The sequence below is a fragment of the Lepisosteus oculatus genome, chromosome 11 (assembly GCF_040954835.1).
Source record: "Lepisosteus oculatus isolate fLepOcu1 chromosome 11, fLepOcu1.hap2, whole genome shotgun sequence".
NCBI classification, from domain to species: Eukaryota; Metazoa; Chordata; class Actinopteri; order Semionotiformes; family Lepisosteidae; genus Lepisosteus; species Lepisosteus oculatus.
Genome location: NC_090706.1, coordinates 21,686,546 through 21,808,441, shown reverse-complemented (window position 1 = coordinate 21,808,441; position 121,896 = coordinate 21,686,546). Strand labels below are relative to the sequence as shown.

Sequence of the window (121,896 nt, the reverse complement as noted above, 5' to 3'; positions counted from 1 at the left end):
CAAATGTGAGATATAAAGTCGCAATTCTGAGTTACTAATTCGCAATTCCGAGTTACTAAATCGGAATTCTGAGATACCAAAGCGCGTTTATTTTTACTCCCTGGCGGAAACGGGCTTCCATAGGGTTGACACATGAAATAACTGTAAACGTATTTAACAAGACACAACAGTATATTATTCGTTCTGGATATGCCGTATGTCGTGTTTCGTCATATTAATTACGATATTCGCTCCTAGTTTGTGGTGCTGTGGATGGAATGCGTTCGGCAATGAGGTTTCAGAGCAGAGAGATTACTTTTATCTGCGGCTTCGGCGCACATGGGAAATCTACTGTTATACTTTATGCAGTAAGGACAGTACTAGTAAAACAGCAGAGACGAGTTAAGATCGTTCACAAGGACTTGAATTCACATGAATATAAAATTCTTGATTTTTGTTTCAGGGTTACAATGCGATGATCGATTTGCCTTTGTGACTGTTTAGTGCAGCGAGTGCTGGAAAAATCTGCGTCTGACTCAGACTACGGAGTGACATGAGATCTGCTCTGGGACTGAGTCCAGCATCTGCCTGCTGATGTTGGAAAATATAGACCCAGCAATAGGGGGTTTAAACAACCACGTAGAACGTAGACAACAACCACAATAATAATAAAAAACATAATAAATTATAAAAAGGAGATTTAGACCTGCTAACAGTCACTAAAAATATTGACATGCCAGCGACAGAAGGGGAGTAAGTACTTTTATTTTTCAAATCTGTGTGATGTTGTCTCATACGTGTTGGGCGCTAGCTACTGCAAGTTTACTGACCTATTTCGATACTTTTTTTAGCATGACCGCTTGCTCCAGAGTTGGGGTTGAGAATTATAAATTGTAAAGACCATACACGAAGTTAAAACTATATCGGCAGGAAATTTGATAATAGTTTTGTTTTGCAATTGTCTGTTTATACAGTTTATTTTCTTATTAAAATGTATTTGTAAAAACAACTCGGTTACATATTATGAAGACTCAATTCGGGTTTGACATTTTTGATATTTTCTATTATATTAAATAATACTCTGAAGATAATCTGAGAATTTCAGTTTTACTTACAAGAGTACTGCTAATAACAATGGTTTAGTACGCTGTTGACAAAGAAAAACTAAGTATTTAATACCACGTCATTTCAAAAGTTATTTAGCTCCTTTATGTAATTCTCGGGGCTGATCAATTTATTCCCAGATTATTCTCTCTTGGAGTCCATTTTCATCGAGCACGTAATGTACTGTATATGGACACATTGTTCCGATATTCAGACGTCATCACCTTACTACTGTAGGTATTCTTCATTGGTTTCAGTTTAACAACAATATAATCATTTAATCAATCAAGTTTCAACAGAAGAACTGCATAGCAACAAAACGCCAAAGTTGGATACACACGCAGCTGCTGATGAGTTGTTTCATGTGCACTGTTTCATTAACCCTTTTTTTGCCTCGTGTTAAATATAGTAGTCCTGGCACAGTACAACGCGGTGTGTATACAGTATACAGATGTTCCTTGCATTCCTACCCCATCTTTATTGCCGATCAGATACGCCTGATGGATTATAACAGTATAAGAGAGTTTAAGAATAGCTGCAAACGAGGGTGCGCCATTCGACTCATCTAGCGTGTTTGATACTGATCCAAAGATTTTGTTTGACTGTTTCTCAAAGAAATTGATGGTATCAGCTTCAACAAAACGGTTGGGTAGCTTTATGCCATAGCCCTACAAATCTTTGCATGAAGAATTGCCTCCCATTCTCAGTTTTAAATGCATATCCATGTACTGTATAGGATTTTCAAGCATACAAATGTATGATTTGATCGCACATTGATCCAAGGTAGTGAACGAGAGAATTTCTTTACAGAAGAGTCTGGTTAACATGAAATGTTCTGTTTCACAATAACTTATTGAATAAGTAACTGCAATTACAATGAAAAGAGGAAGGATTTCGTCAAGTTTTGACAGCACTGTTGCCTTTGTATTTTTTTTTATTTGATTTAGATTTTATTTGATTGGTTTTAATAGGAAGGATTCACTCTTTTCACAGTAGTTTTATTTATACAATAAGTAAAGGAACCCAAATGATAAAACATTCTATTTTTAAGGACTTGTTAAGAGGGCTTAATGTTTTTAAGGAAAAATGAACTGTTTTTGGACAATGTCAAAATAATTCCAAGTTGATGTTAATACACAGTAAGGTGCCCATAATAAATATTAGTATTGAAAGTGTTTTCAGAAAATGCTGTATTTTTAGCTTAGATTTGCTTTGTCCAAGACAGATTTATAACTATTAATGTATTTGTGCAGCCAAGTTAATATTTTTGTGTATGAAGTTCAAACTGTGAAATTAAAAACAAATGAAAATATTATATCTGTAAAAAATTAGAAATTTATATATGTAATGGATCTTAAAGCACAGCAATGACCTCTCAGATTTGTGATAACACTAAAACATGTGTGACAGAAATTGTGAAATGGCATCTTTTTTTTAAGGATTTCCAAAAATGCAAGCACACTGAGCTTAGACTGTAATCTTTTAGTAGTGTAAACAGGCCTCTTCTGTCAGCTATATTTGGCTCCTCAAGTCATGTGGAGTAACTGGAGCTGAGAGTCATGAATGGGCAGAGTCTCTTTAACCCTTTGAGATGGGAGAAAATATTTATATGTTGATCCTTTATACTTATTCAGTTAAGAAAGAAAAACAATTTTTTGTAATGTCTTCTATAAGAACAAGTGACAGGCATGTGAGGCTGGCTCAGTGACTGAGCTTATGTGTGTAGCAATACATTGCCTTCAGAAAGTATTCATCCCCCCTGAAAAATTCCAAATATTGTTGTTACAAACAGAATATTTAATGAATCACATTTTTCCTTTGATTCACACAGCATATGTAACAATTTAAAAAGGCAAAACATATTTTAATTGTATAAAAAACATATGAAAAATGAAAAACATAAATATCTTTTTTACTTAAGTACTCACCCCCCTGAGTCAATACTTTATAGCAGCATCTTTTGCAGCTTTTATTTTAGCTCTGAGTGTTCTTTTTTAATTAAAACTCTGAGTATTTTTGGGTATGCCAGTATCAGCTTTGCATATCTGGATTTGGGAATTATTTTTATTCTTCCTCAGATGGGTAATTCCTGAAGTATGCTGGCAATCGTGTTCTGGAGGCACTCCAGTCTCATTTTGGCTTTATGTTCAGGGCCATGGTTCTGTAAGAATTTGAATCTTCAACCCAGTCTGTCTTTTGCTGACTTAAGGATTTGTCTGATTTGTCTGTTTTCAGCTCCATTTGTGCCTTCTATCATGAAAAATGTCCCAGTCCCTGCCCATAAGATGATGCTGCCACAACTATGCTTCGTGGTAGAGGTGGTGTTACATGTGTCTGGAGCTGTGTTTGGTGTGCCCCAGAAATAGCACTTTGCATTCAGAACCGAAAGTTCAATTTTTTTTCATTAGACCAGAGAATCATTGGTCACATGTAACATGCACTGTTAATTGAGAGACCTTATTAAGACAGGTGCATTTCTTCTGAAATCATGTCAACAAGGAAGTGAGATGTACCTCAGCTTGACTTAAAATTTCATAGCAAAAAGCATGAATACTTATTATATCAAGACATTTCAGTATTTTATTTTAAATCACATATTAAACATTTCCAGAACTTTGTTTCACTTTGATAGTATCCAGCACTTTGTGTAGATTAGTGACAAAAATACCATATAAATGAATTTCTATTAATTCATTGAGTTCTAAAGTTCCAGCAAATTGTGATCAAAATGCAAGGGTGGTGAATACTTTCTGAAAGCACTATAAAACCCATTTTTGAAAGATAAAAAGCAAGCTGCCTTGACATTGCTCAGCAATTGTTTCTTGTTCTTAGAGCTGTCTAAGAGATGACTGCTCTTACAGAATTTGGATTTGCTGAATAACCATTTGTTTTCCATGGGATTGTAGGGGTGCAGAACAATCTACTTAGCCATGCAAGTTGAATCTGTTTAAATCTTTTTTTTCTCTATGCATTTAGAAAAGTGTTATAATCCCATTCTTCCTATATGACCATCAGTCTATTGAGAATTTAATTGTGGCTGTACCATTATTTTCACTGTGAATGCAATGTCTCCTCAGTTCCAAGGGGGAGGATTACTCCACTGCCATCCTGAAACAGAAGCATCGCCCCAACCGGCTAATCGTCGATGAAGCCCTAAATGAAGACAACAGCATTGTCTGCCTGTCACAGGTGCTGTGTGCAAGATATGTGTTTTACATGAAAGATGAGAACAGCTCAGAGGTCTGCTTTAGCTTGCAAAAATGAATCAGCCTTCAAAGGCAACTTGTCTGTAAGTCCACTTGTTAAGACTTCCCAGTTAACATACTGTTCATCTCTCACAAAAACATCTGGATATCATCTGGATATCATGTACTGTAACTGATTTCATGCAACACAAAATAAGTACTGTAAGATATGAAAACAAAGTATTCCATATTTATTTTCCATCACTGTAAAATGAAATAAAACATTGTGTAAGCTGTTTATTCTGATAAAGGTGTAGTTGCACCTTTTTATTAAAAAAATAATTTAAGGGGAAACCTAGAGGGTAATTTCACTAAAAGTGCAGAGGCCACAACTGTATGGCATTAGTGCCCCATTAGGCAGTGGCCTTACAGCCCTTTGTTCCTTTGTTCAAGCTGGGGCTGGTGTACCTTCTGTGAGGATTTTGAATTGCAGTTCTGAATTGCACCCTATATGCACGTGTGTATATGGAACAAGTAAAGCTTAATTAATTCATTATTATTGAATATTTTCTTGAATATATTGTTACAAATGCGGGGTTACGAAACTGGTGAAAATCAGGAATTGACCGAGCAGTTTAGTCAATCAGTGAAATAATTATTCATAACCTCCGACTTGTAATTCATTTCTAACAATATACCCGAGCAGTTGGTATAATTAGAGGCACAGGAATTTTTTATTCTCTGACAGTTTTGGTGAGAGAAGTAATAATCCAGATACACTTGGTTAAAACAAATATTTATTACAATGACAAAACATAAACTACACTGCACACAACATACCACGTACAAGTTACTTTATGTACAGTATTTACAAACAAGGCGTTTCAGAGGCCTAACATTCTGGTCACACAGAAAACTCCAGACTGCTAATAAGCATTAAACTCTTAATATGCCTACAGAGGCTACACAAGAGATGAGCTACCTTCAAACTAAAAACAATGCAAGCTGCTGTTAAATTTCTCTCTGCATGCCGGATTCCACAAAATAAATGGGAGCCTATATCCCTATCCTTAAAAATGCACCCTAAGCAGGAAGGACATTTCTAACTGAGGTATCTTTTACCCAGGAAACCCAAGTTCCCTAAAAACACAGAAAAGCACGCTCTCTAACAAGGTTCCATCCAGTCAGGTTTGATTTGGATGATCATAATAATAATAATAATAATAATAATAATAATAATAATAATAATAATAATAATAATAATAGCTTTCATTTATATAGCGCTTTTCTGGACACTCTACTCAAAGCGCTTTTACAGGTAATGGGAACTCCCCTCTACCACCACCAATGTGTAGCATCCACCTGGATGATGCGACGGCAGCCATAGTGCGCCAGAACTCTCACCACACATCAGCTATCAATGGGGAGGAGAGCAGAGTAATGAAACCAATTCATAGATGGGGATTATTAGGAGGTCATAATTTATAAGGGCCAATGGGAAATTTGGCCAGGACGCCGGGGTTACAGCCCTACTCTTTATGAGAGACGCCCTGGGATTTTTAATGACCACAGAGAGTCAGGACCTCGGTTTTACGTCTCATCCGAAGGACGGCGCCTGTTTAGAGTATAGTGTCCCCGTCACTATACTGGGGCATTAGGACCCACATGGACCACAGGGTGAGCGCCCCCTGCTGGCCCCACTAACACCTCTTCCAGCAGCAACCTTAGTTTTTCCCAGGAGGTCTCTTCCATCAAGGTACTGACCAGGCTCACACCTGCTTAGCTTCAGTGGGCTGCCAGTTGTGAATTGCAGGGTGATATGGCTGCTGATCATGAAGTAGGGGCGCTCGCTTCAAGTCCTAACTCCTCTGGACTCCTCTCTCTTCTCTTTGCTTTTCCTCTTCTTCTTTCTCTCTTCTCCTCCTGTCCTCCTCTCTGAGCTCTATATTGTGATCTTATATTGTGTGAGTCTGTACTGTTCCTGCCCTATCATTAAACCACAACTTCCCTAGGTATACTAAGGCAACCTTTACAATTGTTCAAGGGCGCTTTAGACCTCAGCAAACATCCTCTCTTCTTTAAAGTTAGAAGTGTTTACTCTTTCAAGTGTCACAAAATCTAAGAGACACTTTTCTGTCATCTAAATGGCATGCCCTCTGCAGCCAGAGGGCGCTCCTATTCTGTCCTGTCCCTAGTTTCCTGTTCTTTGCTGTCCTTCCATTGTCTCTCTCTCTGGGGCTATATATTTCCAGGTCACTCATTCCCCTTCTCTCAGCATTGACGTTCGGATGTCCTGAGAGCCGCCTAGCACCAGGTTGCCCCACGTCCGCTGCCTGAGGGCATAGGTTTCTATACGACTCCTGAACTGCTGAGCCCGGGTTAATCCCCCATTCCGTTGCTACACAAAGGGTCTTTTTTGCTCTCCTGCCATTCCATGGTTTGTCCTCTCCGACATTCGTGACAGAATGCTGAGCCTCCTACTGACCCCGCGAGCGGTGCTTTTTGTTTTTCCGCAGTTTTTTTTTCTGGGCTTTTTTTTCTCTCAGCTCTCCTATTCTAATCACGGGATGCCTTTTCCGACTCCTGTGCCTGTGAGCGGTCTGCGGCCTGGATTTCCTCGGGTTGTCATTCCGGCGTCCGTGATTGAATGTTGAGATGGCCCACCTATCCTCATCGCTGGATATCACTCCGGTCATCCGTGCCTGTGAGCGGGCTGTGTGCCTGGCTTTCCTCGGGTTGTCCACTCCGGTATCAGCGATAGGGTGGTGAGCCTTTTCCTCTCCCATTCTAATTGCTGGATATCACCTTCCTGACATCCGTGCCTGTGAGCGGGCTGTGGCCTGGCTTTCCTCAGGTTGTCTTCTGCCGATATCAGCGTTAGTTTGGTGAGCCTTTTTTGCCGTTCCTCCATTCTTATTGCTGGATATCAATCCGGACATCTGTGCCTGTGAGCAGGCTGCGGCCTGACTTTCTTCGGGTTGTCCACTCCGATATCAGTGATAGAATGTGAACATGCCTATTGCCCAGTCTGCTGTATTTTTTCCCGGGTTTTTGTGTTTTAATTCTTGTTTTTTTGCTTGGTGTTTTGATTTTTCACTTCCTGGTTTCCCCCTCTCTCTGGTCCCCCTGTCCTGTGTGTCTTGGAACTTTTGGCTCCTATCTTTTTTTTTGTGGTTTGTTTCCTTGGTCTCCCAAGTGCTGTGCAGCTCACTTATTTGTATGGCCATCAGGAGCCGCCCGTGAAGAGGGGGGGGTACTGTCACCCCCTCTGCAGCCAGAGGGTGCTCCTACTCTGTCCTGTCCCTAGTTTCCTGTGCTTTCTCTCTCTCTGGGGCTATATATTTCCAGGTCACTCATTCACCTTTGCTCAGCATTGACATTCGTATGTCCAGAGATCCGCCTAGCACCAGGTTGCCCCACGTCCGCTGCCTGAGGGCATTGGTTTCAATATGGCTCCTGAACTGCTGAGCTTGGGTTAATCTCCCATTCCGCAGCTACACAGCATATGGGTCTTTTTCGCTCTCCTGCCATTCCACGGTTTGTCCCTTCCAACATCCCTGGCACTAAAGCTGTAACAATATATTAACATGGTGTGCAGCAGACTGGTATCCAAGGTGCATCCTAACTTTCACCAATTGTCAGGTTAGCAGTGATGTACAGTAAGTGGTTTGCAGTCTTACGTGGAAGGATATGCTGTAGTTTATTGATATTCAGATACTAAAATTAAAGTATACTCAAACAACTGAGTAACATTTCTATACTTTTACTGCTTTAGCAGTGTTTACAGAGCTCCAGTACAAACCCAAATTACTTATATCACATCAAAATCAGACATACAGTACATGTAGGGAAGTAGGCTATGTCCACTGATGTGGTAAAGCAAATGTGGTTTAGTACCCATCTGGATAGTTAGTGTTACCACTGGACACAGTCATAACTTTAGGGGAGTGTCATCATTTACACACAGTCATTGAGCAAATCTGCAATTGTCTAGTGCTAGTACCCTAACACAATAGATGAAAGCACTTATGTTTCAATGTACATAAAAAACTGTAAGAATTGTAAAACTGTAAGAACAGTCGGAAATACCAGAAAAGGTAAGCTATGAGGGAGAGAAAAAATATTTAACATGGAAAAAAAATCTCTTAAGTCAAATGAAAGAGAAATGGAGTACACTTTGAATTTTTATGGGACCAGAAAAAGAAAATGGAGGAAATGATCCAAAATATTTAGAACATTTGTCTTGAACTTTCTGACTCACAATGTATGCAACATTTACTTACTATGTATGGCTTTGTTCTGCAAGCAGAATATGAGGAGAGCATACTATTTCCCATGTAGGCCTGAAATCCTCTGCTGCACCAGCCTTTTACGCTGCTGAGAGGTTCCATATCATGCAGGCATGAGCTACCCAAATGTATCGTGTGCAGCTCAAGACTTAATTGCAGGTTAGGTAAAGCAGGCTGTTGAATTTATTCATTTCCCATTCATTCTAATGAGCAAAAAGAAAAGATGGTTTTGAAAATCCTTGTGCTTCCTCTGGGTGTTTTGGAGGAAATGTTAAATCCCCTTTGGTTGCAGTCTTTCTCCCTCACTGTACCTTGAATAGCTATTTTACTTATTTCACTATTGTTGTGCATTTGCCCAATTATGAGGCCAGACTTCTAAGCCACATTTGATATGCATTCAGAGTGGTTCATAAATGGTCCTATTTTTACTACAAGGACAGCACCTGTCTATATTTACTAAATAGGGTCCTTCATCTCTTTTTCAGGTATCAATTATAATAAGTGGTTAATAAAATTTCAAATCCTCACTTTTATGTTAATACCTGTAATTTCTCTTGAGTGTGTTTTATATACATATAAATATTTCTGAATGCCTTTTTAGATTTGTAGCTTTTTATAAGACCAATTAAAAATCTGATTTTTTTTTACTGTTTAAAACCTTATCCATATTCAAGTCTCATTCTCCTTTTGGTTCCTAAAGGTGCAGTGCCAGGAAACAGAAACAAGCTGCACTCCTCTCCTCACATCTTTTTGTCAAATGCTTGTCACTGCAGAGTAAGATGGAGGAGCTCCAGCTGTTCCGTGGTGACACAGTCCTTCTGAAGGGAAAGAAACGCAGACATACAGTGTGTATCGTTCTGACAGATGACACCTGTGCTGAGGAAAGGGTGCGCATGAACCGCGTCACCAGGAACAATCTGCGGGTGCGGCTAGGTGACATAATCAGGTAAGCAGTATCAGCGAATGCCACATGACCACTTGGTATTGTAAAGTGATCAGTATCAGTGAATGTCATTGGTCCCACTACGATCACCTTCAGGTAAGCAGTATCAATGAGTGCCCCATGGTCACACTTCATTCATCATCTAGTGAGCAGTATCAGTGAGTGTCATGTGGTCACACTTCTTTTAGCTTCAGAGTTCCTTTTCCGAAATGGATTTCAGGCACAGACCTTATGTCATCTTATTTCAAGCACTGGAACTTCATGTTTAATTATACAGTTAGAACATTGGTTGCTCATACTACAAATCTATTCATGTAAATACTGTAGAAAAGCATGCAAATAATAACTGTGTCCATGCTATATTAAACCTTGTATATTTTAAATATATATAGTATACATTTATAGAAATATTTTTTAAATATTTTTTAAAGATGCCCCATTCAATTTTTAGTATACTTCGTCCTTCATAAAACAGGTTAGCAAGTAAGCAAAAAAACAATTTGTTATACTAGTTTTGAAGAGCTGGGGTAAATGGTACCTCATCTCTAACCAATGACTGATTCTTTGTCATACTGTAAATACCTTTCTTTAAGTTAAATCAGCTAAAGATTTTGTTTTAGGTTCTTATTGTTGCCTTAGAAATACCCATTTCAAATTCTAGTAACAAATGTGATTATAAATGCCATTGAAAATTTTCCATGTAGAAAAATTTTGCCAAGAAAAAACCTTTTATCTCCTTCATTAAGTACTTTTTGTGCTCAGAGAATTTTATTCCGACCTTTGGTTTTATTTTTGTTTTCGGCTTGTGAGCAAGCCAATTACTGTATAAAATTGAATTTCTTGCAAAAAATGTTTGTCTTGGCTGCCACCAGTGAGGAGCCTCAATTATATTGCCTTCAGGATCAAAACTGTTAAAATTCATGATTGGCCATAATATAATATATGATCTCTAATTGCATTTTGATATAACTGTCATATACATCACATTATTTAATATATTGTGTCATTCCAGCTTTTATTATAAATAAGTATTTTTATGGTACCTTCTATTGGTTTCATTCTGATTAGTGCCGTAAACCTGGAGTATCTGTCATTTTAAATAATATATTTTTTGTGTGATATTGGTATTGTTGTGGACACTAAATTGTCTTTATCTATGTGGTAATACATTAATGTTAGTGAACATGACTTAAAAAAAAAACTTGAATTATGTTCAGAATTTGTCCAGGGCTAAAGAAATTAGAGATCTTACGTTTTGTTAAGATGGCCAGGAAACTTGATGGAAAGCAAACAGAGTTACAAAAAAGAGAATAAAGATAAAAACATGCCTTTCTGTGCCTGTTTTTTGAAGCAATATATTTTGTTTTTTCTGTCTTTCTGCAGTATACAGGCCTGTCCTGATGTAAAATATGGAAAAAGGATTCATGTGTTGCCCATTGATGAGACCATAGAGGGACTTTCAGGGAATCTTTTTGAGGTGTTCCTGAAGCCTTATTTTCTAGAGGCATACCGGCCCGTTCACAAAGGTAGATTGTGAGTTCTGTATTTAATTTTGATCATAAATGCTCTGGTGCATCACTGCTGGTATTATTAAGTGAATTTATTTCTGCATCCTACCATGTTGCTCACAACAATGACTCCTTTGTTTGCTAGTGAGAATGAGGTAGGGCAGGCAAGCTCCTCCAGCCTGCACAATGACAAAACCCTTCAACACGATGAGAACATAGCAGTGCCTAAAAAGGACAGTTAGTGCCAACTGGAGAAGCCGCACATCTCTTGCTGATTTCATGGCAACCAGGAAGACCCTGGAGATGCCGTTCCAAGGAGAGTCCCCATTGTGCACCCCTTCTTGAACATGGTTTAAACTTGTGACTTCTATTAAATAGAACTTAACCTGCGTTTACGGCAACTGCCTTTCTTCTGAGTGGCCAGTAAAAAAGCCTGTTGGCCAGTTTTTAATACTTAGAATTACAAATTGCAAACATATGTATTCATTTCTGTGCGCTATGATGTCATTGATGGACCTACTCTGAGCATTTACATTGATTATATGCCAAACACACAGCACTATTTAATGACATTTTGGGATGTAGGACAGTAAACCAAAACTGCAGATTAGCGACACACCATTTTAACTTCTGACAAACTGTACTCAATTATACAATTTTATAATGTAACTCTACACTACCTTTCTGATGGTCTCAGGAACAATGTTAAATGCTGTTCCAAGTACATTTAGGACTTCATAATTTCATTTTCAAGGCAGGCATTGAATTCGTATATTTTATGTGGACATGGCATAATTTAAATCCTTTTGCTGCCTCTGTTATGCTTTGATTGATCCTGTTGTTCTAGGAGACATTTTTCTGGTCCGAGGGGGAATGCGTGCAGTGGAGTTCAAAGTTGTGGAGACTGATCCTACCCCTCACTGCATTGTGGCCCCAGACACCATCATTCACTGTGAGGGAGAGCCCATCAAGCGAGAGGTAAGGAAGGTATTGAAAACAATTACTGCAACAAAAGCCAGGAAGCTGCAATAACAGAAATAATAACTAGAAATAACATTTGCAAATTATTACAACAGTTAGACACCTGAAAATATGATTAAATTCAAGTGTATTCATGGCACTGGATTAGTGTGAAAGCTGTCTGCCACATGTTAGCAAAACTAAGTAGCCTCTCACAATTGTGTGAGTGACACACTCTGCTTTTTAATCTGTGGGTAAGTTGCTATAAAAGCCTGCCTCTTTTAGGAATACTAAACATAACACTAATAGTAGTATTTCAGGGTATGGGTCTAAAATGGTTATCCAAGAGGTCTAAACACATTTAAAGAACACAAGGACTATAAAAGTACAGACATTAATATTGTAGACCATCTCAACAAAAATACATTCAGACAGTAAAATCCAGTCACCAACTTACACTTTTCGGGCCTGTCCAGACATACCATTCATCATACCCATCTGACAATGTGAAATTATAATCCCTTCACTAATTATCTAGTTGATTAACTAAACATTACCCAGTGTGATTTTATTATCTGATAATAGGAAATACAAGCTATTAATAGCCTCTAGACTCAAGTCAGTAGTCAAGTCAATCCAAATAGATTTTGATTTTGAATTATAGAGTGAAACATACAAGTCTGTGATTGGGTTTCTTAACCTGACAGGACCTATGAAAAAGGGTAGGGTTTGAAACATTAGAATTGTTTATTGATGCAAGCTGATATCCAGCCTGTAAAATGAAATACTCCACATAGTTGTGTTTTGTAAAATGCTGTCTGATGGGGAGTACTTTTAAGTGTGCATTTTAGAAAGAGAAATGCATAAAGTGTAGTATCTGAGAACACTACAATCAATTATGGTAACACTATAGTAGTAGTAACTCTTCAATCAGTTATATATTGATAGTGTCTTTTATTACAGGGCACCTCACAGTGCTTAACAGGAAGAAAGAAGGGACGCTGGCTTAGACACAATGTACCTAAAACAGTGCAATTCAATAAATAGTCTTTCAAACAACTGTGCAAAAGAATGAAATAGAAAGTAATGAGTTAATGAGTGAACTACATGCCTTTTCTGCATGGCCACCAGGATGAGGAGGAGAGCCTGAATGATATTGGCTATGACGATATTGGTGGGTGCAGGAAGCAGCTTGCCCAGATTAAAGAGATGGTGGAGCTGCCTCTGCGACACCCAGCCCTCTTCAAAGCCATTGGTGTGAAGGTGAGTGATGCTTTGTGACTGTTACAAATGAAAGGCTACAAATGAGAGGATTTGCATCATTGGTCCTTGAAGCTTATTGGTTATAACTTCTCAGGCAATAACCAATGAATCAAATCAATTCATATTATGGGTGGAGCTGAATGAAAATCTTGGTGAAATTCTGTTTTGAGTGATACAGTATGTGTAGTGGCCATTTAAAAAACAATCAGGATTACATCTGGAGTTTTAAATGCTCATATTTTGTGGCACTGCCCTTTAAATTATACCTTTTATAGATAGATTGATGTTAGTATTTGGGGGACAGCAGTACAATTCTCCTGTATGAAGGAGTTCTGAGAAAATGAATGATCAAGGAGAGTCTGACAATCTCTGGCTAGATCATAGAAGAGTTGAGATGTGATGATTCTCTTCAGAGAGTGAAGATTCTTTACTCATCAAGATACATCAAGATTCTCCAAGTGATTCGCAATCTGCTTGTGCCAGTGGACATGTTCAAAGAGGGTTTATGGAAGATTATGTTGAAGCTCCAGCCACTCATATAATGCTTAGACAATTAGGACATCACAATTCAGCAGTAGCACTAAATGTGAGTCTCAGATTATGTGTTTTTTTCTGCTCTGTAGCCCCCCCGTGGGATATTGCTCTATGGTCCACCTGGGACAGGTAAAACTCTTGTGGCTCGGGCTGTAGCCAATGAAACAGGAGCATTCTTCTTTCTGATCAATGGTAAGTTTTTGAACGAACAGAACTGCTCATCAGCCTTATTATGAGCATTTATTTATAAGCACATTTTTACATTTAAACTTTCAGTAGTGATTTACATATTTGCAAAATGTGGTCTGTATAAATGCCTTTAAATCACAGCAATGGCTTATTTCAAGCAATTATATACATTACATTGACATATAACTGCATAAGAATAGTTAAAAATGAGAGAAGGCTATTCAACTCATCTAGCTTGTTGTTTGCTCAATAGTTATCTGATCAGGATTCTCAGGCATTTTTTAGTTAAAAAATATGGATGGGCAGCTTGTTTCGGACTCCCACAACGTGTTTTGAACGCACTATTGCATAATTTTCACTTGTGTCCAATATGTTTATTTCACTTTTCCTTCTGAAAAATTCCATTGTTTTTGACAAAGCTCAGTGCGTGTAAGAATTTTAAAGATTCCATTAAATGTCTCTCACAGCCTTCTCTGTTCAAGTTCAGGTGGGTAGCTGCGTCAGCATGCGTAGGCTGCAAAGGAACAAGTAATAGGTTTATTCTATGCTGAAAAAAAGAAGAAAGAGAACACAAGGTTTCGGCCGTGGAGCCTTCTTCAGGTGTGAGAGAGACAGGGCAGTAGGCAAAGGTAAAGTAGCGGGAGAACAAAGGTTGGGAGGGAGGAGGAGTGAGAGGCGGGAGCAGGGGACAGAAAGAGAGGCCAATCAAGAGGTGTGAAGTCAGAATGGGTGCAGAGAGGTGTGAAATGAAACTTCCAATGAATGGAGAAAATGTAAAAGAACAGTAATCTGTCGTTAAGGGAAGGGAGAATATGTGATCCTAGCTGCAGAATAATTTTAGTTTCGGTGGTCTTTCTGATGTATGAGTTCGGAAAACCGTCTTTGAGAACACAGACGGAGAGATTAGAGTGGTCGTGGCCGTCAGAGGTGAAATGAGAAACAATGGGCTTGGAGAGATCTTTAATCTTCACAGCCCTGACGTGTTCTCTGAAGCGGTCTCCGAGTCTCCTTCCTGTTTCTCCAATGTAGATGGCTGGGCATTTACTGCAAGAGATACAGTAAATAAGGTTGCTGGAGGTACAAGATGCTGTCTGGGTGATCCGGAATTGTCCTGAGGGGCCTTGAATGAGTGTGGTGGTGGCTGTGTATTTGCAGGTGATAAAGCGAGCTCTGTTGCAAGGGAAAGTGCCTGGTGTGGATGGTTGTTGAGGGCGGTCAAGGGAGCTGTGAACAAGGAGGTTACGCAGATTAGGTGGTTGGCGATATGAGATGATAGGGCGATCAGAAAAGAGGGATGGAAAAGTAGGATGCTGTAGGATGGAAAAGTTGTGGTTAATGGTCCTGGGGATAGGAAGTGTGTTAGGGTGGTAAGGAAGCACCAAAGGAATGCGGTTGTTACGGCGGGAGTTCCTGATCGGGTTGATGGTCCGGGGGGTGTTTTTGGCTCGGGCAAGGGCCCTGTCAATCACACTGCTGGGGTATCCTCTGTTGATGAAAAATGAGTACATTTCGAGGGCTTGGTTCTCGAAGTCGATGTCGTCGCTGCATAATCGTCGTAACCTAAGGAACTGTGAAAAAGGAAGAGTCTTTAGTGTGGTTGGGGTGAAATGAGCTGTACAGGAGGTAGCTGTATGAATCCGTGGGTTTGTAATAAACTGAAGTGGACAGTCGGGGGTAGTTGATAGACAAGTGGATGTCTAGAAATGGAAGAGTGGTGGAAGATATGTTAACCGTATATTTGAGGGACGGGTGGAAGTTGGTGAAATGGTGCAGGAAGAATTCAAGCTGATCGTTGGAGCATGTGGTGGCACCGACGCAGTCATCAATATATCGTTTGTAGAAGTCAGGGACATAGCCAGTGTAGGAGGCGAAGAAGCGTTCTTCTACCCAGCCGACAAAAATGTTGGCATAGCTGGGTCCCATTCTGGTGCCCATGGAAACTCCACTGACCTGTTGGTAAAAAAGATTATTGAAAGAGAATGCGTTCAGTGTGAGGACCAATTCTGCAAGGCGTACCAGGGTGTGGGTGGGTGGATCAAGCACTGTGCGTTTGTCCAGCGTGTGCTTGAGGGCTGTAAAGTGTGCTTGAGGGCTCTTTTCTGATCGCCCTATCATCTCATATCGCCGACCACCTAATCTGCGTAACCTCCTTGTTCACAGCTCCCTTGACCGCCCTCAACAACCATCCACACCAGGCACTTTCCCTTGCAACAGAGCTCGCTTTATCACCTGCAAGTACACAGCCACCACCACACTCATTCAAGGCCCCTCAGGACAATTCCGGATCACCCAGACAGCATCTTGTACCTCCAGCAACCTTATTTACTGTATCTCTTGCAGTAAATGCCCAGCCATCTACATTGGAGAAACAGGAAGGAGACTCGGAGACCGCTTCAGAGAACACGTCAGGGCTGTGAAGATTAAAGATCTCTCCAAGCCCATTGTTTCTCATTTCACCTCTGACGGCCACGACCACTCTAATCTCTCCGTCTGTGTTCTCAAAGACGGTTTTCCGAACTCATACATCAGAAAGACCACCGAAACTAAAATTATTCTGCAGCTAGGATCACATATTCTCCCTTCCCTTAACGACAGATTACTGTTCTTTTACATTTTCTCCATTCATTGGAAGTTTCATTTCACACCTCTCTGCACCCATTCTGACTTCACACCTCTTGATTGGCCTCTCTTTCTGTCCCCTGCTCCCGCCTCTCACTCCTCCTCCCTCCCAACCTTTGTTCTCCCGCTACTTTACCTTTGCCTACTGCCCTGTCTCTCTCACACCTGAAGAAGGCTCCACGGCCGAAACGTTGTGTTCTCTTTCTTCTTTATTTCAGCATGGAATAAACCTATTACTTGTTCCTTCTCTGTTCAAGCTCTGTTGAAGACTAAAAAGGTTCAAATCATCTAGCCTATCATTGTAAGACAATCTTCTGAGCCCAAGAATGTATTTGGTTGCTCTTCTGATTTAAAGAGCTGCAATATCTTTTTATATCTGGATCTATATCTTTGAATTTCCTTTACAGATTCCACAGTATTTTCGAATCCTCCTTTTTGTATTGTCTGTGAATTATTTTCTAGCTGTACCACAATCTTGATCATTGATATCAATTACGAAGAGCAGTAGTCCTAATGAATAGAGATCCCCACAATTATTTATCTGCTATCTACTACTGTATACCAGAGGTCGGCAGGCTTTCAGGAGGGGCATTTTACAAGTTACCTCATGCACTTATTGTTAAAAATATGCATGCCACAGATATATTTTAAAAACTCAATAATAGCCCTACTTACATTTTGTTTATCAATATGCAATATTAAAATGTACAGTAATAATATCTAAAATTAATACATTGATATGCATATCTTACCATCTAGTGTTATCCTTGCCCTTGCTTTCCTGTGCTGAGTTGTCCAATTTCAGGAACATAGCTTGACACTTTACACAGTTTACAAGCCTCTGAGTATTTATTTTTTGCTTGGCTATGATAGGGAAAAAAACATATTTATATTTGAAAATGTCTGTTCACAGAGGTGCTTTGATCCAAATGCTGAGAGTAGTGAAATACCACTTTCTTCAAAAACTAAATGTGATCGCTTTCAGTAGCCTGAATTATTTTTTGCAGATCCTGGAACTTTGAGGTCTACCAGTCTGAGCACTGCCATTCTATTAGCCGCATTTCAAAATCATCAATGCCCATTCACTGAAACACTGAAAAGAAAAAACTAAAATCTGACACAAAATTCTAATGCCAATACCAAGTTTTGCAAGAAATGCCTTCCATGACTGTCACAGTTTGATCTGCACTACGCAGACAGAGATTGAGTTTTTTCATTTGCGTGGTGATGTCGGCTAGAAACATTAGTTTTGCAAACAATTTTTCATTGTACAGTTTCGATGTACAATATAGAACACCAGCAGCTTGGTCTTTATGTTGAACAAATTCATATTTATCTCTCCAAAAAGGCTATAATGAGTGACCATCTAACTTTGCTTTATTAGAAACTGCCATTTTATCCAAAATGCTTGACTTTCCACTTAAATGTGTAAAATGTTATTAGCGGCACGGATTGTGAGTTTTCCATGTGAAAGAAATGGGTAGTCCTGCTAAAAATAACGCATTAAATAAACCAAATGAATTGTTTTTTTTTTCTATGCCAATGAGCTTTCATTGGGTAGCATATTGTAGAGAATCACAGAAAAATGTGTCAAATATTTTTTTATCATTTTTAACCTGATGGTCTTCATGGCTTATTAGAGTTTTATTTACACATGCCACTTTCATTGCAGGGGCCATGAAAAAATAAAATAAAAATAATGATAATAATAATAATAATTGCCATAGGTTGCTGACTCCTGTATTGTATTAATAGTATCTATAATGCTTACATCACCCTGAGCATCTATCGTATCTGCGGTGTCTAGTTCAGGTTTGTTGTTCTTTCATCTTGTAATACCGTTTCACTTTTTCAAGGATGACCTGGATTTTGTGGCAGGTTTTATAAATGTAGTTTGGCTATTGACAGTTTTCCAGAATGCTTCTCATATTGCATAGTTCGCAGAATACAGGCTTGATGACCATTTTATCAGAAATGTAGTTTGGTGAGATCTGATTAATTTGTTCTCTAAATCCTACATGTGATGACAAAACCACAATGTTAAAAGAAATATAATATTTTAGTAATACCTGTTTCTATAAAAATATAATTTTTTTATATTCCTAAGTGTGTTTATTCTGACATATTCACACAGGCCCAGAAATCATGAGCAAGCTGGCAGGAGAGTCAGAAAGCAACCTCAGAAAGGCATTTGAGGAAGCAGAGAAGAATGCCCCAGCTATCATTTTCATCGATGAGCTGGATGCAATTGCACCAAAGAGGGAGAAGGTAGGGCTGGATTGGACTGGAGTACTGGCCTTTATACACAAACGTTCAATCATAAAGCAGAAATTGGTGATGATGAAAATTAAGAAAATAAACAAGTGGCAACAAAATAATGTACAGCTGTCCAAGTGCCATAGATATTAGGTTACCCTTGGTCATCCTCAGAATACCAATACCTCAGGATACCTTGTACATTACTTGGTTCCAAAACAGGTGAAAAATTAAGTAGTATGTTTCTGAATGTAACCTCATGTGTGGCCATTGAGGAATTTTACAGTTCTGAGTGCTGTGGACTGTTCATATCTGGGGTTTGAATTTTTCAGACCCATGGGGAGGTGGAAAGGCGAATCGTTTCTCAGCTTCTCACTCTAATGGATGGACTCAAGCAGCGTTCACATGTTGTTGTCATGGCAGCCACAAACAGGCCCAACAGTGTGGACCCAGCACTGCGCAGATTTGGTAGGTGTGAGAAAAAAAATAAAAAAGAAATACTTAGAGACTTAAAAACTTGGCTTTACACTACCCTTTATGTCTTCTTGGCTTGATATGAGTCATTTTAAAATTACAGAGGCTCCATTGAAATTTAAAAATTGTTTTTTCGTTGCGATTATCAGCAAACAACCCTGTTTACAGATCACCATGATAGAAAGCAAGAGGAACCACAGAATCTTCAGAATCACATTCTTTCCACACATGATCCTGAGGCTGTTACAGTGTCTTGCAAAAGTATTCAGACCCTTTAAAAGCTTTCAAATACTGCTGGATTACAAATGGTACTTACACATCTTTTCATTCTCTAATCTTGTGAAAGTTTAGGCTACTATTGTTTTTGTTCCTTCTTCAGGACGATTTGACAGGGAAATCGACATCGGGATCCCGGATGCCACCGGGCGTCTAGAAATCCTGCAGATTCACACCAAGAATATGAAGCTGTCTGACGATGTAGATTTGGAGAGGGTGAGCAGATAGGCCACAGGGGAAGACTCAGGGTGTTGTATGCAAAACGCTGTAAAGGAATAACAGAAAAGGTCATACCCTTTAGGGCGATCAGCAAGCAGCCAATTATTAAACTAGCTTTATTACATAATTTAAGTTTTGCATATTTTCTGTCATGTTTGCTCCTCTTGGACTCTGGAGAACACATTAGAATCTCCACAGCACTTGTTAGAGCCTCAGTTAGACCGATAGTCATAGCTAGTTAATTAATACGCCTACCTTGTTTGAGCTTTTGTATTTTGAACATGCTTTGCTTTGACCTTGTTCATGGATTTCCTTTTTGTTTTGTTTCTATGTTTTCCTTTCTACAAATTTGGCTTTGCAAACTTTGACCTTGCTTGGGGTTCCCCTGGTTCTTTGTTCCCATGTTTCCTTGGTTATGAACTTTGCTTGGGCTTGGACTACATTTCTGGAATTACCCCTGCTCACTCACCCTAACTGTCTACCTGCTTTTTTGCCTGCTTGCTTCACCTACATGTGGGCTCTCCACACTTTCGTGGACAATGCTCTCTCCCAGGTATGAATAGTGTTATTACATTTTCACCCTTGTAATGACAGATTGCCACTGAGACTCATGGGCATGTGGGCGCCGACGTAGCTGCACTCTGCTCTGAGGCTGCTCTGCAGGCCATTCGTAAGAAAATGATTCTGATTGACCTGGAAGATGAGACAATCGATGCTGATGTCCTTAACTCACTAGCTGTCACGATGGATGACTTCAGGGTATGTTTATGTCAGAGGGTCAAAGCTTTGGTCGGGGAAAACCTGCTTTAGAATGTTTGGTTTGGCTCTAGCCACTGATACAGATTGCAGAAACCAGTGATGCTTCCAGGACAAATGTGCAGAGGAGAACAATAAAATGAAAGCACAGAAAATTTGAGCACTAAAAAAAGTTTAAAAATACTGATGGAACATTGTGTAAAAAATAAACTTAAAGTATAACTACTCCAAGTTAAGAACACAAAAAAAGGAAGAAGACCATTTGACCTACAGTATCTACTCCATTTGGTAGCTAGGTACTTATTAATCTAATGATCTCATGCAGTTGTTTCTTCATAGAAGTCATGGTACAAGCTTCAACAACATGGATGAGTATTTCAGTTCAAGAAAAGAACATGATGTCTTCTTAAAAATTAGATGCAGGCAGACAGTAATAAAAGGGTTAAAAAGAGTTGCATGTAAAAAATATAGCTATGTTAAGACTCTAAAGGCGCAGTTCCTGTTTAGTAATTTTATTTTGTTCTTCTGGCTTTCTGTCTGGCAGTGGGCACTTGGCCAAAGTAACCCTTCTGCTCTGCGGGAGACAGTGGTGGAGGTGCCCCAGGTGAACTGGGAGGATATCGGAGGATTGGATGAAGTAAAAAGAGAGCTTCAGGAGTTGGTGCAGGTAATCAATTATCCTTCCTCTTATTATGGAGCTGAAGTATTCATAATACTTATATGGCTAATGTCTCACAAATTATTATTTTGCCTGTTCCAAAACTGATAAAAAAACAATATATTGATACTGTATATTGTTGCGAATTCGGGTTCTTGGGATTTTTTGGCCTGTTTGTAAATACTGTACATAGAGTAATTTGTGTGTTGTATGTATAAATATTGTTTTAACCACATGTGTCCATTTCTAACAATTGGTGTCACACTGAAAAATCCCAGTCTTTGTTTTCTCTGGATGATTAAGTGTCAGGGCTAGAACAGTCCACAGTAGAATGTTCTACTGCACAAAAGACTGCAGACAGCGAATCACCACTCAAGACAGAGACTGCCAGACAGCAACCAGCTCCACAGCAGCAGCCCTCTACAACCGAAAGAACCACGCCAGAAACTGAATCTCAGCTTTCTGCACCTCCGCCTGGCTTCCACAACATGCTTGAGACTGAAGAGCCCCATCTGACAGAGGACAGAAGAAGCAGAGGCAGTCTGCCTAAAGCCAGCAGTGCTGACTGTGTCAGTGTCAGTAGCTCTGTGAGCTCTGGGGTCCCTATGCTGACAGGAGTGACCAATGAATTGGACACAAAGGAAGACTGCAAGTAGCCTGTGTCATTCCCAAACCAGAGCCCATTTGACACCCTGGCTACAGATGAGGACTGGGTGAGTTGCAAGATAATGCACAAGAAGGGTGCAACTGTGCTGAGACCATCTTAGAGTCTGTGTGCTACAGCAGGGATAGTTTTTCCTTGCCCTAGAGCAGCAATGATATGTCTCTCCAAGAACGCACTTCTGTCTGCAGCACCAACCACTTGGGTGTCACACCTCCTACATCTGTCTGCATCAGAGATAGAGACAGCATGCAGGGTCGCTCTCCGTCCTCAGACAAGCTCTACCAGATATCAGGGATCCCGGACTTCATCTCTGAACCACCCCCCTCACTGCAGTACGCCATATGACCCTGGAAATTTGTTGTGTGCACTGAAAAATTGGGACGGGTTTCCATATTTTCTGTTTTAATAAAATTAGTTTATGCGTCAAATACGCAGCGCGCTAATACTTTAGTGGAAACATGATCTACTATGTAATTCTATACCATTTTATAGGAATGCGTGCTACGAACGTAAGTGACCAATTGTATTTAAAAAAAGTTATCTCCAGTTAATAGGAAGGTAGGAGAACGTGCGGGAAGTTATCTTCAGCAAATAGGGAGTCAGGAGAATGTGCATGGTTTTGGAGCACTGGCAATCTTGTGAGCACAGGAAAGCATGATAGATAACAGGAAAATATTAAAGAACTGTTCTAGGTTAATTTGAGAAGTGTCTCTGTGTTTTTCTCTGATCGACCTGCCTCCCCCTTCGAAAGACACAATCACTCATAGAATTATTGATATGGCAGATGATGTCAAAAAGCAGTACGCTGACAGAGTGCGTTAAGATTAGCAAAATGATTAGCAAATGGTTTTCACTGCAATTAGATGAGTCTAGATGTCGCTGATTTGGCCAATTTGCCCATTTACGTTAGATATGAGTTTGAGGGTACCATGTCCCATGATGACTTTCTGTTCTGTAAGCCGCTACCAACAGGAACAACAGGAGAGCACATATTTCAGCTTTTGAATGAATTTATCGAAGAGAATAGCATCCACTGGATAAAATCCGTCGGAGCTGCATCGCTCCAGACGGCTAGCGATGACAAGCCGACACAGCGGTGTAGTTGCACGAATTAGAGAGGTTCCTCCAGATATGAAGAGGCTTTGGCCGTCAAGAAAATGCCTGAAGATTTTAAATCTGTTAGACTCTGTTGTGAATTGTATCAAAGCTTGACCAATGAATTTACATCTGCTTTGCTCAACTAAACAGGCTCACCCCTCTCACTGAAATTGTACTTTTTATTGTTTATTTTTAATTGTTGTTGTTCCTGTTGTCATTCTGTAAAGCACTTTGAGAAGCCACCTTTATAGGCGCTATATTATATAAAGTTTATTATTATAATGTTTATTATAAGTGTGTGTGAGTGTGTGCGTGCATGCGCGCTCATGTTGGTCATTGAGATTTTCTGGAGTTCCTATGAGAAGATGACTTGTAGGTGGTACTTGGAGGATTTGGTTTGATCAGGGGTGGTACTTGGTCCAAAATGTTTGAAAACCACGGGTCTAGGTAAAAGATAACTTTGATTGTTCTCCTTTGACGTTTTACCTGGGACCAAATCTCTGTCATTATCTTAGAGTCACTTCACACAAAGACACTTTGTGTGAAGTGACATTTTTGAATAGGAATGAAAAGTAACATTTTTCTCACTTCTATATTTTTTGTAATGTTAACAACAGTATCTGCACCTTTGTTGCAGCTTAAGGGTTTTCTTAAAGTTTTAAGTAAATTTCAGTGATTCATACTAAAGAGCTTATTTTGATTAGGGAAGTGTTTTTTTATAATGAGTAATGGACACCTCTGTTTATGTTTATTGAGTCAAAAGAGCTGGAGTCTATAGCAAATGGTTTTAGTCTCTCACTGAACAGGGTTTGCAAGGCACCAGAAATTGGTAAGCGACACTTGTGGGATTAATCAGCTCTCAGAAGCAGAGGCTGAAATCTGTGTGAATCGCGTAAATAAGGGTGACGTCCATTGTTCAGTTTTTTTAGGTCCACTTGGGGAACCTTTGTACAAAGTTTTGCATTTTTGTTTTTCAAAGGCCACTAAATGACATATCAGACACAGAGTGATGGTCCTAATGTTGCTAATTGGTCATCCTCTTGATAAGCCTATAATTAAGGGAAACCAAGTTGGAAAAATACTATGAGCTCTGTCAGTAAAGGACACTAGTTTTCTCTTACAATTGGGGGATTTAAAATTAGAAACCTACTGAATTATAATTAAGATAAAAGCAGAAATATGTTACCTTTCCTTTACCTTTTTAATGACATCTCTACCTTTGATATCATTAAATGTAATTAATTATACCAATTATTGAGGACAATGAATTTTTAAGAGGGTGGTATTGTTACAGCTTTAGGTGAACTAGAAGTGTCTCTTAGATTTTAGATAACGTTTGTGACACTGGGAAGAGTAAATATTTCAAGCTTCAAAGGAGAAAGGATGTTTGCTGAGGTCTGGGGGTCCTTTGAGCAGAAACATTTGTAAATTTTACCTTAGTATACCCAGGGAAGTTGTGGATGAATGATTGGCAAGGAGCAGGACAGAAACAGACTACATAAGATGACATTAAGAGCAAAGAAGAGGAAGAAGGAACAAACAAGAAGGAGGGAGAAGAGAGAGGAGTCCAGAGGAGTTAGGACTTGAAGCTTGTGCCAGGCAAGAGCCTCTACTTGATTATACAAACCAAACCTGACTGGAGCTAAGTATTTGAACCTTATTAGAGTGTACTTTTCTGTATTTTTAGGAAACTTGGGTTTCCTGGATAAAAGATAACTCAGTTAGAAACGTCTTTCCTGATTAGGGTACATATAATGGATAGGGATATAGATTCCCATTTATTTTGTGGCATCCAGGGTGCAGAGAGAGAGATTTAACTGCAGGTTGCTTTTTATTTAGTTAGAAGGCAGCTCATCTCTTGTGTGGCCCCTGTAAGCATGTAAGGGTTTAGTGCTTAGTAGCAGTCTGGGGTTTTCTGGGTGACCAGAATGTTAGGCCTCTGAAACACCTTGTCTGTAAATACTGTATATAATGTAACTTTGTGTGTTGTATGTTTTGTGTCCTGTGTAGTTTATTGTAATACATTTTTGTTTTGACCAAGTGTGCCTAGATTATTACTTCTCTCACCAAAACTGTGCCAGAGAATAAAGAATTCACATGCCATCAATTATACCAACTGCTCCAGTATATGGTTAGAAAAAGTTGGGGGTTATGAATAATTATTTCACTGATTGAGCCATGCAGTGAAATACCAATTTTCACCAGTTTCGTACACCCCATTTGTAACAATTTGTGTTTTGTCATTTGTTTTAAGATATCTGTCCACCCTACAGGTGGATTGTGATAAAAGCTTAAAAAAGGTCATGGAAAATTACTCCAGCATATGTTTTGTGTTTGTCCTTATTTTGAAATCAGGTAAGTAAGGATAACTAGTGTGCCTTTTCTACTTCGTTCTTATTTATTAGCAAATGGATATGAATCATGTTTGACTTTACTGACTGAGTAAGATACTGATTTCAACCAGCCGGGGTTACACCCCTACTCTTTTCGAGAAATGCCCTGGGATTTTTAATGACCACAGAGTGTCAGGACCTCAGTTTTACGTCTCATCCGAAGGACGGCGCCAGTTTACAGTATAGTGTCCCCGTCACTATACTGGGGCATTAGGACCCAGGACTGCAGGGTGAGTGCCCCCTGCTGGCCCCACTTACACATCTTCTCTAGGATATACAATATTATATGGACAGGATATCACACTTTTTATGATCCATCATCTCTATTGTAAATGCTCTTTAGAAAAAAAACAATCAACAAATCAAACCAAACAATCAAATAGATACAGTAAATGCAACTGAAATAAAACAGTTTTAAGGCAGATTTTGCAACTAATATCTAATTTGCAAGATCTGGTATGAGCTAAGAGACTCCAACATTTCTCCCAGCTCCAACTGTTCAGAGGCTCATTTTGGGAATTGGGAAGTTCACAGGTCTTCAGCATGCATGACAGTCTGTTACTTTGACTATTTTCAAAGTTGTTTCTTGTTTGCAGTACCCTGTGGAGTACCCGGACAAGTTCCTGAAGTTTGGGATGACTCCATCTCGTGGAGTTCTGTTCTATGGGCCCCCAGGCTGTGGCAAGACCCTTCTAGCAAAGGCCATTGCCAATGAGTGCCAGGCCAATTTTGTGTCCATTAAGGGCCCTGAGCTGCTCACTATGTGGTTTGGGGAGTCTGAGGCCAATGTCCGCGATGTGTTTGACAAGGTAGGTTTTATAAAAAATATTGTACCAACCTCAGCAAATTAAGGTAGTAGGAGTTATTGGGATATATTGTATTTCGGAGACACTTTGTTCATACTCTAGTGTGAAATGTTCCATCAGTGCATTAAGTGCTAGCTCTTTCTACAACACTGAAATACAAAGGAAATCAGTCTTGTGAGTGATTCTTGTTCCAGCCAAAGAAAATTAGAAAAATCATGAGTATTGCTCATCAGATTAATGAAGAATAATTTAACCTCACATGATATTTATAACACAGATGTATGCTTTCAGCTGAAGTATCCTTTATATTATATTACTTATAGAAGACACATAGATCATATTAATGTTATGGCAATCACTTTGTGTATAGAACTGTATGTTTTTTGTTTAAGGGTCAGACATAAGATTTGTTTTACATTGAACCACTGCTGTTCATGCCTAAAGATCCCCCTGAATTTGGTCTCACACAACAACCTCAACTGCCACTCCACCTCTGGTACCTATCCCAGGATGTCTAAATTTCCTTTTCAAGCTCCTCTCGTTGTCTGTTGCTTAGGTTAGGTTTATTCCTGGTTAGGTTTTCCAGAACCCCTTCAAATTTAATTCCAATTTTCTTTCTTGGTACCAAGGAAAAATGTAACCCTGTCTTAATACTTCCCCAAAGCACACAATTGCTACTAGTATATGCTGCCTACCAGGGTGCTGGTGTTAACATCAATCGTGGGGAGCAGAAACTGGGGAGCACCTTGCAGGGTGGCCTGCCCCCTGGGTATGTGGGACAGGCCTATTATAGCTCAAAGATATTGCATGAGCCATAGGAGCTACACCTCCCACAAACCCATTGGATGACTGACAGTTTCCACATCATGAGGACACATCATAAGCTGCCTGGCCATGGTGTTGTTCTGCAGGTTCTGCCCAGCACTGGTGGTTTCACCAATGATTGTCTGTTGTCCCAGGCACATGCTGAGAATGGAGCGAAACAAGATTCCTTATTTAAAAGGAAGCTGCAATGCTATTTTTAAATGTTTGGGTTAGAAAGAGTCAGCATGAATTATTTTAAACCACAATAAAAGTAAAATGTACACAGTAACCTGTAATATCTCCATCACAAAATTCCCAGTTCTATGTTCTATGATTCAGAACAAGGCAACAAAACTTCCGGTGATGTACTGTAATGCAGCCTTATTACATTTTAATATAAATGCATCTCTTTTAATCAAATAGAAATATTGCTCTTGACTTTGAGACGGTTTTGCCAACAAAATACTACTTACATGTTAACTCTGCATGCCAATCATGCTGGAATATTTCTGCGGTGAAATGTCTGCTGCACAACTTGTACTTATTCACATGTACATCGCATTACATTACATTTGTCATTACATTGACTATCAAGCAGGAAGGGGCTGCATCACGTCACAATTCGTGGGAACTCTCGCTCTCGACCATGGCAAGACCAGGGGTTTGTAACACCATGGCAACTTACAATTCTTTCACAAAGTTCACGATTTTGTGCTTAATTCTAAAAAAAAATCTACACCGTTATTTATTTTGTTACCGAGATGTAATAATCTGTTTGAGAAATTGGGGCATCAGTTATCCTTTAAATGCTTATTTTCTGTAAAATTGAAAAAAATACCATGCAACGATTTCCAGACATTTTTTCAAGATGGCATAGAACCTTCCTTAGTACTAAAAGTCATTTTTCAGTAGCAAAGTGAATATGACTAACCTCTTTGAACCAGGATGAAAAATAACAGGTATCCTCTAAGAAGTTATCTCATAATTATAAATCCTGAGTATTAAGACTTCCTTGTTTCTGGGGAAGAATTGCTTTGTATTAATTCTAAATTGTCTGGCTTGGTACTGCCTAGGGGATGATTTTCAGGTGGACTCTGTTCTGCAGAGAAAAAAGGAAAGACAGAAATAAAAGAAAAAAATATAAAAGAGGCAAAAGGAGCATGAAGCTGAATAAGCAGATCAGAAGAAAGAAGTTGAACTTAGTTTCTATCGTAGAATCCTATCGTAGAACGTAGAATCCTATGAGAGTATCAATCAAAAGACAGATTACCTTAAATGTTTTTGCACGTGAAATACTTTCTGATAAAGGATCCACAATTACATACATGCTCTCAAGCTAATGAGAACTAACAAATGCACTGCCCTTATTGGTGCCTTTAACAGCCTCTTCCCTCTTTCCCTTCCCCTCAAGGCACGGCAGGCAGCTCCTTGTATCTTGTTCTTCGATGAGCTGGACTCCATCGCCAAGGCCCGAGGAGGTGGTGTGGGGGATGGGGGAGGCGCAGCAGACCGTGTTATCAACCAGATCTTGACCGAGATGGATGGAATGACCAACAAGAAAAACGTTTTCATCATTGGGGCCACGAACAGGTCAGGAAAGCTTGGAAGCACATTTTTCTTTATTGGATAAAGATAAGATAATCAGACACTAATGTTGTGTCATTTAAACCATACTAAAAATAAAACCTTTATTTTATACAGTCTCTAAAGGCAATAATCTTGATGTGCTTTATGTAAAAATTATAGTTCACATTAAAATGAAATAATTAATAAATATTTTTTTAATTAAATAAGAAAAATGTAACGCAAATAAAGAAGATATGATGATCCATTCATCCATTTTACAACTGCTTCAGCCAATTCAGCGTTGCAAGGAAGACAGGGCCTTTCTCAGCAAGCAATGCGTGCAAGGCAGGATACACCCTGGACGGGACACCAATCCATGGCAAGGCACACATACACACTCACACCAATGGCCAAATTAAGTAATATTTAAAACAGAAACTATAATTCTGAGAGAAGTGCATGAATTTGATAAAAATTTGGTACCTTATGTTTATATTGCTTTTCAACAGGTTAGCACACACTATCTTTTATTTTAGGTTAACACATTCAAATGCCATGATACAAAAATTGTATTGTGCTCCAAGTATCGTTTTAAAATGGTTCTGTAAGGGTCATTCCAGTGATGCTATTGATTGTGTGTAACCTTGTAGGCCAGACATCATTGACCCAGCTATCCTGAGGCCTGGAAGGCTGGACCAGCTAATTTATATTCCCCTGCCTGATGAGGGGTCCCGAGTAGCCATCCTCAGAGCCAACCTGCGCAAGTCTCCTGTGGCCCGGGTAAAGATCATTTTGATATTTCCACTCATTTGACTTTCCATTCACTATGCTTTGCAGTTTTGGACTAAATTGAATCTGAATTGTTTACTGTGTTTCATGAAAATGTTTTCAGACAAATATTGTGTTCTGAATGGCCTCGTGTAATAAAGCATGCCAGATTTCCATTTCCATAGTGTGGTAAGGGGAACCCACACCAAATTGAGTAGATTCTCCTGTATTCATTATTCTAATGATATGTATAATTAGGGGCATAGTAAATGTGTACTATGAATGTAATCACCTCACAGGAAGCAGCTCAAGGTTTGTGGACAGCAAAGATAATTTAACATTTACATGCATAACTAGAAGCAGCAGTGCCGGTGCTTACCCACAGCTTTAGCACAGTTGATACTGCAACACAGATTCAGGTACTATTTACAGGATCACTGAATTCCCTGAAAAAAATTCCCTGGAAATCAAATGCTAACTAGAGCTTCTGTATTTTTCATATTAATTGCTGTTTACTAAGAAAACATTCCTGATTCAAAACAAACACCAGAAAGAGATAATCAGTTTACATTGATTTCATCCCTTATCCAGGGCATCTGTCTGTCCCCATTCCTAACTTGTAGATCAATGCGAATTGTCTGAAGGCATTAGACACACTTCATTTTTACTTGGTATCACAAATATTTTAAATAGGTAATCAATGCTTTGCTCAAGGCAAATGGTTGTATTAAGTATATGTGCAAGACAGCTCAATGTGCCCACATAGCAACAGCTGTTGAAACATTGGCTGCTCACTTAGAAATACAAGCTTGTTTATTTGATGATCCAAAATCTGATAGAAGTTTTCCATTTCAGATTTTCGGTTTGTTGCAGATTTCGATAGATATAGAAAGGCATGTGTACAAAACATTAGAGAATCCAGAATGTGCAGTTTATTAAACATTTTAAATATTCAGGATTCAAAGTACAATTGATGTGAATATAATGCTCTCAGCCAAGTACTTAAGATGAAATAGAATTACTGTGTTCATAGTGTATTTCTATACTCAAATTCATAAGTCAAGAATTTACTCTTCATCAATAAATAAAATGTGATGTAGCTAACTGTTGAGCAATCATCCATCCACATCATTTGTGAAGCACCATAGGCTGAAATTGACCATCCTATCAACAGTGATTGCCTTTATTGTACCACATTTTTATTAATTAAATGAAACATGGTCAATGTAGAAGGAATTAAATATTCTGCAATTCATTTTAACAGATGACTGAACAGGGTCTTGAAAAGATTGAATTTCCAAGATTTGATAGTATCAAAAATCACAGACATTGATTTTCAGCAATTTCACTTTTATCATATACTGTAGGTATATATAAAACTTGGATTTCTTATTGTAGCACAGGAAAGTCACAACTGGCTTTTTTAATCAAAATATCTTGGTGCACCATTTTTACTATTTTTCTCCATGTTACTAGCAAATAATTCCCACACAAAAATGGTATTCATGTATCATGTATCTATGTACCCATCCATTGAGAAACGATTTTGATCAACCCCATTTGGGACTAGGTCGACCCATGAAGACATCTGCTCCTCAGCAACCTATATGTGTAAATCTCAGGAATCTGAGTCACAGCACCATTATATCTTGAATTAAATCACCATCTCAGGCAAATGTCAGAAAGCCCAGACAAGCACTAAAGCAACTATGCCAGAAGGCTGGCCCCTTGCTGTGGGGAGTTCCCTTGAGAGCCCTAGGAGTGACAGTACAATCAAGCTCATGTTCCACTACAAGATGTTACATAACAAAAGCTGGAAGTTGCAGGATTGGTTTACGGTTAGGTGGGAAACATGAAACAAATGTAAACATGGATCTCAGATATAGGTACTGCATTTGCTCACAGGATGTTGATCTGAACTACTTGGCCAAGATCACAGAGGGCTTCTCTGGAGCTGACCTCACAGAGATCTGCCAGCGTGCCTGCAAACTGGCAATTAGAGAAGCCATAGAGGCAGAGATACGCACTGAGCGTGAAAGGCAGAACCACCCAGATGTGGCTATGGTGAGTTTAAGCCCACAGTGTCATTTTCTAGGGATGGTACATTGAAAACAGCATAAAAGCAGATGAAACCATTTGTTTTTGCAGTTTGTAATGGAGTAATAATTTCAAGTTGTATTTTAATTTTTTAAACTATCACTATTAACACTGTTATTTTGGAAAAAGTTTGCTAAAAATCAAGAATGTTTGAGGTTTCATATGTGCCCAAATAATTTAAATTCTTGAAGATAGTAATCATTTGGTTTATGTAATAAAAAGCTCTATTCAGTGAGAAACCACTGAAAAGTCCTGTGCCTTACTAGGATTTTAAATTAAATGTGAATTGAGCTGAAGGTTGTTAATTAACTAAGTTTAAACATTTAAAACACTGTATTTCTCAAACACTGCTTAGAATAAAGTGATCAACATCCACAACAGAACCTGTGGACAATCAATTAACATGTAGTATGAAGAAGGGCAGCTGCCTAGTTGCACGATAGCAACAGCTCTTAAGACTAAGGCTAAAAAGATAATGCATATGAACTGAAAGAAAAACACAGCAGTATAGAAAGTAAATTGATACTAAGACAGTTTTTTTCTTTACAAGCAGCTGCAAATTTTACTTAATTTCTTAAGGTATAAAGAACACTTCTGACTAATGTCTGAATATTTAAAACTTCAATATAATCAACACATCAACATTACAGCTTGAAAACCCACCTGAGACAAATAACAAATCTGCTGTTGTGTCCACTGCTTATGTCATGTCTCCAGTTCTGTTGCTGTGCAGAGATAAGAGCTTGTGGTAGAGGAAGGGTTCGCTTGAAGGGTGGCTTTCTGTCCTAGAGACTCACAGCCTTTGGACGGGAACATACAAGACTCCCTTAAACTCTAAAAAGGTCTAGGACAAATCAAGAGTGGGACAAAGCATCAGCTAATGCAGGATCCCCCTTAATTTACTGTACTGTTTTTAATAGATTCATTTTCTATATGTGTGACTGCATGCTACGATAGCACAGTCTCATCAAACTGCACAGCCAAAGAATTATGAGCTTTTATGAGATTTCATGTCCTTTTCCTTACTGTTCCTAAATTACAAAGAATTTTATATACCAAAGCAAAATGAAAAAGACAAAATGGAATCTGTATACTGCAGCTCAAGGGCAGTCAGAATTGAAACCCTAATCTTTATGGGAAGTAAAAAATTTAATTTAACCAAGATTTCCGTACACTAAACAAGTTAGTTTATTTATCATATGCTATCATGGGCCTTTGTTTCTGTACAGGATGAGGACTCTGACCCTGTTCCTGAGATCCGGCGTGATCACTTTGAGGAGGCGATGAAGTTTGCCCGCCGCTCCGTCAGCGACAATGATATCCGGAAGTATGAGATGTTCGCACAGACTCTCCAGCAGAGCCGCGGCTTTGGAAATTTCAGGTAGTGTGCGAAGCAGCCATTTCACCAAATGGCAACAGGCAGATAAGAAAGTTCCATGTTGTAAGAGAACTTGTACACACTGGAGAAAGAGGAATGGGGGGCCCAGTGGTGCAGTGGTTAGCATTGCTGCCTCACAACAGCGGAGCCCTGGCTTCAATTCCTGGGGTGCTATCTGGTTGGAGTTTGTATGTTCTCCTTGTGTTTACATGGGTTTCCCCCAAATGCTTTGCTTTTTTCTTCTCAGTCCAAAGATATAAGGGAAATTTGACCCTTGTGTGAATGTGTGCCCTGAGATAGATTGGCATCCCATCCTGGGTGTATCCTGCTTTGTGCTTATTGGTTACCTGGACAGGCTCCAACTTCCCTTGATGCTGAATTAGATAAAGAATTTTCTGTGGTTAGAAAATGGAGAAAGAAGACAACAAAAAGGCTGATTTTCATGCTTTGACCAAAATAGAACTTCAGTTATGTTCGGAGGTATATCTAAACACTTACAAATACAATACACATAATTACTTTTTACCACTTTGATACAGAAGTAGTTCGAAACTGGGATTTGGGTACCTCTGGAGATGTTCAGCCCCAAAATGAAATGGTTGTATTTAAATTATAAAAAGCTACAGCCTATGCTCCTGAAGAGATTAACCAGTCAGTCATTCTTGATCAGCAAGGGGGCAGAATGTTAATAATATCATAGGGCAGCTTAATTGTTACAAATAGGGTGAGTTAATTAGACAATGATACAAGGTACAGGGATCCTAAATCACTGATTTTCCAACACTGACAGAAGACCAACCATGTCCAACAATTTGTCCTTATTAAGTTCACTCTCTGTTCAGAACTGCTGCTTTATTCCTTGTGGTCACTCTATTTTGCATCTGTCAGATTTCCTTCTGGATCCAAGTCTGGTGGAGGACGAGGCTCGGGACAGGCAGACAATGACCCAGGAAACCTCTACAGAGATGAAGGGGAGGATGACCTCTATCAGTGACCTGCTGCCAGTCCATAGCTGCATCCAGACACCCTGAGCACCATTAAAGACTGCTGGTTTGAATAATGAGTGTGGATTGGATTTACAACATAAAATCAGGAGGTCTGCTTATTTCCACTTCTCCTGTAGTTCCCCCTTCCCCAGAAAATAAAGTAGCATTTAATGACTTTTGCAGTGATTGGAGTAGGGTGACCCCACACGCTGTAATAAATTCCCTGCAGTTCTAATGGCATCCTGATGCTTTTATGTAGACAGTGAGACACAGGAGCCTGTCTCATGTTTTAAAGGCAGGCTTCACAATGTAAATGAAAACAAAAGTCCAGAGTTCTAAGGCAAACAAACCAAAAAAAAGAGTACAGTCAGGCTGCTTAATAGCATAAATAAGTACAATGCAAACAAGATAGCCAATGCCAAAATCAAGGTCATTGCTGGAATAGGGTCACATTCCAGTTCAGATTATTCTCCAAACAAAGTCTCTGTACATAGCTGCCGATAAGTGCCTTTAAAATTCTTATTTCTGTTTTATTTCTCTCTAGCCCATCACAATAAACACCAACACCTTAGCCTATGTTTATTGAAGTTTCTGCACCCACTGGTTTTCTGTTGCCATATTAGACTGAAATATTCTAAAAAACAATGTTGTTTCTATCATAGTTGTGTTTGTTATTTAAACAAAGTGTTTATATCTTTTATGAAAATTTACCTTTTTTACCTTGTTTCTAGCATTTCTATATATTGTAGTTTTCTACAATTTAATCAAGTTTTCACTATTAAGCATTACCATAGAAATTCCATCTCATACTTAGGTAAAGTTTTATAAGGCAGCAGTGTGGGGTAGCAGTTAGGGCTCTGGACTAGAAGGCCATTGATTAAAAAACACTGGGTGAGGCACTGGTGTTGTTCCCTTATATAAAGTTTTTAGCAGATTACCAGGTTAAAAATCAGATTTTACTGTCAACTGACTTACCTGGAAAAACAAATGAATAAGGCATTTTCACTATAGTCAGCTATACTGATCCATGGTAGTGAAGCTCAGTAAAGGCATAACAAAATTGAATGTATAAGAGCATATATACTCTGGTAAGTCTATCAAGGGTGGGCAGTATGGTGGTGCAGAAGTTAGCATTGCGGCCTTGCAGAGCTGGGGCTTGTTTTGGGTTTATATAGTATGTTCTTCCCATGTTCATGTAGGTTTCCTCCAAGTGCTCCAGTTTCCTTTCACAGTCTGCTGGTAAGTTAATTGACTTCTGAGAAAAAAATGGCCCTGTAATACAGTATATGTACCCCTGTAGTATGTGTGTGTGGCCTGTAATGGACTATTGTCCCATTCAAGGTGTATTACACCTTACGCCTGTTGCCAGGTAGGGCTCGGGCTCCCCCATGACCCTGTATTGGATAAAGAGGTTAGAAAATGGTTAGATGGAGAAAAATATATCATGGTATACTTAAAGGAATCACTGAATCAATAACTTTTCAATTATGTGCAGGTCCCCTCCATATTTAATGAAAGATTATTCATATTTACAACAGTGTGTTTTTACATTTTTATTTTGTAAGACCTAATGAGGTTCTTTGACAGTGTGAGTTAAATAGTATGGGTTTTGTAGCTTTAATAATTCTTTGAAGTATGAAACATGTTGAATGTCAAGAAGGTCTTTGTGGGAAATGGCAGAATTCTGAGTATGGGTTAAGAATAAATTGTAATGCTGAAGGCTTACTGGATTGTGACAGCAATTATTATATATGATTTGACTGGTGATTTTATCTCTTTGCATTCCTCTTCTGTTGGTTTTGCTTGCACTTTCATTTGAAAGGCTTGTTTGCAGCAAATGGAATTTCTGAAAATGTCTTTGCAAACTAACAGGAGAGAGAAGGATCATGAAAGTTTATTTGTGTTCAAAATAAAAAAAATGCTTTCTAATCAATAAATATAGAAAATAGTATATTTTGTATTGATGCCCTTATATGCAAAACAAAATAACAAATCGCAAAACCACAGAAAATACATTTGAAATAATTACAAATAAATTCTCAAATACAAAAAGTGTGAAAGGATTTTAAAACAAATTACAAAAATGCAGAAAACATCCAAAAAGGATGTACATATTTTAAAACACAACAAAGTAAACTCCAAACTAGAAGAGGTAGATTCATATATAATATGTCAATTGCTGGTTTCATAATTTACATCAAAACAGCTGTACATGGAGACTAAACCTAACCTTGGTTTGATACAGCTAAGAACATGGTCCGTTTTAGTAAATTGTTTTAGGAATCCAATTCTCAATCTTATAATAATAATAATAATAATAATAATAATAATAATAATAATTGCTTACGTATATAGCGCTTTTCTGGACACTCCACTGAAAGCACTTTACAGGTAATGGGGATTCCCCTCCACCACCACCAATGTGCAGCATCCATCTCTTGATACCAGGAAGTATTTTGAAGCAATTGTTATGAGGGGAAAGTGAGGAGTTTAATTAGCATATGTGCTGCAAGGCTAAAACTAGAGATTAAAAAAAGGGAAGAGTGTGACCAGCAGAAATCTTGTTTTTATTTTTATTTTCTTTATACACTTAACCTATACTTTATCTTAAAATGTGTTGTTGTGTAGTTTCATTACACTTGAGTTTAAAAATGTATTTTACAAAAACATTACATGATATGGAACCATTTGGTTTTACTTTGAAGAACAGATGAATGGTTGAGTCCAAACATGTAGCTTCTGGAATACACAACAAACACAGGGATTGCTGAAACTGATAGAGCACTAAAGAAGGGTAAGAATCCAGTGCTCTGTGAGCCATCTTACTCTCTGTCTGACTTAGATTTGATTTTGATTTGTTTTCCCTGTGTTGATGTGGATTTCTCAGAGTGCTTCAGTTCCTCCACAGTCCAAAGATGTACTGGTAGGTTAACTGGCTTCTGGAAAAAAAGTGGCAGTGGTTGGCCTGCAGTATACTGGTGTCCCATCCAGGGTGTATAGTTCCTTGTGACAGTTGATTGCAGGTTTAAGGATAAGGCCTATTATTTCTCTTAGAATTAAGCATTATCAAAGTTTCTGTGCCTTGACCAAGCAGCTTGTGCCTCTCTCTTAATGCACAGGAATGTGGCTAGGGAGCTCCTCTAATAAGAGATATCAGTAGACTGTATCAAGCTGAACAATGTTGTGATGTATAGCACAGATAGGCTCCAGCAAGTCTCCAGGCTGGTTCATTCCTAAAAACCACAGGTCCAAGGTCACCATTCATCACCCAAAGGAAGATCCACAAATTGGGGATCTGCAGGTGGGTACCAGAACCAAACCTAATAGCATTGTGGCCAGTCAATAGCATATGTCACCCCATACAGTATGTTACAGTTGTCATCCCTCCTCTAGAGGGTGCTCCTACATTTTTCGTTGTGTTTCTTTGTGTTGTGTACATTTGTCCCAGCTCTGTCTTATCCCCTTTTCCCTATTTAAGTCCGGCGTCTCCATAGTTTTGGGCTCAGCTTTGGAAGACAGATGACAGGAGTGGCCCGAGGCCATAGGCTTCATCATGGTGTCCTGACCTACTGAGTCCGGGGCTCAAAACACCTTATCCCGTCAAGGTTTTAATTATCTGTATTCCTAGTTCCCCTGTGTTTCGTCTTGGATGGATCTCCCGGCACCTGGACCTTGGACTCCGCCCTGATTTTCCCTATTGGACTTCCTTTTGGACTCGTTCGCCCTGCACTCCCCCCATGCACCAGATCACGGCTGTCACCACCCCCTGTGTTATACCGGATTATACCGCCTCGCATAGGGTCTTTAACAAAGCATTTCACAGGAGTCAGAACCGACATCCGTGACAATATAAAATGGAACACAAATAATTTTTCTCCGGTCAACCACTGCATCTCTCAATCTCTCTCTAAACTCTTTTTTTCTCTCTCTCTTTAATGATCATGTGACTGTAAGCAGTCCAAATCAAGACTTAAACTTTTCTCCAAGAAGCCAGGATGAAAGTGTGAGTCAGTTAAGTATAGAACTCTGCTGAACTCTCTCAGAAACAGAAGCAATCTTGTGTTTGCGAACCCACAGTTATTTTCAAATGATAAACAAAATTGGACAGCTGGACTTTTTGTCGACAGAATATTCTCAATAAAACTCTATAGCACGGAATAAGCTCAGTTCACCTTTTGTCTATTTTGTGAACCTCAAGAGGAAAACTATGCACACTGTCTTACAGACCAAAGCAGGGCATGATTTTAGCAGGGTTTCATGGGGCCAACGCAAGCTGCTAAGCAGAGCAAAGCAAAAGCTCTCACTCTGGGACCCTCCCAGGACCAAGAAGCTGCTACGGAAGCCCAGCCACCTTTTACCAGCACAAAGTTTAAACTCATTCAATTAGAATTTGTGTTCACAGCAAATTGTTTCACATATCTATATTCTATTACATCATTGTTTGTTATGCATGTTTTGGTTATATCAAGAAATTGGATATTTAGAATCTGTGTGTGAGACTGTAAATTGGCTTTTTGGCTGCTTCCAAAAATTAAGTACTTTTGTAATTTACTGTTACCGTTTTCTAATTGTTACAGCAAACTAAAACCCCCAATGCAGCGATTTGTGCCTTGACTCTAGTCTGAGTGTGAGGAGAGAATGTGTGAGAGCTGTACTGCAGAGAGTTTTGGATTAAAGTGGCTTACATGCCTGTGAGACACCGTGAGTGTAGAATAGTTTAGTAAATACAGCATAGGTTTGCACTGAGGTGCTTCAGATGTTCTGTAATTTGTTTGCCAGGCTCAATGGAGTATTAGCATGCTGCAGAGAATCAGGGTGGGCCAGCTGAACAAAGGCAGACAGGAGGCATTAGTGCCTGAATGAGTTGGGTATTGCCAGGCAGTGTAGCAGTGTGCTCTTCAATTGTTGAAGAGAAATAGTAGTCTAGATTTTCACACTTGGTTTCGCCAGAAAACTGGACAATGTTTGTGTTCTTCTCTAGCCTATACCCAGGTTTTTTTCATGATCCTTTGAGCCAGGAAAGCGAGTTGCTTACACAGATAGCATGTTGATCCTTGAGTAATCCCTGGCTTTAATATCAGCAGACTGACGGGGAGCCTTGGGTTGTCATTATTGAGAACCACAAACTGGCGCTTGCTGTGTCAGTGGTGCAACTTTTGTTTGTAAGAATACAGTCCCTGGCCAAACAGGATCAGCCAGTGGGTAGTTATGGGTAAACTTAGTAGCTGCTATTCAAGATTTAGTACTTTGTGATGTGTGAGATAGAATAGTCATTATAGGGCTTATTAAAGTGAAGACTGGAAAATGAGTGTGAGGCCAATGCATTATATCTCTTTGTGTAAAATTGACATTTTAGTCAATATTTTAGTGAATATTGGCCAGCAGCCATGTCTTGCATCTCACAAATAGCAACCCACTGAAGCTAAGCAGATGTAAGCCTGGTCAAGACCTGGAAGGGAGATCTCCTGGGAAAAACTAAGGTTGCTGCTGGAAATGGTGTCACTGGGGCCAGTAGGGGCACTTACCCTGCAGTCTGTGTGGGTCCTAATGCCCCAGTATAGTACCAGAGACACTATACTGTAAAAGGGCACCGTCCTCTGGAAGAGAATTAAAACTGAAGTCCTGACTCTCTGCGGTCATTAAAAAACACAGGGCACTTCTTGGAAAGGGTAATATCCTGAAAAGGGTACTACCCTGGCATTCTGGCCAAATTTCCCATTGGCCTTAACCCATCATGGCCTCCTAATAATCCCCATCTATGAATTGGCTTCATCACTGTTATCCTCCCCAGTGATAGCTGATGTGTGGTGAGCATTCTGGCGCACTGTGGCTGCCATTGCATTATCCAGGTGGGTGCTGCACATTGGTGGAGGTGGGGAGTGTTGATTACTGAGGAATGGAAAAGGAACTATAGTGAAGTGCAACTGAATAGAAAATGACTTTTTGGTCTTCAGCAAGAGGTTTCAACAAGAGTCAACAAAAGGACAGACCAAAAGTGAAATACCATTGTCAGCCATTTGATACTCAGTGTGCTAGTATCCTCACATTACAATATTAAGGAACCAACTAAATCAAGTCAATTTGTTTGGGGGATGTAGGGATGTGAGAAGCACTGCACTGTGTAAGGTTGCTATATACACTGAACCCAGGAAGGAGTTAATGGTAATGGAGAAGATGCTGTAAATTTGACTAATGTATGTGTCCTTCAAACTGGCTACAATAAGCTAAAACAATTCGGTGGTGCTTTGATGCATGTGTGGATGCTTTCTCCAGAAATGTAATTAAATTTTATAATAATAACAAAGGGAATCCAATTAACAAAATTAATATAAATCTTTTTAAGGTTATAGTGATTAGAGTCATAATTACTTGCTCTTATCATTAATTTAATCTTCTGAGTCTCACCTTGTAATCACTTAGACACTTGAATCAGATGCACTCCCCAATGATAATGGTAGTGGAAATAATACCTTAATCATGAGTCTTTGGATCTTGTCTGGCCATTTTATAGTTCAATTAATCAGCTCAAGACTCAGATTTCAACATTTCCAAACATTGCACTATACTATTTTGCAATTTACAAAACCATCCAAGCAAATAATGAAAAGAGTGAGAATAATGAATAAGAGTACAATCAACTTTCCATTATCTGTAAAAGTACCTACAAGCATACAGTATAAAACACAAAAATACATTTAGATTTTTGCCGTTCATCATAACATTTAAGCAGAATCACACTTTCAGGGCTTTAACAATTGGTTTGTGGATGTGTTAAAGATATATTTGGATTTCTTCGTATCCACATACAGTACGACACAGTTGTTCTTCCACTATGAATCTAACTTACTAGAATTCTTCAAACAAGCAACAAAGATAATTGATTACAATAAAGCATAGGTCACCATAAAGTATGTTTTGATTTGCAGAAAGTTTTTGATAAAATCCCTGATTCATCTGTGGAAAACTGTAGTTTTTTAGTCCAAGGTAATATAATAGACATGAATGGAGACCAGTATAACAAAAAGGGAAACTGATTCTTAAGAGCCACAATCACTTATTGGGAACAATGTAAGCAGTGCAGGAATTACAATGCAGGAATCAGTTTGAGGCCTGTTGACCCTGATCTATCAATTTATTTGTTATAATATATATTTGTTTATTATATATAAGTATAGGTTTTTGTGATGTCAGCAGCCATATCACCCTGCAACTCACAACTGGCAACCCACTGAAGCTAAGCAGGTGTGAGCCTGGTCAGTACCTGGATGGGAGACCTCCTGGGAAAAACTAAGGTTGCTGCTGAAAGACGTGTTAGTGGGGCCAGCAGGGAGCGCTCACTCTGCAGTCCATGTGGGTCCTATAATGGGACACTATAATGTTAACACATAAAACCATAACACATAAGACATAAAACCGAGGTCCTGACTCTCTGTGGTCATTAAAAATCCCATGGTGTTTCTCAAAAAGAGTAGGGGTGTAACCCTGGCGTCCTGGCCAAATTTCCCATTGGCCCTTACCAATCATGGCCTCCTAAAAATCCCCCTCTATTAATTGGCTACATTACTCTGCTCTTCTCCCCACTGATAGCTGATGTGTGGTGAGCGTTCTGGTGCACTATGGCTGCCGTCGCACATTGCACATTGGTGGTGGTGGAGGGGAGTCCCCATTACCTGTAAAGCACTTTGAGTGGAGTGTCCAGAAAAGCGCTATATAAGTGTAATAAGTAGTAGTAGTAAGTAAAGCCAGAAATCAAGATAAATCGTGTCAGACATTTTTCCATCTTTATATCTTTAATATGACCTTGCAACCAACAAAATTCAAGAGAAAAACAAATAGATAATTATTAGGAAAAATAATTTAAATTAAAAAACCTACAACACCCTGGTTGCATAGGTGTGCACACACTTTTATAATGGCTGTAGCTGTGTTAACTAATCACAGTTAACCAATCACCTTTAAAATCATGTCCAAAGGTAAGTAGCATACACCTGGCATTAATGAAAGTTATTCTGATTAACCCCAAATAAAAATCAGCTGTTCCTGTAGGATTTCCTTGAAACTTTCATGGTTGCATCCTACTGGGATAGCCATGGTCCACAAGGAGCTGACAAAAAATTTATGGGATCTTATTGTTGAAAGGTATTGATCAGGAGAGGTGTATAAAAGAATACCAAAGGCATTAGATGTACAATGGAGCACTGTGAAGACTATCATCAATAAGTGGAATAATGACTAGCTCCAAATATCAAGATATTTCGGCACAAAACCTACTGGCCTCTGTCAGAAAGCTGAAGATGAAGAGGAATTTCACCTTCCAATATGATAATGACCCAAAGCACACATCCAAGTCAACCAAGGAATGGCTTCAGAAAAGTAAGATCAAAGTCTTGGAATAGCCCAGTCAGAGCCCAGACCTCAATCCCATAAAAAACCTGTGGAATGACCTAAAGAGGGCTGTGCACAGGAGATTCCCTGGCCATATGAAGGAGCTTGAACTTTTTTGCAAGGAAGAGTGGGATAAAATTGCAAAGTCCAGGTGTACAAAGAGTTGATACTTATTCAAAAAGACTTAATGCTGTAATAAATGCAAAACGTGCTTCCCCAAAGTATTAGTTATTAGTAATTATCTATTTGTTTTTCTCTTGAATTTTGTTGGTTGCAAGGTCACATTAAAGATGGAAAAATTCCTGACATGATTTATCTTGATTTCTGCCTTTACATCACAAAAACCTGCAATTTCACTAAGGGTGTGTAGACTTTTTATATCCACTGTAATCCTTTATATTGTCTCATTGTTTTTTCAAATATTTTTATGATTTGTAAATTTAACATATTACTGCCATGGAGAAAAAAATATTTATTGTGTTTAAAAGAGAAAATTATTGCAATTATAAAAGAAAGAATTGCAGTTTAACAAATAAAGTATTGTGTCCTACATATACGGTAGGAAGCTGCTAACAAAATATATCTGGGTGTTTATGTAGACTTTTCTGTGTCCTCATCAAGACACTGTGGGGAAATGTTAAAAAGTCAAACAGAATGCTTGTGTATATAGTACAAAATGTTTAATTTAAATCCATGCAGGTGTGCTCAGGTTTAACAGTATACTCATGGAAACAGAATATTGTGTTTAGTTTTGGTCAACATGCTACAAAAGGGATACTACAGCCTTAGAAATAGTTTAAAGCAACAGACATTATATAAATTTATCTACAGACAGGTTAGGTCAAGATAAGGTCAAATCAAGGGACTATAATATACTTAATATTGAAAGGGCACAGGGTCACCGATGGAAGCTAAGGAGAAAAAATGTATGCATTAAAAAACATCTTTCACAAAGACTTGTGGGTATTTAGAATAGACTTCCCACCTTGACGAGAACAGTTCAGCAATGACTGGACAGAACTGTAAACTCACTCTGATGCTAAACTACTAAATGATCAAGATTCCTCTGTTTAAAAAAAATTATATCCCTGTGTTCTTATGATAATGTGTACTTTCCCACAGAAAGCAAGAATATACTTCTATTACCAGAAAACCTCCTGGATGGCAGTTTCCAACAACACTTTCTCCATTTCCAGTAATTCAAAGATTCAATTACAATGCAGTACAGAGTACATTGTATTCATTGCATACAGGTACACACCGTACAGGTAATGTACTTGTTAATTATAACTCTCAGGCACTTCGCTCCAGCTCAGCGGTTTGTGAAATCAGCTTCCCACTCACTCCATCTCTCCGCTAATGTGGGGATCTTGCATCAAAGAGAACTCTGCTAGGTATGCCAAATTTACACTCTTTTATTTGCCAGTGCAAGAATACTATCCATCCATTTTCTATCCACCTTATCCAGTTCATGGCCGAAAGGAAGCTGGAGCCTATCCTGGCAAGCAACTGGCACAAGGTAGGATATATACTACAGTAAATATGACACCAGACTATCAGAGAGCACACACAGACACAAACACATCTCCATCTCTCTAAACATATAAACATGTACTGAGATCATCGCTGTAACTTATAAAATGATGTCTCATTTCACCATAACTATGGTTTTGCAATTCTGCTCCAACAGAGCTACCTGCAGCAGCAAATCTGTATTCCTTAGAGATCTCCTATTGCAGTACTTTATAATGGTCCAGTCCATAATAAAAAAAACCCCAAAAGACTTAATTTTCTGGTATCAGATGAGATCAGGCTGCAAGACGTTAATACCTATGGACTTTTGGTGGGTGTAAATTGCTTTTTTTTAACATACAAACACTGCTAGAAATTATGTGCAACTGACATGTAAAGCTAAAAAAGTAAAAACTATTTAGTCTTGAACAATGAATACTGGAAAGAGATTTTATACACGTATTCAATTTTCTGAATGTTATTAACAAAATCATTTCAGCAGATTACTTAAGGAACATCAACAAAAGAGACACATGCTGAATTGAAACAGGACTGCACGTGTGGTACATTTTGACAGAATGAATGTCCATAGGTGTTTATGTTTGTGCAAAATAAAACGATGTTTCCACATGATGGAACTATCTGTGGGTTTTCATTATTTGTCGTAATTTTCTTTTGATTTAACATTGTCTTATCAGGAACAGCAATGGCAAAAGAATGGCAAATCTAATGTTCACAACTGCAGTTATCTATTGTTATTCATGAAGGGCACACTTGCACAAAAATAATTGTATCCTCAATTTGAAATAAAATTATGAATTAATTCAGGATTGCATGGTGACACTGTTGTAATTGCAGCCTTGAAGTGATAGAACTCTGCGTTAAATTCCTGGGGTGCTATCTGCAATGAGTTTGTATGTTCTTCCCTGGGTTTTCTCCCACATTCCTGCCTTACACCCGTTGCTTGCTGGGATGACACCCTGTAATGGATAAAGTTGATAGAAAATGGATGGATGGATTAATTTGCTTTGTTAAATAATGTGTATTAAAATTATTTTTCAGTACCATATTTCAAAGTTCTCACAGAGTTCACTATGCAAATATGTTTAATGTCTTAACATTGTATGATATCAGTTTTATAGCATAAATTGTACCTGAAAAAACATAAGAAACATAAAAACTAACAAATTTAAATTAGTCAAATAAACTACTTTAAATAAACTACTAATAACCGAATAAGTCTCAACAGACGAAACCTTAATTCTCTATTATTTTAATTTCCAGTAGAAATGAACCTTCCCCCCCACTCCGACGGCAGGCGGAGCGACGCGCAGGTTGGAGTATTCTTGGTCGCATTTAATGGCAACGTCAGCTCAAAGATTTGGTTCAAACCACCAAATAGAGACGGGCGTGCCGACAAGCGGACCCTGCTGATGCGGCATTAACGCTAGGATGAGAGAGAGAGGGTAGAAATGAACCTTTACTTGGTTATTTACGTATTTTACTCCAAATAACGTAGAGGAACCATATTACCTGATGGCAGGGCAGATGCAGGGGAACAATTTTTTGAAAGCACTTCCGAATTGGTTCCTGCCTGAACCGGAAGCGGAAGTAGCTCTTTTTTTGGGGGAGATACAGTGGAGGAGGAGGTGACCTGTCAGTATACTTTCACACAAACCGGGTTGTAAAACGTTTTGCATTTGATTTCAATTGTATACCAAAGGAGTAAGAAGCTCTATGCCGCTATGGGAGCGCACCTTGTCCGTCGTTATGTGACCAGTCCAGACACCGAACCGGACCCCCTGAAACCTGCAGGGTTTGCCCCTGACTTTGGATTTCCCAATAGGAAAGAGCGAGGTAATATTAATTTAAGGTGTTCGTATATAGCTTTGTGTGCTTCCACTCTTACGAATCGGATGCTATTTTTCTTTTTATAGTTAGAAGGTTATTTGGTCATACCGAGGCTGAAGCTTCTTATTCGCGTTTTTCGTTCCACCTTAAATGCTGCTGCTGTGATATTATATCGCCTTTCGCCTGTAGATGGCTCTCTTCGGTCAGTACTAATCCGAACTGAATATTGTAGACACGAATTTACACTGGCAAATTGTGACTGCACTTTCTGCTGAATTGCTGTGGCCCTCCCTCCTGATGATAAAATTCTCACAATTCTGACACCAAGATGTGAGAGACAATGTGATGGTACAGTAAAATGTATTGTACTTCAGGATTTTGACAGTCTATTTTTAAAATATGACCCTCTGAACATGGCATGAGAGAATGCATTGGGAAAAACTGATTGCAGTTTCTGCTTAATTGCTATGACCTTTGTCTCAGAATTCTGACACTGAGGTGTGAGAGACATTGTGACACTGTCAAAATCCTGAAATAAAAGAAAATTTACTGTACCATTTTTTAAATATAACCCTGTGAACATTGCATGTGAGGATTTATAGTTAACAAAATAGCACATCTTCTGCTGATTTGCTTTGTCTTTCCTTCCTCATGACCAAAACATCTTAATATTGTGACACTAAGGTAAGAGAGACAAAATCACTCATCATGTACATTTATAATTACAACACTTCACTGTTGCATTTCTGCGTTGTGATTTGTCATTGTCTTGCTTTCTGAATGGAAAAACGTCTTTTTTCAGTGATTATGATACTTCGGTATGACATAAAATATGCTTCAATGCCAGAATAAATAATCAAGGGAAAAAATGCCCACAGTGGTCATTCAAAGATTATAGGAATGCTATATAGCAGGTGGGTAGCTGTGTCAGCATGTGTAGGCTTCAAAGGAACAAGTAAAGGTTTTTTCTATGCTGAAAAGATATGAAAGAAGCAACTTTTTGGCTGTAGAGCCTTCTTCAGGTGTAAGAAAGATAGGGAAGTCAGCAAAGATTATCTTTTGGTAAAAGCAGATGAGGTTGACTTGGTTTTGCGGGATGTCCAGCTTGTTGGGGACTAGTACAAAACTAAGGCCTTTGCTGAGAAGAGATCACTCATCCTGTGAAAGGAAAAGGGCAGGGGGTATAGTAACAACAAGGTTAGGATTGGTGGGAGGGGTGTTGAGAAGTTGAGAAACTGGTAGAGCTGGGAGTTGAGGGATCTCATGAGGTTAGTTATAAAAGGAATATGATGTGGAGCTGTTACCCATAAAAATTCCTTAACTTTTTTGTTGTCATCAAAGATAAACTGCAGTCAGCAAAGATAAAAAGATAATTATCCTTCAGAGGGTCATATTTAAAAAATGGTACAATAAAATCTCCTGAAGTTTGATAGTCTGTTACACTGTCTCTCATATCTCAGTGTCAGAATTTTGAGACGTTTTTATAACTGGGGGTAGGTTCATAGCAATTAGCAGAAAGTACCATCACCCTATATTCTCATATGCCATGTTCTTAATGTCCCATTTAATACTGCTATATTAAAATGTCTTGTAAAATGCAATAATTTGAGACTTTCTTAAATGTTTCATACAAAAATGCAATTCGGACAGTCACTACTTAAATATTCCCCTTTACTGAGGATATGTACAGTAATCCATTAGTACATTTAAAAAAGATTGTAGAGAGCCATCTATAGGCGAAAGGCGACGTAACATCACAGGAGCAGCATTTAAGGTAGAACAAAAAACGCGAATAAGAAGCCAACTCCAGCCTCGTTTGGTCATACTGAAATAATTTCCAAAAAACATTATTTCAATAAATTAAAAAAGACCTCAAAAGTAGGTGCTTTCATCAGTTAAAAATCACAATGAAATAAACCTTTTAATCCGTTTTAAATGTTCTCCTCGGTGTTAGATGCAGAGACAGACTAAAAAAGTTTTATAATCCGATGGCTTTTGGAATCGGAGGATCCGGGTCCTGCAGGATCACAACCCCAGCAAGTTTTCTTTCGAGCCCAACTCAATTACATAATTCAATCCTTAATTGAAATAAGTTTCTTGACTGCAATAGTTGCAATTTTTTCAGAAAGTTTGGGATTTGATTTTATAGTCTAAATCAAATCGCTTAAAAGGTGACCTCCAACATGTTTATGAGATGAAAACAATCAATATGAATCTTTTATCTATATAATTGAGTCAATTAAAGATTCAATTGTGTAACTGATTGCTTGGCTGAAACACAAATCAGCAGTTACTTGCTTGCAGGACAAGGATTGTTAACTCCAGAGTTAGATGCTATAGCGCATAACATGTCAGTCTACTCAGTGATTGATCTGAGACCATTTTTTCATTTGTTCACTAACCCTGAGAAACATTGGGATCATTGCAACACACACAGCATGTGCTTCAAAATGGTTGTGATTCGTGATTTGATGACAACTCATTTAGAAAGTGAATAAGATAAAAAATGATTAGTTATAAATGGTGCATGTGGAGGGGGGGGGGGGGGTAGTGCTTTTGTGAAATAAGTATTTGTGCCATTATAGCTTCTGCTATCTTCCAAAGGGATTCCATTATTAACATGTAGCTCAGGCTACAAAAGACCTTGGTCAGGGTCTAATAGGCCTAACTTCAGTGTCTTAGTTTTCATTTCAACTAAGCTGTCTGGTACATGGTACATTGCAAACATGAGATCACAAGATATTAAACACAACTCGTCATCAAAAGGTGCTCTAAAGCAAAGATGTCCTTTGATAGTAGGTACATCCTAATGCACAGTGACATCACATGAATCCAATAATGAACTGAAAAATCTTTGGTCTGTTCAGCAGGTACAGAGTCTAGTGTTTCCTGTCTGTTTGTGAAACAATATACATAAAAGTAACATAATGGAATTACAGTGCTCCAATTGTGTGCTTGGCAACAATATTATTATTATTATTATTATTATTATTATTATTATTATTATTATTATTATATCCCTAAACTGTGTGAGATGTGTCCTAGAATTTCTATACTCTTATCATGGGGTGAAGCAGGACCATACCATTCTGGTCCCAAGCACATTATTTAGTTGTTCTAATTTAAAATATTCAATGTTGCATTTTAGAAATTAAAACTTGTGTTTCTCTCATTACAGCAGTTATAAGATCAGCCATCTGCAAGTCCATCAAAGTACATTATAGCACCAGGCACCCAAGTCTTATTTGGGATTATGGAATAAAATATGTGTTCATGTAATGTGTTTAATTACCATGTGGGACATATATGAAAAAATAATAAAATAATAATGACAACAATAATGTAACACTTTTCTGGACATTCTACTCAAAGGGTCTTACAGGTATTAGAGACTCTCCTCCACCACTACCAATGTGCAGCACCCACGTGGATGATGTGACGGCAGCCAAAAAAAATGAACCATCCAAATTAGACCTGATCTGACTATTACTGCACAGTGTGGGTATCCTGAGTGTAGAGTTAAAGTTTCCTTTCAGTCCTTTTGTTAAATAGATTTCTTAACTTCTAGTGTTTTACTTGAAAACACTACATGTTGACTACATATTATTTGTACCAGTTCAATTTTAAAGCTAAATGGCTATAAGATGCCTATTGATAAGCTGCTGTCTTTCCTCTACATCATGGTTTAGGCACAGATTTGAAATCTTGAGAAAGTGATCTCTACTTATTAATGAGGTAGTGCACAGTATGTTACAGACATTGTACCAATTTCGGCTATGCCTTTAATGTTAGAAAATGTTCATCGGAGCTGAATGCATGTTCCTGTTCTACTTTTTATATTAATGTCTTAAAGTAGTGTCTTAAATTTCCTCTGCTTCCATTAATGACTGCTGTAATCAGTCTGTTCATCTTTCAAAGTGTTTAACTTTTGTTTGAATAAAACCGGATTGAGAGTAAACATATTTGACTATCATTTGATAGGTTAAAAAAAGTTTAACTAGGTTCAAATTATGGGCTGACGATAATAGTCAAGGTTAATATCTGGACTGAATTAATATCATTAGGTTTATTTTGTACCACATTAGTGTATCTTTGCATTACTGTTTCTAGAGTTGCTTGGTTATATTAAGTTTAAGGTATAATAAGGTAAATAAGCATTTATAAGCATTTCATTGCACTTGTGCATATGAAAAATAAACTGAACTGAAACTGATAAGGAAAATATCATATTTGAATTCTGTTTAAAAACATATCTTTGACTAGATCTAGATTAAGAAAAGACCTGGAAACAGTATTTGATAATATCTTGAGTTCTGTATACCCCTACTGCATAGGTTCACATGTTTATGACATCAGCAACAGACCCTGAATTCATCCTATGTAGAGCTGGGAGGTAGCCTATTTCCTTTTTTGTGCCCAACAGTGATGGTAGCCACACAGCAGCAGATGGATGATGCCCAGCTGCCTCTATCACAGCGTGATTACTGTGCTCACTACCTCATCAAGCTGATGAAGTGCAATCGAGACTACTGGCCCAACTTCCTGGCCTGCAAGCAAGAGCGCCATGACTGGGATTACTGTGAACACCAAGAGTGAGTCCTCGCTTCCCATTTTCTTGCATGGAATTGTTCTTCAATCTTGCTTTGCCTTCCAGAGAGTGATGAGTAGCAGTTAGGTCTTGGAATTAACCAGTCCACGGTCTGCACTATCCCGGGAAGCATTGGGCATAAGGCGGGATACACCCTTGACAGGACGCCAGTCCATTACAAGGCACACGCAGACCCAAACACACACATACTCACACCAAGGCCAATTTTTATAAAAGTCAATCAACCTGCCAGTATTTGGACTGTGGAGGAAAACGTATGCAAACACAGGCAGAGCATACACACTTCATACAGAGAGAACCTCAGTAATTTAATCCAGAGCCCCAGCACTGCTAATCTTGCCACCCAGTTTTATTAAATATGGCGACCTTTAAACAAAGCATTGACTTCAATGTGGCCACCTTCATTCTACAGTACTCTCAAATTCACAGGGTACGTAGAAGTAAAAAAAAAGGGGAAATTTATCTTATTGTGTTTTGTGTTGCAGTTGACTATATGTTGCACTACTTATTGTAATCGATTGTTAAGGGATTTTTTCGTTTTTCTCTTTTATCTTGCTTTTGTAGAAAAGTCAGAATTAGTTTCTGACATCGAAGGACCCTTATCTGCTAACATCATAAAAACAAAGCTTAGATTTCTGAAACATTTTTGTCATGTCTGTTTTTGGTACAGAACTGAATTAGGCTGTCTGGTTAGAAACTAGTACTGCCTGCAGTAGTGTATTCAGCCTACAAATTCCAGATGCCCTATAGCTGCTTTATATAGCTTTGTACCAAAAGCCTAAGAAAATAATTTGATTTAACTTTGTCTTCTTTTAAAAAATAAAATTTTAGAATGAGAATTTTCTTCCACCTATGTTAATATGGACATCTTGTCATTGTTTTTTTCCTTTATAGATGGTAACTAATGGATCTATCTTCCAATTTTATTCAGCATCATTTTGAAAAGGTCACAGTGTAAAGGAGGGATTAGTCTTAAATCCTAATCATACATTTATTCCTTTTGCTTTTACTGAAGTCTTATGTTATCTGATTCGCTTAATACAGCTCATTTCATTGCTCATGACAATGTCATGGTCCTGGCAACTTGTTCTTTCTTGAACAGTTTTCCAAGTGATGTTCTGTTTATTCTAAAACAAAATTGATTTGTTTTTTCTCTTTACTTTCGAAAAGTAAAGAGAATTCTATATCATTTACTAGTATTTGCCAATAACTTTTTCATCATAAAAAATGATAGAAGAAGAATTATTTCATTTTTGATGTTGCTCCTATTTATATGACACAAGCACTATATGACAATGTGTAAGTGGACTGAGTTAACAGGCTGAAGTAGAGTACTTATGGCAATCATTTGTATTTGAAACAGAAGAATTTCTAGTTTGAACTCTAGTCTATACCCTAGACAGGACATTTAATCCTGAAATCACTGGACTATAACCTTGTGATGGGAGAACACTGTGCTATCTGGTTTACAAATAAATACCAAGTTTAAAGATGCAAATGCTGGATAAAGGATTATTTTCATTATACCCTGTTCTGGTGTTCATATAAGGGATGCAAATTCTACAATGGAGATGAATGCACTAAAAGCTGTCTATGCATTAAACTTAAACACTTGTTTCCATCTTGCCTCCTCATCTCCAGCTATGTGATGAGGTTGAAAGAGTATGAGCGAGAGCGGCGTTTGCTGATGAGGAAGAAGAGGCTGGAAGAGACCAAGGCTGCATGATCCCAGCTTCAGCAGAGCTGCCTCACTTTGCGAGAGAATGGAACACTTTTCTGTACATCGAAAATAAAATCATAATTAATCTAGTTGGTTCTCTACCTTCTTCCCTTTTGTTTTTCAAAGTTAAAGTCAAATGGTTATCAGGACATTTATTGTTTCTGTAAAGGATTTTCAAAGCCTGCACATAACCAGCCTGCTCTGGTTTGTGTTTGTAAAGGAGAAAAATAGTAAAAAAAATCAGGTTGCTCCTGGAAGTAGGGTTGGTCCCTAACTGTAGGAATGGGGGCTCTGTGAAAGATGCCTTTTTTTCACATATGATGTTAGGAATAAATTTGTGACTGCTCATGTTTATTAAATGTTACGACGCTGTCAAATAAGGGTGCTGAAACCTGGTTACAAAGCTTAAATTCCAATTCTGGTATGTTTCATCTCTCCACATGGGTTTCCATATTGTATATTGAGTCACTGACTCAAGTCATTCCTCAATGTCTCCAGCACCTGTGTTATGTAGTCAAGCTGCACGCAGAAAGCTGTTCCCTTATATTTTGGAATGCTTTGGCATTAAAAGTGCTGCATTAATTAGTTCTGTTACTCCTAGAATCGTTTTTTGCTAGTACAATATAAAAAATACCATGCAGTCAAATGAATAGTGAATTGGTAATGTCATGTCCTGGGCATGCATGACCACCTCTGAAACTGGCTTACTCATTCTTATTCATTCCTCTTTATAATGTAACTAATGATGGCAGCCACAGAATGAATTTACGGAAACTTTGTTTTGGTAGAAGAAAGGACTTCTGGGTTCTTAAGCAGAGCTTTACCAAGGAACATGACAAAAAAATACAGCAAATGCAACCAAGAATTTCTTCAGGAAAAAAATGAAGGAAATCCTAGATGCCTATTCTTGGGGTGTTTTAGAAGATTGAGGTGTAAAATGCTTATCATTTTAAACATTGGGGTGGAGCGGTGGCTCTGTGGCTAAGGACCTGCGCCTGTGGCTAGAAGGTTGCGGGTTCAAATCCCACGGCTGGCAGAGGAATCCTTCTCTGTTGGGCTCCTGAGCAAGGCCCTTAACCCCAGCTGCTCCAGGGGCACTGTACAATGGCTGATCCTGCACTCTAACCCCAAGCTTCTCTCTCCCTGTCTGTGTTTCTCATAAAGAGAGCAAGCTGGGGTAGGCAAAAAGACAGATTCATTCTAGAGACTGACAAGGCCAGAATGGCTGCAGCAAAGGCTTGGGAGAGCAGCTTAAATTGCTCCATAAAGCTAGGTTTTGGTCACTTGAAATTACTGGGTTGAACACTGTGTTCTAATATGATCAAATGTATTTATTATCCAAAATTATAATGTGTATTGTACTTATCATTCATATTAATCTCATTAGCACAAATACCAATTGCTTTCACAGTAAAATACTTTTGTTTGTGCTTTCCCAATACTTTTGAAGGGCACTGTAAAGAAGTTCTATAAAGCACAGTAAAAAACAAAATATTTTATAGTCCAGAAGCCCACTCGGGTAACTTTGAAATTAAACAGGAATGCAAAAATAAGTTGCTGTTAAATTATTACTGGTCTTTTCAGATTCACAGTCATTTCTCCTCAAGCACTTGTGGGGGTTTCAAGAAATTAAAAAATGACCTAGGAACAAAGGTGACTCAAACATGGACTTGTTTTTAAGAACAAGCAAGGACTGGTATCTTTTATTTGTCCATTACAGCTTACAAGACACACCATTCGGAAGGTAAGAAAAATGACCACATTAAGAAGAAGCAAAAAAGACAACCAAGGCCAGCAGATGTCTGCATTCTATGTATTTAGACTGTTCTGTAAACAATCATTCACATACAAGAAAATGAGTGACAGATCAAATGAAAAAGACAATCGCAAATTAACATTTTATAAATTTGTCTCATTAGTACATAAGCATATTACAGAGCAATTCACGTGATTTTTTCAACCTCATTTCTAACTCTGTTGTATTAACAAGACTGAGTTAAATTAGAAGACAGTGAATGAGTTCTTTCAAAATTAAGACCATGAGTTAGACGGCATTACAGACAAGTAGGTTGCCACAAGACTGGAGTACTTCGCTGCACTTCGACAGCAGTAATATGAAAACGCAGGCAGAAGACAAGAAAATACATCACTCTTAACTATAGGTTGTAGATTTCTGTTCATTTTGATGGACTATCCAAATGTAATAATCAAAAAACATCTATAATGCAACTCAAAAGCCTCAGAAGATCCTTTACAATGCTAATGGTGGCTACTGTAGAGCTTTAGAAATTAAAATGCATTATTTAACATTGGCTGTACTACTAGCACTGAGCTTCGACAGATTTAATCCAGACTTCTAGTTTTGAATGGATTGATCTACAGTACACAGAACATGTCTTGCAAATTAAAAACTGGAATCCAGTCTGTACAAAGAAGAAGCTCTAAGAAGAAGAACAAAATATGTATGGTACTGACACTATTTTGTTAATATTTATATTCAGTCACTGGACAAAGTATTAAGAACCCCCAGTCAAATTAGTATACTTTCTCAGTGGCAGGCAATGCATACCTGCCTTGAGGAACAGGAGACAGACTTCTGTAACCATATTTAAAAAAAATAGCATTTAGGACTGAACATCATGTTTCTGCATATTTACCATTACCTCAATAGATTCCTGTGCTACTAGGAGAACAGGACTGATCCGCACATATTTACAAAACTTGTTCAAACTGTTACTTCTGCTCAATACCTTATTCAATGGATTTCTAATACACGTTGCTGAAATATGTAAGCCAAGGCATTTCCATTTGAAACTGTAGAAAACGTTGTTGTACAAATAATTCAACCCATGCTCCTAAATCAAGACTCCAGTTCAGATGCCAAGAAGAATTTATGGTTATAATCCACACAACTCCATTTCTTAGTTACTTTGCATAGTTAATATGTGCCACACAAAAAGATGGGTGGCCACAGAGATGTTACTGAAGTCTTTTAAAAAAGATTTTAAAAGTCTTTCAGTTCTGTGTATCCTTCTTACCTATAACTTTCTCTTTCTGCTACAGACATCCTGTAAACCTCACATTGCTACAATTGCAACATAGCACTTTTTCAAATTCAGCAGCTCTCAATCATTTTTTAAAAGCAAGTCAAAAAGAACAATTCAGTTAATTTTTTATTACAAACAAATCCACTTTTAGCCTTTCTGTAGTATCATACTCTTATCTTCCTTCTACGTCACTCCTCAGGAGGTTACAGGGATATAGCAGTCATCTTAATTCTCCAGATTCTAAACGCCCCATATTTCTAAAACATTTATGAAAACAGGGGTTCTGACTCTAAAAAGCATATCCCTAGAGAGTAATACTGCTCCATACCACTCTCATCAGTGTCATAAAACTTGATATACTGTAAGTACCTTTCTGTTCACACTTTCTATTACAATCCATAAATAGACTAAAATGTTTTTGTTGTAGAACAATGATTACTGGAAGAATCAATAAAATCTGGTTGGAAGGTTTTAAGTGAATGAAAAAAATGGTTTGGGTTTAGGTACAAGTATTTGAAAATGACTTTTTTCTGCAGCTGGTCTTGAAATCCTGACACACATTAACCAATAATGAATTATCATTACGTGGGACATGTGAAAATGTGTAGATCTCACCACAAAACCTGTGTGTCTTCAGGAATAAGAGCAGCATTTTTAAACATTTGCCTTTTTTAATCAAGTGCTTTTTCATACTTAACATGTCAGCTGGAAGGAGAAACTGCATCAGGATCCTCACTGCAAAAACTAAAGGAAACTGTTAAAAATATTAAGAATTTTTTCTAGCATTCATTATAGGTATACATTACTGAGAATGTTATCACAAAAAAATTACAGGAAGACTAAACAGAAACAAAGCTGTAATTTGAATGGCAGCAACAATTTCCACACACCACTAGCTACATCAAAAGTCTTTTGAGTTGCATTATGACGAATATTACTGTAAAGATTTTTTTCTCTCTGTTTAGACCTCCCTCTTTCTGATTCCAAGCTCCTTTCCTGGCCAGTTCCCAATGGTAATGTGAGGTGATCTACAGTAGCTCACAGTAGGAAAGGCATAATAGGGGAGCGCAGAGGAGGGTAGTCCCGAAACTCCTTCAGGTAGCTGCGGTGCTTCCCCTTCGCCCACACGGTCATCTGGATGAAACCCACAAGAGTGAAGAAGGCCACTGGCAGACATTGGGTCATCACCGTGAAGCCCACCCAGGAACCCAGCTGTCAAGAGAATCTGACATAAGCACACATCCCCTTCAAACTTTACATGAAAAATGCTTTAAAGAACATTTAGATCTGCCCTCATACTAGACATGTGCTAAAGTTTTTCCATCGATCATCTCCATGGCAAGTGCCATTCCATACCAAAAACACCCTGAATGGATGGAGTTGCCTGCCTCTCACCTTCAGATTATTAAAGAAAACAACTACCTAAAGTGCATTTAAATTCCATCTAAGGCCAACTAAAATTCTCAATCAATTAATGACTACTAAATGGGCAAGATGAGCATAAGGGCCACCTATTATTTGTTATCTTTATGTCCTTATATCTTGACTCCAAAGCAAAGTTTTCATCTTTCTCAATAAACTATACTTCTGGATAAATTGTAAAAAGAGAATAACTGTATAAAGGAAAGGTTATTCACAGAATTAAAGTTACTGACCTTTGAAAGAAAGGTCATTTGAAAGGAAGGAGAATAAAAAGGGTCAATAAATATGCTGTCAGTTGTCAATTTATAAACTTGTATTAATACTAAAAGTTCAGTGTTTTCTGTAAGGATTCCTTTGTGTCAGTTCCACCACATGCTATGACCATCTGAAAACAATAATATTATAGAGCTAAATTATTAATAATGATAAATTATTTGACATGAACAGCTAGCAGCCATGTCACCCTGCAACTCACAACTGGCAACCCACTGAAGCTAAGCAGATGTGATCCTGGTCAGTACCTGGACGGTACTGGAAGAGGTGATAGTGATACTTGAGATTTTGATTTTTCAGCTGAAACAAACGCATTTTTGAAACCATGGGCATCCCACTGTAAGCTGTGGCCAGAAGTGCATACACCAGCAGAGGGCGCTCACCCCACAGTCTGTGGGTCCTCATTCCCCAGTATAGTGATCGGGGACGCTATACTGTAAAAAACCGAGGTCCTGACCATCTGTGGTCATTAAAAATCCCAGGGCATTTCTCGAAAAGTGTAATCCTGGCATCCTGGCCAAATTTCCTATTGACCCTTTCCAATCATGGCCTCCTAATAATCCCCATTTATGAATTGGCTTCATTACTCTGCTCTCCTCCCCACTGATAGCTGATGTGTGGTGAGCGTTCTGGCGCACTATGGCTGCCGTCGCATCATCCAGGTGGATGCTGTACATTGGTGGTGGTGGAGGGGAGTCCCCATTACCTATAAAGTGCTTTGAGTGGTGCATCCAGAAAAGCGCTATATAAGTGCAAGCAATTATTAATTAAGTGTACTTGAATTATTACTCTTTTCATCAAAGCTGTTCCAGAGAACAAATAATTCATGAGACTCTAACTATACCAACTGCTCGGGAATATTCTTGCGCTGTGAGTGGAGTGTCCAGAAAAGCACTATACAAGTGAAAGCAATTATTATTATTATAAGATCTTGAAAAGCAACTTCTCAAGCTGCTTTACGGGAAAAAATAACAAATATAAGAGATAACAAAATTAGCACAAAGATACATAAGGGATTAGAAATGTAGTAGAAGATGCAAGGAGAAGACAGATGCCAATTACATAATAGTCTTTCTTAAGAAGAAAGTTTTGTATCAGGATTTGAATGCACTTAGGTGCAGGTAGGTGACTCTCTGATATCATTTGAGATAGAATTCCAGAGCTTTGGGGCATAACTAGAGAAGGCCCTGTCACCCATAGAGTGTAAGTGAGCTTCTGTGACAAACAGGAGACAAGATAGACAAACAAAAATTGTGAGGTGGAGTGTAGAAAGATAATAAACCAGATATGGACTTAGGTGCCAAGCCATGAAGAGCCTTAAAGATAAGCATGAGGATTTTACAATACAGGAGGAATAAAATCACTTGCACGAGACCTGGTCAAGATTCTGGCTGCAAAACTCTGGATATACTTAAGTTTGTTTAGTGTGAATTTAGATACCTCAGCGAGAAGGGTACTGCAGTAATCAATTCTGGAAAAGACTGATTTGCTGACCAGCTCTTCTGCTACAGTCAGAAACAACAGCAATTTTTCTGTAATGGAAGAATTATGTTTTTATAATATTTTGCACTTTTGATCCAGACACACATATCACCCCCAATCTCTTCAGTTTAGATTGTACTTGAATGTACAGTGCCCTCCACAGATTGGGTTTCTGCACTGGCTTTAGATAATTGATGGGAGGTACCAAGAAGCATGACTTAATTCTCGTTGCAGCTTAAATGAAGGAACTTTTGAGTCATCCAGGGTTTTATGTCAGAGATCCAATTAAAGAGGTGTTACTTTCAGGGTGTTACATATTTTATTCTTTGTTTCTGTAGCATTCACATTAAAGTATGAAAGATCCAAAAAAGACCAACTCAAGAAAAGCAATTTCTAAAGTTAAAACTAACAAATGTTCCAGCGACCACTGCTCTTTGTGGTCCAGAAACAGGGAGACTCACCTCGTAGGTATAATTGGGACAAGAGACCAGCAAGAAGAGCCATGTGAAGGGATTCTTTGTGGGGTAGGGAATCTTCCGGGTCTTGGAGCCTAGGGGACAGAGAAAGAGGCCAGTCTAAAATCATATCAACTTTTGGTTAATGTTAAATGACCACCAGTGTTTATCAGGGTGGAGTCTCTGCATGTTCGCAGTGGTCGCCTGTGAATCTTTCAAATCCACGGCAAGCTCCATATTCACCCTAACATTACTTAAGCATATTTGCTTGACTTGATAATTTATTCTAAAGCATTGCTTTATCTTTTGCTTTTCTTTTTCCTAATTAGCTGGATAACTCTCAAGCGGTCTGGCAAACTCCAAATGGGCTTTAAGAGTTCTTTTTGAGTTAGGGCTTCTTTCCTGCCACTCTCCTATGCAGGCCAGTGTTAGAGCTCTGGATATAGTTGACTGATGCACCTTCACTCCACTCTCAGCCACTCTTTCAGGTTCATTGTTGGCCTTTCAGTGGCTTTCCTCACAGGTCTCCTTCTTGTGAGGATGCTGACTTTTCAGGAATGGCCTTTCCTAGGCAGTGTCTGGGTAGCGTGATGCAGTTTCCACTTTTTGACTGAACTAACAGCGCTAACTGGGATATCCAAAAACTTTTGTTTTGGACTTTTTACTTATGTATGCATTTTTGTTACAATGTTCTTTAGTCTTTTTTCTACCTTTCCTTAAAATTCACTGCCTCACCAATGATCCCTAAATAGACTGGAGATTTTATCCAGTTAATGCAATAATCACTTCAATGGCAAACAGTCAGAGGCCAATGGTACGGCAATTATATCCATGTTAGGGCAATTTATTTAACCTCAGTAAACTACCAGAGCACAGGATTCTGAATAAAGAAAGCAGGATATCTCAGCTTTTTTACTTTCTTTAAGATATCTGCTGACAAATAACTAATTTTGTCTTTAAACATTTTCTGTTTAAGCTTGTGAGTTTGCAATAAAACCGCTGATTGGAAAAAGATGTGCAAGTATCATCTGTGCTCAGTCCAGCTTTGCACTCTGTGCTACTAAGATTAGAGGCTTTGTGGTGATGAATGAATAAATTCTAAGGATATATTTACTATTTTTAATTTTAAGCCTTACTAATAAAAGTGAATTGAACTGAGTAAGAGGCAAAACAAAGGAGGCTCTGACAGTGACAAAGTATGACAAAGAACATAAAAGAGACAAGCACGATGCAAAAGCCAGTAGTTTGAATTACAAAGTGTACTTTAAGTACTTATGCCAAGGTAGACCCACAACAGCAATTATCACAGATGATGTCAACAGATGAGAGATCTTCTGGCATTTATGGAAAAGCAGAGGCGATTAAAAATTAAACCAATGTTAAATTCTCACTCCCCATCAAACCTTCACACATGTTCCGAGTCCGACCTTCAACACTGCCCTTAAAAATGCTGTTGGACAACAACACTGTGCATTATACAAAACTGATCTTTCAAAGAAACTATTGTTTAGAAAAATGCACGTAAGCAATGCATGCTATCACACATACAAAATTTATGCAATGTGACTGTATAGTACACTACTCGCAGAGCATCAAGGCTGCTTTTTCTATTAAGCATACATTTAATACTGCTTCAACACGTTTACAATGGCATTGGAGTGGTGACAATGTTATATTAGTTTAGTACAAAATGCTTCTAGCTGCTGAATGTGCAAAACAACAAAAAGGTAATAGGTTATGTGCAAAAATATGCATCAACAGAATAAAATAAAGGGATAGAAATTATGGGGAGTGAGCTTTTGACATGTATGATAGAGGTAGATTTTCAATGTGTGTTTGGGTTTTTGGTAAGAAAGAAAGAAGGCACTGTGAGGTTCAGATCATAGGTGAGAAGTGAAGTGAGAGTGAGAGTGGCTGGGAATTTAAGTTTGATAGTGCGGGGCTAAAAACTGTCTCTGAGTCTGGTAGTCCGGGCCCGAATGCTCCTGTACCATTTTCCAGATGGTAGCAGATCATAAAGTCTGTAGCTGGAGTGTGTGGGGTCTTTGATTATGCTTAGAGCTTTCCTCAAGCACCGTCTGTCATAAATGTCCTGGATAGATGGGAGGGTAACCCCAGTGATGGACTGGGCTGTTTTCACCACCCGCTGTAGGGCTTTGCGGTCAGCAGCACTGCAGTTGCCATACCACACTGTGATGCAGCCTGTCAGTGTGCTTTCTGTAGTGCATCTGTAAAAGGTAGTGAGGATCTGGGGACATATCTTGGCTTTCTTCAATCGTCTTAGGAAGTACAGGCGCTGTTGCACTTTCTTGATCAGACAGGTGGTGTTGAGAGACCATGTGAGGTCCTCGGTGATATGGACACCAAGGAATTTAAAGTTACTGACCCTTTCCACTTCAGTCCTGTTGATGTGGATAGGGGCATGTCCGGTTTGCAGTTTCCTGAAATCAACGATCAGCTCCTTGGTTTTGCTGACGTTGAGGGTGAGATTGTTGTCATCACACCATGTTGTAAGGAGATTGACCTCCTCCCTGTAGGCCCTCTCATCATTGTCTGTGATCAGACCTACAACTGTGGTGTCATCGGCAAACTTGATGATAGAGTTGGTGTTGTGTTTGGCCTTACAGTCGTGGGTATAGAGGGAGTAGAGCAATGGACTAAGCACACACCCCTCGGGGACCCCAGTGTTCAGAGTTACTGTGCCGGAGGTGTGGTTTCCAAGCCTGACAGCCTGAGGTCTGCCTGTCAGAAAGTCCCAAATCCAGTTGCAGAGGGTGGTGTTGAGACCCAGTGCACTGAGTTTCTTGACTAGTTTCTCTGGGATGATAGTGTTAAAAGCTGAGCTGAAGTCGATGAATAGTAGTCTTGTGTATGTGTTCTTTTTGTCCAGATGGGATAGGGCCGTGTGTGTGGCAATGGAGATTGCGTAATCTGTGGATCTGTTGGACCGGTAGGCAAACTGGTACGGGTCCACTGTGTTTGGGATGGTGTCCTTAATGTTCTTCATGACCAGCCTCTCGAAGCACTTCATGATGACAGGTGTTAGTGACACTGGTCGGTAGTCATTAAGACATGTCACTGTGGTTTTCTTTGGTATTGGGATGATGGTGGTTGTCTTGAAGCAGTTCTTATCATATTTAGTATAACTAAAATACCCTGAGCCTAGCACACTTCATCTTCTGCTTAGTTCTCTGTATCCATTTCTTAACTCATTCCCATCTTTCTCTCCTTGAAAATGTTCTCAAACATCAATCATTTCCACTGCAAGCTCTTCCCTAGCCACTGCTAGTGTAACAGAACTTTATATAAGCTGAGTGAACTTCTGTACTGTGAACCTTTACACTGAGGTTGAAATGCTATTGGTTTAATATTCAGGATGACTCTTAAGAGAATTTCCCTTTCTCTGGTGCTGGGAAGTACAATAATCCTTATGTTGCTCTCACCTTTGCTGCCCGAAAAGCCAATTGCCCCATCTCTTCATAAATATATCAATGGCGTAAAATGTTTGCTTGGAAAAAGTATTGGTGCTTTCTGAAGGCACAATAAATTAGCCTTTTCTTTTACTTCAAAAACAGAAAATAAAGCAAATTATTTAGTCTTCATTTGATAATTAACAGTTCTTAATTCTTGAAGTTAGCATTAGGAAACTGAGAATTCATCAGTTGAATTCCCCAACAGACCTTAGAACGATGCCCTTTTACTCAAGATTTTGACAAATTAAACAAAGCTATTTGGCCTGCACCCATCAGTGTTGTAAAAATAACCAAATACAGTTCTGACTGGATGCCTGAAAAGTGCAGTCATCCAGTCACATGCCTGCTAGAAGGCAACCATGGGCTTGCACTTCACGCTGTGTTGATGGGGGCTGAATACGGCAGAGATTAGTTATAATTGTCTTCACTGACGAGAAGCTCAATGAAATCAGCTCACTAAAGATATACATTTTAAACAGATAGGAGTGTCTCACACCAGTGGACATCCAATGGGAAAACAACTGTAAAACAAGTAGTGCACCTGCACAAAGACAGGCCAAAATATTAGGAACCCCTGTCACAATTTAAAATTGGAAAAGCTAGCTAAAGTTAGCTGAAATCTGTTAAGAAAACAAGAAGCCACCAGCAACTTACAATTTTGTAACATTTAACAAATGGCATTTAAAGAAAATGTGTCTGTAATTTTAGTACAAGTCAATCCCCTTAATCACTCAAGAAAGCTAGCTTGAAAGGCCATCTCTCTTTGCTCTGGAGACTTCACGTTTATGTTTAAAATAAAAAAATCACAGGAATCAATTTTCTACACAATTGTAAAGGAAGCACAGAATTTGAAACAGAGTGCAAACATTTGTTCAGCACCAAGAGACTCCGGATTGTACATTGTTACGTCCCAGTGTGTGGTCCATGTGTGTTTTGTTGCTATGTTTCACACTTCCTGACCTTGATTGTTCTCCCTCCTCCATTGGTCCATCATTACACAATTGTTTCCCTGTGATGTCATCATCAATCAGCTTCTCAGCCAATCAGAGTGCAGCTTATTTAGTATATAAGTTGGAGGTTTTCTGAATTCGTTTGTCTTCGGTTCCACTCGGCTTAGCTTTGGTTTCGTTTCGCTTTTGGTTTTGCTTCGGCTTCGTTTCACTTCGTGTGTGTGTGTGTTATCATATAGCTTCAGCTTTGTTGTTTTGTTGGTTTGTGTTAGTCTCTTTGTACTTTCGTTTGTTTTTGTGTTATCCTTGATTAGCCATTACCTTGCCCAGATGTACTGTATCAACCTCTGTGTTCTTTTGTACCCTGTTACTTGTTTCTACTCTTGGTTTCCCTTATTGGTATTCGTAGTTCATTTGTGTATTTGTGCAAATTTTTGTGTATAGGGTTATTGTAGGTTGTTGGGTACAATTTGCACACGTAGCTGATTTTTGTATTAGTCGCACTAGTTTAGTACGGTGAGTGCCTTTTTTGTCTTGTATCGTTTTGGGTAGTCAGTGAAGGTTAGCTAGGGTGTTTGAAGACGCTGAAGACCGCGTGTTTCGGGTTTTCTTTTGTGGTTAGGTCAGCTTCCCTCACTTTCTTAGCCAGTTCCATTCTTTTTGTTGTTTTCTTTTCTTTGGCACCACTAGTTCCTTTTCACTGTGTTATTGTGTCCTATTACGTACCGTCACTTATTCACGTTAAAATAATCACTTTTGCATCAACCTTTGTGACATGCTTCCTAGTCCCTCACCAGAACCCACCTGTATCCAAAAAATATCCTAAATGTTACACCCCTTTACCCTAGACACTTGGGTCGTAACATACACATCCAGGCTGTACCATCTCCAGCTCTCTTAAACAATGTCAGTTTAATAAGTCTCTTCAACGTTTACCTGGTGGCCGAAGGTTTCTTAGCGCAATATGAATAGAGAAGTTTCCGATCTGACAGAACTGTAGAGGAAAAAAATACAAAGTTACATTTCACAATGAAGTATTGATGTTAACACAGGAAAGGTACTTGAAAGGGACACCTGAAAGTGCTTTTATGAATATTACATGAAAATGTAATATTCACTGATGTTATACAGCAAACTCTTCTGTTCTCATTTAAAGATTACCTACAAAGATAAATGATGAAAACACCACTGTGAAACTTGAGTTGATTTATAACCTTCTTATTCTCGTCTGCACACATTACTTTAAACCACTCTGTGCATTAATAATATGATTCACCTAAGAGCAAGAAGGTACAAAACAATGATGTGACACCTGACAATCAGAGATAAAACTATGATTTGATCCATAAATTCTGTTCAATTCAATTCAGTTCAAGGAAATCTTTTACTTTATGCTCTTTGCATTCTTTTACCCGGAGACAGTGGATATAAAACGTCTACACACCCTTAGTGAAATTGCAGGTTTTTGTGATGTAAAGCCAGAAATCAAGATAAATCATGTCAGACATTTTTCCATCTTTAATGTGATCTTGCAACCAACAGAATTCAAGAGAAAAACAAATAGATAATTATTAGGGAAAAAAACTACAACACCCTGGATGCATAAGTGTGGAACCCCCCCAACTAATACTTTGGGGAAGCACCTTTTGCATTTATTGCAACAGTAAGTTTCTATCAACTTTGCACACTTGGACTTTGCAATTTTATCCCACTCTTCTTTGCAAAAAAGTTAAAGCTTCTTCAAAGTGCCAGGGAATCAATAAGGGTGTATAGGCTTTTTATATCCATGTCTTGACATGCACTATTAACTGAGAAAAATAAAGAGTAAAATGTTTTATATTTGGCTTCCAAAAGGGGATGACCATTAAATGTATGGGAGCTCACTTCAGGTAGTCAGGTCTCTTCGATATGACTATAAAGTACTAAAATAAGGACTTTGGAATCCTCTGTCTGTAGTAATCCTCTGCAGTACATCTAAACTAGATTATTCACAAGCCAGGTCTTAAAAAAACATACCAGGAAAATAATTAGAGCAATCTTCACTTGCTGTTCTCCATACACTGTAAACAAAAATAAAAATCAATTTAGTAATTTGTCACAGAAATTGCCAACTAATCACCAACCCAGCCACTTAGCACAGGCAAGGAGAAATACAGAATATTTAATTTTATCATTAATTTTACTATCTCAGTTTGAAATTCTAAACTGTTAAATCATCTCACAATACAATCATTGGACCAACAGAGAGGGAAGAAAGTTTGTGTACACTTTGCACTTGGAAGCACAAGTTTTCACACTGGCCGAGAGCTGCAGATTGAGATGGAATAACCCAATCATATGAGTACCACTGACACAGCCAAGACTTGAACAAACAATTGTCTATAGGGCTCAATACCAGAACCAAATGAGTAGCTGGACCACTCAGCAACCATTTCCATACATGTCCTGTTTTGCTGAATTAAAAGTCACATATATGGTTTAAGTGAATATTTCTAGTCAAAACTCAAATCCTCAAGCTAAACAGTTTAATGTGTAAAATGACCTTAAATGTCAGTATAAACTTCCAAGAAAAATCCCAAACTATGTTGTTTGCTTAAGTATTCTCACAATTAGTTGGGTGGTCTCTGTGTTCAATAATAATGGGTCACATGATTTCAGAATAAATATATCTCTCTTAGTAAGGTTCCTCAGTCAGGTAGTGAATTTCAAGCATGGAATCAACAATGAAAACCAAGAAGAAACCAAGAAAAAATACTCAGGGATTTCGTCTTAGAAAGGCACAGATCAGAAAAGGAGTATAAAAAAATCCCCGGACACTGCTTAGATCAGGCTGTACTTCAAAACTGAGTAGCCAGGCCTTCATATAAAGCCTTCTGCCACATCTGCAATATGAGATTTAATATCCTTGGTCACATTTATAATCTTTTGTATTCCTATGCAAGTTTAGAACAAATTCTATACCTAAGAAAACTTAACAGAGATGCATTTATTCTGAAGTCAAGTTAAATCACAAACAGGCTATTATTACACTACTTTTGTGAACTTTCAAACTATTATTTTCCACTTGAACGGACTTAAGATTCCAGTTACAAAGGGGTTAAATAATTAAGCAATTTAGAATCTTCCATTATATTGTAAATGTCATGTACAGTAATGTAGCTTTAACACTTTTTGGCATGATTTTTGGAATAGATTGTTTTCAAACAAAGTCTGATTTGAAAGTGTCATTGACACTCAGAAGCCTCAAAAATGGGGAACTTCACAGGAGAGTGAATGTATTTGCAAGGCACTGTATCAACTAGTACAGTCACAGGTTAAAATAATCAGTATAACATCATATTTGATATTTTTCTTCTCTCTGGTAGCCATCTAAAAGGCACAGCAATTGAACAGTAAGAACAGGCCTGTCTGTGCACAGAACAGATACAGTGCTTACTTGGAGGTGTGTAGAAAGGGTGATTGATGTAGTATGCCATCCACGCTGCAAAGCCCCAATAGTACGTACAGTTCTGTGACAAAAAGTGTTAGAATCAAGGTATTGTATTATTTTAATCATCCATTCAACCATTTTTAGCCAACACTTTATCCTTAGAGGATCAGAGTAAGCCAGAGAGGGTTCCAGAATCCAAGCAGTTTGGAATCCAACATTTTACTTATGTCTTCCTAAAACGATCTACTCTTCCATTGTGCTGTTCTACAGATGTACAGCAGTTTCACTGTTTTATTACAATACTGTAGCAGCATATGATTGTGTAATGGTAAATGCATACAAAGCTTGTGAAGCAGGCAAAGTTTTGAAAGTCCCATGGCTCCTTCCTACCTTGAAGATGTTCCTTAGTGGCATGGTGCCATGAGAGAACCGGTGAACAAACAGCGTCTCCATTAGCCTTTTCACATAGTGGAAAGAGTGACACATGCAGGCCAGGCTGAGGGATGGAGCAAAGATCAGTCTGTTAATTACATGCAGAATTGTACACACTTATTCTAAAACTCGATTAGAGTAAAACTAGAGAAACTAAAACAACCTGTACTATAAAAGTCAAAATTCAGAAGAAACAATATAAACAAAATAAATTTTACACTTTCACCTCCCTTGCCATCCAAAGAAAGAATCTGAACTGAGCCAAAGTTCAGAGTGAAGATCAATACTTGTGCTCAGTAACAAGAGCATGAGGAATTAATACCAAGGAACATTAACATCTTGTATTTGTGAACTTGCACTGTATTCTGGCCTCTCGATATAATTTACTAACATGGATCCTTTAACTGCTAGGCCCCGTTACATGGGGGTTCCATAGCACCCGTTTGTATTTCAGGGGTCCTAAATTTGATACCTAAATACTATTTTCTTTATTACTCTACTATAAACACTGCCCTAGAACTAGTAGCATCAGCATCTGAATCCAGAAGATTTGTGATGAATTCAACACTAGGGCACACCTCTGACATTTGCAGGTTTCAAAGGAGATACTGCACTGTTGCCTGTCTGAGAGCGTTCTATGAAATCGAACTGGTGATGCACTTAGAATGGCCAATCAAATTTATTCAACAATCCTCTAGTCAGCATTACAAAAGCAATGTCCCTCCTCTGGCGACCTCTCAAGGAGGGTGACTTCAGAGAGGTGAAATCTGACCCTTACAAAAAATAGCTCAAAGCTGCTGCTTACTGTACAACCCAATGCTTGCTGGTGGTGAAGTCATATTTGGGTGGGTAGATGAAGGGGACCCTGAAGTAGAACAGCAGGTAGATGAGAAGAGGTCCAGTGTACTCAGTCAGGAACACCTAGAAAAGGAAAGAGACACTGCCACCATTAAGCAATTTGTGCCAACCTCTCATTAAAGATCTTATGAAAACCTTACCATACACTGCCAGAAACATTTCTCTTTTTGGTTGAAAATTTTGAATTTCAAATAATTTGAAACACCAGCCTAGTATGGAATCACCAATATTTTATCAACTTGGCTTGAGGGCTGGGACCAATAGTGTTCTAGGCTCTGGTTTCCCAACTGGAAGATCTAAGGAGTGGGAGTTGTGGAAAACCATGGAAAGCTGGAAAAGACTGGATCTACTGCATAATGGGGAATTATATTAAATTCCATTACTAAAAATATCCCAGATTTTGAAAAACTAAATTAGCTTTAAATTATACTAAGGTTTTTGTGCAGAGAAACAACATCAGACTTTGATCTTAAAAAAGGTAAGCAAGTGACAACAGCCACCTCATTACCGTACATAAAAGAAATGCTGTCCAAGGTGCTTGAATGCACAACAGGGAGCCTGGCCAGGCTGTATTCAAAATGAAATGAGAAGAATATTGTACAAACAAAATATTTAATTATATTATAAAACCTTGACATTAGGTAAAAAGGTTAAATATAATCCCAAATCTTTAGTTTGGTACCATTCCTTGGGATCACATTGGCATCCAAAAAAGAAAGCTAAAAGCCAGGAAAGACAAGCCAGGATAAGTGCACTTCAAAGAATTCTGTGCTGTTTGGAAGAGAAGCCACTTTGATTGTTTTATGGTTTTGGGCTTTCCAACACACCCCATTTTGGTACTAATGCATTCTTAATACCTAATTTCTGCAGTGATTAAAAAAGAGCCTGGAAACTTGCAATCTGTATATAAATACAGTAAAATCCCAGTTTAATGGACCAATGGGTTGAAAGGGTGTCCATTAAATAATGAATTATGTTTTTTTCTGCTCAGAAACACAGTATTACATGAGAAAATATATATACATTATAGATATGCTATCTGGATATGGAATCACATAACCACTCTGTGTATTAATATAACCTTTAATCCCCCCAGGCCAAAGTGACCTATATTGAAGTCAAATTTAGATCTGGCATAGTTCATGTAAGACCCCTGTAATATTCAATACAACTGGGAGTCTTTCACAAACTGGAGGCCTCCAGATAAACATGATCCCATTTAAACAATAATGATTGACCTGAAACAAATATATATAACATCAAAAGGTCTCCCAAACTCTCAAATAACTCAGACATAGAAATCCAAGTCTCTATACATTTCAAGCAGATTTGTAGGTGGTTAAAATACTGTGAAAAATAAATTACTTTATAAAACGTACAGGTTGGCACTAGGCTTCATCACAAATTCTGAACACATACCACTGTTGTTATCATTGTTATCCAAATACAATGACAAACCCAACATTTCAGGATGGGTTTCAATGGGGCAGAGGTACTGTAAGTAGTCTTCTGGCAAAGAGAAGGCCTCCATTTGTCATGTGTGGTTGTCAGGTGGGATTAAAAGATTCATCTTAAATATTGCCCTTAAATCTCTTCCAACATCTGCAGATAGCACTTACAGTGACCCAGCTGATCTGGGCTCCCAGGTCCCTGAAGTAAAGAGTGGCAGTGGTCCCCACAGGAAGATTCTGCAAAATATCTTCATCTTTTAGAGACTTGCCTTCTGCAGAGAGATAAAGGAGGAAGAGAATAGCATGCTACCATATCACTCCTGGCTTATGTTGCTACACTTACTTCTAGTGAGTGCTACAGTTAATTTTGAAGTAAATGTGTTTTTATTTATTGTTTACATAGCGTTATACCTCCTTTTCTGAACTATTGGTTCCTTAATCCCTTCACTGTCCTGCAGGTTAATAACAGGAATGTAACACAGATTGCAAGGTGATCTTGCTTTTAAGATACTATTCAGTAGGTTTTAAAAATCATCTGAAACAATTAACTTTATAAGGTGTTTTGTTAAGAGAAAAAAAAATCTACCAATACCATAAAGAAACAAACACATCTTTAAATGTACTTTTCATTATTAATTTTCTGATGTACTAATCTTTTGATCTTTTGAACAGCGGTTTTGTTTTAAAGATGGTCTACCGCACTTTGAAAAGTCTTGACAATCTGCATAAAATGATAACGGTGATGATGACCATGACCACAGCTATAATATCATAGTGTAATTTGACGGCTTTTATGTCCAAATAAAATGTGTTAATTTGTGCCATTTATAACCATTTCCAAAAAAGTCCAACTTTATTTCCTGAAACAATGATGAAAAGGAGGAGTTTCAATTTCCTTTCCCGTGTCTCATTTGACAGATCTTCAGTCTGAATGTTGAACAATTCACAATAGAGAATAAACTTGGCTTTGGACCAAATAATTCATTTCAAATTATTCAAATGGTCTTTTTTATTACCCATTAGTTACACCAACGGGAGAAATCTGCCTACAAGTTATTTAGCTATTCGTCAATTCCAGTCCTGGACTTTGGTCATGCAGGGGTGGTAAACAGAAAGCCGCTCACACCTGCTAAAATAACACCAACTGCAGGACTTTTCCTCATATTCAAGTTTAGAGATACAGTATGAGAAAGCAATAACAGCTATTATGGATGGCAGAGATGAACAGCTTTGTGCCTCCATAGCAAAAGCACAGGACCTTACAACAAATACAGCCGTTGGACCTTGCTAATTGATCTGTGGCATGTTTTGTACATCCTTGTTGACCATTTGTTGGGGAATGAGGCAGAAAAAGAATGGCATTGTCCTATACAGCGATTTCAGAACAGATGTCAGTCTATACCAAAAAGAATGAAGTTTTGATTTCCATCATGTTTCTTTTAGCCTCATTCATGCTTATTTTGGAACAATGTCACTTTGATCAACATGAGGATAATTTTAAAAAATGCAAGAAGAGTTTGGACAGGTTAAAATATTGTATGAAATGGGCAAATAAAATAAAAAAGCCATTTCACAGATGCTATGTGACATTCATTTCCGGGCAACAATTAAAGCAGAAGAAAAATACATACTGGGGTCGAGTCTGATGGACTGTCGAGCAGGATACCACTGAGGATCTGAAAGAGAGTGAAGCTGAATATTAGCCCCAGCAAAGAACACAACATTACGTAAGCTTGAAAATATAATATTACTGGTAAGGTAAATAATATAGCATTTGTTTTGTCACTGTTACAGCTAAATCTCATTTATGGTTAGAAATGAGTGTTATTAAATTTCCAAGTATCGAAAGGACTTATTGGCCATCTTTTCTGTGTCAAGACAGGACTTTGTAGATGCAGTGAAAAGTGTAGATATTAAAGCAAGGGAAACGTGGGCCAGAGTACACAACTGGAAAGTGTGGGAGTGTTTTTGGACTAAAAACATGAGGCAATTTTTAATGTCGAGTCATGGAGCTTTGGATCAAACTTTCTATCTGTGCTGATGAGACTGACAGTCAGGGACCTCTCAAGAGCAGCTGGACGATATTCTGGGATAGAGGAAAAGACCAGGATGGGAAGGAACTAAATTCTTCCCATCGCAAAGTGCTGATGCCCAGAAGTCCTAAATGTCAATCTATAGGTCTGGGTAAAAGGTTGTCCTTGCATCCCCCATCACCCAGTACTTACGGGATTTATGAAACATCCCCTTTATTTCTCCAATTGTGGCATTGGGCTCCACCTGCAAAGATAAGATGTTTGCATTAGACAGTGGCAACGTATGCACGTGCTTTGGCACCTGCAAGGCCACTGACACATGACTCTGAATGAAACAGTAAAAAAAAAAGTAGAACAGTATAGCTTAGAGCAGTGGTTCTTTTTGGACCAAGTACCACCCCTGATCAAACCAAAGCATCCAAGTACCACCTACAAGTCATCCCACAGGAACCACAGAAAATCTTAATGACCAACATGAGCACGCACGCGTACACACACACTCATATTATAAATATAATAATAAACTTTATTTGATATAATGCCTTTAAAGGTGGTTTCTCAAAGCGCTTTACAGAATTAAAACAGGAACAACAATAAAAAAGCACCGTTTCAGTGAGAGGGGTGAGCCTGTTTAGTTGAGCAAAGCAGATGTGAATTAATTGGTCGAGCTTTGATACAATTCACAACAGAGTGGCATTTTCTTGACTGCCAAGACCTTGCGGTGGATGCTGCAGTGCGCCCACTTCATATTTGGAGGAACTTCTGATTTGTGCAACTACACCGCTGTGTCGGCTTGTCATCACTCTAGCACCGTCGGTACAAACACCGACGCATTTTATCCAGTCGATTCCATTCTCTTCGATAAATTCATTCAGAAGCTGAAAGATGTGCTCTCCTGTAGTTCCTGTTGGTAGTGGTTTACAGAACTGAATGTCATCATGGGACATGCCCTCAAACTCGTATCTAACGTTAACAAGCAAGTTGGCCAAATCAACGACATCTACAGACTCATCTAAATGCAATGAAAAGCATCTGCTCATCTTAACGCGCTCCATCAGCGTACTTTTGACATTATCTGCCATATCAATAATTTTACGAGTGACTTAAAGGGGCAGCAGGTTGAGCTGTTTAACAGCTTTTTCTCCACACAGGTTCTTCACAAATAGTGTGGGGCGTAACTGCTTTAGAAATCTGCAAGCTTGCATTTTTCCCCGTTTATGTTTCAGGAGTCCATCTCAGAAGTTAAAAGAAGTTTTTATTTCATGCGCATGGGAGCAAAACACAGAGACGCTCTGTATTTTTCTCAAATTAACCTAGAACAGTCCTTAAATATTTTTCTGTTACCTATCACACTTTCCTGTGCTCACAAGATTGTCAGTGTTCCAAAACCATGCACATTCTCCTACCTCCCTATTTGCTGAAGATACCTTTTTTTTAATACAATTGCTCACTAACATTCATAGTACGCATTTCTATGCTTTCCTTTGCTTACAACATTGGCACTGTTCCAAAATCACGCACATTCTCCTGGCTCCCTATTTGCTGGAGATAATCTTTTTTAAAACAATTGGCCACTTACGTTCGTAGCATGCATTCCTTTTGGTATAGAACTACATGGTAACTCTTGTGTCCACCCAAGTATTAGCGCGCTGTATCATAGTACATAGGTTGCGTATTTGACACCTAAAGTCTTTTTATTAAAATAGAAAATATGAAAACCCATCTCAATTTTTCAGCGCACACAACAAATTTCCAGGGTCATCTGGCGTATCACCTGGGGGCGCTCCGTATCATAGGTTGACAACCGTGGGCCTTGAGTATGGTACACATACTGTATATATGGTGGAGCCTCTGCAGAAACAAGTTGTCAAGAAATTTTGATAAGTACCATTCTCCTTTAGGCTACAGAATGTATAGATAATATCCACAAAGCTCATTGACTAGCACACAGGCAACCGTGAAAGTAGGATATGATTGTGTTCTATTTATCAGTCAGGTCTCTTGTTAACAATATATTTAGCCAACATGATGATTAACTCCAAGATAATTGTTCTTTGATGCTTTGGCATTCTGTGACACCGATGACCACCCAAACAGTGCCAGAGGAAGCTTCCCACACAGGCTACTTGCTAATTAGCTTAATCTAATCACTGGAATGAGTTTTAATGGAAACACAATTCTTTTTACTTCTTTTTACTGCTGTTGAATGTTCTTCCTTTGTAATTTGCAAATGAGAGCATTTGTAGTTTTTAATGTTAGTGATTTTCATGTTTTTTTTAAATTACTCAATCATACATTATACTGACAGGTCTTTTGGAACATGCTGTAACACACCCCTTTCTACTAAATGTATTCATAGGCTTCAGCAAACGGCAATCAAATGGCAATACTCAGAAACAGAGTTCCACTCCATGACAACCATATTCTAAAATGCACACCTAAACAAACCTGTGAATAACACTACATACTACATAGCACTACCGCAGACACCAAAGAATCACTGTTGCGCATGAAAAGGTTTAAGTAAGAGAATGTGAATTTCAAAACATTAAGTACTATACAATTATCTCTTTAAAAATAAACAATTAAAACTTTTGTTATTTAACAAGTTCTACCAGAAATTTCAAACGGTAATGTTACAAGCTGAGGCAGATGTAATACCTTACAAGTGTCAATATTTCCACTTCCTAGAGCTTCAGATAAAGAGATGTTTACTTAGTTGTGCTGGGTGTGAGAAACACTGTCCAAAAGAATCTTCCGTTTACTTTAGTTAACTAAATTTTGGGTAAATGATTAAATGTCAATCAACAGTCCCAAAAAACACAATATTAGATCAGATCAAGAAAGAAAAGAGGAAAAAGAAAAAGGGCAGGTCAAGAGGAGACAGAAAAAGACAAAACATAAAGCTGGTGCCAGGAGTTCCTTGCTAGGAGAGCTTGAATTTCTGACTGAAGAATCCCTCACTTCAAAACTGCCTCTTCTGCTAACTGGTGCATTTTAGAATAGGGAGTTAGGCTCCCATTTATTTTGTGGCATTCGGGTTAGAGGGAGAGAAATGTAATTGAAGGGTGTATTTTATTTAGATTAGAAGGCAGCTTCTCCTTTCTTTGGCTTCTGTATCCATTATTTAACAGTCAAGTACTTGGTAGCAACCCTAGGGTTTTCTGGGTAGTCTGAAACACCTGGTATGTAAACTTGTAAATACAGTAAGTTGTGTGTTATATGTCTATGGTGTGTGTAGTGTGTGTTATGGTTATTGTTAATAAATATTTGTTTAACCAAGTGTTAACCAAATCAGCAGCCATATCACTCTGCAACTCACAACCCACTGAAGGTAAGCAGGTGTGAGCCTGGTCAGTACCTGGATGGGAGACCTCCTAGGAAACAGTAAAGTTGCTGCTGGTTAAGCTGTTAGTGGGGCCAGCAGGGGGAGTTCACCCTGCGGTCTATGTGGGTCCTAATGCCCCAGTATGGTGACGGGGACACTATACTGTAAACAAGCGCCATCCTTCGGAGGAGATGTAAAACCGAGGTCCTGACTCACTGTGGTTATTAAAAATCCCAGGGTGTCTCTTTAAAAGAGTAGGGGTGTAACCTGGCCAAATTTCCCATTGGCCCTTATCCTTATCCTAATAATCCCCATCTTGAATTGGCTTCATTACTCTGCTCACCTCTCCACTGATAGCTGATGTGTGGTGAGCATTCTGGCGCACTATGGCTGCCGTCGCATCATCCAGGTGGATGCTGCACATTGGTGGTGGTGCAGGGGAGTCCCCATTACCTATAAAGTGCTTTGAGTGGTGCATCCAGAAAAGCGCTATATAAGTGCAAGCAATTATTAATTAAGTGTACTTGAATTATTACTCTTTTCATCAAAGCTGTTCCAGAGAACAAATAATTCATGAGACTCTAACTATACCAACTGCTCGGGAATATTCTTGGCTGAAATCTTAGCAAGCTGTGGATTATGATAATTTTTTTTACTTATTTACTATTCTGCTTCGTCATTTCCTGATTTTCTCCATTTTTGTAACAATATTGTAGCTCTGTTAAGCAGGAAAGCACAATGTAAAATAAAAATGATTAGGTCTAGAAGGGGCCACAATGACTGCTTAAGGGAATACCAAGTAAAGCTTGTGTTTACACAGAGCTTGAACAGTTTTAACAGAGACAGCAGCATTTCTATATCCTGTGTAATATTTAACTAGCTCTTTAAAAACCTCTCTGAAAGCCCTGGTTATAGACTTAAATTTGCTTGGGTGTGATTTCTTAATCCTTCAAGCTAGAAATACATGGGAGGTCTCAGTTTGTAAGGCTTGAAATGGAACCAGTTATTTTGTTGGTTAACGTACTTTCTCTTGGGTTCAGTCTAGTGGGGTGCAATCAATCGACAATGTTGGTTAAGCTGTAATTTTGCCAAAGCTGTTAAAAGATTGCTTTTTTTTGGAGAAATTAAACATTTGCATATCTCATTATGTACAAACTACAATTACTGAAATGTACAGCACAGTCCTATTAAAGCAACATAAACAAGTATGTCTGCAGTACTGGGATGTTTGTTTTACGTTTACTATGCTTCTCAATTTGTGGTACTGTACCTGGCCAAGTACAAGGCTAAAATGCAGTGACAGAGCAGTGATGAACAATACTCATTGTTGCTCATTTCAGTGTATGACAGGGAAACAGTAATAATGTGTCAGACAGCCTAGACACTGGACAAACCTTACTTTTTCCAGCAAAACTCTGACACAACAATAGCCTATATTCTACAGTTTATACAGTATACACTATATACTACCTACAGTGGTGCTAGAAAGTTTATCAACCCTTTAGAATTTTCTGAATTTCTGCATTAATGTGACCTAAAATATGATCATATCTTCAAGTCATAAAATAAAGAGAACTCAAAACAAATAACACACGAAAGGATATTCTTTTTAAATTTATTTATTGATCAAAATGATCCAACATTAAATGTCTTTGTCGGGAAAAAGTATGTGAACCTATACTTTCAGTAACTGGTGTGACCCCCTTTAGCAGCAATGACTTCAACCAAATATTTATGGTAACTGTTGATCAGTCCCGCACATCAGCTTGGAGGAATTTTGGCCCATTCCTCCTTACAGAACTACTTCAACTCGGTGATGTTGGTGGGCTTTCTTGCATGAACTCCCTGCTTCAGGTCCGGCCACAACAATTCTATTGGATTAAATGAAAAGAAGGAAGACCCGGACAGACAGAGAAACAAACAGAAACTTTTCACCAGGGCTGGGAGACTATACAGGACTACACAGTCTGGATGAGGTATTTATGTTGGAACGCAGTGTTTGGTTTTCACCAAACATAACGTTTCTCATTTAAGCCAAAACGTTGTATTTTCGACTCATCGAACATTCTTCCAGTAGTCTTCTGGCTCATCCAGGTCGTCTTTAGCAAACTTTAAATTGGCAGCAATGTTCTTTTTGGAGAGAAGTGGCTTCCTCCTTGCTATCCTCCCATGCACACTATTCTTGTTCAGTTTTTGCCTGATGGTGGACTCATGAACACTGACATTAGCCAGGCCTGCAGATCCTTAGACGTTACCCAGGGGTTCTTTGTGATCTCCCGGAATATTATACGCCTTCCTCTTGGAGTGATTTTTGTTGGACGACCACTCCAAGAGATGGTAACAATGGTGTTGAATTTTCTCCATTTGTACACTATCTGCCTGACAGTGGATTGGTGAAGTCCAAAGTCTTTAGAAATTGTTTTGTAACCTTTTCCAGCCTGATGTGCATCAACAACTCTTTTTCTGAGGTCCTCAGAAAACTCCTTTGATCGAGCCATGGCATGAGTTCATAAACCTGAGTGATGAAGACCAGACTTTGGTAGTGAAGACTTCAGGTTTATGTTTTAGGGCAGGGCCACCCAAACTCACACCTGATTGTCATCCCATTGATTGACACACCTTACTCTAATCCCCTTAACTGAACTGATTATCCTAGAGGTTCACTTACTTTTTCCGACAAAGACATTTAACATTTAAAGACATTTAATGTCAGATCATACTGACAAATAAATGAATGAAAAGTATATCCTTTTGTGTGCTATTTGTTTTATTGGGTTCATTTTATTTATTTTTATGACTTACAGATGCAGCCATTCAAAACGCGTGGGGTATTTCACGTTACACCGCGGTGGGTGTTACATCAAAACGCAGTAACACGCAGTGTAACGCGTCATTTGACGTCATACCTGAAAGTATCTGGAATCACCCTGTAAAACCGCCAGGAGGAGCCAATAAAGCTTAACCTCTCATGTACAGCATTTGAGCTTTTAAATTTAAATGAAAGCAAGATTGCTCAGTTGGACAAAAGTACACAACCTACCTCTATCATAAATATTTTAATTATGCAGAAATATTTTATGCATCAAAGCCTTTACCAAAGATATTATTAATAGTATTAATAATGAATGACTTTGGACAAGCCGTAAACTCAAAGTATTACGCTGGTCCACATTCTTTCTAACTGTCGTTTTAAACAAAAATACTTTTATTTTTTTCTTTGACAAACACCACAGCATTTCGTTGATCTAACTAATGAGGACAGGACATTATCTAGCCAATATGATAAAGGAATAAATGACTTTTTTTGCTCATTTCTTTAGCACATTTGCACAAGCACTTGGAATCTGTCCAAGCCCTACTTTGTCAGGCATTTTCTTTTACTATAATGGACATAAAAACTCCCTTGCTTTTAACAGAGCGTTTCATAATTTCTAGCAACGAAAATTATTTAAACTGCGACACTTATCATTCAACCAGAGCTCAAAATATCACAATGATCCTCAAGAGCACAACAAAGACTGTATTAAAAGATACTTGTATCAGATACGTGAGAATCCAATTTTTTTTATCTATGCTTTCTTTTCCGTATACCAGAGATTATGGTACCACTTCAGTCAGATTCCAGGACCGGAATTATCTGTTTTATAATCGAGAATATATGTAATCACGTATCTAAAGAAATTAATAATGATATTAATTTAAGGATCTAAATATCTAAATCTATGTATCTATATAGCTGGTAGTATTACTGTATTTCACTTTCTTTGTAAACACATTTTGTTAACGCCCGAATCGCAGGTGGATTCTGTTTTTTGGTCTGTGGCTCAAATCCTAAAAAAACTAAACTAACTAAAAATTAGACACAAGAAGAGTATTATTGGACAATGTTGTGAGGCTCTGGTGGAATTTCTTTTTAAACAGAAGAGTTTTAGAGGAGACAGGTTGTGTATCGCTTCTTTTGTCAGTTACACCACTGTGTACTGTATGTCGCTTAAGCCACTCCTATTTGGCTTTTTAGTTGGGTGCCTGATTTGTCGCCATCTTTAACTGTTCAGTGTCCGAATCGCAGTAGCTAGGCGTACGAAATAAAGTTCATCCCAGCTACAATACATATATATTTTTGTGGTAAGATAGAGCAAAACATCAGTATTTACTGCCATTAATTAGTGTACGATTTATAGTTGAAATCTGAGCCTAAATATAAAGTTAAAATCTCGACAAAGCAATGCAGGAAATGATACGCAATTCCATATTATATTAGCAGAAAAGCTTAAGACTACCACTTTTTATACGTGTTATTTTACATGTTAGTTAAAGACTTCGATGCTTAAAATGTTTAGGGAGAAATGGAATACTGGTGTGTATTTTTTCTTTAAAGTACCGAGACCAGCCATATACTATGATACTGTATGTTTATGTTCAAAAATTAATATTGTTTATGGCCTTCACACGGGTTATGCTCCTATTCTTTTTATGCTCAGCTACTAAGATTTCCCTTCAGTGGTAAAATTCCATATAAATATTCAATACTAAAACGGGCACAGTAAAGACATTTAAATCTTTCTACGACCAACCAACGCACCATGAGTGCCCCTGTCGGTCAACCAATCACGTACCGCGGTATTGCGCGTCGATGCATGATGACGTAGCCAATTACCCCTGGTACGTGTCTGTGCCACGCGCTTTGAATGGTTGCATCTGTAGATGAAGATCTGATCACATTTTAGGTCAAATATATGCAGAAATTCAGAAAATTCTAAAGGGTTCACAAACTTTCTAGCACCACTGTATACAGTATACTGGTACAGTGTCACCAAAAGTGCCATTTTTGCTGTATACTCAAGCAATTCAAATTTAAGATGAAAATGAGGCAAAGTTATGGAATGTCACCTTTTATTTCTGGGTATTTCTGCACATATATACTGTAATTACTTACAATAATACAACTTTTTGTGTTCCATCCTCAAATTTCAGTCAAGCTTAAGAACTGAGACAAATTAACTTAAAGTAATATAAAACTTTACATTTTTTTAACAATGAATTAAGAAAAAAAAAGAGTGAAAAAAAATAAACAAAAACAGGTACAGTCGCAGCTATATCAGAGTTTACCATTTAAATGCATAAAGGTTATAGCATAGTTATATATAACGGCTTAGGAGTAAGTACTGAGCTACCCTTTCAAACCTCATGCTCTCAAAGGCTTATCCCACAAATCTTTAAAACGGTCCAGCTCATCTTTTAGGATGAATCTTAACTTTTCCAAAGAGATCAAGTTTCTTATTAGTAATTCCCAGAGAGCTACGGAGGGAGGCTCGTCACCCACCCACCTGATCATGATTGCCTTTCTTGCCAGCATCATAACAGACTGGACTACTTCCCTATGGTTCAGCAGCTGAACAGGCAAGACTCCCAAGATGCACGTGAGAGGATGAGGATCTAACTGTATTACACAGATCAAAGATATTTTTTTACATACCTCCCACCAAAACCTCTGGACATATGTACATTCCCACAGGTTAGGTGATGTGCCTGTGCTAAATTTTGTTATAGATCTGTGGAGATACAGTATATGCTCTATGTAACAAACTGTACTGCATTTCTTTATACCGGTTACAGACAGAGATTGTTGAAGGCAATGAAAGAATAGTTTTCCAAGTGTTATCATCTATACAGGACCTCAGTTCCTGGCTCCAGGTTGTCTGTAAAGATTTTTGGAAGTCTAGACAAGAAAGTGTAAAACGTGGATAGAAATTTCTTTGAGTTCCCATTCTTTAGAAAGATTTTTTCTATAGTGTGCGAGCTGCTGAATAAATCAAGACCACAATTCTTGGTACTCACATGGTGCCTGATCTGAAGATATTTAATTTAATTTCTTTTCATGTATATTATATTGTGCTTGAACACACTCAAATGATTTAAATACACCCCCTTCAAATAAGTCAAAAATTCTATGTATACCTGCTGTTTGCCAATTAGTAAAGTGGGAGCATGTCTTTTCAGGAGGTAGGTCCGGTTACCCACAAGTGAAAATAGCATATAAAGAGAGGGATAATAACTAAAGAATTTAGTTACCTTGCTCCATGTTCTCAGTACATTTATTATTAAAGGCTTCTTTTTAGCTAGTGGGGGTACATTAGTCATTTTCCTGCCTAAGAGGTTTACAAGAGAGGCTGGTTTACCATGTCCAGCCTCCATATCCACCCAGGTAGAGTCTGGTGGTGCATGAATCCACTGCTGGAGGATTCTTGCTTGTATTGCCCAGGTATAGTATTTCAGATCTGGCAATGCACATCCACCGTAATCCCTGGGTAACTGCAAAGTCTTATATTTTATTTTTGTTTTTTTTCCTATCCATACATGTTGATATTCCTTTATTCAGATCCTTTATGTCAGCTTTAGTCATGGGAGCGAATATCATAGATAGAGGATAGAGAAGTTTAGGCAATTTTATCATCTTTACCAGATTAATTCTGCCCAGGAAAGATATTGGTAAATTTGTCCACCGGTTCATGTTATCCTTTAAGTGTATCAGGAGAGGTCTTATATTTTCAGGATGTCCCAAGGTATGTGATACCCTTAGGATTCCAGTGAAATGGTTTAATAGATGTTTCTCCTTTTCCCATGTTCCCTAAAGGCATAATCTCAGATTTACTGAAATTGACCTTATAGCCTGATATGGTTGAGAACATTTTTATACCAGCAATAATTTCAGGTAGGGAGTGAATAGGGTCTGTTACTGTCATTATAACATCATCAAACTTGCCGTGTGCCCCTGTGCAGCCTGAATGGGGGGGGGGGGGGAGATGAAACCGTTAGTTTGTATTGTGGCTTTAAGTGCACTATATAATAACTTAGGTGAAGAAATGTCCTCATAACATCAAACATATATTCCCACTCCACTCTATCAAAGGCTTTCTCAGCATCCGTCGACACAAGGAGGCTTGAAACCTGTAGCTGGTCAAGATGGTGCATTATGTTAAACAATCTCCTGGTATTAAATGAGTTTCTTCCTTTAATAAACCCTGTCTGGTCTGGGTCAATAATGCTTGTCATTATTCTCTCTAAGCGTGTTGCCAGTATTTTAGCTATCACTTTTATATCAACATTTAGTAAACTTATGGGTCTATATGAGCTACATAGTTCAGGATCTTTTCCTTTTTTGTGAATAATTGTTATGTTGGCAATATTCATACATTCTGGTAGGGAAGATTCTTTAATAGATTTATTGATGGCCTTGAGATAAATGTTACAGATATGATTCTTCAATATTTAAAAAAAGTCTACAGGGTAGCCATCCGGTCCTGGTGTCTTTCCTGACTGTAGTGATATGATAGCTGTTTTAATCTCTTTACTGGAGATAGGTTTATTTAGAAGTTCCTCCTGTGTATCACTGATTTGAGGAATGTCTATGCCTTTTAAAAAAGTGCTCTCCTAAAGAGCACAGTATATAGCTTCTCAAACAAATTCTTAAAAATGCCATTTATTTTCTTATTTCCAGTGTTTGCTGGCCATTCTCATCTTTAATGGCAGAAATGAAATTTTTGGATGGTGCCATCCTTGCCAATCTTGAAAGGAGGCGGTTTGGTTTATTGCCCTTTTCAAATAGATGCTGTCTTGCATATAGAACATCTCTTTCAGCTTTTTTTGTCACTAGGTTATTAAGTTGTGACCCAGCTTCTTTAATTTCAATTAGAATTTTCTCAGATTAAGCAGTGTAAAACTCTTCTTCCAATTTTGATTTTGAGTGCTAATTGCAAAGAGATTCATTTCTTTTTCTTTTTACTGGTATAAGAAATTATCATACCTCTCATGTAAGCTTTATAAGCCTCCCATACTGCCCTAGGATCAGTTTCTTCAATGTCATTGCACTGTTAATATAGCTTTGTTTGTTCATTGAGGAACTTTCTGAATTCATCATCCAGCAGATTAAATGGATTTAGTCTCCATACAAGAGAGCGCTCCACTCATTGTCACAGCAGCATGATCTGATATTGTAATTGGATCAATACCTATATCTGTTACTAGATGGGCCATATGGCTGGATAGCAGGACGTGGTAAATACGAGAAGCTGTTTGATGTGGTGAGGAGTAAAAGGTGAAACCCCTAGCAGTTGGGTTGAAGAATCTCCATATATCAATAACACCTATTTCGCTGCATAAATCTGTCACTTCCTTGTACATTTTAGATGATGGTACATTAGCAGATGGCATCTTATCTAACCTAGGACAGAAGGAAAAAATAAAGTCTCCTGCAAGGATAATATTGTTACAATCCATAATAGTGAATTGTCCAAACACATCAATAAAGAATTGTTCATCAGGGGCATATATACATCCTATCACCACTTCTTCCCCATATAGTAATCCTTTAACTATTACCACTCTACCTTCATTATCCACATAAGTTGAGTTGACTGTAAATGGGAGATTCTTATGAATGAGAATAACCACGCCTCGTTTTTTGGTGGAGAATGATGAGTATCTGCCTGGAGTTTGTATGTACTCCCCATGTTCGCATGTTCATGTTTTGCTCCGGTTTCCTCTCACAGTCAAAAACACACTGGTAGGTTAACTGGCTTCTGGAAAAATAGTCTCTATGTGCAAGTGTGTGCATATCTGTGTCTGCCCTGTGATGTACTGGTATTCCACCCAGAATGTACTCTGCCTTATGCCTGCTGTTTGCCAGCCTATTCTCCAGCTTCCCTATGACCCTGAACTGAAAAAAGTTTTAAGAAAATGGATGGGATTGGAAACATTTTTTCCCCACTTTGATTCAGAAAATTAATTAAAATTAATTACATCGATATAAAAGGTAACAAATTTATTTTTTTGTTGCAGTGAAAAAGTTTTGTGGTAAGTTTCTAAAGATGCTGCAGTGTAGTTCAAAATCAGATTTGCTATGGGATTTCAAGGGCACTCATCTTCATTGAATGTCCACTGCTGACATACTGTACACACAGGAGTAGGTCCAGAAATTGGGGGGGATTAAAAAAATAAAAAAATGGAAACAAGTATTTTACAGCTGACAAGAGACTGCTATTATGGTTAGCGCATGGTGCAATATACTACAGACTCTGAAACCAGTGATCTGGAGTCTAGGAAGGGCTCACAGATGACAAGATTAATTCCTGGTCTGAAGGTAAGTCATACACATAGACAAACTAAATGTCTTCAGTTTTGAATAAAGAAGATTATAAGGAAAACAGACAAGTATTAAAGACCCTGAATAACACTGACAGTGTTAATCTAGAGACCTAATTCACAAATTAATAAAGTAGGGATCTGAGACAGGATGAATCTCGGATATAAATGAGGAAGTTTTTCATTATACAAAGGATGATGGGTGTATCTGCACTTCTCAGGCTCAACAATCTGCACATTCTCTAAAAACAAGATATATTCTGCTTAACAAAGAGAATCTATCAAGGACAATCAAGACGTTAAACCAGAATATCATTACCAGTACAGTACATGAAGTTAATATATTTACTTAATTTACAAGATGCCTCCAATTTCTTTTGCCTCTTTTAGAATTTAAACAGAGAAACTGTCTCAAAGGACTGTCAGCACACAGAAACAATGTTTCATTCCATGCAGCTTTTCTGTAGGATCACACTGACATCTAGCAACCTAGTAAGTCTCACAGAATAATTTTTGAAGTTAAAGGGTCAAGTTCAGTTTGCCAGCAAGTAAAAAAAGGCAAGTCTGTTATCAATAAAAACTTACAACAAATTATCCACTTGGTAGATAAGCTAGCATTTATTAAAGAGATTTACCAGTAATACATTTAACTACAAACTTAAAATGCAAACAGTTCTCCTTCTCAACACAAGCAATTAGGTGTTTGTGGTCACTGAGTTTGTTTAACCTGTTTATAGTGTGAAATTAAAGAATGCCGGGAAATTGCTCTTACCTTGTCCAGGAAGCATAGCTTCTCCTTGGTCTTGGCATCCAAGATCTCCACCTCAAAGAAAACAACAGCTTTTTTAGTCTTTTTGGCAGGCTTGGGTGGACGTTTGATAGGCAGGGCTGGTGGAGTCCCGTTGGCAGCCTTCTTAGGTACCAGGCTAGCCTCCAACGCCAGCGAGTTCATATCCATGATTCCCACAGCTTCAAGGGGATCTGCGTCGTCTGAAACGAGGTCTGCACTGAGGAATGAAGCCACTGCACAGCACTTCTGAAATGAATCCCTTCCTTTATTTAACGCTAAATATCCCCATAGGTTACAATTTCAGAAAAGAAAAGCAGCCTTTAGTCTCCACAAGCGCTGGGGGTACTGCTGTTGGAAATGATAAAAGAAGCCTAGTCTTTCAATACTTTAAAAAAGCCAGATAGGAGGGCTTTAGTCCTGGTTAATCCAAAACAAAAAACATTGGAGTTGAAGGAAAAGAAGAGTCTTGACTGAAAGAGGAGAGAGAGGAAAAGGAGGACACATTACTCTTTTTCTTGCTGGCTGAATTATACTCTCTGTGAAGATGTAACCTGATAGGACAGCAAAACGGACAGCACAGACATACAGCTATATATAAATGCCAGTTTCGCTCCAACTAACTGACCCCTCCTCCCATCTCTTGCCCTGAAACTCCTCTTCCCATATTCGTAACTCTCTTTTTAGGCCACTTTGGAACTCAGGCTGAGGTTCGAATTAATTGTCCACATATTTATTTAGTCCTTGGTTCTTCGCAGCCCTGTAGTGTCAGGTGATAATGTTGAAGATTTTTAGAGCTAATTAATAAGTAGGTCTCCACTTTACACAAACAACCAACAAAAAGAGAGCTTCACTGCACTGCCAGACTCAATCCTACACATACACGTCACTAAGGGCCAGGAGGGTCTGTGCTCCCTTTTTCTTTTAATTAATTCAAATCCATTACAGAAGTCCACAAGTATAGTTTTGGGTTATTCCATCACAAAAAGCACAGGACACAAATGTTCACAAAATGTTCATTATAAGATGGCCTGTCATTCAGAGCATTTCCAGTATATAATGAATGTTATTTCTAACATTCCATGCAAAATAGTCTCTGAAAGTGGCTTCACAGTGTACACAGTAAAGATGTCTGCAGCTCCCATACAATAGAAACACTATAAAATATTTTTTGTGCTTCTTTAAGAGCAGGTGGCAGACTCTGCTATGAAGGCTCTTTTATTGCAATAGAAGAAGACTGACCAGCAGAGGATAATCTGACTCTCCATCTATGGGAATTGGACATTGAGATCACTCCCATTTCTGTTGCAAGTAACTCACTATTGAAACAAAGCAGGTGTAAATAAACACAGATAGCATTACAAGGTCACATAAAAGAGAAAAAAATGACTATGGTCTCTTCAGTTAATTAAGAAACGTGATGGGATTGATTTGCCATGCAGGGCCACTGGAAGCACTCCCCTCTGTATCCAAGCATATTCCCATTTGTCCAAGAGAGACTCTCTGCTGCTTCTGGAACATATCCTGAACTTACACAGTAAACTCTAATTTCTAGAACATTTAAGAAAAAAACAGGGCTTGGCTATAAAGGAAAAGACCTGCCATGCACTCCCTCCATCACTCAGTAATTGGGGCAAGCATGAACGATTTATGAGCTCAAGACAGTAGGAAGGGTAGCTTGTGCCTTTCCCAGCGCTGTGTAATTCTGGAATATTGCTAGCTCCCTCTGCACGCATTTCAGCAGGCAGCAGCTGAGGCAGGAGTATTAATAGCAGCACCACCCACGGCTCGGGCTGCTTGGGAAAACACCTCTCCCCAGCGGCAGTAGCCTGGCCCCCCAGAACGCAACAAGACGCCAGAGCCCGCAGGACACCCTGCCCCATCACACGCATAGGTAAGAGCACCATTTCACTGTGCAGAGACACAGTCTGCTGCATATTTTTCTCCATCACTCTTCTTCTTAAAGCAAGTTGAAAGCATTCAGAGATTTAAGTTATACTAGCTCAGATCGATGTATCAGCCTGCATGCAATGTGGTTTGTCAAAAATCTATAGAAACCCTTGAAACTGGCAATGCATTTTAAAGGCCAGAGTTTTACTTACAGCTTGCTTAAAGTGTCCAAAGAGAAACAAAATAAACTGTTTATAACTCCATCACAATTAAGTGAAAAAATGGATTTTGACAATCAGAGGAGCAACTCCTTTTCTTCCTCATTTTATGAAAGTAATAAATGAATACTCCAGTTAATCCCAGCATCTGAGAAGTATTCTTCAGTTACACTTTCTAAATTACTCTTTAACTGGAATGAAACAGCCAAACCCGAGTCCTGGGGGTATAACAATAAAATATGGTACCTGTAATGGTATATAACACATAGCTTCCTCATTGTGAAAAGGGGTTCATAAAGTTAAATTACCAGCTGAGGAAGAAATCACAATTTTATTAAATAAGTGAGGGAAAACTGTGATGTGCCACCTTACTACAATTAAACTACAATTATTGTCTATGTACCGTGCATGCAGAATACCCTTTCCAAAAATGTAAAACTTAAACTCCAATAGAATAAGGTTTAACATAGATTTTATTTCACAAATAAGATATGTTTTCTGTTGTGTCTGAGATACAGCTACGTCAGCAGTGTCCTGGAATAGCCATAGATAATTATCCTGAGCATCAAAAAAACTTAACAATTACAACTAAAACAAATGCAGACAGTTATCAGAAAAAAGATAATCATGTTTGTAGCACATGCACTGACATTTAATTAAACAGAAAATACAGTATATAGGCGAACTGTGAGAATTAATGTTTTTAATTAACAAGGTTGATCAAGAGAGTGTCTGCTATGAAATTCAAAGGCAGGTAGCATGTGTGCCAACAATCCAATAAATACACCTGTAGTTTGGCACCACATTCTTCATAGTACATTGCTAATACTATCTTGGGGACCTGTCGCATTCTTCTAGTAGAGCAGAGACAAGCTGTTGTCTATTCACTTGTCTATGAGGCCAAGATGCCAAATGTTATGCCAATGCCTTCAAGTCTGAAGGGTAGATTATCCACAGCATCACATTCTCATTGCTCAAGAAAGCCATTATTTCATGAGCAATACAAGGATGTGTGTTAGATGTGTGTTGTCTGGTGAGGATTAGCCCACACAAAGGGCAGCAAGTGAGGTCACTCACACACTGAAATTGTCAAATTCCCTCCCTAGACGACACACTAGCACCTTCCGGTTGACTGATCTGTTGTACACAAAAAATGAACAATCACTTACTGCACAAAACTCCCTGGCCTCCAGCCTGGTCTACACAAAAACTTGACTTGGCATTAAAGAGGAAGTGATCCACTGCTGTCAAGTCTAACTGAACTCGCACTCTCATCTGTGGTGAGACCAGGGGTTCGTGACAACATGGCGACTTACAGTACTTTCACAAAAGTTCATAAAGTTCACTATACTGTCAATTAATTTATTTTGTTACCAAGATTTAATAACCCAGATTTGCAACTGCAGTTCCCCTTTTAATCTGCACTGCTAAACTATATGATGATGTTTCAGTCTTGTCTAGGTGTCATTACTTTGGTCTACCAGATTTAAGTCTGTCACTGACAGACTGCATTTGGCTGTAACTTCTTGCCATGTTATAAACTGCTGACTTTGAATACCTAGATTAAGTCCAGAGATGATTTAGTACAGCCTCCAAACATACCAACTGAATGATCAAACTTGACATTCCATAATAGGAGGTTTGCAAGCCTTAATCATGAATTTGTATGTTATGCATGTATGTCTAGTATCTTGTCAATTTTAATTGTGTCTCCTGGTTGGTTATAGGGAGACTAAGTGCTATTTTTATTCCTCACCTGTATTTATCTGTTACTCTAGAAGAGGAATATCTACTGTAGAGAGCTGCTGAAAATTGCCTTTTTTCAGAGTTCTGCTCTGTCTGTGAGAAATATAAACATAATAAAAAAGTGAAAGAAAAATAAATACCTGAACTGTAAGGGAAACATGATTTGTATTGTTGACAGACAATGCCTAGAAATGTATTCCTCTTTGTGCCTCAGAATAAAAGAGAAACAAACTATAGTATTGTGGGGCAAAACCTGCATGAAAATTTGACTCCATCTGGCCTTCTTAGATTTAAGATTTCTTGAACTGTATAAACATAAAATGAAGAACTACCTGTACGTACAGTATGTCATACAGAGGCTTAGGGACTTTAATCATCTTGATTCTATCTAAACTATGTTCTCAATATTTGCTTCTGGTCAGCTACAGAAAAAAGGAATAGATTTGAATATATTATTTATCCTCTAAAAGATGTAATGCATTTCAAAAATGTATTTCCAGGCTTACAGTTAGAGCAGGATTTCCAAGAAGCCTTTAAGAAAATATAATATACATAAAGATACAAAAGATAATATATAAGCAGAGCTTTAATTTACTTATTATACTGTAGGTCACAACATCTCAATTTTGTTCGTGCAAGTATAGTAATTGTTCACAATCTTTCCAGTGCACATACATAAAAGTAGTGGACACAAAGGAAATGGATAGTCCTTGGTAAATGAGGGACACAGTGTTCCACATCCTTGATTTCAGTATAATTTTTTTCTGGCCTGGTATGGGTTAATTCCCTTAACCCCTCATGCTAATTGCTACTCAGTTGTTCTGAACAATCTTCATCCTATGTTGCAGCATTTCTTTCCTGCCGGGAGAGGTGTTTTCCAGGATGACAATGCCCCCACCCACAGATCATGGAGTCTTATCTGTACCTTTTCCTGGAGGAAAGCGGCAACGGCGCAGGAAGAGAGGTAAGCAGGCAGGTGTCTTGGTTAGACAATGCAGCAATCACCCTCCACTTCTGAGCATACTGCTCGCTAATGTTCAATCACTTGACAACAAGTTGGACAAGTTGAGAGCAAGGCTTGCTTTCTAAATGGACATTAAAAACTGCCATGTGCTAGTGTTTACCAAAACTGGTTTGACTCAGCTATTCAGGACACCGCTATCCTCCCGAGAGATTTTTCTGTCCATCGTCAGGACAGGACAATGGACTCGGGGAAGATCAGGGGCAGAGGGGTGTGCATCATGGTTAATAACTCCTGGTGTACAGCTGTGGAGACTATTTCATCATCATGATCTCCACAACTTGAACAGCTGACAATAAAATGTCACCTGTTCTATCTACCAAGGGAATTTACATTGGTGATCCTCACAGCGGTGTATATTCCACCGCAGGCAAACACCACAAGAGCTCCGGAGGAACTACACGAACACCTAAGCAGACATGAAAACTCATACCCTGAAGGTGCATTCATCGCAGTGGGGGACTTCAATAGCACAAACCTGAAGAAAATCGTGCCAAACCTGCATCAGCATATAAACTGCCGACGCGTGGAACAAACATGTTGAACAATGTTTACACTCCCTTCCGGGATAGCTACAAAGCCCTCCCCCGTCCTTTTGGCAAATCCGATCACACCTCCATCCTGCTACTCCCTGCCTATAGGCAGAAACTCAAGCAGGAGAAGTCTGCAACAAGGACCAACCAGCACCAGTCAGAATAATCGGACTCTATTCTAAATCACTGCTCTGCCACCACTGACTGCTGGGAACGACATTAATCTATATGCGGACTATGCTACTAGTTATAAAGAAGATGTGGTCCCCATGATTACTTGCACATACCCAAATCAAAAACTGTGGGTAAATGGTTAAGTAAGAGCTAAACTCGGAGCTAGAACACCTGCCTTAAACTCTGGAGATAAGGACATGTACAGAAAATCCAGATCTGATCTCAGAAAGCTATAAAAAAAAGCAAATATAACTACAGGGTAAAACTGGAATCACACTATTATGACGACCAGGACACTCACCAGGGGGAACACCCACTGTCTGTCTCCAGAGCTGATGTGTACAAAGTCTTTAAAAAGACTAATTCACGCAAGGTCCCTCTTGCTTCAAGAAAACCACCATCGTCCCGATCCCCAAGTAAACCAGAGTCAACTTCCTAAATGACTTCTGCCGCATTGCACTAACATTCATCATGAAATGCTTCAAGCAGCTGATCAAAGAACACATCACCTCCTTACTGCCTGACACCTTAGACCCAATGCAATTTTCATACCGAGAAAACAGATCAACTGAGAATGCCATCACCACTGCTCTACACACTACCCTCTCACACCAAGACAAGAAAGAAACATACTGTATGTGAGAATATTGTTTGTTGATTACAGCTCAGCATTCAACACCATCATACCCTCAAGGCTTATCACCAAGCTCCAAGACCGTGGACTAAGCTCCCCTCTCTGCAATTGGATCCTGGACTTTTTGATATGCCGACCGCAGGTGGAGAGAGTAAGCACAAATACATCCTCCACCCTGACTCTGAACATCGGTCCCCTGCAGGGCTGTGTACTCAGCCCTCTCCTGTACTCCCTATTCACCCACGACTGTCGCCAGGAACAAAACAAACTCAATCATCAAGTTTGCAGACTATACAATGATCATCGGCTTGATCACAAACGGTGATGAGTCCACATACAGGGAGGAGGTAGACGCTGACAGCATGGTGTCAGGACAACAGCCTCTCTCTGAACACCAGCAAAACTAAGGAGTTGATCGTGGACTACAGGAACAGACCACGCACCCATTCACATCAGCGGGTCCGCAGTGGAGAGAGTCAACAGTTTCAAATTCCTAGGTGTCAACATCACAGACAATCTAACCTGTACCCACCACACCAACCTCGTAGCCAAGACAGCACGGCAGTGCCCATTCTTTCTCCGTAGACTAAGGAAGTTCGGCAGAATTATGAAACTGCAAAATTTACTTTAAGCAGCAACATATTACAAGGAAAATAGAGTTTCTGTGCCGAATGCTTTCAAAACCAGTTATTAGATCTACAGCAAACAATTGGAACAAGCTGTGGACCATACAATATTTTAAATCTTGCAACACACTTTTACTAGTGTTATAAAAGGGAAAAGCATAGTCTAAATGCACACTTAACTCAGTGTTTTGAAAAAAAATATATCACTGAATTGTTTTATTAAGCAAGCTGACATTAGAGAACATGTGGAACATGTGTAAATATAACATTTTCACAAAGACAATTCTAACATTAAATTAATCTTCAAGCACCCAAAAGAAAATCTGAACTTATTTGACATTATCATCACCAATGGCTTTTCTGCTATTCAGAATGTGCACCAACTCTTCCTCCCCATTAATATGTGATAGCCAACATCAAAAAGAAAACTGTTGATAAAAAACAGAATTGCCATAGATGGGACAAGACAATGCACTTCACCGAGCTCACAGGCTCATTGTACTGGAAACAAACCTCTTACATTGTGCATGTCTGAAAAGTCAAATCTAGAATGTTGTCTGGTAACACCAGAATGCTGTGCTGGTTTTGTTCCTGTGTAGAACAGGACTGAATATCCATACTGATAAACCCCCCAAACAATAAGGCCTGACAGGTGTATGGAAAGGTGGGAGAAATGAAAAGCACCTAAGTGTTACTAAGCTTCAGTGTTCCACACTTACATTTTGAACACATTTAAACTAAGTTAAGTCCTGTTCCAGTTCTTAGTGAAACTGTTGCAAATTTTGAAACAAGATTCATAGTTCCAAGTCATATCTTTACAGAGTCACATTATTTTGCCTTTTGATAATTAAGAGTCCTCCACTTGCCCTGCCACTACACTTTGGTTATATCTAGCACTAGTTGAACTAGAAAGCTGCCAATAAATGTTTTCTGCTGCTGTAACATCTTTGGACACTGTTCCCAAATCACAAGTACACCTTTTAAAACTTTAATGATTTATAGAAAGTATCCAGAGTTCAGATGGAACATTTTCTGAAAGAGGATAAAAAAAACAAATGAAAAGCATAAACAACAGTATAAGAGGTATGAAATGGGAAACCCAGGGATTATACCAAAACTACAATCCTAATTGTAAAGCAGCAAATAATTGTTCTTTCCTAAAGACAAGAGGCACTGTTTGGCAATAAAGAAAAGCCATGTCCCTGCCACATGTTCAGTTTATTTTTTCATCTGGCTGCAAAATGAACCAGGCTTCATTTGTGCGTCTCCGAACAACATGTGGGCTATTGGTTTGGACACTCGGACTTCACTACTGGTCCAAGCACAAGGAACTTGATCTCCAGCTGGAACGCAGAAACATGATCTTTTAATCTCTTCTGACTTGTAAACTCAACAGTTCACCTCACGGCAGCCTTCCACCCCACACAGCACTGATGCTGCTGCAGTAGAAAATACATTAACAAGTTACCGACACCATTTACACCCCACCCCTACCCTCTACAGACTATATAATATGAAGTTAAAACCTATAGGAAGACTAGAAGCAAACTTTAAACTAAATACTGACTGTGTACTGGAAGCATACTGAAATCATACTGCATAATGTGTAACAAATTAAAAAAAGATTAATTGAAAAGGCACTCTAAGCACCACGAAAGTACAGTGTACACAACAGTTTCACTACCACTGACATTTTTAAGTTCTTTGCATGGAAAGACACTGTATTGTATATTTTGTTACAGTTTTTTTTTGGCATATCACAATTACAGAGCAAATGACCATGCAGACAGTCCTGGACAATTCAAATCACATCATTTTCAATATTTAAAACTTACATTTTCAAATTATCCTACAAACCTAGAATGCCATGTATGATCTTTCTTAAAGAAAACTAGACACAAGAACACAAATCACTTCTAAAAGATCCCCATGGACACCAGAACCACCTAGGGAGTTGATTCCAGCAGTGCCTCCCGTTTTCTATTCTGGTTGTTACTGAAGTTAATTTTCACCTATGTAATCCTGTACTATTGGTGACTATGGACAGGAAAAAGAGTTAATTGTTTTCATAGATCACATATTCATGTTCAGTCCCACTGATCTGATATTCATGAGAGAACCTGTTGTCTTGGTCCTCTTATCTCTTCGTGTCAATTTAATACTGGTGATGCTCAAATCCCAAATTTCCATCTCACTGACACACATGCCCTTTCCCATTTTTCTGTTTGTCTTCTGGATACAATCTAACCATCTTTAACATAACCTCAAAGTCTGACCTCCTTTTCTTCCACAGACCTCTCGATGCTGTACCTGCTACCTTTTTCCTCTTTTTCAATGCCAGGAACTTTGGCATCTCTCGACTCCTTCCTTCACTGCCATATTCCTACTGCTTTGTCACAAGCAACATTTGCAGGACATGTTTGCTCATTACCAGCTATTTTGCAGTTCTAAAACACATCCTGGTCCTGTCCTGCTGAGACAACAGTAACTCCTGCTTGGCAGACCTCTCTCCAATAACCATCTTTCCATTCCAGCTCATCCAAACATGTAAGTTCACCTTGTCTTTTCTCTTTCTCTCTTTTCTCAATCCAATTCTTTGACTACATCCAATTCAAAACCCTTGTCCTCATCTACCATTGTCTCAACCACACTGCTCCTGCCCGTCTTCTCTCATCTCCCTCTAAACCCCCTCTCGTCCTCTCTACTTCTCTGTTCTAGACATTCTGTCCCCCCCTCTTTGGTCTTCTATTTCCATAGAGCAGTGGTTCTCAAACGTTTTGGACCAAGTACCATCCCTGATCAAACCAAAGCATCTAAGTACCTCCTACAAGTCATCTTCTCACTACAGAAAATCTCAATGACCAACATGAGCATGCACACTCACATATAATAAAAATAGCACTGAGCACTTAGTTAATCTGGATCGTACCGCCTTGTAGCCATTTCTCCTACACTAACACTAGCAGCGTAGACACTAGTCGTGTCAGGTTCACCAGAAGAGCTAGTGTTGGTAGACGATAGGGTTACCACACATCTGGATTTTCCCAGCCATGCCTTCTATTTTGATCCTCATATCTCCATCCGGGGGGAATTTTGAAATATCCAGAAATATGTCTGGGATTTCAATCCCATTATTTTCACCATGAAGAAAAATTAGCAAAAGTTAGAAAGATGGTTAGAAAGAGGGAGAACTTCTAAACATCTGTAGTTCAATTCGCAACCCACTGTCATTCCGTTTTCGTCCTGTACGTGTATGATTATGTCATGAGAGAGAGCGAAATCGGCCGTCAACATCAGGGTCTTTACTCTGTACAGTGCAGAAGCATTCCCTCGAAAGACTCCCTATTTTGTTTCTCATTTTCCTACCCTGAAACACAATGCCAAAGCAAAAGTGTAAATTAACAGTAGAATTAAAAAATAAAGGTGTACTTGACTTGCAATCTCATGTTGCAAGCTCATGTTGACTCAGACAAACACAAAAAGGCAATTAGAGGAAAGAGTTCGTCAACCAAATTAACAGATTCTTTTGTAAAATCTGGCAGCAAAACAGTGGATGCTGTTATTGCAGCAGAGGTCTTTGCATTTCACACAGTTAAACATCATCACAGTTACTTTACTAATGAACATATAACATGGGATATTTTGTAAACCCTCTCCATCCTGACCCCCTTCCCAGATAAGGCAAAAGGAACGTTTCTCAGGGTATCCTCTTTTTTTATGTTCAAATATGGTAATCCTAGTGGCTGATGTACTGTATAATCCTCCTCATTCTCAACAGGTGTGCATGACCTATCGGAGCTAGTGTCAGTACTGTTGGCGTCTATTCCTTTCAGCCATGACATAATACTCGATTTTTGCAAGGTATTAATTTTAGATCACTTGTTCTGTTGGTGAATGTGATGCTAAGCTGTGTCTCTGAAAGCTCAACAGGAGTATGAACACTCAAGTATAAGCGCCCACTGTAACAACGTAGCTAAGTACGTAGGCTGCGTATTTGACACAAACTAATTTTATTAAAATAGAAAATATGAAAACCCGTCTCAAGCTTTCTGAAACTGATTAAGTAAATTACAGATGAACATTTTACATAATTTTTAATTATACAATTTTTATTTCCCAATTTTTCAGTGCACACAACAAATTTCCAGGATCACCTGGCGTACCACCTGGGGGCCCTCTGCGTACCACTTGATAACCACTCCCATAGAGCATTTATCCTACACCATCATCTTCAGTGGTGAAAAGAACGACCCACAGGAGTTAGAGCATTCCAATCTCTATTTTTCAGGTGTTCATACAGCATCTGTGATCACTCACTTTGTAAATACAGTTTACAGTTTACAAAAACTTAGTCATCAGAAGCTGAAAATGAGAAATTAATTGTTAAAAAAGTAGTCGTTTGCATTTTTAAAAAATATAATCTACTAAGATATGTTAGACTGTTAAGTGCCTTTTTAGTCCTTTCTGTTACACAAACAAACATTTCTCCCTCTCACACCATAGTGCACTAACATTCTCTAAAGTTCTCTTATGGATTTGCTAAGTCCCCTTACAGTATTTACCATAAACAGGGAATACACCTCATCATTCTGTTTTCATTATTCCTTTATATATTCACTGTTTTATATTTTACTATTTCAGATAGAAGTTCACTTCCAGGTTATGTTGAACTTATTTTCCTTTGTGGTCTTTGTACTTACCCACAGTAAATGTCATATACATAGTAAGTCGCCACGGATAAGGGCACAACTTAAGCAATTAATGAAATGAGTTTCTGTAAAATGCCAGGAACTGTAAGACTATATTCCAAGTAGCACCACCTCTGACAGTCATCAGTCTGGCTCCAAGATTTTACAGCAGAGATTAACCTGTTGATTACTGATGCCATTATACTAAAAAGCCATTAGGTTTGACAGCTTACAGAAGCAGGAAATGACATTAAAATGAAAAGATCCTAAGTGACGCTGAATTTTTTTTACAGAGCCAAAAGACTTTTATACCACTTTGTCTCCACATGGAACTGTTGGAAACTTCAAGTGCAGATCACAGCTTCCCAGATTTAGCAGGCTGTTTCATATAATTTATGTGCAAAGTTGAAGTATTTACAGCGTTGCAATCATGCAGCCCACAGGAGGGTTTCAGATGTCAGAAGCATTAAAAGCATCCAACTGAAACCAAAACAACTTGTCTCCATTGGGTACAGGAATACTAGCACCAAGACTTAATGCTCTGATGTCACCTAGTGGGCTGTGACTGTGTAGAAGAGTCTGGTTGTGGAATATTGTGACAGTACTGCAAAATACTTCAGACAACTGCAATGAAACATTTTGATAGGGAAGCCTATAAAAAACAATATCTGATTTAAAAAAAAGCCAAATAAACTTTCACAGTTAACTGAATCTGTTGTACGGGCAGAAGAGTGGATGTGAAAGCAGCTTTTGAAAAACCTTTACCAACACACAGCTCTAAACTGAAAGAGTAAAGACTGAAAACAGATTTTAGAAAAAAAACTTAGTCATCAGAAGCTGAAAATGAGAAAATAATTTAAAAAAAAAGTCATTTGCATTTTTTAAAACATAATCTACTCAGATATGTTAGACTGTTAAGTGCCTTTTTAGTCCATTCTAATGTTACACAAACAAATCTGAATATTGCACATGCCCTTGATGTATTGCTTTTTGTCTCTCCTAGACCACATATCCCTGATATGGAGGTGCAAAATCTAACTTAAAACTATCGGGATAAGCCTCCACCGGGTTCTCCCCCTTCAAGTTACTATATGGGTGACAACCCCAAGGAATCCTAGACGTCGCCCGGGAGGCTTGGAAGTCTCAGCGCTTGTCCTCACACAATGTGCTCAACTATGTCCATTCCCTTCAGGACAGGCTTGCACAGTTGAGGCCACTAGTGGAGGAACACTTCAGCAAGCGCAAGACAAAAAAGGTTTTAAGACTGTTCAGCCCGGAAAAGGATTTTTTGCCCTGGGGATTGCATAATGCTGCTACTGCCCTCACCGGAGTGCAAGCTTAACGCGAGATGGCAGGGACCCTACGAAATCCGCGAACGGACCGGGGTAGTCGCCTACAATGTATACTATCCAAACCACTGGAAAAAGGAAAAAATATATCACGTAAACACCCTGAAACCTTGGAGAGAACCCCCGTCGGAAGTGGCCATCCCTGCATTACTGTCCAGCGACACTCCCTCTTCCTCCGTGGACCTAATTTCCCTCTCTCCAAACCTCTCCCCCCCCACAACCAGGTCAAGGAAGCCCAGACGCTCTGCACCGGAACCGTCACCTCTTTTCAGATCTGCCGGGGCGGACGTGCTTGGTACAGCATCACGTGGAGACACCCCCTGGAGTTGTTGCACGGGTTCCCCCTTACCGGGTACCCGAAGCGAAGCATGAGGAGATCCTAAAGGAAGTCCAGAGGATGTTGGAGCTGGACATCATCGAGGAAAGCCACAGCCCCTGGTCCAGCCCCACTGTGTTCATCCTGAAACCTGACGGCTCCTGGCGCTTCTGCAACAACTTCAGGAAACTAAATGACATCTCCCGTTTTGATGCCTACACAATGCACCGGATAGATGAGCTCCTGGAGAAGCTGGGGAAGGCCAAATTCATCACCACCCTAGACCATAGGAAAGGATATTGCCAAATCCCCCTTTTGAACCTGACAGAGCCAAAGACTGCTTTTTCCAACTCCTCTGGGGCTTTTCCAATACAAGGTCCTACCCTTCGGACTCCATGGAGCCCTCGCCACCATTAACGCCTGATGGACTGGCTTCTGAGACCAAATCTCCATTATGCGGCCCCCTACCTGGATGACTTCGCAATTTTTAGTGAAACTTGGCCCGGACACATGGAACATTGCTAGGCTGTCCTCTCTTCACTGAAGGAGGCAGGTCTGCATATTAACCCGAAGAAAAGCTGGTTCGGGTTCGCATCCACCAGATACCTCAGGTACATTGTGGAAGAGAGAAAAATCTGGCCTCAGTTAGATAAGAACGAGGCCATCCAAGACTGGCCAGTACCAAAAACAAAAACCCAGATCAAGGTGTTCTTGGGGCTGTTAAATTATTACAGGCGGTTTATTCCCAGCCTTGCCGAGAGGGCTGCACCCGACGGATTTCACGCGCCCAAAAGCTCCCCAGACTGTGCGCTGGACCCAGGAACCTCAAAGTCACTTTATGCCAGGATCCAGTCCTAAGGGTCCCGAACTTTCAACAGAGGTTGAAAACGGCATAGGGGCAGTCATATCGCAAGAATTTAATGGTGAAGAACATCCCGTCATATACTTGAGCAGGAAGCTACTGCCCCGGGAGCAAAAGTATGCAGTTGTGGAGGAGTATCTGGCAGTTAAGTGGGCAATTGAAATGTTGAGGTATTACCCGTTGGGCATGGAATTCACCTCATAACGGATCATGCACCCCTCACCTGGATGAAATCTAATAAGGAGAAAAATGCCCAGGTGACCAGGTGGTTCCTCGCCCTACAACCTTATCGTTTTGTGGTAACACCGGGCGGGGATTGCCCACCAAAATGCGGATGTCCTCTCCCGACAACATCAATAGGATGCTTAGGAGATTCTCTCCAAGCTGAGGGGGAGGGTATGTGACACACCACACCTCCAACTGCACTCCCCACTCCACAGCGTGTGGGAATGTGCAGATATCACACCGGAGGCTAATCAAGGCTGCGCTTTAAAGATCCCCATGTGCCTGCAGACGGGGTTCATTTACTTGGATCCACGAAAGGATTCTCACGTTTACTAGAGAACAGACATTGGCAGATGACTACACACCAGCACAGAAAACAACAAGCATTCTGCCGGTGCTCAGGCAGCTTCCTATTACATCTGACACTATCACACCTCATTGCATTAAAGCATTTATTGTCAGTAAGGTTAGGCATTGACAGATACACTGTCTCAGAAAACATGCTACACATTCAAGTGTCTGCATTATTCTCTGCCAGAGTACCTGGATAATAAAAAATATCTGGGTGACAGATTATTGTGATGAAAATTCCAAAATGAAATGATGAAGAGGGAACAAGACACATTTATAGAAGTCATCCTTTTTCAAAAACTTGAAATTGATAACTTTACACATAAAGAACAACAACTGAATTGACACCATAAATTACAGTGGCAACTTTTTTCCCCATACACTGTGTATAGCAAAATAATTAAAACAGTGACACCAAACTGGAAAACTAGCTGAATATTAAATGACCTTATCTTTAAAAGTCCAGTCTGTAGAGACAAGAGAATACAAAAGAACATTTGGCTCATTGTGTTTGCTTAGAAGCCAAGTGAAGCAACTAGGCTGGGTACTGTATTCCAGAACCTTACAACTCTGTACAGAGGTGTTTTCTGTCCAACATCTTAAATGAAATTGATTGTATTTTCCAATTATGACCTTGTATCCCAACATTGCCACTGATCTGGAGTGTGTATTTGATATACAGGAAAGCAAGTAAACCAGAGACAACCATGCTACTCATGGCATGTTGTAAAAGCACAACACTAAATGCATACATTGTAAAGTAATGTTGTAATGATACAACAATAAAAACCTTGATGTCTTGTGTGGCATGTTCACTGGGCATCCTCTGTAAAAATAATCAACATTACATAAAAGAGTGATGTCATCCTTTAGAAGTGTGACAGGCTTGGCTGCCTTCCAGAGACTAACTGGATCAGCAGGAGTTGCAGAACAGAACAAGCGATTCAATAAGATACACTAAGTCTTTCCTGGTGCTGTAATAGGAGTCCCTGTACTGCAAAATCATTGTAAAAAAAGAAACAAACCAACGCCACAAAAAAGGAAAGACCATCTGAGGTGAGTGGAAGGAGAAACTGTGAAATACTGTGAAAATTAGCAATTACGAGGGCCTAACAGCAAATTCCAGGGAGGAGTTTTGAGAGTTTCACAAACGAGACAGAGGGAGATAAGGGATTACTGAAAATCAGGTTAGAGCTGAATCCATTTTTAACAGTACACGAGCTCCCCCTAGAACAGAATAATCGAGCCTACTGCAGGGATGGAGTTCTCATGGGCTGGGGCATGGGCATGGGCTATCAAAATACATGCAGCTATCTTTTATGTGGACCTTTATCAAAACATTCTGAAAATATACAAATACCACATTATACAATCCACTGCATTCATTACTAGAGTTTGTTCATTACCATTGAAATAATCCTCTAATTTAGGTCTGACTATCATTTCCACAACCTTACATGTAATTAAAGTAATATTTTTTAACTATTGTTAATATCAATGTTAATATTATGAAGCCAGCAACTATATCACCCTGCAACTCACAGTTGGAAGGCCACTGAAGCTAAGCAGGTGTGAGCCTGGCTGGTACCTGGACGGAAAAACAAAGGTGCTAGTGGGACCAGTAAGGGGCGCTCACCCTGCGGTCTCTGTGGGTCCTAATGCCCCAGTAGAGTGATGGGGAAACTATACTATAAAAGGCGTACATACTATATGTCTGCCGAGACATGAAACCTAGGTCCTGACTCTCTGTGGTCAATAAAAATCCCAGGGAGTTTATTGAAAAGAGTAAGAATGTTACCCTGGCATCCTGGCCAAATTTCCCATTGGCCTCCTGACAATCACAATCTATGAATTAGCTTCCTCACTCTGTTCTCCTCCCCACTAATAGCTGATGTGTGGTGAGCGTACTGGCGGAGTATGGCTACCATCGCATCATCCAGATGGCGCTGCACATTGGAGGTGGTGGGGGGGAGTCCCCATTACCTATAAAGTGCTTTGAGTGGAGTGTCCAGAAAAGAGCTATATAAGTGTCAGCAATTATTCATCTATAATCACTTGGACCAGTTTCAAGATACTTTTCATTGAGTATTCTACAGTACATTAGCTTCATCCAATACAGGGTCACAGGTGAGCGGGAGACTATGCCGGCAAGCAATATGAAGAGCAAGTTAGGGAACACCGTGGCCGGAACACGTACAGACCCAGACACTCACACAAACTGAACCATTTTCTGCTGTTAATAGACTTTATGGGTTATGGACTTCGCAAATTAAAATAAAAGAATATAATTCTAAAAAGGTTTTCAATTTACTCAAGATGTTTTTTGGGTGGCAGTGGTTGTTAGAGACTGTTCTCTAGAACACAAGTGGAAACTACATTTAAAGTGCCTTTAAAACTAAGAAAAGCAGCATATCTTAAGTGCGGAACAGGCTACCCAAATATGTTGTGGAAGCAAATTCTCTGGACTCTTTCAATAAACAGCTGGGTGAGATTTTTGGATCTAGATGGGTCAAATATCCTCCTCTTATTTGTAAACTCTTATGTTCTTATAGAATTTGATTTTTTTATTTTTAAATGTTGCTGACACCTGCAGAATGAAAAAGCACTCCTTTAACATAAATGAAGTTGCTTAAAAAAGTCTTTGTTAAAATGTTAGGTCTTTTTTAGAAAATCAACTTTCAGAAATCATCAGAATTTCTACTCCCACAGCAAATTTGTATTAAACTTTGACTGAGCTGTTTTTTTTTTCACTGGATCGCCTTCAAAGCTGCTACAGGCCAAGCCCTGCTGTTGCCTTCCTGGTACCTACAGTAGCAACATGAGACAGTTGTCCACAAACACCAGTTACAAAAAGTGAGAAGCGGCAGTGAGGAGACTGGGTAGAGACTAAGAACTCAGTTCCCTGCATGCTAAGAAAATCACAAAACTTTTCTAATTTTTTCTCAGCTGCAACATTCCCAAAATTCTGCAGCACACCTGTTGGAAAACACCCTACATACAGGCATGCTATTTTAACAAAGATTTTAATTAAAAGGCAAGAAAACCAGTCTGCAGCATTATACTGTCTCCCTTCTTCAATTGGGTTTATAAGGTTTCATATTCACCCAGTCCTATTCACTTGTCCCCTTTCTCCTCAGAGTGCTTTGTAACTCAAAAGCACAGAGGAAACATCCAGCAACCACTGCTCAAGAAACTAACAGGTTTCTCTGACACACTTACTGTAGCACACAGCTTCCTGGGTCTGGAAAACTCTGTTTTAACAAATTTTGGCTTTACTCCACAGAAACAACCTGAGAAACTTGTCAGACCACAAGAGCACAATCCAATATCTTTCTGGGACCTTTACCATGTACAGTCCTGCCTGTGCAGGCGGGCAAAGTCTCTCACAAATCCCATGCCAGAGGTGAGTGACCTTGGTCCTTCTGCTGCATTCCATAGAAAGGTATTATTGCAGCTTACCCTTCAATATCAGTAACCTTAAATGATTGGGCCAAATCAATAGCTATGGCTGATTAAGTGGTTGAGGTGGTATGTTTGGCAAATACACAAACATATTTGCAAATAATTTGGCAAATATGTTTGTGCTTTATTTTTGTAAAATGGGTCGTGCAAATGTAAGTCTTGTAACAATACTTAATAAGAAATTAATTAAATTTAATACATTTTAAGCTTAATTATACAGTAATTTTTCATTGTTAAAATTTTGACTTAATTTTGACTTAACTGCTTTACTTACATGTTTTTGCACTGAATTGCATTTTAAACATTTTCTCACAATAGCTTTTTTTACTGATTTTATTATATCTAAGATAAACATTTATGAGAGTTTATAGATTAAATAACTTTGAGATAAGAGATGAAGAGTGGCTGGAAGAAAAACCTGCCCTGCTGCCTGCTTCACCCAAGTGATGTTGTTTCTTTCCAGCTTACAACTGGGTACTCATAGTGTATTTTGTCTTTAAACTACTGGCTGTTCCAAGGTCTTGCCCAGGTGTGTTAAATTGAGAACTAATAACATCCTAAGTCAAAAAAGCAATATAAAGTTAAGAATATGTAGACCATGAACTGCTCGTCATTCTCTGACTGAGCCTGTACATCGTCTTTTCAAAACATTATATCTGTACAGTACATACATTAAATTCTGGAATGATTAGGAGTTATGATTTAATACTCTATTAGAACAAAAATGCACAAATGTCAGCATGATCCTCAGACTACTTAAAGACTGGATGACTCAGCAAGACTTTAAGTCTATGTCTACTTTAAGGTGTAACCCCGGCGTCCTTGCCAAATTTCCCATTGGCCCTTACCAAACATGGCCTCCTAATAATCCCCCTCTATGAATTGGCTACATTACTCTGCTCTCCTCCCCACTAATAGCTGATGTGTGGTGAGCGTTCTGGCGCACTATGGCTGCCGTCGCATCATCCAGGTGGATGCTGCACATTGGTGGTGGTGGAGGGGAGTCCCCATTGCCTGTAAAGTGCTTTGAGTGGAGTGTCCAGAAAAGCGCTATATAAGTGTAACCAATTATTATTATTATTATCAACTTTTATTTCAATAACGGTAATGATTAACAGCTCCACAAATAAGAAGACAAGATTTTTACTGTTGTACTACTGAACAAAAAACAGTATCATTCTGATCTCAACAATAAAATGTTTAAATGATTAAACATTTTACAACCCTGTCTTCTCCAAAGGTACTGCATGGCTCATTCACTCTCTTGGCTCTTGCCATGGAGAGTAAATGAAGTTAGAGTGAGAATTAGCATAGATCAGGATCAATTCTATGCATCACCCATCAGCACAAAGAACCAGCATTTCAGTTATGACAATGGCAACCAAAGAGGGAACACTACAGTCTTCTAATGCCTGTAGATACAGTCAAATAGTAAAACCTCACAATTGCTAAACAGTATTGGAATTACCTGTCCTTTTAAACTACTGTGTGACGAATGAACTACGGCACATGGCTATTGTGTAACATACACGGGACTAATAAAACATTCAAACCTTAACCAAAAATGACAAACAGGCCAGTATCTACTCAGTTCAGCTACACATACCCACTCTCCATTTCCAGCTGTTGGTTTTTGCTGATAATGAACAGCAGATTCGGGTGCAGTGTTGACAGGGTATTGGGTGAACTGATGGTGTGGATTACAGGGGAGAGATATTTATATCAGTGTTAACAGAACTCTGTAACATGCATGCAAAGTAGTTGCACCATGTGTCTTGTATGTACACATATACACATGGATTACTTTATCCCACTGCAGCTACTGGGAAGCTATGTGTTATATACATCAATGGAAATGTGGCAGTGTGAATATGGTTAGTTATCCCACCCTCTTTTAAGAGCAGTAATTGTACAGCAGTTAGAATATGATGCAGAGATTTGTAACCTGACAATGTCAGGGAGCTTTCAAGCAGTGGTTGAATGAGACACTGAAATGGATTATCAGCACCCAATGGTTATCAAGATCAAGATGGGCCCAATGACTACCTCTCATTTATAACCTTTCCTTTTGCTCTCACTTAACCTTAACTCAAGTGTCTCCATCTGACTTTGTTGTATACTATATACTGGACTAATAACACATTCAGACCTTAACATGAAACGACAGACAGGACTTGTGTCTATTCTGTTCACCTATAAATAGGTGAGAGCAACTGACAGTTACAGGTGTCAGTAAAGTCACAGCTCAAATGGAACCAAAAATCAAACACACTTGGGACCATCTGTGTAAAATATCTTAAGCAGAGTTTCCCCTGTAGAACTCTTCAAGTTTAAGAGTATTCAGAAAATCAGCTGAACACATTAAGATCAGAAGAGACAGGTTAAGGCAAAAATGACCTACATTTAATAGTTATGGGTTTTGAAGCAATATGAACCAGTGGAACTAGGATTTAACAGCTCACTTCTAACTTTAAACAAAAAAGCAGTTGTCACAAACCTGAGCGCATGAGAATAAAGTTCACGTGCACTGGCCAAAAAGCTATTTTTCTGAGATTTTCAAAACAGACCTCAAAACAGGAACATTTCGCTCTTTTAAACAAGGCATCGTGTTTTAACAGTGTAAGTGAGATTAAACCAAACTGCCCCGTTCAAGCACTCTTGACAGTATAGAAACAAAACTCAAGTTAATTTGTCTCGCAACAGAAACAAGCATAACTGAGTTTATTTACCATGCTTCTGTTAGGCAATTACTTCCTTTGAAACTATTTAGTTTTTAGATGTCGGTGTAAACAGTCGGGTATCTACAATCGCGGTCAATAAACGGGCTTTACATTTCCCGTATAGCTCAGTAGTTAAGAAATTGAATACTAACTGCTTACTAATACATACATAATGCAACAAACAACTATTAATCTAGCTACTGTCTTCATCCACAGACCTAAACGTACCCCCTCTCCTCCCAATAGTAATGCACCTGCTGAGACAATGCTGTACTCTAAATGAATATTTCTCATTTTTATTGATACAATACAATCATATAAATCCCAAAGGCAGAATATTCAACGGATTATTGCTCTTGTCTTGCGACTCCGTGTTTAACACCATTTCCGCCTCCAGTTATTATCATATATTTGACACCCCGTGCGGCCCTGGCATAGGGAAACTTGTGTGCAATAATCCCACCCCCCACTGAAGCTTCAGCGGAGACGATAAATCTCTTCCAAGAACCATGGAAATGCATGAAACACATTCTTATGCTGAATTATAAAATCACTTTGATATTCTAATTCATTCAACCATGTTTCAGTTACAGTCGGTACAGGAATACATACGTTATGAGAACATATATTTATTTATTCTTTACCTCGTAATGCTTCATCCCCGCGATTTGAACTATTCTTCGAGCGAGAAGCTTGACCTCCGCACTACCCAATGGGAGTGCAGGAACGTTGTAGCTTTTCCAATAGAAAGCCGACAGTTGATGTTTCCGTAGCCAATCGTAGACTGGGTAAGAACAGACACTAGCCAACGAGAAGACACTGTCGGGATCACTCCAGCCAATTGGGAAACAGAAATTACCTATGGAGTGATGTTAGTTTGGCAAATTGGAATACAGATAGCTCGTTTCCTCAACGTTCAAAATCTTTCATAGGTTCTCTTGTGATGCAGGGGTTAATGCTAAAAGTAATTGTTGTTAGGTGCATTGCATTGGTGTATGGGGGGCGGAAAGTGTTCAGCATTGTACCATACAGTATCAGAGTTGGTGATCTCGTTCACGCAATGTGCAACTACACGATAGCAGATGTTTCTTCCATACTTTTCTTCGGTGTAGCCTTTGTAGATCGAATAATTCAATCCAATTGCGTCAAATCTTTAAGATCTACGTATGTTGGACCTTAGAACAACGTTCTAAGAAATGTGAATGTGGCCACTTATTAAGTACTACTCATAAAATGGTCTCTTTTTCTGAATGCAGTACTACACAGGTTTATTATAAAACATAATAAACATGTCATGGGATGCCCTTTACCTAATAAACTGCATATTAAATCTTAGTATTAACCCAAAATCCTAAGTGTTACTCAATAAGGGCTGTCCATTATCAAGATACAAGAAGCTGCCATTTTTATTGCTTTGACAATCCTGGCAAAGTTTAGGTTTAATATAGGCCAAAGATGTATGAGTTTTTTTACTTCCATTAACAGTTTTCCACCCTGTTTCGAAAATGAATTTATATATATCTTGAGGTTTTTTATTCATATTCAAACCAGACAAACTGATTTTGTGGTTATGTGGAAGCAGTGCTTTAGCAGATGTATGTATATTGTAACGCATACGGCCACCATTGCAGGTTGTGAGAGCCGGCTTACCAGAGCGGTGACGTCACTTCCCTGTGAATAGCAGGGACCGCAGCCGCCGGGCTGAAGGGAGATTTCCCTTTGGCTCAAGTGGCTGGGTCCCTGTTGAGTGATGTCAGAGGCCTGGGTTTGAGTCCCTGATGGTGGGGGGCCGGCCTGAGGCGGCAGTGGTGAGGGTGCATACCCACATGAACCCCGTAGCGTTACAATATGTAATATGTATTGTGGGCTTCGGTAAGCTGGCAGAGCTGTGCATGAGATGTGAGCATGATGAGCTATCTCTAAAATAACAATTTTGATCTCTACAATATTGATATCTAGAAATTATAAAGCATGGCTGGGCTGACAAGATAACAAGCTGCTTTAATCAAAGTAGCAGAATCATGTGCATCAACAATAGCTAAATCAGTTATATTCACTAATAGCGCAGCACATCAAAGAAACTACCAGTTTGTCATCCTCAGGAATCTTGAGACATACTGTATCCCAGGTCATTCTTATTGCTTTGGACAGGATGGGTAATTCTAATGAATATTATATTCTCAAAACATTTGGTAGAGCATTAACAAAGGAAAGCTGGAGAAGTTAAATACCAAAAACTGAATCTCTTCAGTCCTGAACAGAGAAGATTACAAAAACACTGGGTTCAAATATTCAAAATCCTCAGAGGTACTGACAACTCAGCAAAGAGAGTATTGTAGCACCCACGTGGGGCGCTTTAACGGTTGCTCCCTCCCCTTTAGCCATGAGCACAGGGTGGGCTGGGAACAGCGCCTGAGGGCCAGGACTTTTCGGTGTACTGTTCAAAGCCTTTTCCTGAGTCCTACACTTGCTCCACTCCGTACCGAACCCCGCAGTAGTTACATTGGTGTCAGCAGTGGGACGGAGTGAAGCAACACAGAGCCCTGAGCATGGACAGCGGCCTGAGCGTGAGGAGATGCCAGGGCATGCAGAAAGAGGCCCGGTGCACGGAGAGCCCCAGCGAGAGCCAGCACGAAGCCCCAGCGGAGCCCGTGGAGCAGCCTGCCTTGCGTGTGCAGCCTGGAAGGATGGTTTGGACTTGGCTCGACTCTTAGGTGGGGACAGTGTAGCGCCCACATTCACCTCCCAGTGAAGATGGCCATCCAGTCTCCACTCAAGATATTCAGAATCTACAAGCTTCTAAACAGGCAACATATGTTGAATCAACTCATCTCATCTGTAAAATGACCTGTGTTCTCATGTACAGCTTTCCTGCAATCATATCATAGAAGAAGAATTCTGAAGCCTAGATATGAGGAAACCATGTTGTGGATATATATTTTGTATCAGAGTATCTAATTCACATATTTTCTATCTCTCAAATTTAGGAATTACATAAACTGTATCTCTTTAAAAGTGGGGTAAGTTATTGCATATTGTGTCTTTCAGACCTACCTGACGATCTCCGTTGTGTTTGGGTCCTCAGTTTGGAAAGTATTTAAATGAATGAGAAATGTAGTATCCCCCTTACCCTGGGACAATCAAGAAAGTTTTTTTTTCCCCAATCCAGGTCCCAGAGAAACAGCGTGTGTGGGTTTTCATTCCAAATAATCTCTTAACAAAGAGCTGTCCTATTCTGTTTGTCTCTTTATGTAAAATCATACTATACTTTGTGAGTATGACTGCCTAAAAAGTCTACACCTCTGGACCCATAAGAAGCATTTTCACTTGAAAGCTAATTCATTGTGCATATCCATGGTGAACTCAACATCTAGAAACAAGTCTAATTTACCTGTGTAATTTTTTTAATTTAGATTGAATTTATTGTTAGTTCCAAAATATTTTTAATAATGAGAATATTTTTTTAAGTAAGAGCTGTATTTGATCACTTTTTCTTTTATGGTTTTGAAAGACAAAAAAGAGCAAATTAATGCAGAATTAGTGAGTGCTCCACACTGACAATTGCAGCAGAAGATTGAAAAAAAAAACCCTGTCAATATATTTATGATTTTTGATCATAGTGATTTGTAACTTTACATTCCTCATTTTGCAGCTGGATTAACAACTACTCACTTGTCATGAACATGAAAACTGTGGCCAAAGAAGGCATCTATGTTACTGAACATATTGATATTGGGATAAAGGGATAACAGAGTGTCTTGACTAATTGAGTTAGATTAACTTCAGTTGATTTTCTTCAGTATTTCACAGAGCCTCTAAAATGTGGAAGTGGTGCTTAGTAATTCTCACTGCTCTCTGGAAGCAGGGTGTAACAAAAATAAAACCAGCCTAAAACCAGATATTCAACTTAGGCAGGGGTTTCCAATCCTGGTCCTTGAGGCCCGCAGATCTGCCGGTTTTTAGTCCACCCAAGCTGTCAGTTACACAAGTGAACCCTTAATTGACATAGAAACAATTAATTTTTGAGGTCACCCTTTAACTACTGCATGTTTGAGGTAAAAAAAAACAACAACAACTTGCAAATGTTCCAATTAAGCAGCTTGTTAGATCTGCTTTTCAAGGGTTCAAATAAGTAAGTTCTGCTGGAATAAAAGAATCATTAGGAGTGTAGTACTCCAGGACAAGGTCTGAGAACTTCTGAGATCAAAAAGGGAAAATGGGAAACAGAAATATACATAATTAACTCACAAGAAAGGCGGCACAGTGACATAGTGATGAACCTTGCTGCCTCACAGCTTTGGGGCCTTGATTTCAATTCCGAACCTGGGTGCTCTCTTTGTAGAGTTTGTATGTTCTCCCTGTGTTCACGTGGGTTTCCTCTGGGTGCTTTGGTTTCCTCCCACAGTCCAAAAAAAAAAATTTTGGTAAATGAATTGGCTTCTGGGCAAATTGACCCTGGTGTGGATGTGTATATCTCTGTTTATGTCTCCGTGTGCTCTGTGATGGACTGGTGTCCTGTCCAGGGTGTACCCTGAGTTGCGCCTGTTGCTTGCTGAGATAGACTCCGGCCCCCCTGAGTTCATGAAATGGAAGAAAATGGATTGATGAATGAATGAAAATCCTGTAGCATTGGAAGACAAGGATTAGCCAAGATCACAGACAAGCAACATCTTAGAATCCAGGTGCCAAGATAGAACAGTCCTGCATAATGAACACATAAAAACAGATATAAAAAGGAAAAGCTATGCATTTAACATTTAATATATTCTTCATTTTTATCATGTATAATTTACTGTTGCAGATGCACTTGTAATTTTCATTTAGTTTAGTGTATATGTAAATGAAATGTTTATTTATCAAGTGAGTCTCAGAAACACACAAGCAAAAATAAGAGGAAGAGTAATAAAATGTACTTGGGTATTCTGAATTTGGAACCAAGGAATAACAGAAAATTGTCCGGTCCTTGAATGCTAAGAATATCAAATAGTTATGATATAAGATAACAATTCATTAATATTAAAACTAATTTTTAAACAAAAGCAATTCTACGTTGATAACATCAGTTTCCAAAGTGATAGATTCAATGCTACCATCTACAATGTGTGCTGGGTAGAATAGAGAGATGTGAATAAACAAGTAGAGATTATTTCCCTCCTGAAATGTTTTGGCTGTGGAGACTTCTTCACAAGGACAGAACAGAGACTTATTAAACTACAGCAGTTGCCATTTTCTTTCCTTCATAGGTTCCTCTACAATCCCTTCTGTGAAGTGATTCTTCTTTCAAGTGAGGCTAATACTCCTCCATCATCACTCTAAAACTTCATTCCCTAGGCACACATTATGCCAAGTATGCCATAGGTCCAGTATGCCAATAGTACAGTACTGTCTGACTATCCACATTGCTGCTATTAGAGACCACAGACACTGTCAATAGAAAAAAAGGACATCACTCAAAGTCACTGCTATTTTTAGGAAGTGATCTCACCTCCATGGAGATTTAAGTTTCTGTCTAACTCTTGTTCCTAGAAACTGTTGTCACATTGTTCGTTGTTGTGATGCAGATTTTAAATTGTTCCTGAGAAGATTAATTTGTAAAGGTCAGCTTTAGGCAGATGTCACCTCTTCTTCTATGGGATCTGAAAGGACTGTTGCAGGGATTGGGGTGGTAAGAATGGGCGTATTTGTTTTCATTACGTTGAGTCTGGCCTTGGTGTTTGGTCACAGCATTTCAAGTGGAATGTTATAGTCTTATCCTGAAGGGATGTCATCCCATGTTTCAATAAATAAAACTTATATCATACAACTCAGAAGGCACCAATGGAAACTACATAGACTTGTATATAAAACCAAGAGCAGGAGGCACTTTGTGACACCAACAACACACATCACAATAATAACATTACTGCCACCATGACACCTTAGTTTATACATGTTTTAAGTGCTTTGTCTTTCCTCTTTCACACCCCCGGCAGGATATAGTGTTTCTCTTTAAGGGAAAACTGCTCTGTTATTTTCCTTCTTGATTGCTTTTCATTTAGTTCTATTCAAGTCACTAGATCTTCAAGTCCACTAGAACAACCAATAACTCTTCTCATCACTAACTGTAACAGCTGATCCCATTTGGGATACTTTTCTTTAACCATCACTTGCACCCCTGACATAGCATCCAGCTTCTCACACTTCTCAATCTGTCTGCTGATGCACAGACTTTATTCAGGACACAATCTGTGCAATCCAGACTTCCTCTCAGATGCAGCCTTTCCAAGAGACACAGCAGCGGTCTTACAGGTATCAATACTTCCAGTCAGCCCTGGTTAAGCTGGCCAGCCATGTTCCTCAGCAGCAAACATCAACCCTACTGTGCTTGGCAAACTACCACATCTAACAAACACAGGACAGTGTTCTTCCCTCACTTTTGAGATTTTTGGAATAACATTACACTGCCTCCCTTACTTTTTTTATTCCTTTGGTTTGTTAATCCCTTTCTTAGTTTTCATGTAGCCTATCTGTCCAGCACCTGTAACACTCCTCAGTACAATTTCAAACATCACCAATTAAGCGACATTAAGGCAACCCAATCAGATATGAAAGAGAACTCTCTCTGAATGCTAATTACTCTATCAGACCAGGTGTGCCTCATTCCATAATTTCCCTCCCCAATTAAAAGATGGCTGTCTCACAAAGTCACCTGTCACTACCTCACACAATTCTTTGCCAAAAGGATTCTGAGTATGGAACTACCAAGCCATCTTATTGAAACTGATACAATTTATTTCAGAGGTTCTTAACCTGTGGTGCACAGACCTAATGGGGGTGAGCAACATACCAGATTTTTTAGTAGGTAAATCATCACAAGCACAAATTAAGTACAACTAACTTTGTCTAATCAAACCTACTGTAGGTATTTAAAGGTACTATAAACTTAAAATTATCCTTGAAGACATGCTGTTTTCAGGCCTGTAGATCTTCCCAATTCACTTTATAAACAACTACAGTATGTATAACTTTTTCTAAAAAAGTTTTTGTTTTTTATTTCAGCTCTTAATCAATTGGACAGGTAAGAGATTACCATTAACCTGGTACGATACTCATTTCCTATTAACATTTAAATAACCTTGTAAGTCAACTTGAAGTCCAGTCCATGCAAAAATCAAAGTATAAGATGAGACAAGCTCATTCAGACCATGTTGCTGTTTTGGTTGTCAGAGTAAAGAAAATTCTCATTAAACTGATATTGAAAAGATTGACACTAACTATATAATTATTACAATCCCATGGCACTCTTCGTATGAAAAGGGGATGTTAACTCTGGCAATTCTGCTCTGGAATACGATTTTTTTATGAAAGCAAGAATTCAATTAAATGCAGGCATTGTTGTTTATGTAACATCATCAGTGGACACGCATTATATAAAAATGTATATTAAATGCAAGCAATATTTGTTTTTTACGTGTGGCTTTCGCTCAAAAAGAAGTCACAGAACTATGTTTACGAGGGATGTGTTGAGAACTAGCTGATCAAATGGGGGCGTGGTCTTGAAAGGTTTGTCCGTCCGTGGCGTTGTAGAGGAGGGCGTTGCTGCCTACGCAACGACACTCTGACGTATGACGGGGGTGTGTGCTGGAAGGCAGTATGAGGAAGCATCTTGATGGCGGGGGAGAGTTCTGGAAGTTTCTGCTGTGTTATAAATACTGAAAGCAGGCAGAACCAGCGTTCTGCAGCTTGAGAGAAAGTCGTAGAGAGCTGGTTGCGCTTTATTTTGTTAAGGGTATTGCGTCGTTGGTGTACGTAATACAGGTGTCTGTATATATGACATTGAGATTGCGACTTTTTGTTTATCCTGCGTGGATCTGTAAAAGGAACTACAGTAGGAAACCTTTAGCTGATTCGCGTGACTGCTGTTTGTTCACTGTGACGACGTCGTGACCTTTTGCTTAAAGAGCAACTTGTGTGATTTTCCTCTTGTCGTCTTGTGAGTGTAATTGATCACCGGGGCTGTAATGGGTAAAGATTATTATAAGGTGCTGGGAATCCAGAAGGGAGCCTCGGAGGACGAGATCAAGAAGGCATACCGCAAGCAGGCATTGCGCTACCACCCGGACAAGAACAAGTCTTCGGATGCCGAGGAGAAATTCAAAGAGATCGCGGAGGCCTATGACGTTTTGAGCGACCCCAAGAAAAAAGACATCTACGACAAATTCGGGGAGGACGGTAAGATAACACTTAATTAAAAATAAACTCCACAACAGCAGCATTTCGGCAAGTTTAGGACTAGCAGTGAGATTCCGGGTGTCCCGTTACCTCCATGGAGGACCTCCCACTTCTGAAAACGTTTGACTCCTTGTGATGCCCAGAAAAGCGTTTCTATTAAGATGCCATGGGGAGAGAGCTGTTCCTTAAAGCTCAGTCGCATCAAGCGGATTTGCTGGGTGAATTGCGTTGCATTTTGCAGTCGGTGTTTAGATTTAAAGTCCTTGTGCGTGTGTTGAAAGTGTGCCCGACTCTCCCAGCCTACCGGCATGTTCTGGCAACTTCTGGGTGTGTGTGGCAGCTGATAGAGCCCAAAACCGAAACTAAAGACGTATGATCGACCAGTGCGCTTTCGAAAGTGCTAAGGTGCAGTTTCAGTTAGTGATGGTACTGTTTAACCTTTCTCGTAGTATCATACAGCTGACACGGGCAATCCAATACTGACCGATTGACCCCTGCAGGTAATCGGGTTCGATCTTAACTAGGTGCCGCGCTGGACAGGATACCGCTGTGGACTGTGGAGGCCTGGGGCTACAACGCGCAATCTATTACATTTTGTTGCTTTAAAATATCGATCCCCCTTTTCATATGCCTGTTAAAGGTGGGAAGGCACCACATTTTCTCCGTCTTATGCCCCCTTATTGTCAGACTTTAAACTTGCTGTAGAGTAAGAAATGCAAGTTTTGCTCGGAATCTGGAAAAATGACTGCTTGTTGAGTGTTGGTGAGAAAGGCCCCTTCAAAGTGTGAAGTTGTATTATTTATTTTTTTAAGAAATGCAAACATTCTTGAGCACTGCCGTGTTTCTCTGATGCTTTTCAGTGTAGGGTAGAATATTAAAATGTTGCCTACGTCGTGAGATGTTTTGTGGATCGAGTTTTGCACAACAGCCGATTGGAATCATTAATCGTGAGTCTTGTAATGTTTGTACATTAACCCTTATCTGCCTTAATAATGGCGTTTAAATATGAAAGCATAAAATACAGATTCGTTTAGCATTAACCCGTGTTGGAGGGATCAGAAACCATAACTTCTCGTTAAGGATGATCAGTTAGGGAAGAGAGAACTTAACCTTGTCTCGCTTTGACCAGTCTCGTTTACTTATTTCCGAAACAAGAATTTAAGTCCTAGTCAAAAAATGTTTTAGCCGCTTGAGTAGATATAGAGGTGAGGGTTCCATAGAAAAACAGTTTTCTTTTGTAAGTCAGCTATTCGTGTTATAGACTGATTTGTGGTTGTACTGTAGTTTTGCCATAGTCAGCGGGTAAATGTTAAGTTACGTAAATTTATTAATGTCATTGAATATCTAATACTTTACTTTCGCTGTGTTCTGGCGACCCGGGTGCGCTCAGCCGCTGATTGGCTCAGTACATGCCTCGCGTGCCTTCTGGAAGTTTCTCGCCTGGTCCTGTCTGGGGCTGTTAGAGGCTTACTCTGAGCTTCTGTCGGGATTATACAAGGGCAGGTTTGCAGCAGGGCTTCAGGTGCGCTTTGAACTAAACAACCGTCGCTGGATTTGAGGGCAGAAAGAACTTTTCTTTTAATTGGTGTCCCTGTTCTTGTAGAGTTATCTGATTATTTTACTTATAATTGTTTAACCCTAAACGACACTTTGAGAGGCCACATTTCTGTTGTGATGTTTCAATTTTAAGTGATATGGGCATTAAAGAACAGATAAGAAAGCAGTATTTACAGAATGCCTTCTCAGAGTACCTTGAGTACCATGTACCCTTCATGTACATAAGGTCAAGATGTGCTAAAATAGTCCGAAATAGGCAGAAATCAAGTAATGATTTGTTATACCAGAAACAATTTTCAACAATTTCACTGTTCTTCATACCTCATAATCCTGTGTGAAATAAAATATCCATCTTTTGAATGTCTTTGGTTCTTTAATCAGAAATTCAGTTGCTGCTCAATGGTGCAGCTCTCTTCAGGACAGTGCAGAAAGGCTTGATTTTTCTGACCTGTGCGTAATGTTTTGTGCCTTTTCCCCCCACTCAGGTCTGAAGGGGAACGCTGGAGGTGGCGGACCAAATGGCACAAATTTTAACTACACATTCCATGGGGACCCCCATGCCATGTTCGCAGAGTTCTTTGGGGGTCACAGCCCTTTTGATTCCTTCTTCAGTCGCAACGGGGGTGATGAGGATATGGACATCGATGACCCCTTTGCGGGATTTGGCATGGGGGGGTTCTCCAGGGGCTTCACACGCATGGGGATGGGGGGACGTGGGTCCCGGGATGGCATCGTGAAAAAGCAGGACCCCCCTGTAGTGCATGACCTGAAGGTGACCCTGGAAGAGGTCCTCACAGGCTGCACCAAGAAGATGAAGATCTCCCACAAGAGGCTGAACCCTGATGGACGTACCACCCACACAGAGGACAAGATCCTCACTGTGGAGATCAAGCGTGGCTGGAAAGAAGGCACCAAGATCACCTTCCCCAAGGAGGGTGACGAAACGCCTACCAACATCCCGGCAGACATTGTCTTTGTGGTGAAGGACAAGCCCCACCCAGTGTTCAAGAGAGAGGGGTCTGACATCATCTACCCAGCCAAAGTCACACTCAGGGAGGTATGTGAAAGACAGTGGTGCTAAAGTTGGACAGAATGCTTAATAAAGAAACTTAAGGGCTGTCGAATGGTTTGACTTTTCCTAGCTCAGTCTAACCGGATTTACCAATTTTTGCATACTTGTTAAATCCAAATTACTTGCTTACCAACATATAGATTGCATAACATTTGGAGGCTTAGAGCATGTTTTCTTCATCCTTGTGTGGTCTTTTTCAACTGGTACATTGCTCATTTGTCTTATCTTGCATTAAACTTTTTTTGTACATTTTCATTTATGAGGTATAAGAGTAGCTTATTTATATCACTCTATCCATTGTAGTACTTAACTTGCTTGTGACATTCATATTGCCTGGTATTGTGATTTTGTTTTTTGGAAGTCATCTTAAAAAGAGTTCTCTGAATGCTAGTGGTAATTCTTAGGCTTATTAATTTAACTAGAACAAGTAGAAAAGCACTCGAGGAACTTGAGGCATTGGTTTCTAAATGAAACTTATAGGTTGTAGGTTGTTTTTGTATGACATGACCTTTACCAATCATCTTATTCCTCCCATGCCCAGGCTCTCTGTGGATGCACTGTGAATGCCCCCACATTGGATGGCAGGACCATTCCTGTTACCTTCAGAGACATTATCAAGCCCGGAATGCAGCAGCGCATCACAGGGGAAGGCCTGCCATTACCCAAGTGCCCAGAAAAGCGTGGAGATCTGATCCTGCAGTTCGAGGTGAAATTCCCGGATCGGATTCCACTGCACACCAGGGACGCTTTAAGTCAGGTGCTTCCTCCATGAGAGCTTGTCCCAGGGAGCTGTGTTGCCAGAGGTGCTGTTGGAAAGTGCTGCTTGAAACGCTGACCGGCGACAGCCAAGTCTGCACTTTGTTATTCAGGAAAAAAAAACAAAACAAGATGTGTAGTTTTGTATATCTGTTCAAATTTCGTTTTCTCATTAATGTTGCCTCATCATCTACCACTTCAAGCACTGCCATCACTGAAATCTGTGCAATGCTAAAAGAAACTACAGGACTTCATCTTACCTCCTGGAGAGAGGCAGTGATTACTGTGAGATGGGAGAGGTTTAATTGTAAGGGCTTCGCTGTATTAGCTTCTGAAAGTTGAAGGTGATGGAGCCTTTTTGGGTCTGTTTTACCTGAGCAAAATGACTATTAATATGACTTCCTTTTACATGAAGTAGTTTACTACAAAGGTTTCTATCATACATTAACAAAGTGGCTCTTGTTTTCTCATAGATTAACTGATTCATCTTCCATGCCACTCAATAGTGAAGATTGAAAATTAATTAATTGATGGGGTGGGTAGGTATTAGAGCATCTAAAACTCAAAGTGCTCTCTTGGGCTTTGAATTACAATTTGTAATACACTCTGTGCAGAAATAGTTAATAAAGTGTCCTTTTGCTAGAAGAGTACAAGAATCATTCAGTAGACTGAATGTCCTTGTCATGGGCTCGAAGCAATGTTCCATTGCCTGAATCGGTACTTCAGAGCTAAGAGCAGCATGTTTCCTGTCTGTGATAACATTTACTAAATAAATGAGTTAAACCTTTGCGAGATGTCTGCAGATGTACTTTACAACAATAAGAGCAAATTGGATTTTGTGGCCCATTTGTTTTTATTATTGTTGTGTGAAGGCAGATGAAATATGATGCTTCTCTTCTATAGATGTAATATGCCTGGTTATACAGTAGCTTTAAAAAATTAAAGTAATCACCTGACAAAATAGAAATACATTTTATGATCATTCTAGGGGTATAGGATAAATACAGTACGGTGAGGGTAGATTTCAACAGTTTTGATTTTCTCTTTCAGTGTGGTAAAACCAGGACTGAAGGTAAATATTCACTGTTTATTCCAGCTTGCATAAGCTGTACATAAGCACCATATGTATTTTTATTTGTATGTTATATTTAGTTACACTTAGCACTGGTTTAAATGTTTCAGGTTACCAACAGTTGTACTAAGAGTACACTAAAGTACTCCAAATATGCTTAAAACCATTCTGGTCAATATGCTTGCTGTATGTTTTAGTGAGAATCTTTAGGTTTTTTTTCTGGATTAGGAAAAAAAATCAAAATGCACTTCTGGGTTCTTGCTCTGTTTAAGAACCTGGTTACAGAAAATAAATTCTGGAGAAGACTTGCAGTGTAAGTATAAACAGGGCATAAGATGTGTGAATGTTTAAAGGTTTGAGAGTAGTTCTCTGACCATATGCTCGAACAAGGAGAGAAAGGTTGCTAAAGTCAAAACTGCAAGCAGCCATATCACCCTGCAATTCACAACTGGTAACCCACTGAAGTTAAGCAGGTGTGAGCCTGGTCAGTACCTGGATGAGAGACCTCCTGGGAAAAACTAAGGTTGCTGCTGGAAGAGGTGTTAGTGGGGCCAGCAGGGGGCGCTCACCCTGCGGCTCATGTGGGTCCTAATGCCCCAGTATAGTGACATCCTTCGGATGACGCGTAAAACCGAGGTCCTGACTCTCTGTGGTCATTAAAAATCCCAGGGCATTTCTCGAAAAGAGTAGGGGTGTAACCCCGGCGTCCTGGCCAAACTTCCCATTGGCCCTTACCAATCATGGCCTCCTAATAATCCCCATTTATGAATTGGCTTCATTACTCTGCTCTCCTCCCCACTGATAGCTGATGTGTGGTGAGCGTTCTGGCGCACTATGGCTGCCGTCGCATCATCCTGGTGGATGCTGCACATTGGTGGTGGAGGGGAGTCCCCATTACCTGTAAAGCGCTTTGAGTGGAGTGTCCAGAAAAGCGCTATATAAGTGTAAGCAATTATTATTATTATTATTATTATTATTATTATTATTAAAAACTGTTTTAGTTTCTGATTGAAACTCAACTAAAACCTTTTCTTATGATGATTTCATTATGTTCTCTTGTGGAATGCAAATTTTAAGTTGGAGGTGTTCTATTCCAGCTGTGAAGTGCCTCAAGATCTTGTTTCTTATTCCAGGTTAAGCTCTCTGTAGATTCCTGTGATCACTAGATTCCATGCTGGATGTTTGTACAGTCTAAGGAAAGCACTTGATAAGAGGTACTAGATCTGTAAATTGGGTTGTTTCCTGGAGAAAAGTGTTAATTTATCTGATTAAAAAACTAGACCAGTGAATCTGCTGAGCTTCAATGTGGGGTAAGAAAAAGACATGTAACTCACCTCCTTATGAGTCTGAGTTTGATACCCCTTGCTGGTGGGGAAGGACTTTACTTTTTGCAGGTGTCATAGCTGCTTTCAATTGTAAATTGTCAATATCAAGCTTAACTCTTTCTCCCTTTGTGGGAGTCATGGGACTAAAACTTAACCTGACTAGGAGTACAGACACTTACTCTTCACTGTCAGGCTTTCACTTGACCTTTAAGGACCTCCTGCATGTGTCTCAGCTGCTTTTATGCAGGTCTCTGTATAACTCTGAAAGCAAATGATAAAACTCTTTTCTAAGAAGCAGGTATTTGATATTCTGTTCTTTTATTGTGTACCAAGAAATGCCAACACATTTAAGAAATAGATCAAATATGGAAGGACCTTAAATATTTTTATTTTCTTCACTTCTGTTATCAATGTTGTGTGTTTGAAATCATTATATAGAGTATGATTTATTTTTAAATCATAACAATTCTGGTTAAGCTCGTATCTTGGGGGGGAAAATAAGCTCATGGACCGAGAGTGAGATATAATGTTACTGAAATTATTCTTTCTTCCTTTCTCATTTTATCTACCATTTCTTCTTGGGGAATCAAAAATTGGAAGAAGTGGGAGGGGTCTTAATCACACTATATCATTAATATGTGATGTGAGTTAGGGTTTCAGCCTTCCCATGTCATTGTACGAATTAAAGAAAATGGATGTAAGGAATTCCATACTCCTGTGTGTGGTCATTCCAAATTGATAAGAGGGCAAGAGCTCTCTTTAAGCTTTGTAAATGTAAAAATGTCACTTCATTTAGGAGTTTTTCTGTACACTTTGAGAAAGTGTTAAGTGTTGATAAATGAGTTAATGAGATGATAATCCATCTCAGTGGGCTTTGGTTTTGCAGTCTTACGTATGTAAGAATCTTTCCAAGGTTGCCAATGCCTAAAAAGGATTTTTGTACATTTACCCTGTAGGGTTCTTAGGATTTTCAGTTAAGTTTTATGTATTGAAAACATTGGCTGTAATATAAGATGGTGTATCTGAAATGACCGCTGTTTGATTTAACTGAAATAAAGCTTTTTGTAATGGCACTGTGTTGTTTTTAAAAATGTATATTTCAATTCTTGTTTTTATAATTTACTAAATATTTAAATGGTGTCTCAGTGGGTCCTATAATGACTGTGTTCTGTATCAAAGCAATAAGATAGATAGATAATACTTTATTAATCCCGTAGGGAAATTGATGAGAACTGATAAATTGATAAATCAATAAGAACATTGATTTATTTTAATTAATGGTAGCCTTGTTCCTTCTAAGTCTGTCCTGCATCTTAAACTAGTCCTAAACGCCCTGATGCTCCACCAGTATGTCCTAGCCATTCACTTTAGTCAGGTCACCAGTTTCTCATGTCCAAAGATGGGACAGTGTTGTGGTCATGAAGCTAATTTCTTTTTGAACACGTTTGTCTTAAGAAGAACCCCATTAGTGGGAACTGTCACCCCCGTTTTGCACTTCTGCATGTCTTCCGTGTCTAAAGCTCAGCAGTTGAAAGTGTAGGATCTCGGTAGAGTAAGAAAATGTGATGGTTCATGCACATTAGTCTAGTGCAGCGATGCCATGTTGAGTCATATACAATGGCAAGAGACTGCTAGACATTGCTGTAAGAAAGGGGAATATAACATAATAAAACAATAGTACAGTATTTTAGCAATTATCAAAAAAGCACTGTATCTCTATTATGGTAGAAAATAGTCAAAAAGCTTAGTTAATTGATCTAATAAAACCCAAAATTAAATGACACATTAAAAGCGGTTGTGAAAAGACCCGATTGAAAATGGGTTATAAAAATGCCAATAGTCAGAAAGTGGCAAATGGGTCTGGGCAGTGAGTTCCATAGACCTGCTGCAGCACATGAGAAGGCCTTATTACCTTATATTGAAATATTCATTATGTTTCAATATAAGGTGTTACATTGTAATTATATATTGTAATATAATTATATTCTATTACAATATAATAGAACGCCTTATATTGAAATATTCAGGCATGTCAAATCATGGCAGTCATGCTTTTCTTGGCAGACAGCTAGGTTCAGTGTAGAGAAGTGAGTTAGTGAGAGCTGTGGAATGCTTTTTAATTTAATTCCTTACAGTTATAAAGCACTTTTCTAGACACTCCACTCAAAGCGCTTTACTAGGTAATGGGAACTCCCCTTCACCACCACCCATGTGCAGCACACACTTGGTTGATGCGACGACAACCATAGTGTGCCATTGCGTTCACCACAAATCAGCTATCAGTGAGGAGGATAACAGATTGATGAAGCGAATTCATAGATGGGGATTATTAAGAGGCCATGATTGGTAAGGGCCAATGGGAAATTTGGCCAGGATGCCAGAGTAACAGTTTTACTCTTTTTGAGAAATGCCCTGGGATTATTAATGACAACAGAGGGTCAGGACCTCGGGTTTATGTCTTGCCCCAGGGGTGCCGAACCAGTCAATCGGAGTGCTTGCCAATCGATCGTGAGAATGTTTGGCAAAAAATAAATGGGCTATTTGACGATTTACTTATTTCAATAGCCTAAAAATTCATTCAGATCTGTGCATGTAATGTCATACATTTTACTGCCCTTGTGTGTGTTTAACCCTTGTCAATAGGGTTGTAAAAGTCTCTTCCCTGAGTGCTGGTCGA

At 39.0% G+C, this 121,896-nt stretch overlaps 4 protein-coding genes and 1 long non-coding RNA gene across 9 annotated transcripts; 4 read left to right on the top strand and 1 right to left on the bottom strand.

Moving 5' to 3' along the window:
- Positions 1-267: 267 nt before the first annotated feature.
- On the top strand, positions 268-35,723 carry LOC102686545 (transitional endoplasmic reticulum ATPase). 2 transcript variants are annotated; one of them, XM_015349633.2, is made up of 18 exons: positions 268-732; positions 4,161-4,272; positions 9,331-9,503; positions 10,884-11,026; positions 11,856-11,986; positions 13,100-13,231; positions 13,855-13,957; positions 18,708-18,841; positions 19,162-19,297; positions 19,683-19,795; positions 20,393-20,557; positions 21,099-21,221; positions 25,964-26,176; positions 28,389-28,567; positions 29,194-29,323; positions 31,217-31,375; positions 32,638-32,789; positions 33,675-35,723. In XM_015349633.2, the coding sequence occupies exons 1-18, from the start codon at positions 713-715 to the stop codon at positions 33,778-33,780; spliced, it is 2,424 nt and encodes an 807-aa protein (XP_015205119.1). In that variant the 5' UTR covers positions 268-712; the 3' UTR covers positions 33,781-35,723. The 2 variants fall into 2 exon arrangements, with proteins under 2 accessions (XP_015205119.1, XP_015205121.1); XM_015349635.2 differs by lacking the exons at positions 268-732; positions 4,161-4,272 and adding an exon at positions 6,815-7,033.
- Positions 35,724-45,270: 9,547 nt separating this feature from the next.
- ndufb7 (NADH:ubiquinone oxidoreductase subunit B7) lies at positions 45,271-51,938 on the top strand. The gene is made up of 3 exons (XM_006631766.3): positions 45,271-45,526; positions 49,944-50,112; positions 51,771-51,938. The coding sequence occupies exons 1-3, from the start codon at positions 45,415-45,417 to the stop codon at positions 51,853-51,855; spliced, it is 366 nt and encodes a 121-aa protein (XP_006631829.1). The 5' UTR covers positions 45,271-45,414; the 3' UTR covers positions 51,856-51,938.
- A 1,581-nt stretch (positions 51,939-53,519) lies between these two features.
- tecrb (trans-2,3-enoyl-CoA reductase b) lies at positions 53,520-105,952 on the bottom strand. 2 transcript variants are annotated; one of them, XM_015349571.2, is made up of 12 exons: positions 105,871-105,952; positions 84,397-84,447; positions 71,348-71,399; positions 70,754-70,798; positions 69,291-69,394; positions 67,619-67,734; positions 66,772-66,877; positions 66,388-66,460; positions 64,968-65,011; positions 63,888-63,945; positions 58,535-58,623; positions 53,520-56,108 (listed from the first exon to the last, which is right to left on the bottom strand). In XM_015349571.2, the coding sequence occupies exons 1-12, from the start codon at positions 105,883-105,885 to the stop codon at positions 55,935-55,937; spliced, it is 927 nt and encodes a 308-aa protein (XP_015205057.1). In that variant the 5' UTR covers positions 105,886-105,952; the 3' UTR covers positions 53,520-55,934. The 2 variants fall into 2 exon arrangements, with proteins under 2 accessions (XP_015205057.1, XP_006631897.1); XM_006631834.3 differs by lacking the exon at positions 105,871-105,952 and having other exon boundaries at positions 84,397-84,955.
- Positions 86,175-102,441, top strand: LOC107077651 (uncharacterized). Of its 3 annotated transcripts, none has more exons than XR_001478655.2 (3): positions 86,175-86,305; positions 89,114-89,229; positions 102,328-102,441. It is a non-coding gene; the product is annotated as an uncharacterized lncRNA (long non-coding RNA). The 3 variants fall into 3 exon arrangements; XR_011191149.1 differs by lacking the exon at positions 102,328-102,441 and adding an exon at positions 96,945-99,840; XR_001478654.2 differs by lacking the exon at positions 102,328-102,441 and adding an exon at positions 89,657-92,676.
- Positions 105,953-112,841: 6,889 nt separating the features above from the next.
- On the top strand, positions 112,842-120,292 carry LOC102690334 (dnaJ homolog subfamily B member 1). The gene is made up of 3 exons (XM_006631765.3): positions 112,842-113,437; positions 115,480-116,051; positions 116,608-120,292. The coding sequence occupies exons 1-3, from the start codon at positions 113,227-113,229 to the stop codon at positions 116,836-116,838; spliced, it is 1,014 nt and encodes a 337-aa protein (XP_006631828.1). The 5' UTR covers positions 112,842-113,226; the 3' UTR covers positions 116,839-120,292.
- The last annotated feature ends 1,604 nt before the right edge of the window (positions 120,293-121,896 follow it).

What these genes read in the sequence shown, in the direction of transcription:
- LOC102686545 (XM_015349633.2), top strand. Translation starts at nt 713, where the DNA reads ATGCCAGCGACAGAAGGGGA. An exon ending in GCAAGTCTCCTGTGGCCCGG is followed by an intron (nt 29,324 to 31,216) that starts GTAAAGATCATT and finishes ATTTGCTCACAG; the next exon opens with GATGTTGATCTGAACTACTT. An exon ending in ACCACCCAGATGTGGCTATG is followed by an intron (nt 31,376 to 32,637) that starts GTGAGTTTAAGC and finishes GTTTCTGTACAG; the next exon opens with GATGAGGACTCTGACCCTGT.
- ndufb7 (XM_006631766.3), top strand. Translation starts at nt 45,415, where the DNA reads ATGGGAGCGCACCTTGTCCGTCGTTATGTGACCAGTCCAGACACCGAA. An exon ending in TCCCAATAGGAAAGAGCGAG is followed by an intron (nt 45,527 to 49,943) that starts GTAATATTAATT and finishes TGTGCCCAACAG; the next exon opens with TGATGGTAGCCACACAGCAG. An exon ending in GATTACTGTGAACACCAAGA is followed by an intron (nt 50,113 to 51,770) that starts GTGAGTCCTCGC and finishes CCTCATCTCCAG; the next exon opens with CTATGTGATGAGGTTGAAAG.
- tecrb (XM_006631834.3), bottom strand. Translation starts at nt 84,582, where the DNA reads ATGGATATGAACTCGCTGGCGTTGGAGGCTAGCCTGGTACCTAAGAAG. An exon ending in GTCCATCAGACTCGACCCCA is followed by an intron (nt 69,395 to 70,753) that starts GTATGTATTTTT and finishes ATCTCTCTGCAG; the next exon opens with AAGGCAAGTCTCTAAAAGAT. An exon ending in CACTAAGGAACATCTTCAAG is followed by an intron (nt 66,461 to 66,771) that starts GTAGGAAGGAGC and finishes TTTTTGTCACAG; the next exon opens with AACTGTACGTACTATTGGGG.
- LOC102690334 (XM_006631765.3), top strand. Translation starts at nt 113,227, where the DNA reads ATGGGTAAAGATTATTATAAGGTGCTGGGAATCCAGAAGGGAGCCTCG. An exon ending in CGACAAATTCGGGGAGGACG is followed by an intron (nt 113,438 to 115,479) that starts GTAAGATAACAC and finishes CCCCCCACTCAG; the next exon opens with GTCTGAAGGGGAACGCTGGA. An exon ending in CCAAAGTCACACTCAGGGAG is followed by an intron (nt 116,052 to 116,607) that starts GTATGTGAAAGA and finishes TCCCATGCCCAG; the next exon opens with GCTCTCTGTGGATGCACTGT.